At 49.3% G+C, this 133826-nt stretch overlaps 18 protein-coding genes, 2 long non-coding RNA genes and 1 other non-coding gene across 31 annotated transcripts in view; 11 read left to right on the forward strand and 10 right to left on the reverse strand.

Moving 5' to 3' along the window:
* Positions 1–3607, reverse strand: part of msl1b (MSL complex subunit 1b) — a 3642-nt gene extending 35 nt beyond the window's left edge. The window contains exons 1-9 of the mRNA XM_028988771.1: positions 3532–3607; positions 2585–3245; positions 2309–2505; positions 1938–2230; positions 1778–1836; positions 1400–1467; positions 980–1110; positions 816–888; positions 1–710 (exon numbers count right to left, since the gene is read on the reverse strand). The exon at positions 1–710 is cut by the window's left edge and continues 35 nt beyond it. Coding sequence (XP_028844604.1) covers positions 620–710; positions 816–888; positions 980–1110; positions 1400–1467; positions 1778–1836; positions 1938–2230; positions 2309–2505; positions 2585–3175 — 1503 coding nt within the window. The 5' untranslated portion in view covers positions 3176–3245; positions 3532–3607 and the 3' untranslated portion in view covers positions 1–619. The remainder of the gene's footprint in view (positions 711–815; positions 889–979; positions 1111–1399; positions 1468–1777; positions 1837–1937; positions 2231–2308; positions 2506–2584; positions 3246–3531) is intronic.
* Positions 3608–7639: 4032 nt separating this feature from the next.
* On the forward strand, positions 7640–9877 carry snf8 (SNF8 subunit of ESCRT-II). The gene is made up of 8 exons (XM_028990120.1): positions 7640–7780; positions 7856–7906; positions 8001–8139; positions 8219–8323; positions 8407–8479; positions 8973–9114; positions 9185–9259; positions 9348–9877. The coding sequence occupies exons 1-8, from the start codon at positions 7727–7729 to the stop codon at positions 9483–9485; spliced, it is 777 nt and encodes a 258-aa protein (XP_028845953.1). The 5' UTR covers positions 7640–7726; the 3' UTR covers positions 9486–9877.
* calcoco2 (calcium binding and coiled-coil domain 2) lies at positions 9860–17670 on the reverse strand. Of its 3 annotated transcripts, none has more exons than XM_028990119.1 (14): positions 17598–17670; positions 17188–17356; positions 15652–15754; positions 15419–15579; positions 15177–15302; positions 14836–14973; positions 14638–14753; positions 14428–14497; positions 11973–12113; positions 11712–11900; positions 11460–11549; positions 11265–11376; positions 11160–11185; positions 9860–11088 (listed from the first exon to the last, which is right to left on the reverse strand). In XM_028990119.1, exons 2-14 carry the CDS (start codon positions 17347–17349, stop codon positions 10927–10929), a joined length of 1596 nt encoding a protein of 531 aa, XP_028845952.1. In that variant the 5' UTR covers positions 17350–17356; positions 17598–17670; the 3' UTR covers positions 9860–10926. The 3 variants fall into 3 exon arrangements, with proteins under 3 accessions (XP_028845952.1, XP_028845951.1, XP_028845950.1); XM_028990118.1 differs by lacking the exon at positions 17598–17670 and adding an exon at positions 17561–17592; XM_028990117.1 differs by lacking the exon at positions 17598–17670 and having other exon boundaries at positions 17188–17552.
* Positions 17671–18104: 434 nt separating this feature from the next.
* On the reverse strand, positions 18105–22750 carry stx4 (syntaxin 4). Its single transcript, XM_028989219.1, has 10 exons — positions 22190–22750; positions 21789–21890; positions 20731–20830; positions 20565–20639; positions 20343–20413; positions 20150–20258; positions 19477–19550; positions 19262–19399; positions 19016–19126; positions 18105–18941 (listed from the first exon to the last, which is right to left on the reverse strand). Exons 1-10 carry the CDS (start codon positions 22217–22219, stop codon positions 18861–18863), a joined length of 891 nt encoding a protein of 296 aa, XP_028845052.1. The 5' UTR covers positions 22220–22750; the 3' UTR covers positions 18105–18860.
* Positions 22751–28700: 5950 nt separating this feature from the next.
* Positions 28701–31844, reverse strand: LOC114796026 (tubby protein homolog). Of its 2 annotated transcripts, XM_028989853.1 has the most exons (12): positions 31655–31843; positions 31316–31472; positions 31008–31223; positions 30777–30926; positions 30452–30580; positions 30234–30367; positions 29915–30073; positions 29731–29843; positions 29546–29660; positions 29378–29476; positions 29097–29268; positions 28701–29021 (listed from the first exon to the last, which is right to left on the reverse strand). In XM_028989853.1, exons 1-12 carry the CDS (start codon positions 31694–31696, stop codon positions 28888–28890), a joined length of 1620 nt encoding a protein of 539 aa, XP_028845686.1. In that variant the 5' UTR covers positions 31697–31843; the 3' UTR covers positions 28701–28887. The 2 variants fall into 2 exon arrangements, with proteins under 2 accessions (XP_028845686.1, XP_028845685.1); XM_028989852.1 differs by having other exon boundaries at positions 29378–29660; positions 31655–31844.
* Positions 31845–32759: 915 nt separating this feature from the next.
* Positions 32760–38853, reverse strand: ccz1 (CCZ1 homolog, vacuolar protein trafficking and biogenesis associated). The gene is made up of 16 exons (XM_028989854.1): positions 38755–38853; positions 38218–38416; positions 38052–38149; positions 37857–37950; positions 37700–37780; positions 37583–37630; positions 37415–37498; positions 35562–35737; positions 35200–35281; positions 34731–34792; positions 34104–34215; positions 33979–34012; positions 33767–33884; positions 33527–33685; positions 33330–33457; positions 32760–33087 (listed from the first exon to the last, which is right to left on the reverse strand). The coding sequence occupies exons 2-16, from the start codon at positions 38305–38307 to the stop codon at positions 33032–33034; spliced, it is 1422 nt and encodes a 473-aa protein (XP_028845687.1). The 5' UTR covers positions 38308–38416; positions 38755–38853; the 3' UTR covers positions 32760–33031.
* Positions 38854–41511: 2658 nt separating this feature from the next.
* LOC114795466 (parvalbumin, thymic CPV3-like) lies at positions 41512–44199 on the reverse strand. The gene is made up of 5 exons (XM_028988792.1): positions 44028–44199; positions 43857–43924; positions 43149–43281; positions 42158–42267; positions 41512–41724 (listed from the first exon to the last, which is right to left on the reverse strand). The coding sequence occupies exons 2-5, from the start codon at positions 43915–43917 to the stop codon at positions 41699–41701; spliced, it is 330 nt and encodes a 109-aa protein (XP_028844625.1). The 5' UTR covers positions 43918–43924; positions 44028–44199; the 3' UTR covers positions 41512–41698.
* Positions 44200–46227: 2028 nt separating this feature from the next.
* On the reverse strand, positions 46228–47373 carry LOC114795296 (parvalbumin alpha-like). The gene is made up of 5 exons (XM_028988387.1): positions 47188–47373; positions 46931–46997; positions 46697–46829; positions 46520–46629; positions 46228–46437 (listed from the first exon to the last, which is right to left on the reverse strand). Exons 1-5 carry the CDS (start codon positions 47368–47370, stop codon positions 46412–46414), a joined length of 519 nt encoding a protein of 172 aa, XP_028844220.1. The 5' UTR covers positions 47371–47373; the 3' UTR covers positions 46228–46411.
* A 2210-nt stretch (positions 47374–49583) lies between these two features.
* LOC114795611 (parvalbumin-2) lies at positions 49584–51198 on the reverse strand. Its single transcript, XM_028989116.1, has 5 exons — positions 51111–51198; positions 50738–50809; positions 50466–50598; positions 50279–50388; positions 49584–49827 (listed from the first exon to the last, which is right to left on the reverse strand). Exons 2-5 carry the CDS (start codon positions 50796–50798, stop codon positions 49802–49804), a joined length of 330 nt encoding a protein of 109 aa, XP_028844949.1. The 5' UTR covers positions 50799–50809; positions 51111–51198; the 3' UTR covers positions 49584–49801.
* A 422-nt stretch (positions 51199–51620) lies between these two features.
* On the forward strand, positions 51621–53110 carry LOC114795612 (uncharacterized). The gene is made up of 3 exons (XR_003750534.1): positions 51621–52119; positions 52242–52311; positions 52398–53110. It is a non-coding gene; the product is annotated as an uncharacterized LOC114795612 (long non-coding RNA).
* Positions 53111–60449: 7339 nt separating this feature from the next.
* On the forward strand, positions 60450–64271 carry LOC114795463 (class A basic helix-loop-helix protein 15-like). Its single transcript, XM_028988777.1, has 2 exons — positions 60450–62309; positions 63121–64271. The coding sequence occupies exon 2, from the start codon at positions 63143–63145 to the stop codon at positions 63656–63658; it is 516 nt and encodes a 171-aa protein (XP_028844610.1). The 5' UTR covers positions 60450–62309; positions 63121–63142; the 3' UTR covers positions 63659–64271.
* On the reverse strand, positions 63752–76263 carry LOC114795462 (tectonin beta-propeller repeat-containing protein 1-like). 3 transcript variants are annotated; one of them, XM_028988773.1, is made up of 25 exons: positions 76140–76263; positions 74633–74868; positions 74377–74559; positions 73448–73570; positions 73244–73366; positions 72300–72474; positions 72128–72228; positions 71954–72055; positions 71597–71745; positions 70271–70824; positions 70051–70196; positions 67971–68126; positions 67635–67784; positions 67395–67552; positions 67195–67322; positions 66919–67021; positions 66734–66830; positions 66569–66648; positions 66381–66437; positions 66120–66294; positions 65902–66037; positions 65724–65816; positions 65546–65652; positions 64777–64896; positions 63752–64699 (listed from the first exon to the last, which is right to left on the reverse strand). In XM_028988773.1, exons 2-25 carry the CDS (start codon positions 74855–74857, stop codon positions 64556–64558), a joined length of 3585 nt encoding a protein of 1194 aa, XP_028844606.1. In that variant the 5' UTR covers positions 74858–74868; positions 76140–76263; the 3' UTR covers positions 63752–64555. The 3 variants fall into 3 exon arrangements, with proteins under 3 accessions (XP_028844606.1, XP_028844609.1, XP_028844607.1); XM_028988776.1 differs by having other exon boundaries at positions 76189–76248; XM_028988774.1 differs by having other exon boundaries at positions 74633–74920; positions 76140–76228.
* Positions 65478–68688, forward strand: LOC114795464 (uncharacterized). 3 transcript variants are annotated; one of them, XR_003750510.1, is made up of 3 exons: positions 65478–66527; positions 67473–67626; positions 67990–68688. It is a non-coding gene; the product is annotated as an uncharacterized LOC114795464 (long non-coding RNA). The 3 variants fall into 3 exon arrangements; XR_003750511.1 differs by having other exon boundaries at positions 68030–68688; XR_003750512.1 differs by having other exon boundaries at positions 65478–66060.
* Positions 76264–78349: 2086 nt separating the features above from the next.
* LOC114795416 (brain-specific angiogenesis inhibitor 1-associated protein 2-like protein 1) lies at positions 78350–92435 on the reverse strand. 2 transcript variants are annotated; one of them, XM_028988652.1, is made up of 14 exons: positions 92009–92431; positions 91392–91467; positions 90549–90635; positions 86685–86746; positions 86349–86420; positions 86007–86141; positions 84353–84505; positions 84033–84197; positions 83692–83812; positions 82334–82559; positions 81492–81551; positions 81257–81401; positions 79190–79227; positions 78355–78827 (listed from the first exon to the last, which is right to left on the reverse strand). In XM_028988652.1, exons 1-14 carry the CDS (start codon positions 92057–92059, stop codon positions 78755–78757), a joined length of 1464 nt encoding a protein of 487 aa, XP_028844485.1. In that variant the 5' UTR covers positions 92060–92431; the 3' UTR covers positions 78355–78754. The 2 variants fall into 2 exon arrangements, with proteins under 2 accessions (XP_028844486.1, XP_028844485.1); XM_028988653.1 differs by lacking the exon at positions 81257–81401 and having other exon boundaries at positions 78350–78827; positions 92009–92435.
* A 1681-nt stretch (positions 92436–94116) lies between these two features.
* gspt1 (G1 to S phase transition 1) lies at positions 94117–100016 on the forward strand. Of its 2 annotated transcripts, none has more exons than XM_028988650.1 (14): positions 94117–94707; positions 96678–96719; positions 97234–97467; positions 97574–97607; positions 97690–97767; positions 97848–98028; positions 98105–98259; positions 98328–98468; positions 98533–98626; positions 98712–98792; positions 98878–99051; positions 99124–99213; positions 99292–99460; positions 99894–100016. In XM_028988650.1, exons 1-14 carry the CDS (start codon positions 94569–94571, stop codon positions 99944–99946), a joined length of 1665 nt encoding a protein of 554 aa, XP_028844483.1. In that variant the 5' UTR covers positions 94117–94568; the 3' UTR covers positions 99947–100016. The 2 variants fall into 2 exon arrangements, with proteins under 2 accessions (XP_028844483.1, XP_028844484.1); XM_028988651.1 differs by having other exon boundaries at positions 94125–94707; positions 97237–97467.
* A 689-nt stretch (positions 100017–100705) lies between these two features.
* Positions 100706–104464, forward strand: rsl1d1 (ribosomal L1 domain containing 1). 2 transcript variants are annotated; one of them, XM_028988423.1, is made up of 9 exons: positions 100706–100839; positions 100954–101093; positions 101569–101707; positions 101928–102076; positions 102448–102549; positions 102809–102902; positions 102977–103108; positions 103187–103300; positions 104123–104464. In XM_028988423.1, exons 1-9 carry the CDS (start codon positions 100768–100770, stop codon positions 104276–104278), a joined length of 1098 nt encoding a protein of 365 aa, XP_028844256.1. In that variant the 5' UTR covers positions 100706–100767; the 3' UTR covers positions 104279–104464. The 2 variants fall into 2 exon arrangements, with proteins under 2 accessions (XP_028844256.1, XP_028844257.1); XM_028988424.1 differs by having other exon boundaries at positions 104126–104464.
* LOC114796271 (small nucleolar RNA SNORA55) lies at positions 101738–101863 on the forward strand. The gene has a single exon (XR_003750662.1). It is a non-coding gene; the product is annotated as a small nucleolar RNA SNORA55 (small nucleolar RNA).
* A 134-nt stretch (positions 104465–104598) lies between the features above and the next one.
* LOC114795318 (phosphoinositide-interacting protein-like) lies at positions 104599–105356 on the forward strand. Its single transcript, XM_028988426.1, has 2 exons — positions 104599–104823; positions 104916–105356. Exons 1-2 carry the CDS (start codon positions 104705–104707, stop codon positions 105205–105207), a joined length of 411 nt encoding a protein of 136 aa, XP_028844259.1. The 5' UTR covers positions 104599–104704; the 3' UTR covers positions 105208–105356.
* Positions 105357–105478: 122 nt separating this feature from the next.
* On the forward strand, positions 105479–106726 carry LOC114795317 (transmembrane protein 238-like). The gene is made up of 2 exons (XM_028988425.1): positions 105479–106224; positions 106643–106726. The coding sequence occupies exon 1, from the start codon at positions 105678–105680 to the stop codon at positions 106215–106217; it is 540 nt and encodes a 179-aa protein (XP_028844258.1). The 5' UTR covers positions 105479–105677; the 3' UTR covers positions 106218–106224; positions 106643–106726.
* A 1856-nt stretch (positions 106727–108582) lies between these two features.
* Positions 108583–110638, forward strand: tnfrsf17 (TNF receptor superfamily member 17). Its single transcript, XM_028989315.1, has 3 exons — positions 108583–108745; positions 109901–110035; positions 110112–110638. Exons 1-3 carry the CDS (start codon positions 108583–108585, stop codon positions 110636–110638), a joined length of 825 nt encoding a protein of 274 aa, XP_028845148.1.
* Positions 110639–110659: 21 nt separating this feature from the next.
* snx29 (sorting nexin 29) overlaps positions 110660–133826 on the forward strand; it is a 37003-nt gene continuing 13836 nt past the window's right edge. Inside the window, exons 1-15 of the mRNA XM_028988422.1 lie at positions 110660–110818; positions 110993–111057; positions 111135–111187; positions 111913–112037; positions 116835–117015; positions 117097–117167; positions 117241–117447; positions 118045–118351; positions 118455–118573; positions 118651–118735; positions 118818–118900; positions 119677–119740; positions 119820–119948; positions 123171–123256; positions 130785–130891. Coding sequence (XP_028844255.1) covers positions 110812–110818; positions 110993–111057; positions 111135–111187; positions 111913–112037; positions 116835–117015; positions 117097–117167; positions 117241–117447; positions 118045–118351; positions 118455–118573; positions 118651–118735; positions 118818–118900; positions 119677–119740; positions 119820–119948; positions 123171–123256; positions 130785–130891 — 1689 coding nt within the window. The 5' untranslated portion in view covers positions 110660–110811. The remainder of the gene's footprint in view (positions 110819–110992; positions 111058–111134; positions 111188–111912; positions 112038–116834; positions 117016–117096; positions 117168–117240; positions 117448–118044; positions 118352–118454; positions 118574–118650; positions 118736–118817; positions 118901–119676; positions 119741–119819; positions 119949–123170; positions 123257–130784; positions 130892–133826) is intronic.

Consider the following 133826-nt stretch of genomic DNA (forward strand, 5'->3'; position numbering starts at 1 on the left):
CAAAACAGACACTTTTTTTCTGTTAATTTGTCATCATACTATTATAGAATGGCAATAATGGATATACATCAACTAGAACATTAAATAATAGAAAAATAACAGCCATGTGTTATGTACAGAAGAGCTGTTTTACATTTAAAACTTAAACATGGAGGCGAACAAAAAAATCAAAAGAGCACAAGATGGAACCAAGGAACCCCAACCATGGAAAACTTCTCCCGTTACAACCTGACTGGGCAACACCCGCCGTCCCTAGCGGGGTTTACATCTCGAAACGAACTTCTAATGGCGGCTCGTGGGGCGTGTTGAAATGTAGAACGGAGAAGCAACGGCCGCTCGTCCAGAACACAATGCAAACTCCAGATGCAGGTTAAAACACATGCACGCACACTCACATTATAAAACAATGTATGCCGGGAATAGAACTTGAAACCGGTGCTGCGCTGCTGCTATTATTCTTCTTCTTCTTCTTAAACCGCGTCTGCATTCACCACCTTTCCAGTGAAAATACTCGAGATCTTCCGTCCCGTCTCCCGCTGCTGAACCATGGGCGGGAGAGCGGGCTCTCTAAGACAGGGAGGTCACACGGCGCTGTTTGGGCTGGGCGTGGTCAGCCGCCTCATTTCCGACACGTCCGGTGCGGGGTCTGCTTTTTCTGGTTTTCAATGCGGCAGCGGCTTCTTTCGTCCAACCAGGGAAGCTCAAAGCTCCTGTAGGGAGAAAAATCCGGTGAGGGACGCCCAGAGACAGAAATCCCGGGAAATAGACCTATTTCCAGTTAATTATAATAAAGACTAAAAGGAACGGTTACTTACTGAGGAGTCAGATTTGGTAAAGGGCAACCAAATGCCACAACTGGAAGGAACGGGGTGACTGCGATGGACTCCACTGTGGGAGGAGAGAGAGAGAGAGAGAGAGAGAGATCTCAGTCTGGGTCACACAACTCAACACACACAGCTGAGAACATGTCGTCTCGCACCGTCCTCAGCCTCTGGGTAGAAGGAGCAGAGTTCTGGCTCGCTCTCCTGGACGCTGCTGCTGCTCTTCTTCTCCATTCGCTGCTGGAGCCGCTGGAGCATGCGCTGCTCACGGATTCTCTGGATGTCCCACCTGGTTTTAGGTAAGATCACACCCCACAGAAACATCTTAAATTCAACCTTCGTATATGGTTTGGCCCGACAATCTATGGAGATGTCTCCAAAAAAAAAAAACTAAAAATTGACAGAATGGCTGCTGGTTAACTGGAGTGTGGCCCTACTGAACGTCTCCTTTTCACAAATATTAAACTTTCCACAGTTTTCATCATGGCCACAGGCTGGCTATCAGGATCCTGTCTTCAGCCACATCCATCAAAAAGCCCTGAATGTGAAAGGTCAAAAAGAAGGAATATTTATCCCACCTCTTCCGCCTCTTCTCATCCAGCTCCAGTTTTGCATGTCGTTTGAGAAACACACCATCCTCCAGGTTCTTTGTGGGGAAAAAAAAAAAAATAATAAATAAAAAAAATATCATATGCAAGAGAGAATTTGAAAGTGACGTGATGGTCATTGTGAGACACTGCAGCACAGCACACTGTGACACGTGTCCTCTGTATTTAAACATCACCCTTGGTGACAGTGGGAACCATGACGGGGAGCAGCGTGTGGGGACGGGACCTTCATCAAGGGGACCTCGGTGGCACCTTGACTGTTTTTGATCCCACAACCTCGCGGTTACGGGTCTGCTTCCTTAGCCATTGGCCACCATTGCCCCTTGGTAGAGAAGCAGTGAAACTCACCTCTAACAGACCAGATTTGTCACTCAGTGGCTCAACAATTCTCTCCCTCCAGGATGGTACTGAAACACAGTTAAGTAACAATCATCATCATCCTCCTCGTCCTCAGACCTCCGTTAAAAACGAACAGCCTATTAAGACAAACTTTAACGGCAGCACTCACTGGCTACATCCTCTTCCTTCTTGGGTGACGTCTGGTTCAAGGGGGACAGTGGAGGCTGGTGCCAGCAGCACAGGTACATCTCTGTGGTGCTCAGGTAGGGCAGGTCCTCCATACGTGTGGAGTCTAAGGAGTCTTCCCTGTCGGAGCTAAACAGGTGTCCACTTCCTGAGGGGTCCGTGGTCTCCTTACCACACTGACTTGGTGAGGGCTCCCCACTCTCGGCCTTCTGACTGGGAGACTTTGGGGCCTTCCCTCTGAACTTCTGAATTTTGGAGTCCAAAGCGCTGAACTTCCTGCAACAGGGAAGACATACAGACAGTTGCTGACCCACCACAACAGAAATGGGTCCAGACGAGATGCGCCATCATTACCTCTTCTGGACTTTCCCCCCTCTACTGAACGGAAGGCTTTTAGGGGTGGAGGACGAAGAAACGTCATTTAAATCAACATCCCAGAAATCATCAGTGTCCGGTCTCCACCGCTCCAGAGGCTGGAACAGACGCTTGTCCCGGGGCTCCTTACTGGTCAGCTGCAATCGCCGCTCCATCCGCTCGATACGCGCCAGCAGCTGGGGAGAAAACATCGAGTTAAAAAAACCTTCCATAAACTGCTGAAAGAAGCGGCCGCCGGAGGGAGGCGTGGCGTACCGTGTCCCGGTCCGCCTTCAGCTCCTCGATCTCCTTGTCTTTGGCCTGCAGCTGCTGCTGCTGCTGCTCGATCAGGTCCAGCTGCAGCAGCAGCAGCTGCCGGAGGCAGGTGGTCTGCGAGTGCGGGTGCCCGGGGCTCTTCTTCACGTTCTTCCGCTTGCCCTCGGAGCTGATCTCCAGTGGCGCCGCCCGGGACGAGCCGGTCCCCTCGCCCACGGCGTTCCGAGAGTTGCCATGCACGTTCACAGCTACGAACTCCGTCTTCACGTCCATGACGTTGGACTGTCCCAGAGTACTTTTACTTTTCACCGGGGTTCCCTCCGCCCCCATTTGCCTGGCCTCCGCTCGCTCGGACTGCTCGCTGCCCAGTGCTGTCGCCAGTGGATGCCGGGCCACCCTGGAGTGGTGGTTCTCGTCCAGCTTTTTGGATTTGCTGAAGAGCTGCCCGCCGCTCTTGATGATGTCTCCCAGGACGTCGTGCACGTCCGAGACGAACTTGCACGAATGGCCGGCGCCTGCTGGAGATTTATCCGGCCCGTCCGTGTCCAGCTTCAGGCCGACGTTGGAGAAGAACGCGGGGCGCAGGGTCATGGCGGCGTGTGCGTTATAAAGCCGACTGCTGGCGGCCGTGATGGTGCTGCGCCGGCGGCTGCTCCCCTCCCTGAAACACAGCAGAACACACACCGTCACACACGGCCCGAAATAAACACGGAAGCGAGCGAACACGGAGCCGCCGGTGACGCTTTCAGCCGCCGCGCCTCCATTTTGGCTGCTGCGGCGCAGGTTAGCGGCTAATGCTAACAGAGCAAAACAACAACAATAAGCGCCGCGGCTGGGAACATTGTTCACGGGAGCAGGAGGAGGCCGTTTCACCCGCAAGGTCCCGCCACGGTGCGTGGAACGGGCCTGGACGCGGCGGCCCTGCGTGCTGGCGAGAGGGAACGTACTTTAAATCGCCCGAAATCCCCCATTTTCTGCTCCGCAGCCTCGCTGGTTCCTACTCGCGCCCGTTTAAAACGCCGCGCATGCGCGGCTCGGCGCCGCGGTGACGTCACCGGCCAAGTGGCTGCTGCCCGCCGCGGTGACGTCACCGGCCAAGTCGTTTAAAGCATCTGATCCAGAGCGACTTACGACGTCACCATCAGTGAAGTTCTGCTTCAGCAGGACTCAAACCAGCAATACAGTCATTTTATTCACTCTGTCGAGTTCTTCTTACATGATTCAGACTATAAGAAAGTTACAAGTTAGTCCAAGTTTTCTCTAAAGAGGAAGGTCGAAAATACTCAGCGACTGTGCTGTTCTGATCACGATTCCACCACCAAGACAGAGAAGCATCTAGACGAGGTTCTTCCTCGTACCTTCAGCAGTGGAGGGACCAGGCGAGCAGTAGGAGAAAAGAGAAACACAGCACACGGTGATATGGTGAAATGTGTCCACTTCCTTAACCTTCCACGCTTCCTTAACCACTAGGCCACCACTGCCCAGGTCTACTGGAGGCTCGGAGAGTGTGAGGTGCAGCGTGAGGTATAATAAGGGCTCTGAGGTCCGATGGTGAAACCCAGTGTTTGGATCTGACGCGAGGTGGGGGGGGGCAGCTACTGGGATCCAGTGGAAGTAACGTAGCAGTGTGGTGGTGTGGAGAAGTTGGGAAGGTGCTGCTGCGTCCTGTATTAGTTGTAGAGGTCAGATGGAGCATATTCTGGGATTTTGGGATCCAGTGCAGGTAACGTAGCAGTGTGGAGGTGTGGAGAAGTTGGGAAGGTGCTGCTGTGTCCTGTATTAGTTGTAGAGGCTGGATGGAGCAGATTCTGGGATCCAGTGGAGGGAACGTAGCAGTGTGGAGGTGTGGAGAAGTTGGGAAGGTGCTACTGGGTTCTGTATTAGTTTTAGATGACAGATGGAGCAGATTCTGGGATTTTGGGATCCAGTGGAAGTAACGTAGCAGTGTGGAGAAGTTGGGAAGGTCCTGCTGTGTTCTGTATTAGTTGCAGAGGCCTGATGGAGCAGATTTTGGGATCCAGTGGAGGTAACGTAGCAGTGTGGTGGTGTGGAGAAGTTGGGAAGGTGCTGCTGTGTCCTGTACTAGTTGTAGAGGTCAGATGGAGCAGATTCTGGGATTTTGGGATCCAGTGCAGGTAACGTAGCAGTGTGGTGGTGTGGAGAAGTTGGGAAGGTGCTGCTGTGTCCTGTATTAGTTGCAGAGGCCTGATGGAGCAGATTTTGGGATCCAGTGGAAGTAACGTAGCAGTGTGGTGGTGTGGAGAAGTTGGGAAGGTGCTGCTGTGTCCTGTATTAGTTGCAGTGGCCGGATGGAGCAGATTCTGGGATCCAGTGGAGGTAACGTAGCAGTGTGGAGGTGTGGAGAAGTGGAGAAGTTGGGAAGGTGCTGCTGGTTTCTGTATTAGTTGTAGAGGTCGAATGGAGCAGATTTTGGGATCCAGTGGAGGGAACGTAGCAGTGTGGAGGTGTGGAGAAGTTGGGAAGGTCCTGCTGTGTTCTGTATTAGTTGTAGAGGCCTGATGGAGCAGATTCTGGGATCCAGTGGAGGGAACGTAGCAGTGTGGTGGTGTGGAGAAGTTGGGAAGGTGCTACTGGGTTCTGTATTAGTTGTAGAGGCCTGATGGAGCAGATTTTGGGATCCAGTGGAGGGAACGTAGCAGTGTGGTGGTGTGGAGAAGTTGGGAAGGTGCTGCTGTGTCCTGTATTAGTTGTAGAGGCCGGATGGCAGTCAGAGGTAGACCTGCTAGATGGTCCAGTCGTGAGATTACCCGGGACTGATTGAGTATCTGGTGGCGTGTGTTGGTAGATCAGGGCGGATCCGTCTGATCTCTCATGCCGGATCCTCCTGCTGCAACCTCCCACACACACACAGCCACCCACCCACATGTTCTAAAAGGAAATGTGATTCATCAGGCTTGCATATGCAGTAATATATAATCTAAAACAACATTTCAGTAATAATCAATCTGTTTTAAACATTACGTGAACGGTGTTACTTCAGAGAACTCTTCATCAAGCCTTCTGGTGGTATAATTATCATGCAGTCAACACATTTGGCCTCCTGATTAGACAAATTACCCTGAAAAGTACATTTTCCATCAGCCAAAGGACGTTTCAACCAACCAAACAAATCTGACTTTCCATAATTGTGCACAGCAGTGTGAATAAAAGCCTGCCGTGCAAGTTCCGGTTTTATGACCCAAAGCTGCTTATCAGTATTTACACCTTCACATTAGTCATGAAATTAATGGCCATTATGCTACAGAACGTAAGTGCTCCCCACCAGGATTTTACCCTCTTTTTACCGCATAAAAAGGGGTGTTTCACCCTGGTGAACCAACACTCCTTCTCAGACATCGGACAAGGTAAGACCAAGGATAGCATGTGGTACGTTACCAGAATGATGTTCAACCTTCGTCCATAGGCACCGGTGAAGGATGAGGACGTCTCTGTTTGTGCTGGTTGTCCTGTGCTTGATGGGCTCTCTGCAGACGACTGCTGAAGGCCAGCCTGAGGAGAGCAGGTGATGCCATATTCACCTTTTAAAACGTTCTAAAATCAAATTAAAACCTGTTTAGTCGTAGCGTAACGTCTTCAAAATATCTGTCGTAAATTCTGAGTTAGCAGCACAGCAGTGGACGGGCCGCCTTTGGCGCGACGCTATGCTGAATCGACAATCGCAAGTGACATCAGTAAAATCATGGACTCCATGGTGCAGAAGAATTTTGTCAACTTTCTACTGAACCAACGTGAGAAAAAGAGCGAGTGAGTGGAAAATAATCCTATTTGCCAGCGCAGGACCACACCAGCTCGCTGACTGCGGGTTTCTCCACGTTTTGCAGGCCTCTCGGTCAACCAGAGGACGCAGAGACTCGCGTCTTCAATAATTTGCTGAAAAATGAGATCAGTTCATGGCTTCACAGCAAAGGACAGGTCGGTGCGCTTTACATTTTCCCCTGCAAAACTGGCGTGGATTACTGTGATAATGAAATCATTGTTGTATTTGCCTTTTTTTAAATGAAATGTCGGTTTATGTTTGTGTTCCCACAGCTGAGAAGAAAATGATGAAAAAGAGGTGACTGAACCCTGGAGAAACCACCGTATAATTATATGTCATTTTATTGGATGCAGTCTTACTATAAATACTTATAAATGCATTAAATCACCCTTTATGCATGGAAGGTGTGTATTGTGAGTTAATTACAAGCTCATCATGTTACTAATGGATTCAGGATTTAGCAAATGTTATAAGGGCTTCCAGATAATTCCAGGTAATTTAACACGCTATATGAACTTTAAAAAGTAGACGTGACAGCCTCGTTTCAACACATTACATGAAGACGATCATTTGCACTAATAAGGCTTTGAAAATAATAGGCCTGGGCCAGTGGTGGCCTAAAGGTTAAGGAAGCGGCCCCGTAATCAAGGTTGTGGGTTCGAATCCCGACCTGCCAAGGTGCCACAAGGTCCCCTTGATGAAGGTCCCGTCCCCACACACTGCTCGCCTGTCATGGTCCCCACTGCCCGCCAAGGGTCACGGTCAAATACAGAAAACACGTGTCACCGTGTGCTGTGCTGCAGTGTTTCACAGTTACAGTCACGTCATTCTACTCGGGACATGAATTAAAGTCAGCAGGACCTGTCATGGTGCCCACTGTCACCAAGGGTGATGATAAAATACAGAGGACACGTTTCACCGTGTGCTGTAGTGTCTCACAGTGACAGTCACGTCACTCTACTCGGGACCTGTCATGGTGCCCACTGTCACCCAGGATGATGATAAAATACAGAGGACACGTTTCACCGTGTCACCGTGTGCTGCAGTGTTTCACCGTGACAGTCACGTCACTCTACTCGGGACATGAATTAAAGTCAGCAGGACCTGTCATGGTGCCCACTGTCACCAAGGGTGATGATAAAATACAGAGGACACGTTTCACCGTGTCACCTTGTGCTGTGCTGCAGTGTTTCACCGTGACAGTCACGTCACTCTACTCGGGACATGAATTAGAGCAGCAGGACTCCAGGCCGACAGGGCGGCGCTGTCGAGGCTGGCCAGGTCTCCTGCGGCACGTTGTAAACGGGAAGGTCTGTGGACGTCGCGTCTCCTGCTGCTGCTGCTGAGTCGCTGTCCCCTCCAGGATGCACCGGAGAGGAGTCGGGGCGGGGGCCATCGCCAAAAAGAAGTTCGCCGAGGTACGTCGCCATTAGCGCCGCGCCGTGCAGTCGCTCGTAAACTCGGTGCTTCATGTGTCGTGTGTTTGGCGACAGGCGAAGTACAAGGAGCGGGGGACAGTCCTGGCCGAGGACCAGATCGCGCAGGTGAGTCGCCGGTACCGACCTGGTACCGAGCAGCGTGCTCGGCTCTCGCCTGTTCGGATTGTGAGCCGGTGGCGCTCGTTGTCGCTTTTTGCAGATGTCCAAGCAGCTGGAGACGTTCAGAAGTCACCTCGAGGAGTTTGCCAGTAAACACAAGCAGGAGATCAGGAAGAGCTCCCAGTTCCGGGTCCAGTTTCAGGAGATGTGTGCCACCATAGGAGTCGATCCGCTGGCCTGTGAGTTGTCTAGTCCTCCGCTTTCTAATTAAGACGAGGACAGTGCAATGACCCGGGTGTCCCTGTGTCCCCTACGCAGCCGGAAAAGGCTTCTGGTCTGAGATGCTCGGTGTCGGGGACTTTTACTATGAACTTGGTGTTCAGATCATCGAAGTCTGTCTGGCCCTGAAACACAGAAACGGAGGTCAGTGGTTGACTCGTGGTTAAATACGGTGGAATACTGTGAAATACCGTTTTATATACTGCACATGAATTGCTGTTTGTCAGGACTCATTACTCTGGATGAGCTTCACCAGCGCGTCTTGAAGGGCAGAGGCAAGTTCGCCCAGGACGTCAGCCAGTAAGTGCAGGTCGCCAATTCACATTTTACTTGTCACATACACAGTCGTACACGGTATGATATGCAGTGAAATGCTTTAGCGACTGTACAGACCACAGTGTTGCAAATATTGCAAGTATACAATGAACCAATATGCAAATATTGCAAACATAACCAGATATTACACTTATGTCTTTAACATAAAATATGTGTAACAGGTAGTGTGAAAGTGAGTGAAGTCAAAGTGAAAAGTAAAAGTTTGTGCAAAAGTTCTGGGGGGATTGAGTCCAGAGTGATTGAAAGTGAGGAGCGGGAGCCATTATTAACAAGCTCGTCTATCAGCCAGAAGACCACAAAATCACAGCTTTAAGCTCCACTTACTACCATCGTGCCCCTGAGACAAGACACTGCACCCTGAGTGTCTCCAGGGGGACCGTCCCCGTCACTACTGACTATATGGGCATCTGGTAAATGTACCTGTAACTCCCAAGCTGCCTCTCTCTCCTGTTTATAGGGACGACCTGGTCCGGGCCATTAAGAAGTTAAAAGCCATGGGGAATGGCTTCGGGATGATTCCAGTCGGAGGATCCTATCTGGTCCAGTCGGTCCCTGCTGAGCTCAACATGGACCACACGGTAGTGCTGCAGCTTGCGGAGGTTCGTGTGGCCCTGGACACCGTCCTGTCTTCACCGTGATGTGTTAATGACCCTTTGTCGTGTCCTACAGAGAAAAGGCTATGTGACCGTCAGCGAGGTGAAGGAAGGCCTGAAGTGGGAGAGGGAGCGAGCCGGTCACGTGTTGGTGGGTGCATTACGGAAGCCGAGAGAAATCACAGGTGTGATCTGCACAGGTGTATTTCAGGTTAAAAAAGGTCTCTTATTCCTTGTAGGACCACCTGCTGAAGGAAGGTCTGGCCTGGTTGGATATGCAGGCTGATGGGGAGCCGCAGTATTGGCTGCCAGCTCTCTTCTCTGATCTGACCTCCCAGGATGTCTCCCCGGAGGAGGCCAATCAGATGTCTCCATAAGACACGTCCATATGGACAGAGGCAGTCATTTCCTTCAGGGTGTTTCTCTGCAAGCCATGTTCTAGCCCACTTGCATTTTTAAACCATGTTTCATAGGCAGTTGACCATCTTTACCGTCAAACATGGACACCATGTTGGACCATTTAATACCAGTCTGACGGTCTTCTCAAACGTACCAAACCTGCTCTGACACTTCTTGCACACTTATGCTACCCTGGAAGGGACTTTGGTTTTTTGCTTTTATTTGGTCTTCGTGGTCCCTGCTTGTGATGTGTAACGTTCTGATCATCTCTCTGGACACTGAAACTTGTAATATATCTTTTGTAAAATACATTGTTAATAAGAAACTACTTGATGTTTTTACTTCAAATGAATAAAAACACACAAAAGATTTTATTTATTTTGCTTCAATTTAATAACAATGAACATCATCACACCATTCCAGCATACAGTGGACAGAAGAACGCATCCAAACTACATGAATCTTCTGGATCTACAGACTGGGACAACCTGCTTTCATCATCATCCCATCCAAAACAGTCACTTTCTTACCTAACGATAAACCTTGGATCCCCATAGAACTTAAGAGTACCCCAAAAGAAAAGGATCAAAACTACGCAAAACTACAAAAACTAAAGAAAATTCTCAGAGGGAACCTCCGCCCTGCTGCCTCCAGCCCCAGAATCATCCATGTGGAGGCCAGCAGCACCATCACCACATCCCTGCCTGATGACCTCAAGTCCTTTTACAAAATCCCCCATTATAGACACCATGCACAAGCTCTGGAGCAGCTTAACTCTTCAGTAAGACTCTTTATTTGCGGACGTCTCCTCCGCCTTCAGCACTCTGCAACCACACGTCCTGGCTAATAAACGTTCCTCCAACCTTCACCTGGACAACCAGACAGTCCTGTGGATTTTGGACTTTCTGCTGAACCTCCGTTATACCTCCATGGGGTCCACAAGGCTGCGTGCTCTGCTCTTCATGTTATACACACGACTGTGACCTGGTGACGACACGGTCCTCCTGTCCCTGCTGTCCCGGCCCGTCACACTGTCAGCGTGTGCTCTAACGTCCTTGGATCACACATCTGTTATATTTAATATTTAGTCTATATTATTGTTCATAGTGAAATATACAGAAAATCCCTGTGTCTAATTTTTCAACTGTTATACGTGTGCACTGCGCCTTTTAAATTACCCCTCGGGGACAAATGAAATATTTTTTAATTGAATAGAAAGAATCTAAATAGATAAGAATATGTAAAATGTCCCACTAATTAAATTCCCAGAAGCTTTGATAGTACAATTTCAGGTATAAAATGACTAAAGGGAATGAAAGCATATTAAATATGTAAATGAGGAGCATAGAGGAGGGTAGACAGGGCCGTTATTATACTGGTAGCTTCAGGGAGAACGTGATCTGAACAGTTGTCTGGTGTCTACATCTCATGACTGTAGACATGATCCTCGAACTCAGCCTGGGCCATCTGGTCACAGATGAGGGTACACATGGGACACACCTTGTGACACTCTTCATGCTGCGTCAGCTCTGTCTCGCTGATGCCTGGGAAGAGCTCCCTGCAGTGTTTGCACTGCAGGACCTGGATTGGGGAAAAGGGACAGTTGAAGACCGAGCAGTGATTGTAAAATGCCGTTGGTGTTCCCAGCGTACCTCGTCCTCTGGCTCGTGTGCAGCTCCTGGTAATAAAAGGAGGGGAAGTTAACCGGTTAGTGGGAGTTAACCATCTGTAAAACAGCGGGGCATGACATGGATTACCAAAGACGAGCTGGTGGTCCAGCGAACCCGCGTGGCCGAGGACCGGACCGTAGGGGTCGGGCTGCCCTGTGCCCAGTTCCCTCTGCAGTCTCTCGATTTCAGCCTTCAGCTCCTGGTGGAGGTTAAACAGGACAACGTTCCGGCCACGTTCACCTGAAGGTGTTCACCCCTGTGGTGCAGATAAACGTTTGTCACCTGATTGTCCCTGCTTAGCTCCACATTTGCAGCTGCAGCCACTCGTGCGATGGCCAGTTGATCTTCAACGCGCTGATGAAGTTTCTGGATCTGTGGGAAGAAACATTTACATTTACATTTACTGCATTTACCAGACGCCCTTCTCCAGAGCGACTTACAATCAGTAGTGACAGGGACAGTCCCCCCCTGGAGACACTCAGGGTTAAGTGTCCTACTCAGGGACACTTATTTGGTCCAATAAGACCATGTCACCTCTGCGTCGGGGTCCTCGTGCTTCACTTGGCCGCCATGATCTCCACTCTCACGCAGCTGTGCCTGGAGCTCCTTCAGCTGCTTCTCAGCCTGCTCCGCCCGCTGCCGCACCACCTTCCCATTCTGGAGCTCCGTCCGAAGCAGAGTCCGCGCTTCCTGCAGCTGCCCGCGCAGAGTCTCACTCTGCATCTAAAGAACGGGAGGACGTCACTGTACACTGCACATCCGACACTTGAAAATGTGACAAAGTGTGTGACGTACCGCAGTGGAACTTGCTGCCAGAGAGGCGCGCAAATCCTCGTTCTCCTCCTGCAACGTCTGCAGCGCCTCCTGCAGGTCATGCTGGTTCTGCAGCTCAGCGCGCAGCTTCTCCTGCTGTTTCTGACTGCTCTGAAGGTCCACCTGGGGTTCAACAGTTCCAGCTTTCAAATCATGTGCAAAAAAAAGGAACGTGATGTTCCGGCCTGAAACTGGACAAGCAGACGTCCGGACAATGCAGGACGGGCGAGCCCTACAGAGGCTGAACGCATCATCCGTACCAAGCTACCTGACCTTCAATCAATCTACAGCAAACGGTGCTGGACCAGGGCCAGGAAGATCGTGAAGGACCTCACTCACCCCAACAACGGGCTGTTCTCTCTGCTGCGAAGTCCAACACAGAGAGCATGAGGAGGAGCTTCTTCCCGCAGGTCATACGAACTTCTCAACCACATCACTACATAGAACTCCAATACACTCCAGCATTCTCTCTTTCACTTCCACTTTCAATCACTCTGGACTCAACCCCCCCCCCCCCAGAATTTTTGCACAAACGTTTTAAAACTTTTTTACTCTTGCACAGTTTTTTTCACTTTTTCACTTTATACCTTGCTATTACACATATTTTATTTTAAAGACATAATAGTGTAATATTTGGTAATATTTGTATGCTTGTAATATTTAGGTACACACAGGGAGTGCAGAATTATTAGGCAAGTTGTATTTTTGAGGAATAATTTTATTATTGAACAACAACCATGTTCTCAATGAACCCAAAAAAACTCATTAATATCAAATCTGAATGTTTTTGGAAGTAGTTTTTAGTTTGTTTTTATTTTTAGCTATTTTAGGGGGATGTCTGTGTGTGCAGGTGACTATTACTGTGCATAATTATTAGGCAACTTAACAAAAAAATAATATATACCCATTTCAATTATTTATTTTTACCAGTGAAACCAATAACATCTCCACATTCACAAATATACATTTCTGACATTCAAAAACAAAACAAAACAAATCAGCGACCAATATAGCCATCTTTCTTTGCAAGGACACTCAAAAGCCTGCCATCCATGGATTCTGTCAGTGTTTTGATCTGTTCACCATCAACATTGCGTGCAGCAGCAACCACAGCCTCCCAGACACTGTTCAGAGAGGTGTACTGTTTCCCCTCCTTGTAAATCTCACATTTGATGATGGACCACAGGTTCTCAATGGGGTTCAGATCCGGTGAACAAGTAGGCCATGTCATTAGTTTTTCTTCTTTTATACCCTTTCTTGCCAGCCACGCTGTGGAGTACTTGGACGCGTGTGATGGAGCATTGTCCTGCATGAAATCATGTTTTTCTTGAAGGATGCAGACTTCTTCCTGTACCACTGCTTGAAGAAGGTGTCTTCCAGAAACTGGCAGTAGGACTGAGAGTTGAGCTTGACTCCATCCTCAACCCGAAAAGGCCCCACAAGCTCATCTTTGATGATACCAGCCCAAACCAGTACTCCACCTCCACCTTGCTGGCGTCTGAGTCGGACTGGAGCTCTCTGCCCTTGATGGGCCCATCCATCTGGCCCATCAAGACTCACTCTCATTTCATCAGTCCATGAAACCTTAGAAAAATCAGTCCTGAGATATTTCTTGGCCCAGTCTTGACGTTTCAGCTTGTTCAGTGGTGGTCGTCTTTCAGCCTTTCTTACCTTGGCCATGTCTCTGAGTATTGCACACCTTGTGCTTTTGGGCACTCCAGTGATGTTGCAGCTCTGAAATATGGCCAAACTGGTGGCAAGTGGCATCTTGGCAGCTGCATGTTTGACTTTTCTCAGTTCATGGGCAGTTATTTTGCGCCTTGGTGTTTCCACACGCTTCTTGCGACCCTGTTGACTATTTTGAATGAAACGCTTGATTGTTCGATGATCACGCTTCAGAAGCTTTGCAATTTTAAGAGTGCTGCATCCCTCTGCAAGATATCTCACTATTTCTGACTTTTCTGAGCCTGTCAAGTCCTTCTTTTGACCCATTTTGCCAAAGGAAAGGAAGTTGCCTAATAATTATGCACACCTGATATAGGGTGTTGATGTCATTAGACCACACCCCTTCTCATTACAGAGATGCACATCACCTAATATGCTTAATTGGTAGTAGGCTTTCGAGCCTATACAGCTTGGACTAAGACAACATGCATGAAGAGGATGATGTGGACAAAATACTCATTTGCCTAATAATTCTGCACTCCCTATATCAGTTGCCAAAGCATTTCACTGCATATCATACCGTGTACAACTATGTATATGAAAAATAACATTTGAATTTAATGAAACAGTGTGCATCTATAAAAGTTTTAAATTCACTACATTCAGCAAATAAACGCTGTATAATATCGTTCCAGGCTAAAACTGGCACAGTGCAGCGGTTGACATGACTGAAACCGTCCCATGCGCAGCGTAAACAGGGGCATGAACAGACCTGCAGAAGTTGGACATCGTCCTGCAGCTGATGCGCCTCCTGCTTTGCTTCCAGTAACTTGGCGTTCAGCCTGCGGGATATAAACAGACAGCGTGATCCCGTCCCCACGCCAACAACACGCGGGAGGTGTCACCCGAGCCGTCTGAGGACGTTTCAGGGGGTCTGCTCAACCAGAACCCTGCAGATTACTCTGGAATGGTGAGGTCTTACTGTGAAATATCTGCCTGCTGATGCTCGGCCTCCTCCCTCAGCACGGAACGCTGCTTTTTCAGCTGCTGGATCTTCTGCATGGCTTGGCCGTACTTCTCCTGAACTGATGTCAGTTCCTTGCCGCAGGGCAAAACCACAGTGATAAACTACACGATCAAGAGTGAAATGCTTAGAACATGCATGAGAAAATGTCCATACATCTTGTCCTGGTCTGAAGTTGGACATCAGGTCAGATTGATGCCCCACTGGACTCAGAATGGGACTTTCTGTAGAGTCAGTCCTCTGAATTGGGATTGGATGCTCATCTACTGACTTGGACATCTGGTCAATGCGGATCTGTAGATAATCAACAGTTCAGCACGTTAAATACCAACAATAACTCCACTTCATGAACAAAGATCTAAGGCAGCGGAGGTCTAGCAGGTAGGAAATTGGACAGTGGGTTCGAATCCCGACCCCCCCGAGCGCCTGGTTAAATACGGAGGACACGTTTCACCGTGTCACCGTGTGCTGTGCTGCAGTGCCTCACGATGACAGACCCTGAGACTGTGGATCTCTTTCAGTCGTCCGTTCAGCTCCTGTCTGAGAACTTCATTTCCTTCTTCCAGCTCGGCCACCTTCTTGCTCAGGTTCTCCTTCTCCTTCTGCATCTGTTCCGTCTGCACCTGTAACCACACAACCGAACACGGTCAGCAACACCGCCACAAACACAACGACATTTTCAGCCTCCATACGTGGAATATGGAATATGACAGGCCATTTAAACCATGTGCACATGTACCTGTGTGGTGACAATTAACATGTCACCCTCCAGGCTATTGTCCGAGCTCTGCTCTGTTGGACTCTGGAAACAGAAGGGGGTGCTGGCTCCCCGAACCTGGCCCTTGCTGTCCACATAGCAAAACTGGTAAAACTCCCCATCGTCTCTGGGCAGATGACGCTCTAGGTGACATGAAGATCGCGCTGAAGTGGGGAAGTATGTAAGTAACAAATTCAAACAGACAAAACATGTACCTTGGAACACTACAGTCTGTCCCACTGGCTGTGGTCCTATCCGGTCCAGGCAGGGCTCCACCCAAGCAAAGGTGTGGTAATGTTGTGTTGAGTTCCACCCGACCTGGACCAAACACACAGCGAGACCTCAAATCATCACAATTAATCAACGGATTAAATGTAATGAGAAGAAATGGAATGAAGTGTTGAATCAGCCCTACCAGCAGCCTAGACTAGCAATACATGTCAAAATAAATCAATATAAATATATGCATAATGCATATTTATGCTACATGAATATTTACAGTGGGGCAAAAAAATATTTAGTCAGCAACCAATTGTGCAAGTTCTCCCACTTAAAAAGATGCGAGAGGCCTGTAATTTCCATCATAGGTTTACACATCCTCTGATTTTTTAAAGAATTTATTTGCAAATTATGGTGGAAAATTAGTATTTGGTCACTAACAAACAAGCAAGATTTCTGACTACCATCAGTAACACACTACGCCGCCAGGGACTCAAATCCTGCAGTGCCAGACGTGTCCCCTGCTTAAGCCAGTACATGTCCGGGCCTGTCTGAAGTTTGCTAGAGAGCATCTGGATGATCCAGAAGAGGATTGGGAGAATGTTATATGGTCCGATGAAACCAAATTTTTTGGTAAAAACTCTACTTGTCGTGTTTGGAGGAGAAAGAATGCTGAGTTGCATCCAAAGAACACCATTCCTACTGTGAAGTATGGGGGAGGAAACATCATGCTTTGGGGGTGTTTTTCTGCAAAGGGACCTGGACGACTGATCCGTGTAAAGGCAAGAATGAATGGGGCCATGTATAGTGACATTTTGAGTGAAAACCTCCTTCCATCAGCAAGGGCATTGAAGATGAAACATGGCTTGGTCTTTCAGCATGACTATGATCCCATACACACTGCCCGGGTGGCTTCGTAAGAAGCATTTCAAGCTTCTGGAGTGGCCTAGCCAGTCTCCAGATCTGAACCCCATACAAAATCTTTGGAGGGAGTTGAAAGCCCGTGTTACCCAGCGATAGCCCCAAAACATCACTGCTCTAGAGGAGATCTGCATGGAAGAATGAGCCAAAATACCAGCAACAGTGTGTGAAAACCTTGTGAAGACTTACAGAAAACGTTTGACATCCATCATTGCCAACAAAGGGTATATAACAAAGTATTGAGATGAACTTTTGTTAGTGACCAAATACTAATTTTCCACCATGATTTGCGAATAAATTCTTTTAAAACCAGATGATGTGATTTTCTGGATTTTTTTCTCATTTTGTCTCTCATAGTTGAGGTAAACCTATGATGAAAATACAGGCCTCTCTCATCTTTTTAAGAGGGAGAACTTGCACAATTGTTGGCTGACTAAATACTTTTTGACCCACTTTATGCATATTTATGAGGCTGCTATTACCTCTGTTTCTATCCACTTCCTGCCTTGACAAATGCAATTTCCCACTTGTGGGACTAATAAAGGTTGATCTGATCTTATCTAGACTGAGGATGGGCCTGTGCGGTGTGAAGAGAGCAGAACTCGGGTCACCCTGAACACGCCGACCCAGTCCCGCGGGTGTGGCTGCAGCGCCGCCGTCAGGGTGTAGCGGCACGTCACCCCGCTGTTGGGGGGGTACGCCGGCGGCACGTCGGTGAAGAGCACCTGGGAGAAGGTGGAGCCGTCCAGCGCCCCGCCGGTCACCTCCTCCATCGCCACGCTGGTCAGGAGAAAATTATTATTCATTTACAATTTTACTTTCACTTTCTGTTCTTTCCCAGACGTGCGCTGTTCGTATCTAATTTACAAGTCTTGATGCGAATTTCTCTAGATAAACTTTAACACCAAGTAAACAGAACATCTTTCGATCTCGAAAACCAAACTTCTCCGAACAGTATCATCATATCGAGGTCAAGAAGCCAACCTGCCGTCCGAGTCCCCCTGCGAAGCGACAAACTTACCTGAAGAGAAAGTGCGCAGACAGCCGCTGTCAGTCAAGCTGCTCCCAGAGCATTGTGGGAAATGCAGTCCTGCACGACACAGGCCGACTACATTTCCCACAGACCACTCACAACGTTTTCCTTTACAGCGTTTACCCTTCTCAATGGGGACGGGGACAGTCCCCCCTGGAGACAGTCGGGATCAGTGTCCTGCTCAGGGACACGATAGTGAGGTTTGAACCTGGGACTGCTGGTCCATTTACAGTATTTATCAGACGCCCTTATCCAGAGCGACTTACAATCAGTAGTGACCGGAACAGCCCCCCCCCCCTGGAGACACTTGGGATCAGTGTCCTGCTCAGGGACCTGATAGTGAGGTTTGAACCTGGGACTGCTGGTCCATATGCGAGCGTGTTCCTACCACCCACAACAAATAGGTACTGGATTAGATTTTGTTGTTTAACATTAACGTAATAATTTGTATGATCATGCGTAATATGTAATGAATGAAATAAAATAAAAAAAAGATTAGTGCAATAAAATCTTTATTTAAAATGACAATTCTACATTAAAATAAATGAATCCGAGGCTGACCAATTTGGTATAAAATAAAACCAAAACCATACAGTTATACAGCAAAGTTGTCCCCGACCCTAAGCAGACACCTCCTGTTCATCTTCTTTAGAACATTGTCCAGGTTTTACACCAACCTCTGGAGTTTCTGTTGTCCAGCCTCCAATAGTGACAACTGTGCATTTACAGACAGACTGAAACAGGGCACCCAGGCAGAGGAGAGACGAGACATGTGATGTCTGAGCACCATCCGTCCCCCCTGCAACGTCAACAGCATATCCAACATAATACTAATACTACCGTGTATCATCATCATCATCATCATCTCCGCTGAAGTGGGAAGAAGAATGCACATCTGGTGCATGATGCTTCGGCAACATCTACAGTTTAATACTATTCTACACTTAAAACAGCACTTATGTACACTCAGCCTGGTAAAATATATTAACAATTTCCTTCTCGCAGGTTTCCTGAGTTTAGTAGAAGCTGCTTTTAGTAAATCCTGTTCCCAGGCGTCCTCTTCCCTTTGCAGCGGGGGGACAGTAGAAGGCCATGCTGATGTTAGTAAAACAGGTCCAAGGTCTCAGTAAGGCACTGTCCCCGTCTTCAACATGGGGTTTACACACCATATACAAAAAAAAAAGGATTAAAAGTATATATTGGGACGCCAGAGCAGCACGGGGCTCCATTTCTGTGGTCTGGACTCTTCTCTCACGAAGCGAAACTGGCAGCCACAGCAATGATGACGATGAGTAGAAATATGGAGCAGATCAGCGCGATCCACATCTTCTTCTGAAAAACGAAGACAAACAAGCCCTGTTCAGGTCTTCTGCCCGGTTACAGGTCCGCTGATCACGACACCTCACCTTACGGGCTTTCTGCTGCGAGGACACTGCGGCCTCCGTGTTCGTCACCGCCTTCTCCACGTAATTGTTGGCTGTGAGAATGTTATGCTCGATACGATCGACCATCTCACCCTGTTGGTAAAGAAGCTTATTTAAAGGCCTTCGCTACACAACCAGTCAGAAATGCTCTTCAGTTTGTTCCGTAAAATTGTCATATTTCGAGACACTTATTCGTTTGAAGACGGTGTCAGCTCCTGCGCCCTTTACCTGAGCCTCCACCTCCATGGCTAAATACTGGAACATCTCATGAAGGTCCCTGATGCTGCGCTCCAGTTTCAGGATCTCATCGCGCCGAGACTCGATCTCATTCAGGGCCTGTTTGGTCGCTTTCGCATCGTTCAAGATCTACGCACAGGATCGATGAAGGAATGTCATCACTGTGTCATTTACAAGGATATGAAGAGAATTAAGAGGAAACCCACGTTCTGGGTGAAGACGTCAGTCTCTCCCGTCTCGATCATGGTCTCCAGCTGCTCTTCGCTCACCTCGGTACCAGCTACAGACAGATACAGTCAGTTTCAAATTCACCTTCTAATACAGTACAGGCCTGGACACCTTCCCATTCGACGTGTCTTCCTTTATCTTCATGACCATTTACGTTGGTAGATTCTCACTGAAGGCATCAAAACTATGAATGAACACATGTGGAGTTCTGGACTTAACAAAAAGTGGAGACCTGGCCTCCACAGTCACCGGACCTGAACCCAGTCCAGATGGTTTGGGGTGAGCTGGACCAACAAGTGCTAAACACCTCTGGGAACTCCTTCAAGACTGTTGGAGAAGCATTTCAGGTGATGACCTCTTGAAGCTCATCGAGAGAATGCCAAGAGTGTGTAAAGCAGTAACCAGAGCAAAGAAACTAGAATATAAAACATGTTTTCACTTATTTCACCTTTTTTTGTTAAGTACAGAACTCCACATGTGTTCATTCATAGTTTTGATGCCTTCAGTGAGGATCTACCAACGCAAATGGCCATGAAGAAAACACGTTGAATGAGAAGGTGTCCAGACTGTTGTCCTGTACTGTAGAGTAGTCAGAGAAATGAGTATTCAGGAGAGCGTTGTGGATCGTGCACGGGGAGGACGGGTGCTGACTGATTTTCAGCTGTCTCTTTATCCGCTCCACGTTCCGGTCCCTGTATTGTGCCTGCAGGCTGTTGCAGTGTCCCATCAGCTCCACAAAGTCCCGGGACAAGACCGCATGCTCCAGGGACAGAAACAGAGGGAAAAAAACTGCAGATACTTTCAAAATCTCTGGCCTCAAAGTAAAACACGCAGGAAAACTTACTTGCGCCCGCTGCATGCGGGTGTGGACGGGAACATACCCGCCATCTTCTTCCCCTTTCTTGGGCTCGATATCTAAAAGTGGGCGAATGGCTGTCATTTAACGGGTCGCCTGCATGTCCCGCTGTTAAAAACTACAGCAAGTTACCCGGCATCTCAGAAAGCCCTGGTCTGAGACGCCAGGTGAAGACCCGCTGGGACGGTTCACGCAGGACATCATACTCACTCTTCAGTTTCTTGTGGACACCACTGGCCATGGTTTTGATCTCTTCCCTAAGAGTCTGCAGTTCTTTCTTCATACCTAAGAAGGTCAGGGGTTAAAAACCGCTTCAGATCAAACCCAAGACGGGTGTTTATTACAAATGTGAATTCCAGATTTAGAAAATACTGACTGTCTTCTGGTAGCGCCACTCCCAGAACGGTTTTCTGTTTGTTCTCCAGGTCCGAGACCTTCGTTTTCAACGTCTGCAGTCCCTCACGAATCTCGTGCACCTGGGGTAACAGTCGAGGGTTGAAAAGTGGGAATAGACGAAGAAATCTAAAGCGGGCACCTGAAAGACCTGGATGTGATGTGTTGCGGCCCCGTAATCAGAAGGTTGCCGGTTCGAATCCCGACCCGCCAAGGTGCCACTGAGGTCCCGTCCCCACACGCTGCTCCCCGGGCGCCTGTCATGGTGCCCACTGCTCACCAAGGGTGATGGTTAAATACAGAGGACACGTTTCACCGTGTGCTGTGCTGCAGTGTCTCACAATGACGATCACTTCACTTCGTATTAGGGTTGTTGCCATTGAGTAGGTATAGAATGCAAATGTCTAGAGACCCCGACACCAGCCCTCCAGGCCCCTGTAACATGACATCAACCAGCTATGGTTCCATGTTGCAGCAGTAAAAGTGAAAGTGACGTGATTGTCATTGTGAGACACTGCAGCACAGCACACGGTGACACGATGAAACGTGTTCTCTGTATTTAACCATCACCCTTGGTGACAGTGGGCAGTGTGTGGGGACGGGACCTTCATCATGGGGTCCTCAGTGGCACCTTGGCGGCTCGGGATTCGAACCTGCAACTGTTATGATTACAGGGCCACTTCCTTAACCGCTACGCCACCGCTCCCCAAAAATCACTCCTTTCAAACTCACTGCCAAATATCACACCCTGTTGGCCTGTCCTCATGCAGGAAGGGTGTGTCCCCCACTCACAGGTGGTGACATTTTCATACACGATGAGGCAACGGTCTTATCACCCCGATCAGGTGACACTGCACAAAACACAACGTCTCTCTCAAAAGTAAGAGAACTGAAACGAGCAGAGACTGGTGGAGCTCTACAAGATCACGGTGGCAGAAGAACCTGGGGGTGACGTGTAATGACACCCGGGTCCCCCCCCTTACACCAGCACATATTCGCATCCAGTTTGAAGTAATAATAATAAAAACGATCATAAATTACCTGCTTAAAGAAAGCCTCTTCGTCCTTGGACTCCTTGACCGCGGACTCCCGCTTCATCAGCGCCTTGCCCTCCTCATCCTCGTCGGAGGACTCCGCCGCTTGCTGGATGCACCACAGCACGTTTTAATCTGCGTTCTAGATCACCTGCGTTTTTTATTAATGCTGATATTCCTGCACGTAATAAAACGAAAGGGCCGCAGCCTCGCTGAAGGACGCGCAATGATGCATTTAGGAAAAAGAACTGGACTGGTCGCACCAGCAAATGGCCAGAATATCAGCGGGACTGCATGCCCGACAACGACCTTTCGCTCCGGTATCGGTGTTTTACCGCGCAGCCCGTTAGCCTGCAGCTGCATTAGCCTGCTACCTCATCGCAACTTTTCTGCCCTCAGCCAACTCACGTTTCCCAGCTCTTTGGTCCGGTCCCGCATCCTGGCTCCGGATCGACTCCAAAATGGACCAAAAACCCCGATAAGTCGTTCAGAGAACGCGCTGGCGCTCCAGGACGAACATGCAACTTAGCTGACAGGAAAAGAAAGTTACGGCGGAGCTTCGCTACCACGAACGGGCGACACTCCCGCGGAACTCCGCTGATCTCCAGACGCTCCGGATAAACTCGCTTTCCCACAATTCCGCGCCGCAGACCGGAAACGGCGCACATAACCGGCGATGTAGTAGACGTCGCGTTACATAGGGCCGCCCGTACATCTACAGAGTAGACGTCGCGTTACATAGGGCCGCACGTACATCTATACAGTAGACATCGTGTTACATAGGGCCGCCCGTACATCTACAGAGTAGACGTCGCGTTACATAGGGCCGCACGTACATCTATACAGTAGACATCGTGTTACATAGGGCCGCCCGTACATCTATAGAGTAGACGTCGCGTTACATAGGGCCGCCCGTACATCTACAGAGTAGACGTCGCATTACATAGGGCCGCCCGTACATCTATAGAGTAGACGTCGCATTACATAGGGCCGCCCGTACATCTATAGAGTCAATATCGCGTTACATAGGGCCGCCCGTACATCTATACAGTAGACATCGTGTTACATAGGGCCGCCCGTACATCTATACAGTAGACATCGTGTTACATAGGGCCGCCCGTACATCTATAGAGTCAATGTCGCGTTACATAGGGCCGCCCGTACATCTATAGAGTAGACGTCGCGTTACATAGGGCCGCCCGTACATCTATAGAGTAGACGTCGCATTACATAGGGCCACCCGTACATCTACAGAGTAGACGTCGCGTAACATAGGGCCACCCGTACATCTATAGAGTCAATGTCGCGTAACATAGGGCCGCCCGTACATCTACAGAGTAGACGTTGCGTTACATAGGGCCGCCCGTACATCTATAGAGTCAATGTTGTGTTACATAGGGCCGCCCGTACATCTACAGAGTAGACGTCACGTAACATAGGGCCGCCCGTACATCTATAGAGTAGACGTCGCGTAACATAGGGCCGCCCGTACATCTACAGAGTAGACGTCGCGTTACATAGGGCCGCACGTACATCTATACAGTAGACATCGTGTTACATAGGGCCGCCCGTACATCTATAGAGTAGACGTCGCGTTACATAGGGCCGCCCGTACATCTACAGAGTAGACGTCGCATTACATAGGGCCGCCCGTACATCTATAGAGTCAATATCGCGTTACATAGGGCCGCCCGTACATCTATACAGTAGACATCGTGTTACATAGGGCCGCCCGTACATCTATACAGTAGACATCGTGTTACATAGGGCCGCCCGTACATCTATAGAGTCAATGTCGCGTTACATAGGGCCGCCCGTACATCTATAGAGTAGACGTCGCGTTACATAGGGCCGCCCGTACATCTATAGAGTAGACGTCGCATTACATAGGGCCACCCGTACATCTACAGAGTAGACGTCGCGTAACATAGGGCCACCCATACATCTATAGAGTCAATGTCGCGTAACATAGGGCCGCCCGTACATCTACAGAGTAGACGTTGCGTTACATAGGGCCGCCCGTACATCTATAGAGTCAATGTTGTGTTACATAGGGCCGCCCGTACATCTACAGAGTAGACGTCACGTAACATAGGGCCGCCCGTACATCTATAGAGTAGACGTCGCGTAACATAGGGCCGCCCGTACATCTACAGAGTAGACGTCGCGTTACATAGGGCCGCACGTACATCTATACAGTAGACATCGTGTTACATAGGGCCGCCCGTACATCTATAGAGTAGACGTCGCGTTACATAGGGCCGCCCGTACATCTACAGAGTAGACGTCGCATTACATAGGGCCGCCCGTACATCTATAGAGTCAATATCGCGTTACATAGGGCCGCCCGTACATCTATACAGTAGACATCGTGTTACATAGGGCCGCCCGTACATCTATACAGTAGACATCGTGTTACATAGGGCCGCCCGTACATCTATAGAGTCAATGTCGCGTTACATAGGGCCGCCCGTACATCTATAGAGTAGACGTCGCGTTACATAGGGCCGCCCGTACATCTATAGAGTAGACGTCGCATTACATAGGGCCACCCGTACATCTACAGAGTAGACGTCGCGTAACATAGGGCCACCCGTACATCTATAGAGTCAATGTCGCGTAACATAGGGCCGCCCGTACATCTATAGAGTCAATGTTGTGTTACATAGGGCCGCCCGTACATCTACAGAGTAGACGTTGCGTTACATAGGGCCGCCCGTACATCTATAGAGTCAATGTTGTGTTACATAGGGCCGCCCGTACATCTACAGAGTAGACGTCACGTAACATAGGGCCGCCCGTACATCTATAGAGTAGACGTCGCATAACATAGGGCCGCCCGTACATCTATAGAGTCAATGTCGCGTAACATAGGGCCGCCTGTACATCTATAGAGTCAATGTTGTGTTACATAGGGCCGCCCGTACATCTACAGAGTAGACGTCGCGTAACATAGGGCCGCCCGTACATTTACAGAGTAAACGTCGCGTTACATAGGGCCGCCCGTACATCTACAGAGTAGACGTCACGTAACATAGGGCCGCCCGTACATCTATAGAGTCAATGTTGCGTAACATAGGGCCGCCCGTACATCTATAGAGTCAATGTTGTGTTACATAGGGCTGCCCGTACATCTACAGAGTAAACGTCGCGTTACATAGGGCCGCCCGTACATCTAAAGAGTCAATGTCGCGTTACATAGGGCCGCCCGTACATCTATAGAGTAGACGTCGCGTTACATAGGGCCGCCCGTACATCTATAGAGTCAATGTTGCGTAACATAGGGCCGCCCGTACATCTATAGAGTCAATGTTGTGTTACATAGGGCTGCCCGTACATCTACAGAGTAAACGTCGCGTTACATAGGGCCGCCCGTACATCTAAAGAGTCAATGTCGCGTTACATAGGGCCGCCCGTACATCTATAGAGTAGACGTCGCGTTACATAGGGCCGCCCGTACATCTATAGAGTCAATGTTGTGTTACATAGGGCTGCCCGTACATCTACAGAGTAAACGTCGCGTTACATAGGGCCGCCCGTACATCTAAAGAGTCAATGTCGCGTTACATAGGGCCGCCCGTACATCTACAGAGTAGACGTCGCGTAACATAGGGCCGCCCGTACATCTATAGAGTCAATGTCGTGTTACATAGGGCCGCCCGTACATCTATAGAGTCAATGTTGTGTTACATAGGGCCGCCCGTACATCTACAGAGTAGACGTTGCGTTACATAGGGCCGCCCGTACATCTATAGAGTCAATGTCGGGTTACATAGGGCCGCCCGTACATCTATAGAGTCAATGTCGGGTTACATAGGACCGCCCGTACATATATAGAGTAGACGTCGCGTTACATAGGGCCACCCGTACATCTACAGAGTAGACGTCGCGTAACATAGGGCCGCCCGTACATCTATAGAGTCAATGTCGCGTAACATAGGGCCGCCCGTACATCTATAGAGTCAACGTTGTGTTACATAAGACCGCCCGTACGTCTATAGAGTCAATGTCGCGTAACATAGGGCCGCCCGTACATCTATAGAGTCAACGTCGCGTTACATAGGGCCGCCCGTACATCTATAGAGTAGACGTCGCGTTACATAGGGCTGTCCGTACATCTATAGAGTAGACGTCGCGTAACATAGGGCTACCCGTACATCTATAGAGTCAATGTCGTGTTACATAGGGCCGCCCGTACATCTATACAGTCAATGTTGTGTTACATAGGGCCGCCCGTTCATCTACAGAGTAGACGTCGCGTTACATAGGGCCGCCCGTACATCTAAAGAGTCAATGTCGCGTTACATAGGGCCGCCCGTACATCTATAGAGTAGACGTCGCGTTACATAGGGCTGCCCATACATCTACAGAGTAGACGTCGCGTTACATAGGGCTGCGCGTTCATCTACAGAGTAGATGTTGCGTTACATAGGGCCGCCCGTACATCTATACAGTAGACGTCGCGTTACATAGGGCCGCCCGTACATCTATAGAGTAGACGTCGCGTTACATAGGGCCACCCGTTCATCTACAGAGTAGACGTCGCGTTACATAGGGCCGCCCGTACATCTATAGAGTCAATGTCGCGTAACATAGGGCCGCCCGTACATCTACAGAGTAGACGTCGCGTTACATAGGGCCGCCCGTACGTCTACAGAGTAAACGTCGCGTTACATAGGGCCGCCCGTACATCTATAGAGTAGACGTCGCGTTACATAGGGCTGTCCGTACATCTATAGAGTAGACGTTGCGTAACATAGGGCTACCCGTACATCTATAGAGTCAATGTCGTGTTACATAGGGCCGCCCGTACATCTATACAGTCAATGTTGTGTTACATAGGGCCGCCCGTTCATCTACAGAGTAGACGTCGCGTTACATAGGGCCGCCCGTACATCTAAAGAGTCAATGTCGCGTTACATAGGGCCGCCCGTACATCTATAGAGTAGACGTCGCGTTACATAGGGCTGCCCGTACATCTACAGAGTAGACGTCGCGTTACATAGGGCCGCCCGTTCATCTACAGAGTAGACGTCGCGTTACATAGGGCCGCCGGTACATCTATACAGTAGACGTCGCGTTACATAGGGCCGCCCGTACATCTATACAGTAGACGTCGCGTTACATAGGGCCGCCCGTACATCTATAGAGTAGACGTCGCGTTACATAGGGCCACCCGTTCATCTACAGAGTAGACGTCGCGTTACATAGGGCCGCCCGTACATCTATAGAGTCAATGTCGCGTAACATAGGGCCGCCCGTACATCTACAGAGTAGACGTCGCGTTACATAGGGCCGCCCGTACATCTACAGAGTAGACGTCGCGTAACATAGGGCCGTCCGTACATCTATAGAGTAGACGTACATCTATAGAGTCAATGTCGTGTTACATAGGGCCGTCCATACATCTACAGAGTAGACTTCGCGTTACATAGGGCCGCCCGTACATCTACAGAGTAGACGTCGTGTTTCATAGGGCCGCCCGTACATCTATAGAGTCAATGTCGCGTTACATAGGGCTGCCCTTACATCTATAGAGTCAATGTTGTGTTACATAAGGCCGCCCGTACATCTATAGAGTAGACGTCGCGTTACATAGGGCCGCCCACACATCTATAGAGTAGACGTAACGTTATTTAGGGCCGCCCCTACATCTATAGAGTAGACGTAACGTTATATAGGGCCGTCCGTACATCTATAGAGTAGACATTGCGTTACATAGGGCCGGCCGTCCATCTATAGAGTAGACGTAACGTTATATAGGGACACCCGTACATCTATAGAGTAGATGTTGCGTTACATTTACATTTACATTTACATTTACAGCATTTATCAGACGCCCTTATCCAGAGCGACTTACAATCAGTAGTTACAGGGACAGTCTCCCTGGAGCAACTTAAGGTTAAGTGTCTTGCTCAGGGACACAATGGTAGTAAGTGGGATTTGAACCCGGGTCTTCTGGTTCACAGGCGAGTGTCTTACCCACTAAGCTACTACCACCGCGTTACATAGGGCCTCCCGTACATGTATATAGTAGACGTAACGTTACATAGGGCCGCTCGTACATCCATAGAGTAGACGGAATGTTATTTAGGGCCGTCCGTACATCTATAGAGTAGATGTTGCGTTACATAGGGCCGTCCGTACATCTATAGAGTAGATGCAACGTTATATATAGGGCCACACGTAAATCTTTAGAGTAGATGTCGCGTTACGTAGGGCCGCCGGTACGTCTATAGAGTAGACGTCACGTTTTATAGGGCCGCCCGTACATAGTGCCGCCCGTACATCTATAGAGTAGACGTAACGTTATATAGGGCCACCCGTACATCTATAGAGTAGATGTAACATTACATAGGGCCGCCCGTACATCTATAGAGTAGATGCAACGTTATATATAGGGCCACACGTAAATCTTTAGAGTAGATGTCGCGTTACGTAGGGCCGGCGGTACGTCTATAGAGTAGACGTCACATTTTATAGGGCCGCCTGTACATCTATAGAGTAGACGTAACGTTATATAGGGCCACCTGTACATCTATAGAGTAGATGTAACATTACACAGGGCCGCCCGTACATCTATAGAGTAGGCTTAATGTTACATAGGGCCGCCCGTACATCTATAGAGTAGATGTCGCGTTACATAGGGCCGCCCGTACATCTATAGAGTAGGCTTAATGTTACATAGGGCCGCCCGTACATCTATAGAGTAGATGTCGCGTTACATAGGGCCGCCCGTACATCTATAGAGTATATTGACCAAATACTTATTTTCTGCACCATTATACAAGAAAATGATTTAAAAATGTGATTTCTTGTATCATGTTTTACATTCTGACTCTCACAGTTGAAGTTGACTCTCTCATCTTTTTAACTTGCACAATCGGTGAATAAAAAATGGAAGTGAATGCCCAGTGGGTCAGTTTGGCTATTTTATTTGTTTGTACCATGAACACAGTGACCAAGACAGTTAAATATCATATCAAATAAAACATCAGTTATTTAAAAAAAAAACATCAAAACAGAACATAGCAAGAAAAACTGCTCACATACAGACAACATCAGGAATTCTCTGTTAAATTAGTGCAGATGTCCAGCTGTCACAGTTACTCACAAGCCAGTTTCCCATCAAACGATGACAAGGTGATGGCAAAAGCTTGGAGTGCACACAGCGGGAAGCTGTAGTCCATGGAAAAGACGTCCTCCGAGACGCGGCCGAACTGCATCACGATGTAGTCCACTGTGGAGGGAAGACCAGCGGTTAAGGCCCCGTTTCGGTGCCCCAGAGTGGGCGCTTTAACACCTCACCGCTCACCATTGTCGGGGTGGACGATCTGAAAGTTCTTCACCGATGCCTGAGTGACCCTGCCGTGAAAGTTGAGCACGTAGGACTTGGTCTGCTCGTTCCAGCTGGGTGACTTGTTGATGAGCATCACCAGGTTCTCCAGGTTGCTGTTCTCATATCGTGCCAGCAGGGTCTCTAGCTCCTGGAAGAACAACAATTACAGTGCAAATCCTGACGGGACGGCATGAGAAGCCAGCTGTGGAACTCATATTTCATGGACAGTCTAACAGCGAAGACACAGTCAAACTCACATTTTGGGGTCGAATGCTGACTCTCTCATCATTTTCTCTCATTCCTGGAATTATTACAGTCATTTTTCTGGGACCTTTAAACCCAAGAACATTCTTCTCCTGTGGAACAAAAACAGAATCACACAAACTTGCAAATTTCATTACTACCAAAGGCAAACTAAAACTGACATAGCAAATTGCTGCCAGCTCCTGGCGAAGCGACTCGGTCTCCTTGATGAAGGGCTTCTTCTCCGGATTCACGCCACCATCGTACACCGTGAATCTGGTCCCCAACACGTTGGACCTGATGAAGAACGGACACGCTGGTAATCCTTCAGAAGCTCTGCTCTGTCTGCTCTGTGGAGGACACTGACCTCAGTTTGCCAATGTAACTCTCGTTGTCCCTGGAGAGGTCAGTGGGGTCGATGGAGATGAGGTAGTTGGACGTTTTGCATTTTTTCCTCTTCCTGCCAGCCATCAGAAAGACCTTTCATAAAGCAGAAAGGCCCATTTTAAAACCTCCCCTCTGAGCCCAGCGCTGCCTGGACTGGGACCCACCCTTTTGCCGTCCTCCTTCTCCAGGTGGAGGTAGTAGGTGGGGTAGATGCCCCTCTCCACGCCTCTTCGGTCCCTGGTGATTCGGCACTGAATAGTCATGTCCCGTGGTGCCGGACGTACCGCGAACTGCTCCAAGTCTTCTAAACAGAGGGGGGACGCCTGGTACACAAACATCCCAGAAATATTTATTCCAGTGTCTGGATATATTTATATTTTATTATTTACATTCATATTCCTGGGCTGACAATCAACTTCCTTAAATCTTGGAAAATGTCTTTAAAAGGTGTTCCGTTTGGTGGATGTTCCTGGTATTTCTTACTCTGTCGCTGGACTCGCTGTCTGAAGACGAGTGTCTGTAGTTGGAGTTCAGTGCAGCAAGGTTCTTGTTTATCTTCGTCTCCTGCTTGGAGCGTTTGGGAGACTCCTCATCCTCGCTGTCACTCAGTTGGCAGGCTAGAAAGGGAACTACTGTCAGAAAACGCTGTCGTTCCATTTAGATGAATTGAAATGCATCTAAACGGAAGCGCCTCGACTCACTCCGCCTGGTTTTCCTTGGTGTGGGCGGGGCTGGATGTTTCAGCCACTCATCCTTCTCGTCCTCTGACTCAGAGGGGGACGCAGTCACCCCAGAAATCCAGAGCTCTGTCACTGAATCAATGTGAGCGGCTACGGGAGGAGAATTCCATAAAAAGACCAGGTATAGGTACAGGTACAGGTACAAGTTCAGGTTCAGGTACAAGTATAGGTTTGGGTACGGGTTCAGGAACAGGTTGAGCCATTAAGATTATAATGATGTGGACATCTCAGTTCCAAGGTCCGAACTGGTTCGAACTGGTTCAAATGTCGACGGAGAAACACTCACCAACTGCTGCACCTCCTTCCTGATTCGTCTTTGCTTTTTCTTTATGATGGGATCTTTTTTCATTTTTTTTCACCGGTTTCTTCTCTTTCTTTTGCTTTTCTTTCTCCTTCCCCTGGTCTTCGTCCTCGTCTGCATTGCCCTGCTCCAGTGCTGTTGAAGGGGAAAAAACGGAAAACTGTGTTCAGTTGTCTGCTATCATTCTCAGACCCAGAAGGTGTGAAGGTCCCTCACATTTTCCTTGCCCTTTCTTTCCTCCCTTCTTCCTGGGTTTGTGTCCATCAGCAAGCTGTGGGGTTTCTGGGGTGGGCTCCGGCTCTGGACAGTCATCGGTGTCCAGGCCCAGGGCTTTGGGGACATCAGCGATGTCCTGCTGCTCGGACAGGCTGAGTTCCCCCAGACTGATCTCCTCCAGCATGCCGTCATTGGACAGATCAGCTGGACAGTCTACTAGCAGGGTCAACAGAGAGCCAGGAGACGTCAGAGAAAGATCTCACTCCATCACACCAGGACAGCGTCCAGCCGCGCTCCTGCTGACTTACTGCAGAGTGCAACGCTGCTCTGGGATTGGCTGAGCAGCAGGGCTGTGTCGTCGCTCCTGGCTTTAGGCCGCCGGCCCCTGGGACGGGGATCATGACTGGCCAGGACCATCTGGTTGTCTGCCCTCTTCCTCTGCTGTTTCTTCATCAGGATTGTCCTCTGAATTCACACACACACACACACAGAGATGCCATCTGGGAACACTGAGCATTTCATCTCCAAAATCACCCCAAAATCAACAGCAATGCGGTCATTAAAAAGAAAAAACGAGAAGAAATGTCCCCCGTTGTGTGGGTTTTACACTAAACGAAGTAACAGTGACATTGTCTTCATTTTCTCACCTGATGGTCCAGTTTTTGTTGTCTCATTTCTAGGTCCTCCATGTCCAGAACTGAATGAAGGGAGAACGAACGAAGTGAGGAAAACAAGAGAAGTGAATGAAATGAAGCGGCAGACGATGCACGGCGGACACAGACTGTCCATACAGAGTGGGACGCACCTAGAAGCGCTGAGCCGCAGATAAAGAAGATTAGAGGAGATCAGGTTCTTACCGCAGCTGCCCAGGAACCACGGGGACAACTTCAGACACGTGTTACTCTGCACATCTTTAGATAGATTACATGATTTACATTTACATTCTTTACCAGATGCCCTTTTCCAGGGGACAGGGACAGTCCCCCCCTGGAGACACACAGGGTTCAGTGTCTTGCTCAGGGACACGATGGCAGTAAAGGGGTTGGAACCTGGGTCTACCACGCTACTACCAGCCTTACCACGTCATGATTTCCAGTCTTGTTATTGTGGTTTTGTGTGGGCAGCTGAGCCCAGTGGGGTGAAGATACGATGGAGGTTCCTGATTTGCAGTTTTCTGTTCCACCACAACTGCGGCTCAGACTTCAGGGGCAGGGCAGTGGTGGCCTACAGCTTAAGGAAGGTTGTGGGTCCGAATCCCAGACTGCCGAGGTGCCACTGAGGTCCCCTTGATGAAGGTACCGTACCCACACACTGCTCCCCGGCCGCCTGTCATGGCCGCCCACTGTGTCATCATGTGCTGTGCTGCAGTGTTTCATAATCACTTCACTTTCACTACTGAAATTCACAATATTAAAGAAAAAAAAAAACATATCTTTGTATATATTGAGTTACTTTTACTTCTACATTAAATCCACCACGACCTGGTTTTCTGATGTTGGTAGAAGAATAAACAAATGAACAAATTAAAGACAATTTAACAACAGAAACATCTTCATTTGTTTCTATATTGCATGTATTATTTCTAGATTGTGTGCTGATCATCATCTGGTCACGTCCCTCTGAACTGGTCGGAGCCGGTTTCCACTTAAATAATGGGACGTAGCGTCGTTAGAAGCATTTATAATATGATTTATAATTAATGACACATGGCCGCCTGAGACGGCGCAAGAAACCATGCAGCCGCACATTAACCGCATTCTGGCAAACGGTACTTTATTTTCAATGACACAGATTTCCAGAACATGCGTTCTGATACTTCCTAGTAGTCTGAGAGAAACGTGTGTGACAGAAGACAAGGCTGAAACATGACAGTTTATATACAAATAAAGCTGACAATTTGACTAAAATTAGAGTCTAATGCATAATTACACTGACAAGAAAAAAAGGTATTTTTTCAGTGCGATTGTCGCATTACACCGATGCTGCAGTCGCAGTTGCGTTGTGATCTCCGAAGCCTTCAATCTTCAGTCCAGGAAGAAGATGTTGTTGAACTGAGTTGCGCACAACCTCTTCACTTCCTCTGTCGGGCGGAGAGGAGAGATCGATGAGGAGTTAGAGACTAGGCACATATCAGAGCTAAAATGGGCGCGTTCATCTGCTACCAAAAGGGGGGGGTATAACACCAGAAAGAAAACTCCGACTACAAGCACTCTAGCAAGATCTCGGTGCTGAAGTGGCGCGGGTCCTTTTAATTAAAAGGATATTAAAAGAATTTCTCATAGATGCGTCATCATTATGAATATAGAAACGCTGAAAACGTACCATTGACTTCAATTAAGTTGGCATTCTTCTGGTTCAGGATGACGTACAGTTGTCTCTGGTCGGACTTTTTGCCGACAACCCAGTAGTCGGTCATGGCCTTTACGATGATCTCCTCATCCTCATCGACCCTGAAAGGAAACGCCGCTTTCGTTTATGGGGCCGGGCTTTAAGCTGCGGGTCTGGGTCCGGCGTCTTACCGGGCAAAGTCGCAGTTGATGTCCCCCAGGATCTTCATGAGGTCGGGGTGGACAGAGGTCAGAGAGATGCTCACGGTTTTGCGCATGTGGATGGTGCTCTTCTCTGCCAGGTTCATGTGGTTGAAGTAGATGAACTTGAACTGCGGCTCCTTCTCCGGCCTGAAAGCAGTTTTGTGGAAATATGAATGTTTTTTTTTTTTGTGGACAATAATGACTTCACGATGCCGGTGCAGCGCTCACCCCGAGATCCGGCGGTTCAGGTTGTGCTGTTCGCAGATATCAGAGGCCAGCAGGGTGAGCTGTGGTCCCACCAGAGCATCCAGCTGCTCGCACACCTCACGGCCCAGCTCCTCCGCCACTGCCCAGACCACACCTTTATTAGCCTGCAGCTTAACCACTTCACATTTTACCCCCCCTGGACGGGCAGATCTGTAGAACCACACCCATCTTACCGTCAATCATGAAACACACGGCGGCGCTCATGGCCTACAGCACCAGACAGAAAACGAGAAGAATCTTCAGCCACCACAGCTCACTTCACACTGAGGCCATTTATCTCCAGACATGCCGCTCTCACCTTGTACACAATGAGATGAAGCTCTTCATATCTGCCTCCTGTATTCACAAATATTCTGGGGAACCTGAACTTTGACTCAGGGTCTTTCAGGTTTGTGGGTCCAGTCAGGAATCTGCAGATACAGTAAAACAATTTTAATTCGCAAGATCAGCAATGTCTCCACTGTGATAATGTGCACAGCTCTCAAATGACACCCCCGTCAGTGATTTAAACTGCACCACAAGCAGCTGATTGTGTGTGGTAGTGACCTAGCGGGTAACACACTCGCCTGTGGACCAGAAGAGCCAGGTTCAAACCCCACTTACTACCATCGTGTCCCTGAGCAAGACACTTAACCCTGAGTGTCTCCAGGGGGGGACTGTCCCTGTAACTACTGACTGTAAGTCGCTCTGGATAAGGGCGCCTGGTAAATGCTGTAAATGTAATTGGCTTAAATCTGGCAAACGTCGGGTTTTATTCAGAACTCTGCATCAGTTCGAGTTAATGGCGGTTATCTGACGTGCTGTGTTCGTCCCCGAGTCCTTCCAAGAACCGGTCTTGCATGTCTGTGCTAGCCCGTCACCTAATGCTGCATCAGCCCAGCAGCGTCAGGGGACGTGCAGAGGGACGCTTTACTGCACGACGTACCTCCCATAATGCAGAAGGTTCCCTGCTACCTCTGGTCTGAGGGGAGAATCCCTGCCTGCAAGCTAGCACACACACACACACACACACACACACACACAAGATAAATACATGCTTAACAGCAGGGAATACAGCTAGATCGATGTTGGTGCCGTCAGCGCCACCGACCAGGTCACCCTGTCAAAGGGACAGTGTTGTACACAAACACAGGACTATACCATTACACACGGTGACCTTCGGTGACCTCAGTGACACTGTATATTGAGGTAGTCATGCAGACAGATTTGAGCCGCCAGACACAGACATTCTGCTTGAGAAGTTTGACTGTATATAACCTAGATCACCAGAGTCGCAATATCATGGGAAAATAAGACAAGTATTCACTGTACATTCCAGTATTTTCTTCACATTTCACTTTACTTGTTCTGAATACAGATCAGTACATTGTTGAAATGACTAGTAAATGTGAAACCTCCGGCTCCGTGTGGCGGGGGAACAGCGAGGTGGTCAGATACTTGTACAGGATCCTCATGTCGTCCTGTTCCAGTCCACTCCTAAATCAGAATGCAGAATATTTTATGACAAAACAGCCCAACAAAATACAGAGAAAAGGACGATGAGCACGATGAGTACATCTGTTTCTGGCAACAGGCACCATCTTGCTCTTATCTTGTACTATGACCTGCTCATTTTAACACATTTTTCTCACATTTTTCTACTGAAAATACATTTGAAAGCACATCACCTAAATAAAATGTGTTTTGTTCTGAATCCCTGAGCTGCCGTATTTACACCGCGGTCTGCGTTTACAGGTGGTGTCAGTGTGAGCTGTACCAGATCAGCTGGTCGTTGTACAGGAACGCCGTGTATTTGATGATGCGCAGACTCTGTTCTACGCGGTTGACAAATGACTGGATCTTCAGGTAGGTCATCTTGTCCAGGGGAAAGAAGCTGATGCCCCCAAACACGTCCAGCAGGTCACATGACTGGAGGTGCAGCGTCTGTAGATACTGGAATCATGAAGACGTAAGAACCAGGCCTCATCATCAGTGATGCTCAAACTGCTGCGTCGCCATTTTCTGGCAGAAGCTGATACGGGAGTGCTGCAGGTGACCTCTGACCCCAGGGGAGCTCTCATGTTCTTCTACGCTCTCCAGGGAGAAGCTCTCAATTAGAGCTACGCTTGATGAGGCTGGAATAATCAGCAGTGGAATAAGCGCTGCTGAGAGGGTATGATGGCAAAATGCAAACCTGAGACTAATGAGGTGAAGAGCGACCATATGCAGCGTCCTCATATAATACTGCTATAATGGTGGCACAAACAATGAACAAGCCCAGAGGGGAATAAAGAGTACATTTACTTGGTTTTATCATTTTGGTACTGTGCTATGATGTTCCCCCATTTCAAGGAATAGACACCGAGGAACTTTTCACAAAGTCACAAAGTTCCTTGGTGTTCATTTAGAGAAGCACCTCTCCTGGAATCTCAACACCAGCTCAACAGCATCTCTACTTCCTGCAGAGTCTGAGGAAAGCCTGTCTCCCACCACCCATCCTCTCCACCTTCTATAGAGGGACCACTGGGAGCATTCTGACCAGCTGCATCACTGTCTGGTTTGGGAACTGAAAGCAGATAGTGAGGACAGCTGAGAAGATCAGAGTCTCTCTTTCCTCCATAACAGACATTTACCACATGCTGCACCGGGGAAGCCACTAGCATAGTGAAGGACTCTACACACCCCTCACATGCACTCCTCCAACCATTCATTCAGGCCCTCACTGCCAGCCTCTGCCACACTCAGGGTCTTTCCCCTCTGGTCTGACACACATACACACTCACACAATCTACCTCCATGTTCAGAACATTTCTATTACAGCGGTATTCACACATTGTATTTCTGCACCTCCATGATGTCATGGTTTTTTGTTCTGTCTGTATTCTGTTATTCTTGCACTGTCCATGTCCCCTGTTTGTACTTTATGTAGCTGGTTTGTCTCTGTCACATGGTCACATTATGTCAGTGCGTAACGTTGTTTAAACGTTACATGTAGCACCGGGTTCCGGAGTAACGTTGTTCAAATGTTACATGTAGCACCGGGTTCTGGAGTAACGTTGTTCAAACGTTACATGTAGCACCGGGTTACGGAGTAACGTTGTTCAAACGTTACATGTAGCACCGGGTTACGGAGTAACGTTGTTCAAACGTTACATGTAGCACCGGGTTCTGGAGTAACTTTGTTCAAACGTTACATGTAGCACCGGGTTCTGGAGTAACTTTGTTCAAACGTTACATGTAGCACCGGGTTCAGGAGTAACGTTGTTCAAACGTTACATGTAGCACCGGGTTCTGGAGTAACGTTGTTCAAACGTTACATGTAGCACCGGGTTCTGGAGTAACGTTGTTCAAACGTTACATGTAGCACCGGGTTCAGGAGTAACGTTGTTCAAACGTTACATGTAGCACCGGGTTCAGGAGTAACGTTGTTCAAACGTTACATGTAGCACCGGGTTCTGGAGTAACGTTGTTCAAACGTTACATGTAGCACCGGGTTCTGGAGTAACGTTGTTCAAACGTTACATGTAGCACCGGGTTCCGTTTCACTATATTTTGTCTAACACGTATGTAGCTGAAATGACAATAAAGCTCAACTTGAAGTAAAATTCCCTGAAGTTCTTGGTGTTTTACCCTGTAGAAGAATTTCTCCAGTTTCTGAGTCAGCAGCTCCACCCCGCCAGCCTCCATCGCCCGACTGAAGGGTCCGTTGAAGAGCTGGAGGACAGACAGAGACCCGTCGGCTTCAACAGGTGAAACGGAGCGATAAAACACCAGGGAAGACACCGGAGACACGGTTACCTTGTACATGCTGTAACACTGCTGCAGCACGGCGCCGTACACAGAGTCCTGTTACAAACCAAAACCATCAGCAGGCAGGCACACTGGCTACAGTTTAACAAGAGCAGGACTACGCACAAGCACTTCTTCTTCTTGGTACTCCACCGTGGGAGGTCTGCCTTCCTTCCCCGGCCTCTCTACCATGGGGTTCCTGACCACCTACACGACAAACACCGACAGCTGAGAGCAGTTCACATCAAAACAAGCCCTTCCATCCAAAACAGGATCACCATACCATGACCATCCAGAAACTTTCTTCTGGTTCATAGAAGAACTGCCTGTTCTTCTGGGTGTGAAGAGATTTTGCTGGCTTGGTCGGACAAAATGTCCTGATGAAGAATAACATCGAAGAGGAAGGCAGAAATTAGAGAATGAATTATGAACAGAAATCAGTATATTTAAAATATGATGCAAAAAGATCACAGAGCACCTTGTAAACTGAACGATGGCTTCACAGAGACCAACATTACGGATTTTCTCATTTTTCTCTACCTCACTTGGATGGTAAAAAAGGATTTTCTTTTCCTCCTGCAGAAACGAAAGTTTCACATAATGCAAAACCAGCAGGGTGCTACAGCAGCCACTGTGGACCGTACCTCTCCCTCGCGTGGCCCAAACTTGGGATTGTATATGAAGAAGTGCAGTAACGACGGCGTGTACTGTTTCTCCTGCGTCCCAGAAGCCATCCTGGGAGACGCCTCTGACACGCTGGAAAGCGTCTCACCTGAGCAGCGGCGTTAGTGTGGCGGGGTCTGGCCTGGTGCTCATGCCTCACATCGTGCCCGTATTTCCAGCCTGGAAGGAGAATATGCTACTGTACACATGAACTGTAAAACATCACTTGTTCTGATGCTCTCCTCATGTAGAGAGACAGTTATTAAATGTACAAACGTCTGCAGGAAGAAACTGTTTAACAAAATACATATAAACCAACAGAATGAAACCTATATTGTTGATGACAGAAAAATGTCAGTAAGGGAAATTACAGCAAAACGTCTTTTGCCTTCAACATATTTGACTACAAGACAATAATAAAATATATAATGTTTTATTTTGATGAGTTGTCTGTGTTTTTTTTATTGTTAAAAGAAGCGTAATAAGCAGCCGAGCAGCGCATATATTCAACATCTTACCCGATTAAAGCAGAAAAGCGGACACTCTTACTTCCGCCTTCAGGACGGGCGGCTGGGTGCCGCAGTCAGAACGGTCCGGTGGAAACGTGTTCCAGACGAAGGTTCCGCTCCGCCTGGCGCCCCGTTTACGTTAGATTACAGGGAGTGCAGAATTATTAGGCAAGTTGTATTTTTGAGGAATAATTTTATTTATTATTGAATCCAAAATACTCATTAATATCAAATCTGAATGTTTTTGGAAGTAGTTTTTAGTTTGTTTTTATCTTTAGCTATTTTAGGGGGATGTCTGTGTGTGCAGGTGACTATTACTGTGCATAATTATTAGGCAACTTAACAAAAAAATAATATATACCCATTTCAATTATTTATTTTTACCAGTGAAACCAATAACATCTCCACATTCACAAATATACATTTCTGACATTCAAAAACAAAACAAAACAAATCAGCGACCAATATAGCCACCTTTCTTTGCAAGGACACTCAAAAGCCTGCCATCCATGGATTCTGTCAGTGTTTTGATCTGTTCACATCAACATTGCGTGCAGCAGCAACCACAGCCTCCCAGACACTGTTCAGAGAGGTGTACCGTTTTCCCTCCTTGTAAATCTCACATTTGATGATGGACCACAGGTTCTCAATGGGGTTCAGATCAGGTGAACAAGGAGGCCATGTCATTAGTTTTTCTTCTTTTATACCCTTTCTTGCCAGCCACGCTGTGGAGTACTTGGACGCGTGTGATGGAGCATTGTCCTGCATGAAAATCATGTTTTTCTTGAAGGATACAGACTTCTTCCTGTACCACTGCTTGAAGAAGGTGTCTTCCAGAAATTGGCAGTAGGACTGGGAGTTGAGCTTAACTCATCCTCAACCCGAAAAGGCCCCACAAGCTCATCTTTGATGATACCAGCCCAAACCAGTACTCCACCTCCATCTCGCTGGCGTCTGAGTCGGACTGGAGCTCTCTGCCCTTTACCAATCCAGCCACGGGCCCATCCATCTGGCCCATCAACACTCACTCTCATTTCATCAGTCCATAAAACCTTAGAAAAATCAGTCTTGAGATATTTCTTGGCCCAGTCTTGACGTTTCAGCTTGTTCAGTGGTGGTCGTCTTTCAGCCTTTCTTACCTTGGCCATGTCTCTGAGTATTGCACACCTTGTGCTTTTGGGCACTCCAGTGATGTTGCAGCTCTGAAATATGGCCCAACTGGTGGCAAGTGGCATCTTGGCAGCTGCACGCTTGACTTTTCTCAGTTCATGGGCAGTTATTTTGCGCCTTGGTTTTTCCACACGCTTCTTGCGACCCTGTTGACAATTTTGAATGAAACGCTTGATTGTTCGATGATCACGCTTCAGAAGCTTTGCAATTTTAAGAGTGCTGCATCCCTCTGCAAGATATCTTGCTATTTTTGACTTTTCTGAGCCTGTCAAGTCCTTCTTTTGACCCATTTTGCCAAAGGAAAGGAAGTTGCCTAATAATTATGCACACCTGATATAGGGTGTTGATGTCATTAGACCACACCCCTTCTCATTACAGAGATGCACATCACCTAATATGCTTAATTGGTAGTAGGCTTTCGAGCCTATACAGCTTGGAGTAAGACAACATGCATGAAGAGGATGATGTGGACAAAATACTCATTTGCCTAATAATTCTGCACTCCCTGTAGATTGTCATTACATTGTCATTACACATGTACAAGTACAGGGCAACGAAATGCAGTTTAGGTCTAACCAGAAGTGCAATAAGCAGCAGGTGCCGGATAAAGGTAAAATAAGTTATGGGTATACATAAGGTGATATGTACAGGAAAAATATTTACAGATGAATGTACAGTAGAATGTAATAATAAACAGTTAGTATTAACTATGAATATGAACATATGTATATAAAAAAAGTGCATAATCAGTACATGGTCATCCACAGGCACGTCGTGGGGTTTAAATCTTATTTCTCACAAAGTTCACACAGGAACAGAGCGTTTAGTGTCTTTATCCATGTCTGCAAAACCCCCAGCAGATTTAACAGTACTACCATTATACAAACAGTAGTGTTATCAGTCACAATAAAGCACCAAATAGCCATTTAAACAAGTCTGCGGTTTGACGTTTAGAACCTTTTACAGCCTGAGCAAGGCTCAGTAATGTGGAATAAAGCGGAGACCCGAGTGCTCGGTGCCGCACTGATAGGCCGTCGGGGAGAATGTGGCCTCTGTGCCCCTTTGTGTCGCCCCAATTCATTTTTAAATTTTAATGCTTCTTGTGGTGAACAAAGTAAAGGACGTATAATGCCTGCCTTGGTAAAGCTGAATTATTCACCCAGTCATTGTTTTAAGTTATAAAAATTATATATCACCAAAATTATAGAGTACATGGCAGTTCTGCCATTTGAACTGCCATTACATAGGAAATGATATGGAAAGATATTTTGAATTTGTCTTTTGGGGCAGTAGACTCATAATCAGAAGGTTGACGGTTCGAATCCTGAACAGCCAAGGTGCCACTGAGGTCCCCTTGATGAAGGTCCCGTCCCCACACACTGCGCCTGTCATGGTGCCCACTGTCACCAAGGGTGAGGGCTAAATACAGAGGACACATTTCACCGTGACACCGTGTGCTGTGCTGCTACTTTTTTCACTTTCATGTGAATCGGTATCTCTACAATTATTACCACACCTGCTAATGATAAGATAATGATAAGTAATAAGAATCATCTCCCACTTTTTGTCCCGTTTGCTTGATCACAATGAGACACGTTTGCTGTTCATGCTGATCGGTTTATTCAGGCTTGTACACATCAGACTGAGAACATGTGACAACACAGCTACAAAAATGGTGGAAATCTAAAGAATCAATCAAGCCTTGTAAAAAATATTGGAGGCATCAGGACAGGTGGAGTCAGCTTCCAGCAAAGAGGGAAGGGCTTGCCTGCAGTCTGCTGTCTCAGGACAGGACCATTGCCTGGAATTCTGGGACAGAGAAGAGGAAATTCAATAGGATCACAGAAGACAATATAAGCTTGTCGTTCTCTCTCACTTTTTCTAGCAAGCTTCGGTTTATTAAAGCCGGGACACCAGGGTGTGATTCAGGACACCGCGTACGTACTGAACGGCGGATCTATTGTCAAGGAGAATAATACAATCTCCTCATGGCCCCTATTCAGTTTCACACATTTATTTGCATGCATGTGTGATTTGAGAGGTTTAGTAAAGCTCCGTCCTTACAAATGAATAAATGTGAAAGCTGAAGGTCACTCATGTAAATACGGCATTTATGAAAAGCGCTTTTGCCTCGGCTGCATTTTCCTTGCCAACTAGATCGTCTGGTAATGAAGTTCATTTAATATTGAAATAAAGTGAAAAGGCCAGTTAAACACAGGAGGAAAGACAGAGAGATTCGCACCATCTACTCCAATCCTGCCATCACTGTCATCGTCTGCAGCTGAGATGAAGGTCTTGGTCTCTTTCTCGGTAAGAACTCGAGCACCTGGAACAAAGCGCTGCAGGAAGAACCTGTGGAGGCAACGCACACACACACACACACACAATCTATATGAGACCGATCACTATCACAACAAAACACAGACACGCCCCCCCGGACCCCACCCTGCAGCCAGACTGACACCGCCCCGCCGGACGGATTTGCCCAGATCATGTTCAGATGGTGACGTGGTAAGATTGGGGGACCTGTATTATGTATGAAATCTCACCCCGTGGGATAAATCAGGGAGGGTAAAATGACAATGGCGGACACTCGATCTGTGGGCGTCCTTGTTAATTTATTCATTCTTGCTTTCACTGATTGGAACCCTGATAATTCCCCATGAAATAATCATCACTGGGGACGGAGATCTCACGTCTTGCACACACACAGATGAACAGAATCTGTGTGAGCCTGAGAACTACCACACGGGGACATGAATGGCGAAAGACGGAGACAGACACGCCCCTCCAGGGTTGTACCCCCAGCAGACCCCACCCCCCATCGCAGGAGCTCTGCCCCGCCCTTCCTGGCTTTAATGGCTTTAAGCCGGCCAGTTATATGCTCGGGTTCCGGTGAAATACGCTGCTTTTCTGGTTAATTGCCCAGATAACGTTTCTCATGACGGGCGGTATTATGTAAAAACTGTATGAAATTTCACCCCGTGGGATAAATCAGGGAAAGTAAAATGGGACAATGGCGGACACTCGATCTGTGGGCGTCTTTGTTAATTTATTCATTCTTGCTTTCACTGATTGCAGAAAGTCTAGCGAGACGCCACCAGGTCCAACGATCCCCGGAACCCTGATAATTCCCCATTAAATAATCATCACAGGGGACGGAGATCTCACGTCTTGCACACACACACACACACACACACGCGTGGATTTCCTCGCTAACGTAGAGTACGCACTTGAGCTCTGATTCCTCGATGAAGCCGCTGTTGTCGTCATCCAGGAGGCGGAATACATCCTTCACCTCCTGCGGGCTCTTCTGGCTCAGGCCACAGAGCTGGAAGAACTTCTTATAGCAGAAGGTGTCTGGATCTGCATGCAGGAGACACCGAGGCAGATATTACAGCCACTATTCTAACAACATACGATTAATAAGTCTAATGATCTGAATTGGATTCCTGAAATTGGATTTTCATGAGCTATATGCCATTCATATCTAAAACAGAATAATTTCATGTCTAATGAATATAGTATATACAAAAGGTTTGAACAAAAAAAAAATTCCTAATATGCAAGAATACTTATGAACACACAATAATGGTCAATTTATGTACATTTACAGGAAATGGTACAGCGTCCTGAAAATTCTGTCCATTTGAATAAAACACCACATAGAAGTGAAAACTGGGATGTAGATTGCATTGTGTTACACAAATCAGTGCAAAAAAAAGAAATTGCACAAATTTAGTCTTTAGTCTTTTTCTAATTTTAGTCTTTTTCTAATGTTTTAGATGCTACCAGAATATTCTTTTGATTTGTAGACTCCCAGAAACCTGCTGCTGAGGGTTTGTATGCGAATATATTCTGCTTCCGTTCATCCTGATGTTGAGGTGCGGGTGCCGTGAGGTGCACCTCACCTTCCCAGGTACAGGGGTGCAGGAACGTACCTTGGCAGTCCTTAATCGCATTATCAATGGCGTCGGCAGAAAGGATGGAGGTGAGAGACATGTTAATCCTGCAGGGGGAAGAAACACAGGAAGTTCAGTGCTGAGGCCTGACCTCACACGTAACTGTGCAAACGTCGTGATCGTGGAGGAACGAACGGCGCCGCGACTCACCGCTCTCCGCTGGACGTTCTGGGCTCCGCAGGAAGAAGAAAGGCTTCTGGTGTCAACTGTCCGTCCACAGAAACTTATATAGCGTCTGTGAAAGTGCGCGCTCAGGCTGCGGCGCTTGAGTTACCTGTACGCGGATCGGATTCTTTGTGTCAGGGCCTCTCCGGTTTCTTACCTAACTAATTAACCGGTACTATTTATATCCGCCGTGGCACACGGACACCCCCCTTATAGGCAAATTAACATACAGGTGATGCCCCATCTGCCCGTACTCTCCCTTTCCTGCTTCTCTCTCTCTCCCTCACACACACACACACACACACACACACGCAGCTGAAGTCCTGGGCTTTGCATTGAGCGCTGTGCATACCCCAATAAACACTAACGCAAGCGAACGAACTTGGGGTATTCAATAATGAATAAATGAACAGCGGCTTCCTTTAGTGTTCCGTTTCAGTACTCCGGTGCAGAATCATGGCTAATGTGACCTAATGATGAAGCGAAAGACATTAGTTTAATCAGAATGTTCCGGGCGTATTCATATGGCACTTGTCAGTAATGGAAATATGATTTTAACTAGTGAGTGATTAACCGCAGAGTGGACGACGGCGCCCAACTAAAGGATGTGTGGTGCATATCCCAAACTTTTCTCCCAGGCTTCTAAAACCTTTATATTCTTGTCCAAACGGACCATGTAATATTCATTAAGTGGACCTGGTTGTACTTTCCCGGCTGTCCTCTACCTTGCTGGTCCATCGAGGGAGCTGCTTATGATGCGTCTCCGAGGCGTCTGTCCCTGCAGCCTTACAACTTCAGAAGCGTTAAATCCCCTTCGCTTTATCACTATGTTGGGTTTTAATGCAGTTGATGTGAACCAGAAGCCCCAAACCCCACTTGCTACCATCGTGTCCCCAGGTGGACTGTCCCCGTCACTACTGTGAGGTGCTCTTGATAGGGGCGTCTGGTAAATGTCAATTTAAATAAAAACGATATTCTCGCTGCATGTGTACAAATTGGCGGCTCTACACTGTCCGTACAGTGAATGGCTGGCGCCCCGCCCCGCCCCGCCCCGCGCCCGGTGTCCCCAATGGCCGAACTAATGGATGACTTTCAGATCTCAGATCTGCAATGTGGAGCTCGTGGACGGGGTTTCCTGCGGCCGCTCACATGCAAGACCGAGAGTGAACATTGGGTTTCGGGGTCAAGCCACCTTCACTACGCCTTGGCGAAATCAGGTTTCTGGAGGCGTGGAAGGGGATACGGTGGGGAAGACACCTGGGCACTGAGATAACGGCCGGGCTTGAGGTTACACCGAGCCCGAGTATCAGGATCGGCCGACTCAGCATCGCTGATCACTTTAATGAGGTTGTTACGGGCTGCACCAGGACCGAGAGCTCGGCCCGTCCACCGCTGGTCAGGGCGCTCGATGTCTTCTGGCCGCGTCTCGGCTCGGCCCGACAACCGCTTGCCGGCAGATTGATCATTCGGCAGAAAAGGTGGCAGGTTTTTTCCGTGTCCTGGGAGAGAAAGAGGATCCAGCAGTGCAGTTTACAGTCTGAGCCTGACACCGACGAGCGAGTTGACCCATCTGTGCCTGGTAGGGTTACGCCGCGTGCTCTTTAAACAAGGTCAGCGTCCAGCCGTCCACGCACTCCCACAGTCTGACCGCAAACAGGAAGTACAGCGAGTGTGGCAGAGGTGGAACTTTCTGGAGAGCCTCCTTCTAGAATACGCTAGGCAGTCCCATGCAACAGTTCATGGCGCCATCTAGTGGTTCCCCTGCACTCATGAAAAAGGATCTTTTTAAAGTGAAGTGATTGTCACATGTGATACACAGCAGCACAGCACACGGTGCACACAGTGAAACGTGTCTTCTGCATTTAACCATCACCCTGAGTGAGCAGTGGGGACCATGACAGGCGCGCCGGTGTGTGGGGACGGTGCTCAGTGGCACCTTGGTGGATCGGGATTCTTTACTTTACTTTGCAGATTCGAACCGGCAGCCGTCTGATTACGGGGCCGCTTCCTTAACCGCTAGACCACCGCTGCCCCAGAGTTCCATTTAATAAAACCAGTTACACGACAGAACCAACAACAGAAACTGAATGTCAGTGTCTTTTATTTGCTGTGTTTGTTCAGATTTACTGGGAACAACGTGTAACAGACCAGGAGCCGTTTTAGCAAAAAGACTGAGACACAAAAGTGAAAAAAAAAGAACATTTTATTCTTTTGTCTTCGTCCGTTCACAAAAAGTGCGTCTGAGATTCTACAGGTACGAAAAGTCCGGGCATGAAAGCGGCCACGCCGAGTCCACGGCCCCCTGCCTGGAGGTGTCAGGTGGACACGAGCCGGCGGGGACCGAGGGAGACGTGTTGGTCAGTCAGGATTTAAGACTTGATCAGGGCAGCAAACTCTGAGAGCGGAAGCGGGAGATAGAAGCGGTTAAGAGGTCGGTCCTACAACGTCGTGGACCCTCCATACGGGGAACAACTCACCCTCTGCTCCGATTTTGCCGTCGCCGTCGGAGTCCCCGGCCTTGAGGAAGGCCTTGGTCTCGCTGTCAGTCAGCACTCTGGCGCTGGCGGAGAAGTTCTGCAGGAACAGCCTGGAACACAGAGGGACGGTGAAGACGACCGCACATACTGGGACATTCCGGTCAAGCTGCTCCGTACTTCAGCTCGTCCTCCTCAATGAAGCCGCTCTTGTCCTGATCGATGATGGCGAAGGCCTTCTTGACGTCATCGGCGGACTTCGAGCTGAGCCCAACCTTGGCGAAGAAGTTCTTGTAGTTGAAGGAGTCGGCAGCTGTAAGACAAGACGTGCGGACGTGAGGCTTCGCCCTTCAGTAACACAGTACGGGGCATTTCAGTCCCCTTTCGCCTCGTATCGGGGTTCTTAACCTTTACCTTGGCAGGCCTGCAGGGCTGCGGTGATGTCAGCAGCATTCAGAATTCCTGCCAGTGCCATCGTCAGCTGCAAGAAATGAAACCACAGTTACGCCAAACCAAACGGAATCACGACTACCGAGTCGCCCGGCGGCCTGGAGTCCCGTCAGCTTCAGTACGCCGGCGTCCAGCAACGAGTCCGCGCCATTCCCAGGCAAATCAAATCTCCAGCGGCTCCCGGTATTCCCACTCCTCCGCTCGGGGGGGTTGGCACTCACCTCGGTGGGTGGGGTGTCCTGGGCCGGAGTGGATTCACAATGATGAATGTGCCAACTGCAGTGGTCGCCAGCCCACCCTCCGACCTTATATACCTCCGGAGCCCCGGCACACGCGCCTTGATGTAACAGACACCGCGTGCGAGGCAATTGGCCGGGGGAAAAACGGAGCCAGTGGGCATGCATCTATTTTTATGGGCATAAACGAAGATGCATAAAAGGTGCGCGTGGACACAAGTTGTTAATATTCAACCGGGCTAATAATACACGCTGCTGATCCGGATGAAATGATGAGCGGCCGGTAAGGGGTCTGGATCCGGACCCGGTGGAACGTTGACTATTGGCCGTTCTGTTAAGCTGTCGTGCTCAGACGGAGCATCATGAACGTTTTATCCGGCCATTCGTTCTGTTTAATAGCACATTTACAGTCTGTCCCTGCTGAATTAGAGCTGATAACAGGAGGTGTTTGGCGTGTGGAGGTCACTTCTTATGGTGGGTTTTTCTAAGGGTCGTCATTTGTCATGTGGACTTTTCGCTGTTAAAAGGGCTTCGGTGGGACCAGCGGCCGGAGGGGCTGGACGTTTGTCCTCAGGTGTCGAGTGGGCTTCACCGGGATGTGTGCGGTTGACGTTTGGGTTCCTCGTCTCTCATCATCCCGGCCAACCGGTCACCTTTTTATGGCTGTGGGTCTATTTCTGAGAGCGACGAAAGGTGATCCCTTCATCGTCGTTAAAATGTTCGGACCCGTTGTGCTCCCGTTGTTTACGTGAGGTCTCCCCCACATCCCACATGAGACACGGATACATGGCAGATGACAACGTCTTTTCACTTCTAGCATCTACTAATGTGCTGTTTGCAGTCCGCTCTTTTTGCAGATGGGGGTGCTGTAATGAGTACTTGTGGCAGCAGGGGGCGATGTCGAGCTTCGACTGAGCTCCAGGCCATGCGGAGCATGTGCAGGACACCCCACCTGAAGGGACAGGTTGGTTTGACTGAGTTGGGCGCCTGATGTTGCGTAATCAGATGGCTGCCAGCTTGTGACTTTGTGGGTCAGTGGGTTGAGCTGGTTGACCTGCGGTTTCCAGGGTTGGGGTCAATTCAGGGGTCAACTCAACCAGTCCAATTCAAATAAGCAAAACATAGAATTGAACATTAACCACTGCTACATGTTGAGGACTCCAGTCACTAATAATCATTTTAATATGATTTCTGGTTTAATGACCATCCACAAAACAGTGAGTCATGTTTATTCACGTAATCTACGCACATCTCAAGCATCAAACATTCATCCTTGGCTTTCATTAATACTGTATTAAAATGTCCGACATTCGTTGTTAATTGGTTAATTAGACTTTATTAGACAATGAATAAAGTTGCAATAAACCTTCACTTTCCATGTATTTATGACAATCTAATTAAAAAAAAAAACATTAATTTGCAGACGGCCACATCCAATATTATATTTTATTTTTTATTTATTACACTGATTTGTGAAATTAGCAGGAATAATCTATAAATCATATGCTCATAATAATATGTATGCATTAACATGACTTATCAAAGAAAGAATGAATTTGATCTCAGTTCTGTTTTTTGACATTACAATTAAATTCCAATTCCATTTTCATGGAATTCGCAGGAAGCAAAATGCTGGTGAACTAGTAGGCACCACACCTGCCGATGAACCAGAAGAGCACAGAGGTTCAAACCCCACTTACTACCATCGTGTCCCTGAGCAGGACACTTAACACTGAGTGTCTCCGGGGGGGGACTGTCCTTGTAACTACTGACTGTAAGTCGCTCTGGGTACGGGCGTCTGGTAACTTCTGTAAATGTAAACTACGAATGTGTTGTCCCTGGGCACCAAGAACCACCCGGTTCTGAACCGGTCCGTTCACCCTTCTGGTCCAATCCCTCACCTACACGTTCGCCACTGCGTTCCCTCTGGACGTTCCCTCTGGACGTTCCAACTTCTGCTTAAGAACCACAACCCAGGGTTCTGTCTGAGAGCGTGATTGTGCTGAATTCCTAGTAGGAACAGGTTCTTGCAGCCAAGGAGCCTGGACCTCACACTTGCGCGTGGCAGTGGAAAAAAGTGTATTTTTATCCACGAATGTGCCATGTTCTGTAACATACATGCACAACATGACCTCAGTTCTATTTGCTTAGCCTATCAAGATTCCAGGCGCTGCTTGAGAAGTAATCCATCTTATTTAATTATAGCTCTGAAACCGGAGCCAGTGGGGTAACGATCCCCAAACCCGCCACCCCCATCTACAGGGGTCCGAGCCAAGGTCTCAGTTCCCATCATGTCACACATGGTCACAGGTGCCTATCTACCCCAATGTTGAATGCAGCCACGAAGGAAGTGGAACCAGCGTTAAAAGGAGCCAGACAAGTTTACTCCAAATGTGAATTTATTCCTCGTTCAAAAGTGCAAGAGAGATTGTACATTTGCACAAATGTGCTGGTAAACATACAGCATCACCGATCAACATGAACAATCATTTCCACGGTGTTGAACATGCGCTGTTGCCGGGGGAAGGTTTGCGGGTGTTGAATAAGTATAAAAAAATACTGTTAAACCTACAGCTGGAGAGAAGTGGGTCCATGAAATTTAAGCCTTCACAAGGGCGGCAAACTCTGCAGAGACAAAAGGAGAAAGCAGGTCAGTCTGAGACTTGCGCACCATGGGGCGTCCGGGGCAGAATGGTTTTGCTCTAACAAGGCCCCGGGGACGGTGATTGTCTGGTAATGATCGGGGCAGGTTGAAAGCTGCCTGGCTTTCATGAGAAAGAAGAGCTGTCTGTGGTGCTGACTCCTGTAAAAAGGGCATCTTTCATGTATTCAGAGTCTAGAAGAAGTCGTAAATGATCTTTTTTACAAGGTAAAGGGCCCCGTCCTAGCAGTGTCTGTATGAATGAAGATATTTCTGCATGATGTGTCCTTTTAAAATTCCATGTTGACAGCATAATAAGTAGAAGCAGCAGCTTCACGAGCCACAATCATAAAATAGCTCAATCTGCATGTAATGAATATCGGTGGAGCAGAATTGTGCTAATTCTGCCGAAACATCATGTTTGCGGGAACCCACCATCAACTCCGATCTTGCCATCTCCATCACTGTCTCCAGCTGACAGGAAGGCCTTGGTCTCAGCGTCGGTAAGTGCTCTGGCCCCGGCGGAGAAGTTCTGCAGGAACAGTCTGCAGACAGGAGCACTGGTCAGAGCCGGCGGCGCGCGAGCACCTGAGGAATGTGTGCAGCTGCCATGTTCTCTTACTTCAGCTCGTCCTCCTCAATGAAGCCGCTCTTGTCCTGGTCGATGACGAAGAAAGCCTTCTTGACCTCATCGGAGGACTTCGCGCTCAGGCCGACTGCCTTGAAGAAGCTCTTGTAGTTGAAGGACTCGGCAGCTGCGGAGCGGAACAGTATTAATAGTATTAATAATAAGGATAAGAAATCGTTTCGGGTGATTGTTAGAATGCCGATGGACTTTTCTGTCGCCAGGCAACGGTACTTTATCCATCCACTGATCCAAAACGATTCATTTACCTTCACAAGCCTTGATGGCTGCAGCTACATCAGCATCGTTCAGAATTCCAGCAAATGCCATCTTTGACTGACCTGAAAAGAGAGCGAGATGCATTTGAGAAACCCCACGACCCCGCGGTCCTGTGAGACCTCCGATAACCGAGCGCTACTGAAGGTCCGAAGGTTTCGGCCTGTCCTGCGTTCTGAGCTATTCTTTAAGAGAAAAAAGCTCCTATCCTGCCACGATTCTACCACCAATTAATATCATCCACCGCGGTCAGAAGGGAAAAAAGCGCATTGTGAGCCTGTAGGTCCAGACGTCCAAGCCGCAGGCCCGGCTCCTTCCCAGACGTTTATTCCATGCGGGAGGAATCCCGGCAGAAGCAGCACTCACCTTGAGCTCTGCCTGCGACTGACTGGCTAAGATGCGCAAACCCTGCGGACCCCCGCAGCCCCGCTGCTTATATAGGCAGCACCCGGGACTGTAACTTATACCATATGCTTAGGTTGGGTTTAGTTTCGAAAAAATGTGTCTACTAGTCATATTGTGCTATTTTTATCCTTTCGGACGGGAAAGTGAAATTGTAGAGGGCCGCGGCCCGTACAGCGGGGTCTGTGGGCAGGCGGCGGGACGCGGCGCGGTGAGGCGCGGTGAGGCGCGGGAACTGGGTGCTTTTAGCGGGAATCGGTGAGCAGGCTTTCCACCTGTGATTGTGGGTTATAATAACGAATTATGGACTGTCATCATTTATAATATGCAGTTCAATATTCAATAATATGGATGTGAATACAAGTTATGAAGTATAAATGCAATATAACGCGATATGCATGTGAAAAGTGACATGCATTTAACAGTATCTGGTTATGGAACTAACCCTGTTTTACATTCTGCCGGATCAGCAGGCCGGATCCTGCGGGGCTTGTTGGGGGGTCGGGGGTCAACCGTACGAATAAACCAGAGCAGGCTGAAGAAGCCAGGATGTCGGTGACGAGCATCCGGCCTCAGTCCCCGCGGAGCACAGGTGCGAGGCCACATTGTCCAGAAGCTCCGGTGTCTGTCCTCACTGTGCCGGCTGGCTCCTCGGCGGACAGACGTCCATTCGTGAGTGTCCAGTGAGGACGTTCGTGTCCTTTACTGATGACCTGGCACCGGGTTCTTGCTGACCTGGCGGTGAGGGGATTACTACCAGTCTGCAGCGTAACCAGCGGCCACAGAACTCGGATGCCAAACAGGCCAGATACGCTCGTTTTTTCCCCCACAGTGCTGTGCAAAGGTTGGATTTGTGTAGGACAGGGGACAAAGTGGCCAACCTGGGTGTCCAGGGGTCACCATGTCCAGACATGACTGGAACAAACTCTAGTTTTTACATTCTTTACAGTTCAGGCTAAAAAGAACAACTCAGGTGAGCCTTGCATCATATCAACACCGCACACACACACACACACACACACTGGCACACACACTTGTTTCCTGGGCAGGACGGCCTCCTGCGTGCATCCTGTCCACCTCCTGTCCTGTTTGCAGGAAGGCCAGACTTCCTGTGTTCTCTCGCCTGCAGGAGAAGAAGTGAGGGATCCCGGCCCTGCTCGTCACGGTAATCTTTTTCATTCGTTTACGGTGACTTTATTACGAGTATCGGGTGTCACAAGGTGCCATATAAGACTGATTACCTTGTTACAGTGACACCTGTTGTGACAGGACAACTGGCAAACCCGGACACAAGGTCACGGGCACCCAAGGCTGGCAGACCTGGAGCGTGAAGACCGCCACTGTTCACGTGAGCGACAGAACTGGTCCCTGGAGGTCTGGTCTGATCATGTGGACCTCATTAGGGGACGATCCTGCATTCGTGTGACACGTACAAGCCCTACAGGAATCTGGCTTCCCTGATGCCAGATAGCGTCTGAGGAACATGACGAAGAATCCCAAGTATGGCATTCGACAAAACACAGGCCTGCACAATGTCGGGCAGATGGTTTTAATGTTGTGGACGAGTGAAGCCACAGTTTCTGCAGTGACGGTGGTTCTCCAGCTGGTGGGTGGGTGATAATTGTCCCGCTCATGCACGCACCTTGCTCCGTGACAGAGGAAGTGCTCGCTTGTTTATGCCGGGGTCTGCAGGGGGGACACCTGCTCGGATTTATTACATCATTTGAAGAGATAACTGTCCGCCCGCACGCCCCTCCGGAGGATCGAGCCGCAGTTGCTGAAGCTGATAAATCAGTTTCATTGCAGCTGTCGCAGCGTTTGATTGGCAGCTCGCTCATATGTAGACTGTAGAGGTTCTCCAGACTGGGGCTGGGACCAGAAGGACCATGTAGGAATGTTGGATGTTTGATCACCTGGAATATCTGCACAATGCTGTCACCGAGCTATTAGTGAAATGTAATACATTTACACTTAAGGGCATGTAAAATGAGTGTGTGTGTGTGTGTGTGTGTGTGTGTCTGGCAGCGACAAGCCCTCCTGGCTTCAGTTACACCTCTGGCTATTTGCAGTGGGACAGCTGTGCTGGTGACACAACTCCGCCCGCATGCAGGTCAGCCAGTCGGAGGGAGAGGTGCACGTATGTGTAGGTGTGCATCCACAGGATGGCGCTCTACCAGGTGTGTGAAGTGTGCACCCGGCGCCACGGTTGCGTGCTTATTTCTGACCGTGTGTGTGTGTGTGTGTGCACTTCACAGCACAACGCTGAGAGATAGCCGCGGTGGGAAAGCCCTCAGAGCAGCAGGACGATGGTTTGGGAGGTGGGCGGGGTTTCTGGCGGAGATGAGCTCATGTCATTCCCAGCTACTGCTCCAGAACTCCGCCCACCGCGCCCGGCAGCAGCTGTCTTCACACTTTCAAGATCTCCCCGTCTCTCCCCGTCTCCCCTCCCATAACAGGGTCTTTCCTTTTGGCTGCGTGACCATGTGGACGTTCAAATGATGATTTCATGTTAACAACAAGAATGACAACAACTTTATTGCTATAATAATAACAGCATTAATGAGTTCATAGCTTTTGAATATTACCGTTCACTTCCATGAATAGAGCAGAGGTCTATATTTACCTCCACAATAGGGAAAGGATGAACTAAGTGGACCAGATTAAATCCACTTACACCACATTATCACATCATGGTTGAAAGTATTATTGTTAAAAATACTTTCACTAGTGCTGCATGAGCGAGAAATCCAGAGTGAATACTTTTAAGATGAACTTGTCCTACATACAGCTTCAACTGATTCAATTGGTCCAACCATTTAATCAAAAGTTGACCCATCCAGGAGGAAAATACTGATACTAAATTCAAACCTGGGCCACCTGAGCCAAGGACGAGTGACATGACCACCAGGAAATGGGGTATTTAAAATAAAACGAGTTGATAGGAATGATTTAACCAGAAAATAAGTTTTCAGACAGAAGTAATGGTAGATGGTCTTCGTTTCAGTAGCAATCTTCAAAAACAACGGTGCTACATCTACATGGCATCATACAAATCTTATCCCTTCTTTGCTGTTCCCATTTTTTGGGGTCTAGCGGTTAAGGAAGCGGCCCCGTAATTAGAAGGTGCCACCGAGGTCCCCTTGATGAAGGTCCCGTCCCCACACGCTACTCCCCGGGCGCCTGTCATGGTGCCGACTGCTCACCTAGGGTGATGGTTAAATACAGAGGACACGTTTCACCGTGTCACCGTGTGCTGTGCTGCAGTGAACGCTGTCTTTGCACTAACACAGAATCACCAGAGAAAATGCTTCTGTCAGCGAAGTGAGAGTTCAGAGGTCGCGGGTCAAAGTCCTGCCTATCAACACGTTGAGGGAACTCGTGCTTTACATGATCTTGGGGTCCAGTGTCCAGTCCTTAATGACGAGACCATTGTGCAGATTTTACCAGATGCACCGTGCTGATTAAATCTCTGGACGCCTCACTCTTGTGCAGGAGGACATTTTTGGGGACGGCTGTGTTCGGTATGTTTGTGGAGCGTTGAGTTTGGGCTTCAGCGTCCCACAGCAACCTGAGCTGCGGCACGGCGTTCGCCGGCAGCCCTACTGACAGGGCGCGTTTATTTCTGGACGCTGTGACACAGCGCGGCGCGGCGCGGGTATAAACATGCCTGCCCATGTAAGGCTCCTGCTGGCGGACGTGGCCTGCTGCCCCGCCCTGCCTCGGGGTGGCGCTGTTTCATTCCTTTCATTCTAATCAGGGCTGGTTTTATAACAGATATTCTGCAGTAAATATATAGAAAATATCCAGTAAGGTGCAGCACAGCACACGGTGTCACAGTGAAACCTGTCCTCCGTATTTAACCCCATGACAGGGGCCCGGGTAGCAGTGTGTGGGGACGGTACCTTCATCAAGGGGACCTCGGGGGCACCTTCGGGATTCGAACCGGCAACCTTCCGATTACGGGTCTGCTTCCTTAACCATTGGTCAGTCTCAAGGGACCAGTTCTGTCCCTTTCATCCATGGCACTTTCAGGGGCAACACTCCATGATGTCTGAAATAGAAAACAATCCCAACATATAAATCTGACAATCAGATTAAAAATGAGATTACGGTAATTACATCACACAGTAAATAATATGTTTGAACGGCCTCAGGCATCAGGAAAGTATGTGCGCTCTCAAACAGCATTAAAAGGTTTTGGTGATCGGCCCTAAACAGACATAAACGCTTCTCGAAAAGGTCCAAAAAGAAGCGAAACGTCCACACAGCGATCACCTCCAGAAAGCAGGCACCAGTAGGAGCACTTTTTTCACCCCAACTGGCATGTTATATTATAATTATCACTATAATCTAACATGCAAATATAAGGAAAACTAGAAATGCTGCATAAAATGTGAATAAGAGGAGGCATATAAGTACAATATGCAGAGAACATGTACCACAGTGCAGGATCGCAGAGGCCCAGTACACCGAACCGGGTCGGGTTTCGAAATGTTTATTTTTCTGTTTTTGCTGCTCTGGAATCCGATTTATGAGTTTAATGTCCCCAGCGAGGTCACCAGCAAGGACGGAAACATAATGTACCTCCTGTTTCAGCACCTTGGTGACTTTTACAAGCCGAGGGTTTCACTTTTCCTTTAGCTCTGATCTACTGTACTCTAATATAAGTGCTGTCCAGACGTGTCCAAAAAAGGCTGCGGCGGCTGCTACCCTCTTCACCCCTTTTCCCAGAGTGCCTTGGGTGTGTGGGGCAAGGATAGCATGTGCAACACCGGCCCTGTGACTCAGAATAAGTCCCGAGGCTTCCAATTACACAGCTCCCACAGATTGCTGGGTGTCACTTGTCGTCTCACCCAGGAAAGTGAGGATTCGGCATGTCTTCTGTAAAACGATCGCTTTTGCATTCAGCTTTTTTTTTTTTTTTACAACTCAATTGGTGGCCACGGCCGTGGCAACACTAACCAAACACCCCTTTTTTGGCAGCCAACTGATTGGTTGTGTGGCCATTGGTTCGGGAGTGCTGCAGCTCAAGAAGCCCCTCCCCTTTCGATGTATGGCAGGGCAGGAGGCGGGGCCAAGAGGACCAAAATAGCGCGCAGCCTCCAGGGTTTATGGGCCGATAAATGTTTCAGGATCAATTCACTGGTAGTCAAGCGTTGAGATCTGGATCCAGGCTTTAGTCTGCAGTGTTGGACATGAATGACTTGTTACCTGTTTAATTTGCACCAGTTTAAAAGTACACGTCTCCCAAAAATATTGAGTATTAATATGTGACGGAACGTCCACTTAAAGGGACAGCGTGGTAAAAATGCACGCGTAGTTCCACACTTCACCCTCCATCTCGTATTCTACACGTTAACGACTCTCCCAACCACGTTCCTCCCAGCCATGTTCCTCCCAGCCATGTTCCTCCCAGCCATCTTCCTCCCAGCCATGTTCCCCCAGCCATGTTCCTCTCAGCCATGTTCCCCCAGCCATCTTCCTCTCAGCCATCTTCCTCCCAGCCATGTTCCCCCAGCCATGTTCCTCTCAGCCATCTTCCTCCCACATTTACATTTACATTTACGGCATTTGGCAGACGCCCTTATCCAGAGCGACTTACAACGTGCTTTCAAGTTACCATCGATGAAGAGATCAATTCCGGTTCACTAGGACCCCAACTATGAATACATCTATTTAATTCACTCTGTTGTAGATTCTGTACACAAAGTTTGACAAGAAAATTACAATTTAATCTAAATATTCTTTAAAGAGGAAGGTCTTGAGCTGTCGTTTGAAGGTGCTCAGTGACTGAGCTGTTCTGACCTCGAGGGGAAGTTCATTCCACCACCGAGGGGCCAAGACGGAGAAGAGTCTAGATGAATGTTTTCCTTTTACCTTCAGAGATGGAGGGACCAGGCGAGCAGTACTGGAGGCTCGGAGTATACCAGGTGCAGTGTGAGGTGTAATAAGGGTTGTGAGGTAGGATGGTGCTGCTCCATGTTTGGCTTTGTAGGCCAGCATCAGTATTTTGAACCTGATGCGTGCAGCTACTGGGAGCCAGTGAAGGGAACGTAGCAGAGGGGTGGTATGGGAGAATTTGGGAAGGTTGAAGATCAGTCGTGCTGCTGCATTTTGTATGAGTTGTAGAGGTCGGATGGTATATAGAGGTAGACCAGCTAGAAGGGAGTTGCAGTAGTCCAGTCGTGAGATTACTAAGGACTGAACCAGTAGTTGGGTGGCCTGGGTTGACAGGTAAGGGCGGATTCGTCTGATATTGTAGAGAAGGAATCTACATGAGCGGGAAAGATTGCTGATGTGAGTTGAGAAGGAGAGTTGGTTGTCTATTGTTACGCCAAGGTTGCGGGCTGTTGCAGAAGGAGAGAGCTGTGAGTTGTCCAGGTAAATAGCAAGATCCTGATGTGGTGAAGAATCTGCTGGAATGAATATTAGTTCAGTTTTGGTGGGATTGAGTTGGAGGTGATGGGCTGCCATCCAAGACGAGATGTCTGTTAGACATGCAGAGATTTTGGAAGCAGCATGTAGATCAGAGGGAGGAAAGGAGAAGAGGAGTTGTGTGTCGTCAGCATAGCAGTGGTAGGATAATCCATGTGAGGAAATGACCTCACCAAGTGATCTCGTGTAGAGGGAGAAAGGAGAGGACCTAGCACCGAGCCTTGAGGGACACCAGTGGAGAGTCTACGTGAGGTAGAGGTGGATCCTTTCCAAGTCACTTGGTAAGATCGCTCATCAAGGTAGGAAGCAAACCACTGCCATGCTGAGCCCCGAATTCCAAGCCTCTTCAGGATTGCCAAGAGAGTCTTGTGGTTAACGGTGTCAAATGCAGCAGATAGGTCAAGGAGAATAAGAACTGATGACAGTTTTGCCAATCTGGCTGCATGTAGCTGCTCGGTAACCGCCAAAAGGGCAGTCTCGGTGGAATGAGCTGTTCTGAAGCCAGACTGGTTAGGATCCAGGAGGTTGTTCTGTGATAAATGGAGTGATAGCTGGTTGTAGACACAGCGCTCAAGGATTTTGGATAGAAACGAGAGGAGGGAAACTGGTCTGTAATTGTTAATGTCTGTAGGACATTAACAGCCAGCCATGCCATGTTCCCAGCCATGTTCCCCCAGCCATGTTCCTCTCAGCCATCTTCCTCCCAGCCATGTTCCCCCAGCCATGTTCCCCCAGCCATGTTCCCCAGCCATCTTCCTCTCAGCCATCTTCCTCCCAGCCATGTTCCCCCAGCCATGTTCCTCCCAGCGACGTTCCTCCCAGCCATGTTCCTCTCAGCCATCTTCCTCCCAGCCATGTTCCCCCAGCCATGTTCCTCTCAGCCATGTTCCTCCCAGCCACGTTCCTCTCAGCCATCTTCCTCCCAGCCATCTTCCTCCCAGCCATGTTCCCCCAGCCATGTTCCCCCAGCCATGTTCCCCCCAGCCATGTTCCTCTCAGCCATGTTCCTCTCAGCCATCTTCCTCCCAGCCATGTTCCCCCAGCCATGTTCCCCCAGCCATGTTCCTCTCAGCCATCTTCCTCCCAGCCATGTTCCCCCAGCCATGTTCCTCCCAGCCATGTTCCTCTCAGCCATCTTCCTCCCAGCCATGTTCCCCCAGCCATGTTCCTCCCAGCCATGTTCCTCTCAGCCATCTTCCTCCCAGCCATGTTCCCCCAGCCATGTTCCCCCAGCCATGTTCCCCCAGCCATGTTCCCCCAGCCATGTTCCCCTCAGCCATGTTCCTCTCAGCCATCTTCCTCCCAGCCATGTTCCCCCAGCCATGTTCCCCCAGCCATGTTCCTCTCAGCCATCTTCCTCCCAGCCATGTTCCCCCAGCCATGTTCCTCCCAGCCATGTTCCTCTCAGCCATCTTCCTCCCAGCCATGTTCCCCCAGCCATGTTCCTCCCAGCCATGTTCCTCTCAGCCATCTTCCTCCCAGCCATGTTCCCCCAGCCATGTTCCCCCAGCCATGTTCCTCTCAGCCATCTTCCTCCCAGCCAGGTTCCTCCCAGCCACGTTCCTCCCAGGAGCAAAATCCCGGTGTTGAATGTGTGAGCTCAGGCCAACTCCAGCATCTGTGATTTTGTTGCTGGTGGAGAACAAGCCTCGGCTCCATCTGCCAGGGAGACCTGGAGGCCGTAACTCTTCTCTTCAGACGGATTGGCAGGCCGTGAAGTGGCCCTCAGGATTCCCGAGCATTCCCGGGCCGCCAGCGGAGGGCGCCGCTGCTCTTCACCGGAGGACTCCGACTGAAACCGTATCCGTGTGTATTTATTTAGTTCTTTCAACCGTTTTAGCTTAAACCGCCGCTGTAAAAACTTCACTCGAACCGCCAAACTGACCAATCAGCAGCAGAGACAATAAATAAACAACCCCGCCCGGTGTTGAATAAAGAGTTTAACGGGGCGGGGACGGTACGCGCAGCAAACATCATTTACAGGAAGTTCTGAGGAGACAATACGGATTATTCATACGACGCACAGATCAGGTTATCAGCAGACGCTGCTCCTGAACACAACTTCTCGGGGGTTTTACATGACAGTTGTCTCTGTGTGTGTGTTTGTGTGTGTGTGTACACAGAGGGTGTGTGTGTTTGTGCCCACAGGACGCCTGACAGTCCACAGAAGGGTGTCTCCTGCTCTACAAGCACCTGTCCCACACACACACCACACACACACACACCATACACACACTCACCAATCACACTACACACATTCACACACTCACCATACACATACTACACACATACCACACACACCATACACACACTCACCAATCACACTACACACATTCACACACTCACCATACACATACTACACACATACCACACACACCATACACACACTCACCACACACAATACAGACATACACACACTCACCACACACACACTACACACATACACACTCATACACACACTACACACATACCACACACACACCATACACACACCACACACACACACACACACCATACACACACTCACCAATCACACTACACACATACCACACACACCATACACACACTACACACATTCACACACTCACCATACACATACTACACACATACCACACACACCATACACACACTCACCACACACAATACAGACATACACACACTCACCACACACACTACACACATACACACTCATACACACACTCACCATACACACACTACACACATACACACACTCACCACACACAATACAGACATACACACACCACACACACTACACACATACACACATACCACACACACACCATACACACACTACACACATACACACACAGACACCACACACACTACACACATACACACACTCACCATACACACTACACACATACTACACACTACAACCTCCCACACACCATATACACACACACACTACACACATACACACACTCACCACAAACACTTACATTACGCATACACATTTTAAAAATATGCAACATCATTTTTAACGTCCTTCCCTTCCCAGCGGAGATGTTCTCACACCATTTTATATTAAAGTGTGTTTAATAAAGTCTCATTTCCACCATGATGATCACAAATGATGCTGTAAATGACTTAATATGTAGAAACGTTACAAAAGATAGAATACCATCTCATATGCGTTTACTACGTATCATGACAGTGCACATGGACATGTGTGTGTGTGTGTGTGCGTGTGTGTGCTCTGATTGCAGCGCTGTTGTCATGACAACTCACATGATGCTTGTTTTCCTGTTATTCTCACTAATGGAAAGTTCTACTCTGGACCCACGTCCCACTTATTTTATGACTCATAAGGATCTGGTGGCGCTGGTGACATCACATATGACATCAGCAGTGGTGGAGCAGGTGCATTGTGGGTACTGAACGGTGAAAACGGTCCGGCATGCCAGTGTGTTTGTGTGCACGGAGTTGAAATTAAAGCCCCTGCTTGACCTGCTTGCTCAGTGATGCAAACACACACACACACACACACACAGTAACACATCAGTAGAGCAACAAGCCCCCAGATCTTGTATCTGGAATCCGGGTATTCATGGTTTAAGGTGTAAATACCCGTGACAGCGTGAGGTGGCTTCGGGGTCTCCATAGAGACCTCAGGTCTCCGTGATGTCAGAGAAACAGCAGGCGTAACGGGCCAAGTGTCTGCTGTGTGTGTGTGTGTGTGTGTGCACCGTGTCTCTGGCTGTGTCCTTGGGTCCAGCTGCATTGGTCACCGGGGCCAGACTGGGCAAATATTTGTGCGTCCATTTCCGCGCGTCTGGCCAGTAAGTAGCAGAATGCAGCATGGAAGTGGACTCGTGCTGTAACGCGGTAACGTGGGGACAGGAGGGTCCAGGACGGCTGCGGCAGTAGCCGCTGGCTTCCTGCGCCTCGTGCGGGGATATAATGCGCCGTTTAACGTGTCGACTGGCACGGGGCAACAAGCACACTTATCACGACCTGTCCAAACAGTCAGCCGCGGAGACAGGCTGCAGGCCCGGCCGGACTCCGCAAGGTCATCAGCTGCGAGCGGGCCGATACGCTCCTGAGAGCCGTACAGGTGCTGCACACCAACACACATCCACGCAGAAAAACTGGCCTTCACCAGACGTCCTTGTCCAGAGCGACTTACAGTCAGTAGTTACAGGGACAGTCCCCCCCTGGACACACTCAGGGTTCAGTGTCCTGCTCAGGGACACCATGGTAGTAAGTGGGACTTCTAGGTACTACCACCCTGTTGGAAGTTGGTAATCAGTATTTAATATGCAGAGGCGAGAAGAAACCGAACGTCATGTTGTGGGATCTCCTGTTATTAATTATTATTATCTTACACGAAATCCAAATGAGGACGAAGGTTAAACAAGTTGGAATGGACGTAGGACCACGGAGACCTCGCCTGATCTGGGGTCCCAGCTCAGGACAAGACTGAACAGGACAGTGATGATTAATAAACCACGCGTGAAATATTGCAGTATTACTGTTAGACATTTTGATTTGTGGAAGAGTCGTGTGTAAAATACATAAAGTGTAGATAAGAAATAAAACATGCAGGGTGTCCCCTTCCACGTGTCACCACCGCTCCGCGCTGCGATTGGCTGAGAGCCGCGCCACGTCACCAGCCTGCGGGAACAGGTAGACGCGCGTCCCGCTGTCCTCCTGTCCGGCAGGAACTCACTCGGGGACTCCGCGTCACCTTCCTCCCTCGTTGTCAAGGTAAGCGGCGTTAAAAAGCGCCAGGCGTTTTACTCATTTTACTTTATTTTACATTCTGTTTAATGTGATGCTGGATCTAATTAAACAGCCATCATTACATTTACAGTATATATCAGACGCCCTTATCCAGTCAGTAGTTACAGGGACAGTCCCCCCCCTGGAGACACTCAGGGTTAAGTGTCCTGCTCAGGGACACGATGGTAGTAAGTGGGGTTTGAACCTGGGTCCTGGGTCGAGTGTGTTGTACTAGTATACTGACACCTCCATGATGGCCTGATGGTCCTACTGCTGAACAGAGGACTTGTTCTACTCTGTAGAATCTGTAAAGTAGCATGTCAGGTTCTGCAGGAAACAGGAGAAGAAGCTCATCTGGCTGCTTATAACGATGGTCCTGAAGGTCTCTGTCTCGCAGGTGGTGATGGTCCTACTGCTGATCAGGGGACTTGTTTCTTCTTTGAAGTGATTTGTCACATGTGATACACAGCAGCACAGCACACGGTGCACACAGTGAAATTTGTCCTCTGCATTTAACCCATCACCCTGAGTGAGCAGTGGGCGGCCATGACCAGCGCCCGGGGAGCAGTGTGTGGGGACGGTGCTTTACTCAGTGGCACCTCAGTGGATTCGAACCGGCAACCTTCTGATTACGGGGCCGCTTCCTTAACCGCTAGGCCACCGCTGCCCCTTGTTCTCTCGTAGACGGTCTTCAGCACCCGTGTCTCTGTCTCGCAGGTGGTGATGGTCCCTACTGCTGATCAGGGGACTTGTTCTCTCGTAGACGGTCTTCAGCACCCGTGTCTCTGTCTCGCAGGTGGTGAGGAGGCTGCAGGGGGATGAAGCCGAAGCCCAGGGGGGTGAAGCGGACACCGGGCTGGGACGAGCGGGACCATGATGACCGCCTGGAGGTGGAGGCGGCGTCCAGCGAGCAGGACGGCTCGGAGGCGTCCACCGGCGGGACCTGGAGACCGCGAGGCGGCCGGAGACGCCAGCACAGCAGCGCCAAGGAGCGCAACGTACGGCGGCTGGAGAGCAACGAGCGGGAACGCCAGCGGATGCACAAGCTGAACAACGCCTTCCAGGCGCTGCGAGAGGCCGTCCCCCACATCCGCGCAGACAAGAAGCTGTCCAAGATCGAGACGCTCACGCTCGCCAAGAACTACATCAAGGCGCTCACCACCATCATTCTGGGCATGACCTCCGACCCCCAGCGGGGCTCTCACGCCCCTCGCCTGCTGAGCCGCTACCAGCTGCACCTGGAGGACGGGAGCGAGGAGGACCTGTCCAAATACCTGAGCCAGATCCACAGCCTGAGCCAGGGACCGCAAGCACACACACACAAGGACAAATGAACACACACACACACACACACACATCCTGGGTCAACATTCCGACACAGAAACTGGAGACAAGCTCAATGTTAGAGGAATAAACACGGGAGAGCGTGCAGTTTCACAACGGTCACATTTATTAAGAGGATAGAGAGCACACACACACACACACACACATATACACCTACACACACACACTCACACACACCCACGTATACCTGCAGTAAGTCTAAAACACGTCTATTGCACTCTTCCGGCTCTTCGTTCATTTTCAGGGAACAAAAGGACACGTGGAACACACATGATGACGGAGTGATGCTGGACACGTCCAGCTGGGACAGCAGAGCTTTTCACGGGACGCTCAAACGTGGCCGTGCGAAGCACAGAACCCCATATTTACAGCAGCGAGGTCCCCGAGACTCATTCGATATTCAGCCCGCGCCCGGAGGACCCGGCAGGACATCCCGTGGCAGCAGGACACAACGGACACGAGGAGACATGGGTTCAGGACGGAATCCTACATCAGAATACAGTGTTTTCTCTCGTCTTAATTCTGTAAAGCGTTTTTCTGCATGTTATTTTGCTCACTTTACTGGCCGTGGGGCTGCTGGGTAATAAACGGGGAGTTCACCTACGAAATGGTGCCGTTACACACACGCGCGGCACCTTTAACCCGTATTCGTCCTAGTTTAACATGCTAGACGGTGCGTTGTCCATGTGTCCATATTAGATAAATGCTATATAAAATATTCCTCCATACCTGACAGCCAATGGCCATTCAACCCACATAAAACCACACCCACAAACCAATTTTACTGGTAAAAAATAAAGGCGGCTCTGCTACGTCCGTACGGGAGCAGCGAGGGAGGAGGACTAGACGCCGGAGGACTAGACGCCGGAGGACTAGACGCCAGAGGACTACTGCCGCTCCCCGGCGCTCAGGCTGCCGCCGTTCATCTGCGCCGCCGGGTGACTGCCGGGCCTGGTGGAGCTCAGGGTGGGTATGCCGGTCCGTGGCGCCTCCGTGGCGTTGGCCCTCACTGTGACGTGGTCCCAACCCCCCTGAGAAGCACACACACGACAGAATAAAAGCAGCCCGCGCGTGTGCGGTACGTACGGAAAGGTGGCGGTCGCCTCACCCCGATACCGTAGTCCCACGACTGGCCTCTGGGCTCCGTGGGCAGCAGCCCCAGTCGGCGGCAGACGGTCCCACAGCTCAGACTGCGGCTGCCCTGCACCTTATCGGCGATGATCCAGACCTGGGAACTCAAACAGGAAGCAAGTCTGTACATGAAGGTACAAAAGCTGAAAATCCCAGCTGGATCCGGGTCCGGGGAACCGGCGGAACCGGCACGCTCCAGCCACATGGGGTCTAATACTGTCTTTCATGAGGAGGAACCAGCATATGGTCCCTCAGGTTTTTCGATTTTTGAGCAGTTTATATATTTTTCATGAAATGAGTGAAAATGCTCAATAGGGGGCGAACTTTACTAGATTTTTCTAACATATTTTTGTAAGTCACTTCATAGACACTAGATGGCGACACACAACCTTACAATTATTAACCCTTCAAGGCAGAAAAGTAAACGATGGTCAATGCTCACAACGCATTTTATCACACACACATCAATGGCGGTTAAAAATGTGCTCCGCAAGGTCAGAGCAACCAGAAAAGGACCTTCTTCTAGCCATCAGAAGGGCCACACAATTGCATCAGCAGCGGACAAACGTGTCCAAAGTGCTGAGTCTGCTGGCGGGGCTGAATCAGGGCTCCGCCGAGGGACGGATTTAGCAGTAGAGTCAGAGCCCATTCAGAGGGCAGAGCAACCCGACACGGGCAGCTGTTTGCCGGGATCAGCCTGGCCTTTCCCTTCTCTGCTCTAACGTGTTTCTGTGCGAAGATCAGACCTGGTCGAGTGGCCCAACAGACACTTTGCGCACGTTGTTGGAGACGTGCTCCCACGTTGAACCCTGCGGGTAGCTCGGGGTCACGCCCTGCCGATACCACAGGTTACCTGCGGAAGGAACAGACAGATTTGGTGAGGTGGAGGAGCCACGGTTAGGGCCAGAATGGCGCGTGTCGTACCGTTTTCATCCACCGTGTACACCGACGCCCTGCCAACACACACCTGCCTGAGCTTCTGTCTGCAGGGCGAGGGGATGTGGTACCAGCAGTCGCCTGCGGAGCGAGAGCAGCAGCACCACAGTCTCACCACAGCGTCACCAAGCAGGAAGTGTCACCAGCGGCATGGCAGCCGTCTAACCTGCCGGGTTCTGCGGGGACACGGATCCTCGGTAGAAGGCTGAGCCGTCACGGGCGATGGCCCACACCTGGTACGCGGCACCGATGGAGATGGACTTGAAGGGCTGGTCTGCACCTATATGCAGCCAGGAGGTTCCCTGCAGGAAGAAGCTGCTGTCCGGTACGGGTTCTTATTCAAATACGGCGCGCGGCGTACCGTTTACGTGCATTGTGACTCACGGCAGGCGTGTGGCGGCTGACCCCGAGTCGGCACAGCACGTCCCCCTTGCTGCTGATGGCCCAGAGGTGCACCTGGTCCAGCGGGCACTGGGCCCTGCATGGCAGAATGGTGACGTCCGTCAGGGAGATGGGCGGGACTTCCTGCCACGGCCCGGTAGTGATGAGCTTGCACTTCCTTCAGGGGAGGATCCACCATGTCACACACGGGTGGAGATCGGCACAGTTTTCCGTGTGGGAGTGTGTTAGTGTTCGTGCCCGTACCTGGCCCAGCGTCGCCGCCGCACAAAGTCCTTCAGAGTTTTGTGGCCGTGATAAGACCTGGACAAACAGCAAGTGGAATGGACACTCGGGACGCATTATCAACATACAGAATGCTTGACTGGACCGGACCGGACCGGACTGGGACCAGTGAGTGTAAATAATAGGAACATTTAAACCGGTTTACATACGCTGGAAAATCCGCTGCGAACTGCCAGCCCTCTCTGTCTGTCCCTCCGGAGACACCGTAATCGACGCTCCAGTCACTCACCTACACACACAGAGTTGGAACCCACAGTTCATTCAGCTTTCTGGACAGTAATGACAGAAGTCATGACGAGAAGTGGGGGACACACCCAGGTCCAGTGGGGGGAAGGGGGCTTGGTGTTGGTCTTGGTGCACTCCTGCAGGCCAGTGGCGTCGCTCCACATATAACGGTCAGTAGGGAGCCCCCTGTTGGTCACAATTTGAAGCAACGTCTTCTTCTCAGCTTCAGTTAAGCTGAAAACGGTGTTGCGTTTTCAGGCACGTCACGCTGTACCTGTTGGTGTACCCTGTAACCGGGTTCCAGCGTTGGTTCTCGTAGATGTGGACACTTTTCACATCGGTCTGCGTGAAGATGTTGTCTGTGCTGCTTGCCAGGCCTGATAATGAGCCATGTGATGATAAATGACGTAATAAAGGCCACAAGTGACTAATACAGCCATAGAAGTGACATTAAATGTGACGCCATAGAAGTGACATTAAATGTGACGCGAGAGGCTGGCAGTGCAGTGAGAGAAGGGAAAGGGGAAGGAGGGCGTGAGAGGGAAAGTACCCTGGAAGAACCCTCCTCCGTATCCTCCAGTGAAGACCCAGGCAGTGTGGTCGTAACCGATGCCCCACACCACACCCAGACTGTTACACTCAATCAAACGCAGGTGTCCCCCCACCTGACGCCAGAACCTGCAGAGGACACAACCGTCAACCTCTCACACAAACCCAAGAAGAACACACACACCCCACCACTCCACTCACATCTGGTCGCAGGGCGTGGGGTAAGGTGACACCTCCAGGCTCAGGGTTGGCTCGCTGACGAAAATGTCCCCCTTACAGGTGACTGACCAGATGGCCTGGTGGGACGGTGGACCGTGAAGGCCACGGGCATCACAGCAGGAGACACTGAGAAGAGCAAGCTAGACACACAGAGCGAGAGGGCATTACACGCCGGCAGAATCCTGCTCCGTGGTGGTTCTAAAGCGGGGATCACGTGGGTACCCAGTCGTGCATCTCCTGCTCCGTAGCAGCAGCCAGGCGAATGGGCCAGCGCTGCTTGGTCCTCTCAGCTGTGTAGATGGCGAACGTGTGTTTGGACTCGTTCAGGACTGGTACCAGGATTGTTATCTCGTTAATGAATGCGTGGAGGTACTGAGCAGAGGAAAAAGGGCGAGAGACAGACAGGCCTGAATGAGAAGAACCAGGTGTAGTGGTCACCATGCTGGTCACCATATGGTTTTAAGCTCTCTGCATTACAAAAGTAAAACTGTGTGCATGTGTCGGTCATATTACGTTTGAACTAAGACAACCCTATTTCCATTCTGACCGGCCGCTTACTTTCTTTTCATCGTTAAAGGTGTAGTAAATGAACAGGATGCCGTCCTTGTTGCCCTCAGCGCCACAGAACTGCTCCAGAGCGAAGCGAACATCCACCCATTTATGAGGCTTCCAGTCCCGCCACCACTGCATAGAACCTTTCTTCACCCACACCGACTACGGGGAGAGGAACAGTGAGAGGGGGACAGAGAACGTAAGTATGACATGAAAACAGAATTATTCTCCAGAGAGAGAACTACGTCAAACTACATCAGGATCCTGACGCCTTTCACTTGGACCTTCTCATCACACACGTCTCCAGAGGAAACAAGCTATCAGACCAGAGGATGTGAGGTTCGGAGGTGAGGTAATGAAATGAGGATGTGTCGTTAGGAGGTGAGGTAACGAGGACAGTATGTGAGGTTAGGAGCTGAGGATGTGTGGTTAGGAGGTGAGCTAATGAAATGAGGATGTAAGGGGGTAAGGTACTGAGGGTAGGATGTGAGGTTGGGAGGTGAGGTAGTGAAATGAGGATGTAAGGGGGTAAGGTACTGAGGGTAGGATGTGAGGTTGGGAGGTGAGGTACTGAGGGTAGGATGTGTGGTTAGGAGGTGAGGTAATGAGTGGAGGATGTAAAGGGGTAAGGTACTGAGGGTAGGATGTGAGGTTAGGAGGTGAGGTAATGAGGGGAGGATGTGAGGTTAGGAGGTGAGGTAATGAGGGTAGGATGTGTGGTTAGGAGGTGAGCTAATGAAATGAGGATGTAAGGGGGTAAGGTACTGAGGGTAGGATGTGAGGTTAGGAGGTGAGGTAATGAGGGTAGGATGTGAGGTTAGGAGGTAAGGTAATGAGGGGAGGATGTGTGGTTAGGAGGTGAACTAATGAAATGAGGATGTAAGGGGGTAAGGTACTGAGGGTAGGAGGTGAGGTTAGGAGGTGAGGTAATGAGGGTAGGATGTGTGGTTAGGAGGTGAGCTAATGAAATGAGGATGTAAGGGGGGTAAGGTACTGAGGGTAGGATGTGAGGTTAGGAGGTGAGGTAATGAGGGGAGGATGTAAAGGGGTAAGGTACTGAGGGTAGGATGTGAGGTTAGGAGTTGAGGTAATGAGTGGAGGATGTAAGGGGGTAAGGTAATGAGGGTAGGATGTGAGGTTAGGAGGTGAGGTAGTGAAATGAGGATGTAAGGGGGTAAGGTACTGAGGGTAGGATGTGAGGTTAGGAGGTGAGGTACTGAGGGTAGGATGTGAGGTTAGGAGGTAAGGTAATGAGGGTAGGATGTGAGGTTAGGAGGTGAGGTAGTGAAATGAGGATGTAAGGGGGTAAGGTACTGAGGGTAGGATGTGAGGTTAGGAGGTGAGGTACTGAGGGTAGGATGTGAGGTTAGGAGGTGAGGTAATGAGGGTAGGATGTGAGGTTAGGAGGTAAGGTAATGAGGGGGGGATGTGTGGTTAGGAGGTAAGGTAATGAGGGTAGGATGTGAGGTTAGGAGGTAAGGTAATGAGGGTAGGATGTGTGGTTAGGAGGTGAGCTAATGAAATGAGGATGTAAGGGGGTAAGGTACTGAGGGTAGGATGTGAGGTTAGGAGGTGAGGTAATGAGTGGAGGATGTAAAGGGGTAAGGTACTGAGGGTAGGATGTGAGGTTAGGAGGTGAGGTAATGAGGGTAGGATGTGAGGTTAGGAGGTAAGGTAATGAGGGTAGGATGTGTGGTTAGGAGGTGAGCTAATGAAATGAGGATGTAAGGGGGTAAGGTACTGAGGGTAGGATGTGAGGTTAGGAGGTGAGGTAATGAGGGGAGGATGTGAGGTTCGGAGGTGAGGTAATGAGGGGAGGATGTGTGGTTAGGAGGTGAGCTAATGAAATGAGGATGTAAGGGGGTAAGGTACTGAGGGTAGGATGTGAGGTTAGGAGGTGAGGTAATGAGGGGAGGATGTGAGGTTCGGAGGTGAGGTAATGAGGGGAGGATGTGAGGTTAGGAGGTGAGCTAATGAAATGAGGATGTAAGGGGGTAAGGTACTGAGGGTAGGATGTGAGGTTAGGAGGTGAGGTAATCAGATGAGGATGTGATGAGGCTAGATAATGAGGTGAGGTACTCCGCACCTGCTCAATGGCCTGCTCGTAGTGTCGGAAATTGTCCACCTCTCTCTTCGAGCGCTGCGTCAGCTGCTCCAGGATCTGTTTGCGCCACACTGCGGTCTGTGCAGGTGTGATGGACAGGGACATGGACTGAGCAGACGAGTTTGCACCTGCAGAACCGATCAGAAGTTCTTATTAAAAAAGCCCTTTTCCTTGAGGACGTGAAGGAGCACGACGTTCTCACCAGCGGAAGAGCCGAACCAGTTGAGCTGAGAGTGGGCATCAACTGAGCAGGACCCACCAGCAACCCAGGCCCACAGCGCTGGCTCCTCCCCTCCATACGCCTCCTCCAAGCCCAGGTTATAGGTCGCGACGGACGACAGGCTGCACGTGTCTGAGGACTCAGCCACAGCACCAGCGGTCAGGAGCGTCTGCGCCTCCTCCAGGTCCACGTTGCTCCACTGAGGGTCCTGCAGGCCGCCCGACTGGCTGGGGGAGAGCACCAGTGTTGGGGGCTTGATCTGTCCCGTCCCCTCCACGGGCTCCTCCTCCGGGATGGAGGGGGCAGTGGTCAGTGTGTCTCGCCTGCCCACCTGGCCATCGCGGTCTGACACCAGCTCCGAGATGAAGCTGTCACTGGTGACTTTGGGGATCCGCGCTTTGGGGACATCAGAGGCCACAGGCTCCGAATCAGAAGGTGCCACAGCAACAGGGACACGTTCGGTCTCCGAGTCGGCGTCACTTAGAACGGAACCCTGAGACTGGACACGCACCTCTCCACCGAAAAAACACCCGGCGCTGCAGGACAGACAGAGAACCCTGAGTAACGTGGACGGGAGGAGGGACACGGGCTCGGTGAAGGGAGACGTGAGGTGAGACCGTGGTGAGATAATGAGATAAGAAGATCACACATAGAGACGTGGGAGCAGCAGGGCGGCTCTGAGCAGTCATGTGAAACATCTGCTCAAAGTCTAATAACACAGTGAGGTCCTGAAGAGGTCAAGAGGTTGACATTTGTGGCCTGAGGCACAGAGGTCATGACCTTTCAAATAAAGCTAAAAACGTTCCTTTTTAGCAAATGCTTAAAGATTAAATACATATTTCAAATTAAGAACGAAAGTGATTTATTTACAGATCAGGTCCCAGTGAACCAAATAATTACAATGATTTGCATCTTGAAGCACTTCTGATCTGGCAAATGCTGGCAATGTTAATGTAATGACTGAGTTTAATTTACATTTACAGCATTTACCAGACGCCCTTATACAATCAGTAGTGACAGGGACAGTCCCGTCCCCCCCCTGGAGACACTCAGGGTTAAGTGTCCTGCTCAGGGACACGATGGTAGTAAGTGGGGTTTGAACCTGGGTCTTCTGGTTCATAGGCGAGTGTGTTACCCACTAGACACTCGTCTATTCTTCACTCGTTACCTGTTTGAACTGGTTATCTGTACCTTCAAACAGTCAGACTAGAACCTCCACCATGGACAAGACCAGAGAGATGTCTACGGACCGCAGGGACAGGATGGGACACCTGCACCAGGCGGGCGGGGGCGAATCGGCCTCCTCACCTCTGCAGGCTGCTGGTACTGGCGCTGGAGTGGGAGCGGTCGCTGTCTCTCGTCACAGATACCACCTTCCAGGCTTTTCCACTCAGCTCACTGCCCGTCACGCCCTGGCGAAAACACACCGCCCTGTCCTCGCAGCTGATGGCCCACACCTAACACACACACACACACACACACACACACACACACTCGAGTCCAACGTACACTGTTGTGTTCATATTGTGATTCGCAGTGGTACATTACACTGTCCTACTTTCCATCTTGTGTGCATGTCTGGGCATGCCCATGCAGGAGTGGAAGAACAGGTTCATGTCTTCATATCCTCCTTACGCAGATGGGGGGGTCAGGCCTTATTCTCACCTGGTCGTTGAGACCGACGTTGATCATAACCATCTCTCCAACCATCCCGATCCAGCCCGATCCGCAGGGATTATGGGAATTCACTCCTCGCCTGAACCACACCTGCAGCAACGAAAGGCAAGTGAGTCCAGCAGATCCCCCAACACAGGACCGCCACCGCATGGTGCTTCTTACTCTGTGGTCTTTGGTGATGGCCCAAACCACGTTGACGCCCACAGCTACATGCACCGCACCCACCTCAGGGCTGGGAGACTCCACCACTACCCACGAAGACCCTGGAGACAGAAAGGACATGTGCGTTGATGACTTTAAACATGATCTACTGGTGCGTTGGGGAGCAGCTGACCTCTCGGGCAGTCTCTTCCAACGCCCTCCCGGACCAGAAGCTGCCCCTCCCACAGCACCGCCCACACCAGGTCTGCTGGTCCACAGCTGATCTGCACCACCTCCCCTGGCACGTCCACCTCCTCCCATATGGACCCTTCTGGGTTGTGGTGGCAGATGCCATCTCGGAACCACACCTGAGGTCACAGAAAGCGGAGTATTTCAGGAACGCTGGAATATTTCAGATTTTACTTCATGTAGATCATCTCATGCCTGGAGTGTTAAATGCCATTGGAACGGGATAATCAGTGTTATTCCCTTCATCTATAATAGTGATACAGATGATAGTAACCCCATTATTGACTGTGCTGCTGCACCGTTACCCCAATGCGTCTTCGCATAAATACATAAAAAGGGCTGGTGGTGGCCTAGCGTTTAAGGAAGCGGCCCCGTAATCAGAAGGTTGCCGGTTCGAATCCCGATCCGAGGAGGGGCCACTGAGGCGCCGTCCCCACACACTGCTCCCCGGGCGCCTGTCATGGTGCCCACTGCTCACCAAGGACGACGGTTAAATGCAGAGGACACATTTCACTGTGTGCACCGTGTGCTGTGCTGTGTTTTTAGCCTTCAAACTTTCGAACGGAGACAAACAAGTGACAAATGCAGTTTAAGACACCCAGGCATGTCTTTAAAGAAACTATTTATTTTATAACCCCGCCACTGGGGATCCATGTGGCCGCTGCGGCGACCCCTGACCCCTGACTGAAGGGGGCCGATGACTGTTTATTTTTTATATCGCTCTACTGGTACCATGTAATTAACATAGCACTTATTAACATTGTGCATATGATAAGATCATTTGAAATTAGGGCACATTTACATGCACAAGTATTGGAGTTTAGGTCCATTTCAAATTAAAATGAAAAATGTGGATCTAACAATTTTGAAAATATGAAGCATGCAGACCTTTCCCTGTAGCGAGACAGCCCAGAGTGACAGACGCCCGGCTGGCTCGTCACTAATGTCCCAACTGCCACAGCTCAGGTCATTAAAAGGGTCAGGCAGCGATGGAGTCTCTCCCGACGGAACCTGGCAACGAGGGAACCAACCACACACACAATCATGTTCCGCGAGCAGCAGTGCAGACTTACACAAGACACGTTTACACACCTTGGCCCAGACGTCCCGTGCCGTGTATCTCCGGTAGCGAATCCATCGCCTGCGACGCACGCAGGAGTTCCACTTTTTATCTTTGGTGTAGGTGGCGGGGAAGTCCATGGCGTAGGTCCATCCCTGAGAAGAAACACACATTTTACAGCATTTTGGGATCAGGTTGCTGTTCTTGGTTTAGATTTGGGGAGTAGCCTAGTAGCCTAACTCGCCTGTGAACCAGAAGACCCGGGTTCAAATCCCACTTACTACCATCGTGTGCCTGAGCAAGACACTTAACCCCGAGTTGCTCCAGGGGTGATAAAGTGATAAAGTGAAGTGATTGTCACATGTGATACACAGCAGCACAGCACACGGTGCACACAGTGAAATTTACATTTACATTTACAGCATTTATCAGGCGCCCTTATCCAGAGAGACTTACAATCAGTAGTTACAGGGACAGTCCCCCCCTGGAGCAACTTAGGGTTAAGTGTCTTGCTCAGGGACACAATGGTAGTAAGTGGGATTTGAACCCGGGTCTTCTGGTTCATAGGCGAGTGTGTTACCCACTAGGCTACTACCACCCTTAAGTGGCTCTGGATAAGAGCGTCTGATAAATGATAAATGCTGTAAATGTAAAATTTATCCCATCACCCTGAGTGAGCAGTGGGCGGCCATGACAGGCGCCCGGGGAGCAGTGTGTGGGGACGGTGCTTTGCTCAGTGGCACCTTGGAAGATCGGGATTCGAACCGGCAACCTTCTGATTACGGGGCCACTTCCTTAACCGCTAGGCCACCACTGCCACTAGGGACTGTCCCTGTAACTACCTATTTGTAAGGCGCTCTGGATAAGGGCGTCTGGTAAATGCCGTAAATGTGAATGTAACGTAAATGAACGGGAAACCAGGCGAACGTACAACAACACACGCGCAGGTACGTGAACTCACCCCTTTGTCGGTTGGGTCGCCCCCAAAGTTCTCATCCACGTACCAGTCCCCTTCCCACTCCCAGTTGTCTGACAGCAGCTGGAAGCTGTCCAGCGGCTGGTGCTGCAGTCCGGTGACGTCGCTCCACTGCCATCGGTCACTGGGCAGCAAGCGGTCCGAAAATCCGTCCACGGGGTTCCAGCGCTGCGGGCCAGGAGGGAGCGGTCAGGCCGTACACCACCGCCACACCACCACCGCGCCGAGTCTCGGTGCGTACCTGGTTCTCGTACGTCTCCTCCTGGTACCGGATGGGCAGGTCGCTGGCGTGAACGTTCAGGTAGATCTGGTTGTCGCCGGCGATGCCCCAGCAGCACTGCGCCGTGGCAGAGACTCGTTTGAAGTCCAGATGGGCGTCGCGGCATCGCTCCCACTGCTGGCCGGCGGTGGACAGGCTGTAGACCCTCCCGTAGACGTCCACCGCCCACAGCAAGGAGCTCGGCATGACCAGCGGTGCTGCGGTGACGGATCGCAACCATGAACATTTACAGCTCCAGCTCCGAATTTTCTGATTCATATGGAATATAGATGCTATTTAGTGTTTATGGACTAACGTACTTTATTTTGATCTATTTTATTACATAATATTGTCCCATAGAGTGAATGTTTTAGTGAAACACTGCAGCACAGCACATGGTGACACGGTGAAACGTGTCCTCTGTATTTAACCATCACCCTTGGTGACAGTGGGCACCATGACAGGCACCCGGGGAGAAGCGTGTGGGGACGGGACCTTCATCAAGGGGACCTCAGTGGCACCTTGGCAGTTTGGGATTCGAACCCACAACCTTCTGATTATGGGTCTGCTTCCTTAACTGCTAGGCCACCACTGCGTCTACCACGGTGTAGCTCCGCCCTCATGAACACGTACATTTTCTTTCCTTCCTCTACAATTCCGCTACTTAATTTTATATACAAAGTTGTCATGAGTTAGAATAATGAATGAAAGGCAAGATATTGTCTTTTAATCGAACAGATTCCAGTCTGAGCGGCATCTCCCCGTCTTGATTTAGCTGCTGAGCTCATTAGGAAGTTGGAGTGATGCAGCGTGAGGTTTCTGGATGAAGTAATGCTTTTCAGGACTCTTCTGCATCAGTGCAGCTGAAGATGGACTCACACATGAAGCACATGAAGTTCATGGAAAGTCACGGTGACGCCTGCATGCTGGCCAACACGTTCCTCCTTGATGGCAAGCAGGTCAATATGGACCAAAATATGGACCAAAATATGGACCGAAATATGGACCAAATTATGGACCAATACGGTGACCGTGTTTGCCTTCATTAGGTGGCTTTTAAGTTGCGTTAAATGGTTTGTGGATCGAATGCGTAAAGAAAACAATTTCATCAGGAAGAAACTGTGATGAATTTGTCTGGAAAGTCCTGCTGGTGTCATGTCCCCGCCCGACTAAAGCTGCCTAATCTGATATTAAAGTCGTCATATTAAGCGCGGTGTTTTATTCATAAAGGGATCAAGCTTCACCGACACGCCTGCAGCTGCTGCTCGCCTTACAGGCTCGTCGTCTCGACAGACGACTCGTGATATTCTACCCACGCAGAAAAAGCGCAGAAAAGTAGAAACGCGGGAGCAGCAGAGCAGATTCTGGACCTTTTATTCAATCAATGAGCCGGCAGGTCAGAAATGGCGCACATTAAGCCGCTCATTCGCGAATCCACCCAAGACCCCGTCACGCCACAACGACGCACATATACATTTAAAAAGCGTACCTTGCGCGGCTTTCTATCATATGGCGCGGCGACGCTCGGTTTATTTTACCGGGGATTCATCTGGAGTCCCACTGTTTACTTCCTAATCCCGGCCGGAAGCCACGCCCACTCCGGCCCGTTGTCATGGCGGCCAGGGGGCGCTCGCGAGATTTCAGAGTCTCCGAGACTTCGTGCCCGGCGCGGCCCACCGTGTCTACAACAAAACGTAGATATTGTCTGATGACTATATTTATTCAGGACAATTTACATGCAGATAATACGTAATTACAAAAAGCGTGTTATATATCTACCATCTGGTTTACCGTGAACGTAGATGTTGGAGAACATGAGCCAGCAAACGATGCTACTCTCACCAAACTCCTGTTACTCTGGGTGGGGTGGCCGGAGTCCATCTCAGGACAATGGGCGCAGGGTGGGGACAATTCAGAGTTGCAGGTCCCCCTACTGTGCATGCCTTTGGATGGCAGGAAACCGGAGAACCCAGAGGAAACCCACACAGACACGGGGAGAACATGCACACACAAGGTCCGAGCCATGGTTCGAACTCACAACCTAGGAGGTGTGGGGTCACGTCAGGCAACACAGCCTTCTGAGATATATTTTCTTCTATGAATTACACTACTCACAGTAAGTTAGGGATATTGTTATTTACATGAGTGATTTTCCTCTTTTAATTTTAATGAAACAAGTATAAGTTCCATTTAATATTACTGATAATGTATGAGAAGAAACACCATTTTCATTAATTTAACATTTATTACCCCAAAAATTGAGACAATAACAGGGATAGCCATGCAGTCTCTGCTTTAACTGGTCCCAGACACGCTCTATGGGGTTCAGATCAGGGGACATTGAAGACCAGACCATATGAGGCACCTCAACATCCTGAAGTCGAGCTGTGACAATTCTGCCACGATTTGGTGGAGCATTACCATCCATGAGCAGATGGGTTCTATGACGTCTCTGAGGTAAGAACGTGCAGTGACTGAGCCATGTAGGAGTCGGTTGCGAATGGTTTGTCTGGAAACCCTCGTACCCTTGCGTCTCGTAACCGGGCCTGCAGCTGTGTTACAGTTGCGTAACGAGTACATAGGTCCTGAGGTCCTGGTCATCATTGTGTTCTGTCACTCGTGGAGCTCCACTCCTGGTCTGTCATGAACTCTGCCAGTTGTTCTGTGTCTTGATGCAAGTCTGCTGATGACCCTTTGCGATGCACCAAGTTCACGAGCAACATCTGACTGGCTGCCACCGACCCCAAGGTGCCATGATACCAGCTTTTTATACCCACAGAATGTTGAAATTGATTGCCACATTGAGAAAGGTTGTCTTGGTATTGGCCCCAATATAAGACACACCTGTACACAAGGAGACCATTACATAGAGAAACCACAAAATGAGGGTTCTGTCACCCCCAATACAACTATCTCCCCTTCACAAAAATGTCTTGAAGTGAAACAAACACCGCATGCATGACGTCCAGTAAATCTCTCGCAATATCTTTAACATATTGTGAGTAATGTATATGAGATATGTAAACAGCATGAACTGGTGGAACTGGACGTTGCGCTGGGTCTCCTTGCAGCCGATCAGCCAGCATGGTTCCGCAGCAGCAACACGCATCATGGAAATACAGCAGCGTGCATTATGTTGCCATGGAGGTCTGTGCTGTTTACATCCGCTCAGGTTCATTCCAACTCTTTCATGTAAGCAACAGATTGGGTGTACATGCAACATAGTGAATTACTGTAATCTTTATTAAGGACTTCAGTAGTTGTTACAAATACATGTTTATTTCATGGAAAGCATGAGCTGAAATGAACACAGTTGATAAAGAGCAATAACTTTATTAACAAAAAATAAAAAAAATAAAAAGTCACCGTAGATTCACTGCAGGCTACAAGCTTGTTTATACTGGAAAAGTTTTTTTTTGCAGTAATTTCTGGGAGTCTGTATATCTGAAAACAGCATTATTGCACTAAAAACGAAGTCCACTATTCAACAGTAAAAATACCAATACCCTGCTTTCTATTAACTTTGATACCAAGCATTAAAAAAAGCACAGGATAAAGGAGAAAGTGCACGGGCACTTTCACACTCTTCCGCCCTTTAAAAACAAGCACAGCGGTGTTAGTAGGTGCATCACATGTACAAACCCATACATATTTTATTGCTTTTGCCTATAGATAGACTAAGAATAAGAAGTATTTAAAAAAGAAAAAAAATCACTCCGAACAAGAGATCCAACATCTAGAGCTTCCGCAGGAAAATCTAAATACATTCAAATACTCAAAAAAATCAGTTTCCTCGGGGAAGCAGCCATTTGAAACATAAAAACATAGCAACGTCAGATTCTGATTTAAAAAAAATAAATAATGAACCTCACTTAAAGGTAAACTGCCAAGACAACTGTGGTGCTCATACTAAATCTTTCCAAAAATAGACATCTGTAGATATTTAAATTAGTTATATATATACGCCCCATGTCCATGGCTGAAACGGACTTGAGAGGGGAATTCCGTCTGACTTCTAATGGCATTTGGCGGCGAAGCGGACCGACGGAATTCCAGCCCTCCAGGAGCTGTGGAAGGACTCGACGGAGGACAGCAGCTCCCGGGTCAGATGGCCGGCGCTGATCTGTCATTAGTGACTGTGGGCCGCAGCTTGACGGTGGCAAAGGGATTCCCTCCACTACAAAGGAACAGGGACAACGTATTACCACCGGAAAAAAGGAAAAATCACGTAAAAAAAACACTGTGAAGCTGAAATAATATTGTTTTTTATTCTTTATTTACAGCTGTGGGAAAGATGAAGATGAATCTTATAAACTTAGTTTGAAATTTGCAGGTTTGTATCTGTGTGAAATATAGCATGTTCTTTACATTCATCCATATCAGTTTACACTCAATTTACACTATTAAATAACATGAATATAATATTTACATTTATAAAGGATGAGACAGGCAAGTTAAAACCTCTCCCTCAAGCTGCATAATTACTTTATTATTATTATGCATAGATACTTTATTTCTAAAACATGACTAGCATCTCACCTTAGAAATGGAGGTTTGGAAATTCCATTTGCTAAAGCCTGTGAAACACACACACACACATACACACACACACACAACACCACCAACACACACACACACCGCAAAAATTAATTTTCCTGTTATTCTGCCAGATGACAAAATGTTAAAGTGAGGTCTGAAATTTCAGATGCTCGTCCCATGATCTAAACATCTGGAATCTCAACCATCCGGAAAAGCAGGCGCATCTCTACTGACAACTACTCACCACGTAAATAGTTCTGCAGACGGAGATTAAACAAACCACGAAAATAATTACTCACCGTGTTCATCAACGATAACAGAATCACGATATGTTCACCTCTTCCTGCCTTTATTTTTTTTAAACTTCTAACCTACAACCAACTAGGGGTGAAGTCAGGGTGCATCTGCTAATGTTCTCCCGCGGGTACGTCTTCGTCTCCGTAAACCACCGTTACGCCGTTCTCCTTCGCGTCAGTAAACCACCGTTACGCCGTCTCCTTCGTCACAGTAAGCCACCGTTACGCCGTCCTCCTTCGTCACAGTAACCACCGTTACGCCGTCCTCCTTCGTCTCCGTAAACCACCGTTACGCCGTTCTCCTTCGTCACAGTAAACCACCGTTACGCCGTCTCCTTCGTCACAGTAAACCACCGTTACGCCGTCCTCCTTCGTCACAGTAACCACCGTTACGCCGTCCTCTTCGTCCGTAAACCACCGTTACGCCGTTCACCTTCGTCACAGTAAACCAAAACCACCGTTACGCCGTTCACCTTCGTCCAGTAAACCACCGTTACGCCGTCCTCCTTCGTCACAGTAAACCACCGTTACGCGTTCACCTTCGTCACAGTAAACCACCGTTACGCCGTTCACCTTCGTCACAGTAAACCACCGTTACGGCGTTCACCTTCGTCACAGTAAACCACCGTTACGGCGTTCACCTTCGTCACAGTAAACCACCGTTACGCCGTTCACCTTCGCGTCAGTAAACCACCGTTACGCGTCCTCCTTCGTGACAGTAAACCACCGTTACGGCGTTCACCTTCGTCACAGTAAACCACCGTTACGGCGTTCACCTTCGTCACAGTAAACCACCGTTACGCCGTTCACCTTCGTCACAGTAAACCACCGTTACGGCGTCACCTTCGTCACAGTAAACCACCGTTACGCGTTCACCTTCGTCACAGTAAACCACCGTTACGCCGTTCTCCTTCGCGTCAGTAAACCACCGTTACGCCGTCCTCCTTCGTCACAGTAAACCACCGTTACGCCGTTCACCTTCGTCACAGTAAACCAGCGTTACGCCGTCCTCTCCTTCGTCACAGTAAACCACGTTACGGCGTTCACCTTCGTCACAGTAAACCACGTTACGCCGTCCTCCTTCGTCACAGTAAACCACCGTTACGCCGTTCTCCTTCGTGTCAGTAAACCACCGTTACGCCGTTCTCCTTCGCGTCAGTAAACCACCGTTACGCCGTTCTCCTTCGTGACAGTAAACCACCGTTACGGCGTCCTCCTTCGTCAGTAAACCACCGTTACGCCGTTCTCCTTCGTCACAGTAAACCACCGTTACGCCGTTCTCCTTCGTCACAGTAACCCGTTACGCGTCCTCCTTCGCGTAAAACCACCGTTACGCCGTTCTCCTTCGTCACAGTAAACCACCGTTACGGCGTCCTCCTTCGTGTCAGTAAACCACCGTTACGCCGTTCTCCTTCGTCACAGTAAACCACCGTTACGCCGTCCTCCTTCGTGTCAGTAAACCACCGTTACGCCGTTCTCCTTCGTCACAGTAAACCAGCGTTACGGCGTCCTCCTTCGTGCCAGTAAACCACCGTTACGGCGTCCTCCTTCGTGTCAGTAAACCACCGTTACGCCCATCAGGGCTCCAGACAGAGCTGCCCTCCCACTGACAGTCAAGTGAGACGTGAATTATTTCTTCTTTAAAAATGTAATTTTATCCAAATTTTCTTAAAATAGTTGTATTTGTCCTGGTTTGCGTGGTGCTTTAAGTAAACGTGGAGGTCTGTAGAGTGGACCGTTCTGGACAGGAAGTTGTAAACTCCACACTGACCGTGTTGTCAGGTGACAGGGAGGACAGCTCTGGCTCCTCTCGGTGGGAGTCGCTGTAGTCGGGCGGGGGCAGGAGGACGGGCTCATCGTCCAGCAGCGGCTCTTGGACGTCTGTCACTCTGCGGCTTTGCACCGGCGTTCCCACCCTGAGCACCAAACAGCAGCCTTACACTCTCTCTCACTCTCTCTCTCTACCACATCATTCCCATCTCCGCAGGCCTGCGGGCGGGGCTTACCGGTTCACCGCTGCCGGATCGCTGCACGGCCTGCAGTACGATGACGGGAACCAGCCTCGCCTGCAACGACAGCAAATAAAACCAAATCAGCAGCCGCATTTACACATTCTGACCGAATTTAATCACTGGCGAGGAAAAGAGAGGAATTCCACGGCGCATTCGCCGTCAGACCGCAGCCCAACACACGACTCCAGACAGGATCTGGTTGCTAAGAAACTGCCATTCCCTCAAACAGAATAAGCCTGGACTCGGCAGTAATTGCCAGGCATCAAAGTGAGCGGAAGTCATTTCTGCAGAAAAAAAGTTCTTCCACCACAAAAAAAACCCAAAAAAACATTTTATGGATTTCTGGAATATTAAAATGGGATAAAATAATACTGAATAAAAAACACAGCATTTAAAAGGACATAAATGTACTAAAAGATCAGACTACAACAATAATAGACATGCAAAAAGTACAAATAAAACAGAAAACAAGAATCATACGGCACTATTTCTTTAACAATGTATGTGGCGATTTAGAGCACCAGTGCAGAACTCTGGAGATCCCGAGGGTCTGAGGGCGTGGCCATAGCTCATGCATGCAGTCAGCCCGGCATGTGAAATATGTCCGTGGAACGAACAGCAGGCAGGGACTCGGTGACAGTCAGAGTGACACGAATGAAATGCGTTTCAGCCTCCGGGTCGCGGTTACCACGGCACAGGAAATTCTTCTGGCTGAACACCGGCTCATTGTTCAGGTGTCGCAACATAAATTCTGAACGGGCCGGATTAAACATGCTACTCAATCAAAGGGAGAACACACGAGTTTTCCGGGATTGTGCCCTCCTAACCACACTCACCGTCCCGTCTTGTCCATCTCCCCGTACAGCCAGCCGTCCTTCTCCTCGTGGACCAGCAGGGTGATGAGCTCCCCGTCGTCGAAGCTCAGCAGCGTGTCGTTATTCCCGGCCGTGTGTGGAAAGATGGTGACCACCCGCAGCTTCCTGATCATGGCGACACCACCGCTGGACACGGAGGCCGAGCCGGACAGGCTGCTGCTTCCCAAACTGTCCTGATCAGCCGACTCTGTAACAGACGAGCGTAGCCATGACTGCGGTCCTACAGGGGGGGACTGTCCCTGTAACTACTGACTAAGTCGCTCTGGATAAGGACGTCTGGTAAACGCTGAAAATGTAAATAAAGTCTAGACAGCTGGGTCCTTTCTCAACTTCTTCTGGGATGTCCCTGTCTGTAGTGACCCAAGGGAGGAAAACCAGCCATGAAGATGACAGATGGCCAAGGTAGACAATGGGCACGTGAGAATCACTCAGCAGTAATGCAGTCTAGTGGAAAACTGCCTAAAGATCCACCAACCCAGTGGGTTTAAATAGAGCCTCACATCCAGAACCACTGGGCCTACTGACTGACCTCAGTCTCGCACGCCCTTCAGATAACATATGACAAGGGGGAGCCTGGCGACACCCCATCAACACAAACATGAAATAGCTTCCAAATAAAGCGTTCTAGTTGAAAATGAGCAACCCTGTTCCAGCAGGTCCAGCAGAAATGCTAGAATACGCTCAGTGGAACAGAGAAATGGATCCAGACCCTCCCCTGACACCAGAGTTCGAAAAATCTGCATTTATCGGCCCCTGGGTGAGGAGGACCTGGAGCTCTGAATGGTGGCAATAGCATTAGCAGGCAGGCCTTCTGCTACAGGCTTTGACCTCTCAGCAGACATGCCTGAAGGCACCACGGCTGTGGACGAGGGTGGATCACCTGCACCCCTGCCTGAGAGACAAGGTCCCTGTGAAGAGGGAGACACCCTGTGTCCACGGGTACCATTTCTTCGAGGCACACCCTGCCTGACCCTCTCCAGTGTCGGTGAGATCAACTGCATAAAGGAGAATAAATTCCCTCACACAAGGTCCTCCTTCACATGAAGAAGGATGGGTGGCTCTCAGAGTCAAGACCTGACACACTCTCCAGTACAGATGGACAAGTCGCTGAATTGGAAAGGTGAAGAGCGTGAGAACTGAGGGGAGATGTTGTTGCCCCATCTCCTGGAGGAGAGGTTATCCCACACTTCCTGTGTTCTACCGAGTGAAGCGACTGAAAGGGAACCATGGGACAGTCTTGGTGGGTGGGTGGCATTAACGTTCCTCCACAAGGAACTGATGCCCTTGTGCGAACACAGACAGAATCGACATGGACGTGCCTGAGTTGTGGTCCACCGACAGCGGACTTCTGGGAGCGTCCTGCGTGAACATGCTGGCCAGTGGACTGGTCTGGGCCTTCAGCGCAGGAGCAGGCGGAGGAATCACCAGCTCCAGGTTGCTCTAGAATGGGAATAGAACCGTGGAACCATGATCCAGAGTGAATAGAGAGACAGTTTTTTATACGATATGCTAAATTGATGCAATCACACTTCTTCCGGAACAACCGCCTGCTTTGTTCTGAGTTTTATCGGCGGTTTGATGCTCTTATCTCAGAGTTTTAATCATTGCTTAGATAAGATAAACATGGTGAAGTCCTAAAACGCCTCCACGCTGTCTTCACCTGGCTCCGTATCTCTGGATTCCTCACGCCGTGGCGCTCCATCTGCGGCGAGGTCTCCGGGGTGTGCAGACCCTCGATCATGTTCATGACCGAGTCGGGCACCTGGGTGCCATCGCTGCACTTGTCGTGCCAGTTGGGGAGCTTCTCCGCCAGCATCTCCCTGGCCTGCTCCGAACCACAGAGAAAAGGCGGTGGAGAAACAGAAAGACTCCGAGGGTTTCAGTTTTCACCAGCGCTGAACTATGTGACTCTTCCAGCCGAGCCAGTTGTTAATAAAGAGACGTCCTGGGATACTGGTTCTAGAACGTCGTTCTGCTTACCTTCTCATGAAAGTCTGATATCTGGGAGGTGAAAGCCCAGTGCTTGTCCACCAGGAAGCAGAATCGCCTCTTCTCCTCCATCAGCGCCTCCCGGCAGCCATCGGCGATGAATCTGTGCATCTCCGTTTGCCGTGACGAGATCGCCTCCAAACACTGCAGAGAGCAAAAACCCGTCAGGTCTGGACGGGCCGGGACCGTGCGGCGGAGGGGACCGGTGGAGATGCAGAGCGTGAAGAGAATGGAAGCTGCCAGGAGGGCACTGTTTCTGACCAGTAGGGCGTGTCCCCGGAGCTGGAGGAGGGGCTTCTTGTTCCTGACAGTCGTCATAGCGACGGTGAAAACGGACCGCCTCCCCAGTGTCCGTTTCTATCGGTCATCAGCAGTACCTTGCTGGTGTCACCTGCTGCACCACAACACCAGAGACTGGACACATCTCCTCAACACCAACTTTCACTGGTTGTAGAAATGTATAGGGCCCTTACGCGGGTCCTTGAGGACGCCGGGGATTTTCCTTTTGAGGACGACAAATTTAATGTGCCTCAATTCTGCAAATAACTGCTGAAGTGTAATAAACACACGCATACAATTAAAAATGCATATTACAAATACTGCAAATATCCAAACCTTTCCTAGCATCACTTTAGTATGAAAACCATGTACTGATTTGAGACTTCGATTCCACTTCACGCTCCGCTTCGCCATTTACAAAAAGTCGTAGGTGGCAAATTATATGCTAATTAAATTAGAAACAGAGAAACCACAGAGTGGAGAGAACACACTTGGACGTGGAGTCAGCAGTCGGTCTGGAGCTCTGCTAATCCTGAAGCCACGAGGAACCATGAGGCTCGCCCTCCCCACCCGCCGCGGAGAAAAGGAATTTCAACACCAGCACACCAGCTCAAGAGATAAACACAGAGCCCGAAACGGCGAGCCTGGTGGAAACCGCGTAGACGGACATGTTCCTGCTGCTGCACCCTTCAGAATCCTTTATTAAAGGCATCTGCATGCCGGGCATGGTAGCGCTGGGGTGCCCGCAGCAACGTGGGGTGCCGGGGGGATGAGAAAGCAGCCACCCTGCCCTCATACATTAGAAATAATTACACAACAACAAGGGCTGGGTGAGAATTAACTAGCAGGAGGTCCTTTCATGTCGCTCTCTGCTTATTTTATAAATCCAGAAGTCATACTTGATGTTGCATGTGGGGAGGCTGTAGGCCTATTTACTGTAAATGTCTTTTCAAGGCACAAAAGCACAGCTCCTGACCCTGAATACGGGCTATATATACGTTCTCTCCACCAGGAGACGGGAGAAAAACACACACACGCCTCCGCTTGTCAAGCCGTGCATGAAGTGACCAGCAGAGTAAACCACCAGCCATCAGCAGCTCCAGGCTTCAATCAACTAGCAATCCAAACAGCACGGACCAAACAAGCTCCATCGGTGGTAGTTGCGAGGACGTGGAGCCTCTGCGGAATGGACTTGTTGTAACAGCACATCCAACAGAAGCTTGTCGGATGGAGATCTGGGGAATCTGGAGGCAGTTTGTAGCTCCTCTGCAGGACTGGACTCGCTTCGGGCATCAATAAGCCTTGGGGAACCGTGTCCTGCTCACTTCTCCTTCACGCCAGGATCATATACCGTGAACACACTCACCTCGTTCTCTTTGATCTCATATTTGGTGGAATGTTTCCCTTGACTCTTCCTCTTGAGCTTCTTCAGGTCAGAGTGTGAGCGCTCCAGGGAGTCCTGCTTCAGCTTGTGCTCGGACTGGTAGCGTTTGAAGGTGGCCTGAGGAGCACAGAGATTCACCGAGTCAATCGGCGCCATTCGGGTGGATGAACCGATTCGTTTCTAATGGAGTCGGGCAGCAGCCTTGGCAGGAGCCAATCGGGATACTCCCTACACTGAAGAGCTGCTGAAGGCCTCTGCTCCATCAGAAATGATCCCACTGCTGCATCAGACTAGAAGGAATCCTCAACACTCGAGAACACTGACCGTCATGTACTTCACATCCAGCTCCGTCTTCTTTTCCAGCTCGGTGATGATCTCTCTGTGAAACTTCTTAAACTGCGAGCAGAACGGCAAAAAGGAGACCCTATAACAGCGCGAGCTGACCAGCATTTCTGTTCTTCACGTAAACGCTGTGATGCGGACTCTAAAGCTCATTTATATTTTATATAAAGTCTTCGTTCAATGGCGAACTACAGGGAGGAAGTGAAAATAGCAACATGGTAAATGCGTCCAGGGAGTAAATTAAAAATAAAGAGCTATTCTTCTCTACCTTGATTAGACGACTTCTCTTTTATTTTTTGAATATGTGCATGTACTTACAATTTCATCCAGCTCGGTGTGGATCCTCCTCTGAGTTTCTGAGATCTCCATCAGGACCACTCCTGAAGGAAGAAGAAACGATAGACAGAAAATAAAATAATAAAAAGTCTGACCGATCCCCACCAGCCATAATGTTTCTCATTTTTAATTCACGTGTAATTATTCGATATTTTAATGTGATATGAGCTGCACACTCACTCATTCTGCTCAGGATGAGTTTAAAAACACCCACATGATGTCGCCAGTACATAACGAATTTACGGATTCATCGAATTTGTCCGTATATCATCAGTAGCGACGAATGGCTTCTCTCCAGCGGTGCGTCTGCATCAATAGATCAATATAATTCCATGCATCTAGAACGGTCATCTGTCCACGCCCAGACTAAAGTAAACACCACTGAAAGGGCATCAGAGGGCACCGGGCGCCACAAACGACTATATTTAGATTTGGCTGAATATTAACCAGGAACTGTAAGGGCAGAAGTGGGTAGTTTTACTGGAAATTGATTTAGATCATCCAGAGAACTGGTAAAGTGGGGGAAAAAGATGACGTTTATGCTCTCTTGCCTTTATTGGAATGAATCCCTTGTATCCTGAATGAGTTTCTTTTAACTAAGACTTCAAATGCAGGGTGACGTGAGAATGAATGAACACTCACATGATGCTCCAGCTGAATATTTTCCACTTTCATGCCACCCGTTCTTCTTTAATAATATATATGCATATACACAGAGAGAGGCGGATTACAGGAACAGGTTGTGAGGGCCAAACATCTTTAGAAAAGACACCAGAGTTCAACACAGAGCGAACAAACAGAGGAACAAAAAGGCCTGAACATGACAATGAACCCGAGCCCCGGGAGAGGAATCCAGAGCGCAGGAAACAACACCCACGTCAGGTCAGAATATTCCAGTGGTGGAACAGAGGTGCTGCCCTGATATCCCACTTGCCATTTAAAGGTCATCGGGAGCCGCCTGGACAAGCAGCCTTTGTGCTGCGTGTTATCGCGGTGAAAAAGGTCCAGCCAGTCACTTCAAGATTTAAAGTCACAGAGCACGAGAGTCAGGACCTGCACTGGGGGCTTAACTGCTGGCATGATATACAGTGGCAGTCGATATGGCACACACACACACACACACACACACACACACACACACACACACAGCTGTACGCAGTCTGATAAGGACCTAGTGGGGTTTACACTCCCGTCATTATCCGGCATGGAAAACGCACACGGTTACGCAAAATTGTGATTATTTTACCACCAGGTCCCCCTGAGAGGCTACTAAATTACAACAAAATACGAAATTATTTCCTCGTCTGGAAAACTGCCTACTGCCTCTCATGGCCACTTCTAATAGATTTTTTTAAATCAATATTTATTGATCATCCTGTGTTTGCATCACATATGTCACGTCTTATATTGCTCTACCAATCTTGAACAATAATCACCTTTTGCAGTGATGGACCTTTTTCATGGTGTCACACAGGTGAATTTGTCTGAAAGTTGAGTCGTGGCGACTGGACTTTCTGTCTTTAATGTAGAGACGTTTCATGCTGCGTTCAACCTGAAGGAAGTTGAAGTTCTGCTGTGGACGCAGAATGAAACGTCTCTACATTAAAAAGACAGAAAGTCCAGTCGCCACGACTCAACTTTCAGACTTTCTCATGGTTCTATATGATCTACTGATAACGTGAGGAGTTAACTCCTCCTCCTCCAGGCCACACTGCTGCGGATCTCATGAAGACCTGAGTCTGGGACACACACACGCGCACACCACACCACACACACACACGCACACGCACACAACAATCTGCTGCACAGCGATTACTTGGTGAACAGGAACAAGTCTGAACAAACTTTCTCCAAAAACACAGTGCGTAGATCTTCCAGGAAGCAGGGTGGGGCAGAGGGGTCAGAGTTCACGGCAGCAGATTGATCATCATTTGCGATGAAACAGACGAAAGTCTGACGAAATGACAAAAGAATTTCCGAAACGTTCTAATGTTTGAGTCCTTTGTTCTCTTCCATTCGTGCTACTGGAGATGTTGATGACCCGGGTTCTACACGCCAGAACCGGGACAGGCGTGTATTCCGCCTCGGAAATCTGACCAGCAGAACGCCGGGACTCTGTCTCAACTTGCCACGGAAGGTGGAAGTAACACACAGCCCAGCCAGAAGACGGGCGCGGACCCGAGCCCCGCCCGTGTCTGCTCTGGCGGGACACGCGTTTGTCCACTGCTATCATTAATGAGTGGAATCGTTCATTACAGATCACATGACTGGACAGGTTTTTAATCCTTACAGCGGCCACGCCCTCCACTTCCTCGTCCCGGACCACATCCCACTTCTCACGTCATTTGTCTCAAGACATTTGCACCGCTAGCGAGTCTGTGGGGAGCCATGTTTCGGTGTGGGCACGCTAGTGATGGTCCCAGCCCACACGAAGGAGAGGACACCCCAAACTCCAGCCTCTTCGTCTCTGGACGCTCTGCGTGTCTCTGGTCCCGCCGTCTGGACCGAGACGCTTGCCAGCAGGCAGCAGGACGCGCATCACAGGAAGCTGCAGAGATGCATCGAGACGGCCGCTGCCAACGCCAGGCCTGCGGCGCCCCGAACCGCAGGAGAGAACGTTCCAGACCTCCATCCACCGCGTCTGGAACCGCCGAGAGATGAAGCAGCATCGCCACTGATTTATACACACGCACACGCACACACACAGCGACACACACCTCTACATACACACACACACACACCTCAACACAGCGACACACACACACACACACACCTCTACAGACATACACACGCACACACACAGCTCAACACAGCGACACACACACACACATCTACAGAGACACACACACACACCTCTACAGACATACACACGCACACACACAGCGACACACACACATACACACACACAGCTCAACACAGAGACACACACACACACGCACACACACACACCCACACACAATACACACGCACACACACAGCGACACACACACATACACACACACAGCTCAACACAGAGACACACACACACACCTCTACAGACATACACACGCACACACACAGCTCAACACAGCGACACACACACACACACACATCTACAGAGACACACACACACACCTCGACCGACACACACACACACACACACACACGCACACACACACACAGCTCAACACAGCGACACACACACACACACACATCTACAGAGACACACACACACACCTCTACAGACATACACACGCACACACACAGCGACACACACACATACACACACACAGCTCAACACAGAGACACACACACACACGCACACACACACACCTCTACAGACATACACACGCACACACACAGCGACACACACACATACACACACACAGCTCAACACAGAGACACACACACACACCTCTACAGACATACACACGCACACACACAGCTCAACACAGCGACACACACACACACACATCTACAGAGACACACACACACACCTCGACCGACACACACACACACACACACGCACACACACAGCTCAACACAGCGACACACACACACATCTACAGAGACACACACACACCTCGACCGACACACACACCTCAACACAGCGACACACACAACTCGACATACACACACACACATACTCAGGACACTGCCATTTTCTTTGACAGCGTATCAGTAGGAATACGCAGCAGCAGAACCGATATAAAAACCTGACAACCACAAACAGGACGAGTCGCGCGTAATTACATTTCATGCTGCAATAATCAATAATTAAAAATCTATTACATGCAGCCTCTCAGACCCGCGCTGGCGGAGCGATTGCTCTTGCGAGGAGGTGAAGGCCGACGCCCAGAAACTCACCCAACTCTCTGGAGACGGGCGAGACGGCCGCGTTCTCCCCAATCCTACAGATGCCGTCGAAATAGGCCTTACCAGCCAGCGTCATCGCTGTAACACACACAGCACACGGGTCTGGAGGGGAAAACACACACACACACACACACCTCCCTACCTACCTATACACACAGCTACCTGAACATCTACACACCTATACACACACACCTCCCTACCTACCTATACACACACAGCTACCTGAACATCTACACACCTATACACACACACACCTCCCTACCTACCTATACACACACACACACACACACACACCCCCTCCCCCCCTACCTACCTATACACACAGCTACCTGAACATCTACACACCTATACACACACACCTCCCTACCTACCTATACACACACACACACACACCTCCCTACCTACCTATACACACACAGCTACCTGAACATCTACACACCTATACAGACATACACACACACACACACACACACACACCTCCCTACCTACCTACACACACACCTACCTGAACATCTAAACACCTATACACACACCTCCCTACCTACCTATACACCTACCTACCTGAACATCTACACACCTATACACACACCTCCCTACCTACCTATACACACACAGCTACCTGAACATCTACACACCTATACACACACACACACACACACACACACACCTCCCTACCTACCTACACACACAGCTACCTGAACATCTAAACACCTATACACACACACCTCCCTACCTACCTACACACACACACCTACCTGAACATCTACACACCTATACACACACCTCCCTACCTACCTATACACACACATCTACATACCCCATATATATACTTACCGGCCACAGACTTCTCATAACTCTTGCCCAAGTTGACCAGGTTGCGCAGCGCCGGGTTAAACTGTTCCACCACATTCTGAAGGGGAGAAAAAAGCTGAGATCATCTCCAACTTCTACTTTTACAACAAGCGCCACAGTCAGTGCCGAATAAAGATGTTTCTTCAACTGCTCGTCTGGCAGAGTTAGTGTTGCGGTCCCCAGTTGTACCGTCCCGTTCCTTATCAGAGAACCTGGCTGGAGAACCTCCACACAGGTAGGAACCTCCAGGACGAGGAACATTTCAATCATTTACTCCCTTCAGCAGGATCCTGGAGAGCAAAGTCCGGGCGAGAGGACCGGCAGGCCGACAGGAATGCAGGTGTTGAGCAAAGATGGAGAAATGGTTCCTCTTTCACCTCCCCAGACACACCCTCGCACAACAATACAGGGCCAGGTATGCACCCCCAAAACAGGTTCCTGTCTCTCCCTGTCCCGAGCCGAGCCGAGCCGCACACTCACACTCACACGTGTAATTTACACTATTAGAATAAAAGGCCGAACACGCACCGAACACGCTGGACTCATTACGCAGCGTCCTGAGACGTTATAACGCGACATAACGCAGCGCTTTCCTTTACCTTGTAGGTACTTTCCGTCAGCTTGTTCACGTCGTCCGGGTCTCTGGACATCTCGGCGGGCGTCCAGCGGCGGAAAATCCCCCCTGTGTTTCAAAACGCTCGGATAAAATTTAAAAGAGACATGAGCCGCGTCCGCCGCGCACACCAAGCGAATATGAGTCAGCGGCGGCGCGCAGCGCGCACACAACTTCCCCGGGCGCGTCCGCGGGAGCGCGGAAAGGTGGGACGCGTGACGTCACGGCCGCCGGCGCGCAAGGTGCGCCCATTCATACCAACTCGTAACGAATCACAGATCCTTATAACAACGTCGACAATCCACAATCAACTTTACTCTCTACACGCGTTCCTGCTGACGTCATGTGTCGTCGTGACGTCACGGCCGCTGGCGCGCAAGGTGCGCCCATTCATACCAACTCGTAACGAATCACAGATCCTTATAACAACGTCGACAATCCACAATCAACTTTACTCTCTACACTTGTTCCTGCTGACGTCATGTGTCGTCGTGACGTCACGGCCGCTGGCGCGCAAGGTGCGCCCATTCATACCAACTCGTAACGAATCACAGATCCTTATAACAACGTCGACAATCCACAATCAACTTTACTCTCTACACTTGTTCCTGCTGACGTCATGTGTCGTCGTGACGTCACGGCCGCTGGCGCGCAAGGTGCGCCCATTCATACCAACTCGTAACGAATCACAGATCCTTATAGCAACGTCGACAATCCACAATCAACTTTACTCTCTACACTTGTTCCTGCTGACGTCATGTGTCGTCGTGACGTCACGGCGCGCAAGGTGCACCCATTCATTCCAATTCATAGCGAAATACAGATCTCTCGCGGTCGTCTTTATAACAACGTCGACACTCCATAATGGGAAAAACGAAGCCCCTCCCATGAACTTTACTCTCTACACGCGTTCCTGCTGACGTCATGTGTCGTCGTGACGTCACGGCCGCTGGCGCGCAAGGTGCGCCCATTCATACCAACTCGTAACGAATCACAGATCCTTATAACAACGTCGACAATCCACAATCAACTTTACTCTCTACACTTGTTCCTGCTGACGTCATGTGTCGTCGTGACGTCACGGCCGCCGGCGCGCAAGGTGCGCCCATTCATACCAACTCGTAACGAATCACAGATCCTTATAGCAACGTCGACAATCCACAATCAACTTTACTCTCTACACTTGTTCCTGCTGACGTCATGTGTCGCGTGACGTCACGGCGCGCAAGGTGCACCCATTCATTCCAATTCATAGCGAAATACAGATCTCTCGCGGTCGTCTTTATAACAACGTCGACACTCCATAATGGGAAAAACGAAGCCCCTCCCATGAACTTTACTCTCTACACGTGTTCCTGCTGACGTCATGTGTCGCCGTGACGTCACGGCCGCTGGCCACCAATGTGGACCCATTCAGCGAGTGAGGAAGCGGCCCCGTAATCAGAAGGTTGCCGGTTCGAGTCCTGAACCACCAAGGTTCCACTGAGGTCCCCTTGATGAAGGTCCTGTCCCCACACCTGTCATGGTGCCCACTGTCACCAAGGGTGATGGTTTTTGTTTTCTACCAAGATGAAGTAGCCACTTTCAATATATGTACAGAATGCTAAAAAAATTACTGGTAGAATTCGTAACAGCTATAGTGGTGAAGTTCCCAGCGCAGTAAATTTGATGTCCTCCCTTGCACCGTTTGCAGTATTTTAATGCCGCGCACGATTGTTACTCGATTGCTGTAAGTCAAGTAGACTGAGGATTGCAATCAATAATTAACAATATTTAAATTGCAAATACAATTCCCTTCGTGTCAGCTAGTCTGTAGCCTCACGTATTTAAATATTTGTGATGTGGTACGACCACCGCACTATATTCGTGACTGATTTCTATTATATGATTACAACACCACTGTAACTGCTCCTCTGGCTGCTTTCTTTTTAAATTCTTTGTGCTATTTAAGCCTGTCAGGGTCAGTGTCGCCCTGCTTCAGGACACTGTCAACGAGGGACCTCAGCTGGAGGTTCGGGGTACTGCAATTACTCCATTATTAATTAATCCGTTATGTAAATTGACATCCGGTCTTATGATATAATTTCCTCCTAGATGCTCGCATCGTTTAGCATCAGACAGATCGACTGCTGAAAAACAGGCTTCAGTGGTGAAGCTCAGCACTTCACGGCAACACAAAGCAGAATCGGTGTGTGTGGTTTAACAGGCAAGTAAAAGACACTCCAGCTTTCGCCTAGATCTTAGCAATGTTGACGTAAAAATAAATACATTAAAATGTAATATGCCTTTCATAAACTAATTTTGGCCAAATTTGAGTCCGTGTGGAGGAACTACAAGTCCCAGAATGCACCACGGCGGGCTGTCGGCTGCGCCCATGAGTTCCTGCACAGCGCCGAGCTCCACGTCTGCCGGCGGCTCGTAGCTCAGAAGCGGATCTTCCCCGCGTCGGGCGCTCGGTGGGGAGAAAAGCCGCCGCGGAGGTGGCAGCTGGGGACGCGCGTTGAATTGTGTCGCCGGTTCGGCAGCTGTCAAGCCTCCGCCCAGCCATGGAGCCCGGAGACTCGGCCCCGGATTCCTGGGAACAGGAGGCCGAAGGCGCGTCCCCCGCCGGGCTGAACGTCAACGCCCCCGAGTTCGTGCCGACCTTCCTCCTGAGGGGAGCTCCGGAGAACCCCGAATCCGACGGTACTCCGATACTCACAGTGTTCCGGGCCCTAAAGACAGGTGCCTGGGTTCATGTGACCGCAGGTCTAGGCTCTAGTTAACCAGTTAGCTGGTCAGGGGGACGCTTTGGATCCTACAACCCTGCGTAAAAAGTTCTTCTGGGGTGTTTCTACATGGTGACAGCGTGAAATATGTACTGGCAGACCTATACATTATGAAGAATCCATAATTAGCTTCCGCAGTGAACGTGTGACTCTTGCGACACATCAGTGGTCTCAATTTTTTACATTTGCACCTGTCTTTCCCAGTCAGATATTATCTAAATTTTTTACATTTGCACCTGTATTTCCTGGTCAAACATTATCTCAATTTATTATAAATTTATTTATTTGCACCCGTCTTTCACCATTTTTTTAAATATGCCCCTGTTTTTCCAGTCAGATATTATCTAAATTTTTTACATTTGCACCTGTCTTTCCCAGTCAGTTTATTATCTAAATTTTTTACATTTGCATCTGTCTTTCCCAGTAAGATGTTATCTAATTTTTTTTTTTATGCCCCTGTTTTTCCCGGTCAGATATGATCTAAATTTTTTACATTTGCACCTGTATTTCCCGGTCAAATGTTATTTCATTTTCTACATTTGAACCTGTCTTTCCTGGTCAGATATTATCTAATTTTTTTACATTTGCACCTGTCTTTCCTGGTCAAACTTGATCTAAATTTTTTACATTTGAAACTGTCTTTCCCGGTCAAATATTACAAAATTTTCTACATTTACACCTATCTTTCCCGGTCAAATATTATCTCAATTTTTTTTACATTTACACCTATCTTTCCCGGTCAAATATTATCTCAATTTTTTTTACATTTACACCTATCTTTCCCGGTCAAATATTATCTCAATTTTTTTTACATTTACACCTATCTTACCCGGTCAGTTTATTATCTTAAATTTTTTACATTTACACCTATCTTACCCGGTCAGTTTATTATCTTAAATTTTTTACATTTGCACCCATCTTTCCCGGTCAAATTTTACTACATTTTCTACATTTGCACCTGTCTTTCCCAGTCAGTTTATTATCTAAATTTTTTACATTTACACCCATCTTTCCCGGTCAAATATTATCTCAATTTTTTTTACATTTACACCTATCTTTCCCGGTCAAATATTATCTCAATTTTTTTTACATTTGCACCTGTCTTTCCCGGTCAAGTATTACCTCAATGTTTTCAATTTGCACCTGTCTTTCCCAGTCAGATATTATCTAAATTTTTTACATTTGCACCTGTATTTCCTGGTCAAACATTATCTCATTTTTTTACATTTGCACCTGTATTTCCTGGTCAGATATTATCTCAATTTTTTTATTTGCACCCATCTTTCACCATTTTTTAAAATATGCCCCTGTTTTTCCAGTCAGATATTATCTAAATTTTTTACATTTACACCTATCTTTCCTGGTCAGTTTATTATCTTAATTTTTTTACATTTGCACCTGTCTTTCCCAGTCAGTTTATTATCTTAATTTTTTTACATTTGCATTTGTCTTTCCCAGTAAGATGTTATCTAATTTTTTTTTTTTATGTCCCTGTTTTTCCCAGTCAGATATGATCTAAATTTTTTACATTTGCACCTGTCTTTCCTGGTCAAACATGATCTAAATTTTTTACATTTGAAACTGTCTTTCCCGGTCAAATATTTCAAAATTTTCTACATTTACACCTATCTTTCCCGGTCAAATATTATCTCAATTTTTTTTACATTTACACCTATCTTTCCCGGTCAAATATTATCTAAATTTTTTTTTACATTTACACCTATCTTTCCCGGTCAAATATTATCTCAATTTTTTTTACATTTTCACCTGTCTTTCCCAGTCAAATATTATAAAAATGTTCTACATTTGTACCTGTCTTTCCCGGTCTCCCTAACAGATGATATAAGAAAAACCCCAGTTTTTGACACATGTGCTCCTTTTTTGCAGGTACAGACCAGGCTGTCAGTACAGATGTTTCAGAAGCACGTGGTAGGTTGTGCATCCCGTTTTCACGCCGTATTTTGCGCGCCGGACGCGTAGAGTAGGGGTGTCTGCTTCCGAGCTGCATGTACAGCCCATCCACTCATGTTACGTGCCTTATTTAACTCACAAGGCCCTAAATGACCATTACTGTTGGATTGGGAGTGTTAACTCGTGAACATGGTAAAGTGGGATCTATTCCTGATAAATTTTTTGCAATCCTGCCGTTTACTCCATGTTGTTCTGTCTAACCAACATGTGCTGATTTATGTGCCGTTCTCACCAACCAATCATCTCATATTATCCTCCTGCACATACACAGCATAGACAGAAAAGCCAGTCTTTCCAGATTTACCAAATGAATAGAAAGTCAGCAGACAGAACAGAGATTGTTCTGAATGTCGTAAAGAACATTGATTATGTAATAATCAGCTCAGGCGACATTAGTAATATGATGAGGAATATGGCAGGTTGAAAGCCTCTTTGCTTGGGTGGTGTAAAGTTGCCTTTATTATCTTGACAGCAGCAGTGGAGAATGGAGAGGCGGAGCTAACAACAGAAGAGACGTGGGAGGAGAAAGAGGAGGAGCACTCCAGGGAGGTGGAGCCCGGAGGCGGGGCCCTGAAGGAGACCGGCAGCCCAGACCTGGAGGAAGACGAAGATGAAGAGGAGGAGCTTCCCATCCCAAAATTACCCCCTGCCCAACCAGACGCCCCGAAGAAAGAGCATGTGAACGTGGTGTTCATTGGCCATGTGGGTACGTCCTTGAGCTTCTCTCCACTGCTGGGGTGTTTATTTGGACTGATGCTAGAACTTCCTCGTTGTAATTTGGTGTAATACTGGCTGTTTCTTTCCAACAATAGATGCTGGCAAATCAACAATTGGCGGACAGATCATGTGAGTAGTGAAAGTGAAGAGTAATTCGCTCATTTTGGATGAATTGAATCCAGCTTGTGACGGCTCTGCTGACCTTCTTCAGGTATTTGACTGGCATGGTGGATAAGAGAACTCTAGAGAAATATGAGAGAGAGGCTAAAGAAAAGAACAGAGAAACCTGGTGAGTGTGTTTGCCACGCTGCTTCTCCTGGTACCAGAGTTATTTGAGCGAAATTATGAGAATTTGATGGTTTTATACAGGTACCTGTCCTGGGCATTGGACACCAACCAGGAGGAGAGGGACAAGGGCAAAACCGTGGAGGTGGGACGGGCCTACTTCGAGACTGAAAAGAAGCACTTTACTATCCTGGACGCCCCTGGCCATAAAAGCTTTGTGCCCAACATGATTGGCGGAGCATCACAGGCTGACCTGGCTGTGCTGGTGAGGAATCATCTGAGAGCAGAGTTGCTGGCATCGTGTGGCCAGTGAAGGTTGTTTTATTAACATGTTGTTTCAGGTGATCTCGGCAAGAAAGGGGGAGTTTGAGACGGGATTCGAGAAAGGAGGCCAGACTCGGGAACACGCCATGCTGGCCAAGACGGCCGGCGTCAAACACCTCATCGTCCTGATCAACAAAATGGACGACCCCACAGTCAACTGGAGTTTGGACAGGTGTGGACACATCAGCAGGTTCATGAAGTTCCCACGACTGCACTGATCGACCTGTGCCCCGCCCTCAGGTATGAAGAGTGTAAAGAAAAGCTGGTGCCATTTCTGAAGAAGGTTGGCTTTAACCCCAAAAAAGACATCTACTTCATGCCCTGCTCTGGCCTCACCGGCGCCAACTTGAAGGAGCCCTCTGACTTATGCCCATGGTACACGTAAGTGGCTCAACCCTCGTGTGAATGTGTGTATGTGTGTGTATTCAGATCTCCTTGTTTTCAGAGGGTTACCATTCATTCCTCATCTGGAGAGCCTGCCAAACTATAACAGACCCAGCGATGGTCCCGTCAGACTGCCCATAGTGGACAAATACAAGGTCAGCGCACTGGACGCTACGCATGCCATGTAACCCTGCAGAATTAGATGAAGACTGTGTGTTGAGCTGTGACGTGATTCTCCAGGACATGGGGACGGTGGTTCTGGGCAAACTGGAGTCTGGAAGCATCAGCAAGGCTCAGCAGCTCATGATGATGCCAAATAGGGTGAGCCTGCATGCACCGGTCGTGCTTCTGCCTGTCTGTTGTCATTTATTCTCAAATGAACTTGGTGGCTATGGTCTGCGTGCAGCATACAGTTGAGGTCCTGAGCCTGCTGTCCGATGACATCGAGACAGACGATGCTGCACCGGGCGAAAACCTGAAGTTGCGTCTGAAAGGCATCGAGGAGGAGGAGATTCTGCCTGGCTTCATCCTCTGCAACGCGGAGAACCTCTGCCACACTGGCCGCACGTTTGATGCCCAGGTACATTTCCACTTGGTCCCATGTGCATGTGAAGATCAGCCTCAGTTATTTAGCTGTTGGTTCCACTTCCAGATCGTCATCATTGAGCACAAATCCATCATCTGTCCTGGGTACAATGCGGTCTTGCACATACACACCTGTATTGAGGAGGTGCAGATCTCAGTAAGTCCCAATCAGCCCCACAGCCTCTCCAGCTCACACAGGACATTAAAACTCGTGCTTCTGTCCCTCCACCTTCAGGCCCTAATCTGCCTTGTTGACAAGAAAACGGGTGAGAAGAGCAAGACGCGTCCTCGCTTCGTCAAGCAGGACCAGGTCTGCATTGCACGTCTGAGAGCTGCAGGCACCATCTGCCTGGAGACGTTTAAAGACTTCCCCCAGATGGGCAGATTCACACTGAGGGACGAAGGTAAGAGCAGCTACAACAACCCTGACTGGCCTGCGCATTAGAAACGGTATCAGCCCCACTTTCCTCCCCTGGAAGTTTGCTGTCTCCGTTTTTATTATTGTAATTTTCATAAACTCAAGATGATCAGATGCATTGCAAAGTCCCTCTTTACCATGAAAATGAACTTATCCACTGCATTACAGCCCAGCCACAAAAGGAACTAAGAGAACTAAGTGTCTCGGGGAACAAAACGTTGAAATTTTGGGTCCACGTTCAGGAAACTCCCCGAAATTTAAGAGAACTTTGGTCAATCCTGAGAACTTGTGGTCAGCATGTCAGCATGTCTGTAGTCTGTTCTGAATGAAATATTACTAGAAATTCACTATAAAGTCAACAAATGCTGCATACTTGAATCTTTAATCGATCCACCTCTGCTTTTAATATTCTTTTACAGGAAAAACTATTGCAATTGGCAAAGTGCTGAAGCTTGTGCCTGAGAAGGACTAATTGTGAACCTCCAAAAGCAGCCAGGTGACAGGAGGATGGCACATGAGTTCCACCAGGAGCAGCTTAACGGAAAAAAGGAGATGGACCCAGGAAGTAATTGTTTTAAGGAAATCTGCTTTCTCATATTGAGAGCATCTCTCTTCACCCCTTCTCTGCTGGTCTGTGGTATTTAAACGGGCGCGGCTCTCTCTGAACCTGTGTCTCAATGACTAGTCTACAAGCTGCATGTCCCCTGACCAGGGATGCACGGATCCAGCTTTCTCGCTTATTGTCCACTGTCCTCCTGGCTTGATTTAGACAATCCGGATCCATAGTAATGAAACATAGACATTTAAATCTGTGTATAGATTTTTTTTGCCTGGTATGTGGGATTTGTATGGAAGTGGAATAATCTGCAGGCCGGCCGAGCTGTTGAGACACAGGTCCGTAGTGGGTCAGTAGATTCAGAGATTATTCATGCTTTTTAATTTCCTTTACATTCTTCTGGATACAGTGATGAGTGTAACCAGTTCAGAAGGACCGGTGTCCTGCAGTTCTGCAGACGAATGTGGAACCTAGGACATGTTTGGGGGAAAATGCTCTGCAGGCTTCCAGGAGTTTGAGACCCCTGCTCTAAAACTATGAAATATCTGAACAGAGAACCCGAATGACCTAAACCCGAATTGGAAATAATTAATAAAATTCTAAACGTCACCTTGTGTGTGTGGTTGTATGTTTGTTATCCGAGCTTCCATTACACTAAGCTGTTGGAAGGTTTAAATAAAGTTGCAGCCTTTCAAAAAAAAACAGGTGGGCGATGACGTAGCCCGCTGCTTGTGCGCATGCGTGTCGGGTTAACACGTGAAGCGAGCATGGCGGCCACCGAGGGAAGGCTGGAGTTGGACCGCGCTCAGGTACTGTCGCTAACTTCTCCAAATGACAGTGTTTAAGGATAATATAGTTTATTTATTTATTTATTTATTTTTACGCGCCTCGGGTTATTACGCGGGGCTTTTCTTTCTGCTCAGGTGAAGAAGGCCGTCCTGGCTCTGCAGGCCTACCTGAAACGCGCCTCGTCGTCAGGGGACGTTCTCCTGAACGAGAACCAGCACATCTTCCTGCAGCTGACCCTGTGGAAGATCCCCGGGCAGCAGCAGACCATCCGCATGTCGGTTTTAACGTTAAACACGTTTCATGTATATTCAGCAGTTTCTTGTATTGATGTAAGAATACAGCAAAGTGTAGATTTGGATGTAGAAGAATAAGTGAACATTGTAAATACGAATATGAGTCACATTATACATTATAAGGCGGTGGGCATGTACAGAAATATCTCGTTGATCTATTATTATTATTGTCCGGCGGTATGAAAACCAACTACATTTCCCACAATGCCGCTCTTCGGTTGCCAGCTGAGTGTGTACAGGAGCAGTTTCCACGTTGTCGTCAAATGGGTTTTAATTCTTTTTTTCTTTTTTTTCTGCTTCAAAATCAAAGTCGCTGTGTGAACTCAGTTTGTCAGCCAAGTGTGCACTGAATTGTGGGATTTGTAGTTTGTGTCATTGCCAGGCCATAATAAAAAATCCTCACTACGGGGTTTTAGTTGCTGTAACGCTGCTGAACGCGTTTTTGATCTCCCGCAGCCCATTACCGCATTGCATCCGCAAAGAAACGGGCGAGGTGTGCCTGTTCACACGGGACGAGCCCAGCTTGACCAGCGAGCAGACGGAGCGCTTTTACAAGAAGCTGCTCAGCGAACGAGGAGTGCAGAAGGTCACAGAGGTACAGCCGGCGCATCAGACGTTCTGTGTCGCACCTCAGCAAACCTTCCTGTCCTGCCGGTGACTCTGAGGGTTAATATGGTGCCAGACGGACTCAGAGTAAATCCAGAGGAGCTGCTCATCTGTTTCTGCTCGTCTCTACATCTCTGATACAAAAACCGGCGCTTTGTGTTTCAGGTTGTGTAATCAGGTTGTAATGCCTGTCATGTCCTCTGTTCCAGGTTATTCCTTTTAAGGTACTGAAGACCGAGTACAAGCCGTATGAAGCCAAACTGAGGTTGTTGGGAAACTTTGACATTTTTTTGGCAGACAGTCGGATTCGACGCCTGCTGCCCTCGCAAATCGGAAAGCATTTCTATGAGCGGAAGAAGTAAGAAGTTTGTGAGATTTCAGATGATTTTTTTTGTGTTCTTGAGTGCTTTGCATTAATTACGTTTACCAGATGGCCTTATCCAGAGTGCCGTACAATCAGTAGCTGCAGGGACTGTCCCCCCCCCCCCCCTGGAGACACTCAGGGTTACGTGTAGTAGTAAGTGGGGTTTGAACCTGGGACTTTGTGCTACGATACCACCACCCTGTATTATGTCATGTCCTAAGTGGGCGTGTAATTGCACAGTATTCATCTGCAGTGGTGACCTGTCATGGTGCCCACTGCTCACCAAGGCTGATGGTTTAAATGCAGAGGACACGTTTCACCGTCTCACCGTATGCTGCGCTGCACTTTACTGCTCTTTCCTGCAGGGCTCCCCTTTCTGTGGACCTGCAAAACAAACACCTGGGTCCGGTCCTGGAGCGTCTCATCCAGGGCACCACGCTGACTCTGGGCAAGAAGGGCTCCTGCTGGTGAGATCTTCTCTCATGTTGCTCGTGCTGTTACGCGTGATCTAAAGACCGGGCGAGAAGATGACTTGGTGAAATAATTCCAGATGGTGCCCCACCGATTTCGGGGTGAATCCAGGCGAGCTGCATGTGTGTTTCTGCTCGTCTCTACATCTCTGGCACAAAAACTCTAATAACCGATCAGCCCCGGGTCTCTGTTGGGTGCAGTTTTTTTTTTTTTTTTGTAGTTTTTTAACTTTCTTTTATTTTTTACTTTGCACAGCATGACTCAAGTTGCTCACTCAGGGATGACTACTGATGAGATCTTGGAAAACATCATTGCTGCTTCCGAGACCATTTCGTCCAAGTTGAAGACGGTGAGAGCTGAGTTGTGGGGGTTTTGTTCGAGGGGTCAGTACTGTGTGACCTGAAAGGTACGTGTGTGTTTCAGAAAGCGAAGGGTAAATTAATAAAAATCATCCATCTGAAGAGCCAGTCCTCCGTTGCCCTGCCCATCTACAACTCCACCCTCAGTCACCTGGCCATGGTGGAGGACCTGCAGTCAACGCAGAAGAAGGGGAAGGTAAGCTGTGAGCACGAAGCCACCGTATTTTACCCGGATGAGCTGGAGATCACCGTTATTTCTAACTGGTATTTTCAGAAGAGGAGGAAGGTGGACGAGACTCAGGAGAAGAGTGGAGCTGCATCTGAGGATGAAGAACCGATCCCACAGCTGCTGCCCATCCAGACCCCCAGTAAAAAGGCCAAGCTGGAGGTACGGGTACCTGATTACCTCATTACTTATTCGTAGTAGAGCTATAATGAATTATCTGTAGTGTACCCCACATTTCTTTATTTCATTCATCTGTGAAACCACTTAATATGTATTTTTATTCATGTTTTAAAGTCTTCTTGTCTTGATGCCTACATGTTTGGGATTATTGGTGTCTTTAGAACTCTGAATTCATGCTTGTCTGCGCGGTATAAAAAGTCCCAAATCCTTAAATCTTGTGAAATACTACAGAGCCAATAAATAAAATGGAACAATCCTTCAATCTGCCAGTTACTGCGCACTTCCGGGTTTTACTAAGCGCAGCACGGGTGTCAGTGTCCGATCTAGACCACGCCCTGATCGGTTGTGCGCCTGCCATTGGCTGCTGACAGCTCACATGGAAATGAGCAGGGGCGGTCTTAGACTGTTTGGTGCCCTGGGAAAAAAAAAAAAAAAAAAGTCATTATTATTTAAAAATCCTGGAGACACTGCATGATAAAATATGAACAAGCATGGTGGTGTTTTTAATGTAAACTCTACAGCTGAATACTGAAAATCCTAAAATGTTATAATCGCTCGCATCATACAAATACCTGGCTTTTCACAGGCCTTATGGGATAGAAACGGTCCACGTTCAGTAGAATTGGCCAGTTATTGTTTTATCAGGTATACGGTTCCTGCTGCAGTGGCCCCCCCCTGTTCCCCTTTTTACATTTTAAATGTGCTAATTATCGAGATATACAGTTTAATGTCTATGTTTTATATTTTTTTATTGCGATATGAATTTTATGCCATATCACACAGCCCTTCTGTCTCTCTCGTCAGCAGGTGTCTCCCAAGATAAAAACGGAGAAGAAAGCAGCCAAACCAGTCAGCCTGCAAAAAGGAAAGAGGCGCAAACCCAGACCGGGCAAGGTGGTTCATAAAGCCGCGAAACCTCGCAAAGCTCCGGCCCACAAGCTCAAACCCAAATCGTCTTAACGCTCCGGCGGCAGCGAAGTGCAGGACGTTCCGCGTTTCTGTCTGTCGGTCCTGTTTAAATCTCTCTCTTCCTTCTTTTGTAAGACATGTTTGCCATGTAGATTAACACCATAATGTTCCGTAATGGCCCATGATGCATCAACCCTTTTATCTGCTCTCCTCTTTGTGAATAAACGTTTGAAAGCTCGCTGTCTCTGCTTGTGTCCCGTATGACGGGTCTGTTGCGTGGGACGCCGGTGGAAAAGGCGGATCAGGTTACGGGATTATGTGATCAGCTGCCATTGGGACGATATTTCAGCAGTAAAACCGCGAATTGGTGTGTTTTATGGGTAACGGTTTCCACACGTTCTTCGTGAGCTGAAGGCGGACTGTGTAGAACCCTGGACTGGAGAGCGAGCTGAGCCTACGTCGGTCTAGAGAGTGAATATGAGGAGATATACGGAGGTGATGGGCGGCCCTTTTGTCTTTTGTTCATCGCTCCGCTGTGCTGGATGTGCTGATGCAGCTGGTCGTACTTCCACAGCAGGCAGGACCGGAGGTGCCAGGTGAGATGTTTCTCCGCTGCTTCCTGCAGGGTTCAGGTCTATAATCAGGGTCTCAGTATGTCATGATCTGAGGAGGTGTCGTCTCTGTTCAGGATGCCTTCTTCAGAGGATGAGGAGAGAGTCCAACAGGGGTTATGTCCAGATGGTGACACCAGACGCACGGAGTCCTCTGTCTGGGCCTACTACCACAAACCCATCATCGTCATGGTGATCGGGGTCCTGGTGGTGGGTGCGGGCGGGGTGGTGTCTCTTGTCCAGCGGTCCGTGGAGGGGGACCTGTCTCCTGCGATAGTCCCTGTGTGTCTGACCATTGGGATGATGTTCATCGTGGTCGGACTCGTCTGGCTGCCGATCCTCAGGGACAAGCAGAAGCGCCTGGGCTGAAAAAGCCACATCAGACATGTTTCAAGGTTTTTTGGCTAAATGTTGTGATGAAAGCAGCTACCAGTTGATCTTGTGATACTAGCTTTCCCTTTAAAGTTCATGGAGTGATAATACTTGTGTATTTGGTGAAATAAAAGCAGCTTTGCCGCTCCTGTGGTCCCTGTTTTATTCCTCCCCGTTAAACCTCCGCTCCAGGTGCGTAACGGGGATGGAGAGGCCCCACGGAGGCGTGGGTCGCTGTTTTATTCCTCTCCCTGTTTTATTCCTCCCCGTTAAATCTCCGCTCTGCACTTTTTTCCGCGCTGCGCTGCGCGGCGCTCCAGGTGCGTAACGGGGATGGAGAGGGCCCACGGAGGCGTGGGTCGCTGTTTTATTCCTCTTTTATTCCTCTCCCTGTTTTATTCCTCCCCGTTAAATCTCCGCTCTGCACTTTTTTCCGCGCGGCGCGGCGCTCCAGGTGCGTAACGGGGATGGAGAGGCCCCACGGAGGCGTGGGTCGCTGTTTTATTCCTCTTTTATTCCTCTCCCTGTTTTATTCCTCCCCGTTAAATCTCCGCTCTGCACTTTGCCCCCTGCGCTGCGCTGCGCGGCGCTCCAGGTGCGTAACGGGGATGGAGAGGGCCCACGGAGGCGTGGGTCGCTGCAAATGCGCCTTCTGGTTCGCGGTGGCCCACGACGTTTTAGGCTTCATCATACTGCTGAGCGGCGTGTTCGCCAACGTGTTCTTCCACGACTTCCTGATGTACGTGGGCGCCGTGGTGATCTTCCTCAGCCTGATCTGGTGGATCTTCTGGTACACCGGCAACATCGAGGCGGCCCCGCAGGAGCTGGACGACGACGTCGGCTTCTACCGGAGGAACAAGGGCCTGTCGGGGGTCGTCAGGAAAGTCACCAACGGCATCAGAAGCTCGCTCCGGAGGGGCGGCGGGAGCGCGCAGGGCCCGGGGGTCCTGGCGATGGGAGCGCGCAGCGCGCAGCCCACCTTCAGCAGGGAGACCCTGGCGGTGTGATCAGCAGGTAAATCATCAACCCGAGTTCAAATCCCGCAGCAGTAACTCCGTTTATCTTGTAGATAATAAACTGGAATTTGTCCTGGTCCGCGGTCAAGGTCAGTCACGTGCCAACCTTATTATTATAGAGGACCGTGTATGAATAATTAAGAATTAAATATGATTACGTCTTAAATGAAATGTTGCTCTTTGAATATATATTTTTCTATCGTGTGTTGATCTAAAACTGATCTATTTGTACGTTCCACATGCTAAAGAAGGATCGACTAGATCAGATCAAGTGACCTGATCATTTTTCTCTGCAGTTTTGGTAAATTAAGTGTGAATGTCGTTGTGTATTTATATTAGTTGGTTATTGGGTAACTTATTGATGATATTGTTTTGGTAGTTTTGGTGAAATAAGGGCTGAATTTGCCTTTTTTTAGGTGCATGTTGAAAATATTGTTGTTTTGGCCCCTGACTTGGATCCTGCTGCACCATAAAAGAGGAAAGTAGAAGACAGAAAGGACAATATTCCTGCAGTGTAAATAATTGATCTTTTATGTGTTTTTGCATTATTCTGTTGATTCTGTGTATTTTTTTTGTTCGAGAATGTAATTTGAATATTACAAGCTAAAGAAAATATGTTGTCAAATAAATAATTTCTCAAACACGTTTTGTCATATTCTAGTGGTGTTTCATATTGCCGTGCTCTTGCCTTTTCTTCCTGCTCGTCCCTTCGTCTTGTCTACTGTCTCCTGCCTCGAGAGACTCTCCTGGCCCTGCTCTCATCGATTTGATCAACTAGTATCTCAATGCGACTGACACCGTCTTTTTTGAAGAGAAATCCAGGTGCCCTGGCTGCTGCTGATCCAAAACACCCAGGAGGGCGGGGCCAACGAGACTCTCTCTCCCCCATCCCAAGGACATCCCACCCCCCGTCAGCTTCATATCCCCAGCGTGGATATGCGGGCCTGCTGACCAGCGCCCCCAGTGGCCACAGGACCAGATGACTCTGGACTAGCCCCACCCCCCCTACACCCCTCCCCTGCTGCGAGGGACTATTTATGTTGTGTCGTGATCATGTGCTTATGTTGCTGAGGTGTTCCTACAATGGACTCCCTATTGGAGTACGGTCGAGGGGCTTTTACTCTCCTCCTCTCTCCCCATGTGATTATGTTTCCTCTGTTTTTCCATATCCCCTGACTTTCTGACCCGTCTACCCCCATATGTCATGTTTGTGTATATGTACGGTTGCGTTGATGGCCTGTTTTTTGCTGGTAATTGTGATTAGTGACGTGGTGTATTGCAGTTCTCATCGTCATTTTGCACTCTGAGGCCTTAAAAGCTCCTGTGGAGCCACCGAAGCCCGAAGGCTTTTACATTTACATTTACAGCATTTACCCGATACCCTTATCCAGAGTGACTTACAGTCAGTAGTTACAGGGACAGTCCCCCCCTGGAGACACTCAGGGTTAAGTGTCTTGCTCAGGGACACGATGGTAGTAAGTGGGGTTTGAACCCGGGTCTTCTGGTTCATAGGCGAGTGTGTTACCCACTAGGCTACTACCACCCTTTGCTTTTATTCTGAAGCCCCGAGGGCTTTTATTCTGAAGCTCACGCGGAACATGTGACACGTTATGGACCGAACTTCAGCAATAAATCAGCACAATTCATGTAAAAGTCACATGTTGGACTGAAATGTTGGTGGTAGTTGGTGGTGGTGGCCTAGCCGGTGACATGCTCATCTATAAACCGTCACAGCTTTAAACCCCACTTACTACCATCGTGTCCCTGAGCAGGACACTGAACCCTGAGTGTGTCCAGGGGGGACTGTCCCTGTAACTACTGACTGTAAGTCGCTCTGGATAAGGGAACAATTGTCATCTTCCACCAGCTGCTCTCGTTATGAGTCGCCACAGGGGTCAAACCGGTCTGGTTGTCACATGACAACGTGAAAGTGAAGTGATTGTGATACACAGCATAGCACACGGTGAAACGTGTGCTCTGTATTTAACAGTCACCCTTGCTGAGCTGTGGGCACCATGACAAGGGAGCAGTGTGTGGGGACGGGACCTTCATCAAGGGGACCTTGGCGGCTCAGGACTCGAAACCGCAAACTTCTGATTACGGGGCCTCTTCCCTAACCAGCTGGATGCTGTTCCTCATGCAACCGTCCCCGCTTCTTTGAGCTTGAGACAGTCACCAAGAAAGACACGGTCACGTGTGTCCCCAGGGGAAGGGTTCTAGTAGTTTTAGTTTTTCCCCTTCTGGCCAGCTGCTGCACTTTTTCACTACTGGAAGGTAACTTCCCGTTGCGAATTTACATATTTTAACGTTTATAAGTGGCCATGCGCGCCGCCGCGGCCATCAAGCTCCGCTGAAGATGGTGGCGTTCCTCTGGCTGCTGCCGCACCTCCTGCACGCGTGTGCGTCCCAGCAGCCGTGCGGCCCCGGCCGCTACTTCGACGGGCTGAGCGAGGAGTGCGAGCCGTGCGCCCCGCGCTGCCACTCGCCCCCGAGGGCCTGCGCCGCCGCCTGCACCAAGCGTGAGTACCGCAGCCGGCGGCCATCTTCCGGTGGCCATCTTCCAGCCAGCGTTCCGGGTCCGACCGCGTTTCTACTGTAGCCGACGTCATCTCACACAAGGTCTTTATATTCAGTACAGGCCTGGACACCTTCTCATTCGACGTGTCTTCTTTATCTTCATGACCATTTACGTTGGTAGATTCTCACTGAAGGCGTCAAAACTATGAATGAACACATGTGGAGTTCTGTACTTAACAAAAAGTGGAGACCTGACCTCCACAGTCACCGGACCTGAACCCAGTCCAGATGGTTTGGGGTGAGCTGGACCAACAAGTGCTAAACACCTCTGGTGTTGAACTCCTTCAAGACTGTTGGAGAAGCATTTCAGGTGACGACCTCTTGAAGCTCATCGAGAGAATGCCAAGAGTGTGCAAAGCAGTAATCAGAGCAAAGAAACTAGAATATAAAACATGTTTTCACTTATTTCACCTTTTTTTGTTAAGTACAGAACTCCACATGGCTCAGTGGTGGCCTAGCGGTTAAGGAAGCGGCCCCATAATCAGAAGGTTGCTGGTTCTAATCCCGATCTGCCAAGGTACCACTGAGGTGCCACTGAGTAAAGCACCGTCCCCACACACTGCTCCCCGGGCGCCTGTCATGGCCGCCCACTGCTCACTCAGGGTGATGGTTAAATGCAGAGGACAAATTTCACTGTGTGCACTGTGTGCTGTGCTGCTGTGTATCACATGTGACAATCACTTCACTTTCACATATCACATGTGTTCATTCATAGTTCTGATGCCTTCAGTGAGAATCTACCAACGTAAATGGTCATGAAGATAAAGAAGACACGTTGAACTAGAAGGTGTCCAGACTTTTGGCCTGTACTGTAGTTAATAGCAGTTTGTTGTTTAAAAAATATATGTTCTGATTTCACGTCCCATCTAGAATTCTCATCATATTTCATTTGACTTTTTGAGTTTCCAGAACTGGTGTTACTTTAGTATTTTTCCCTCTGTGAACTAGTATATAAAGTATGATATGAAGCTGCAGTGTTGTGGTGAATGTGGGGATGTAAAATGCTTGTTGTACGGGACGTATATAACAGGAAGTTGGGTGTGAAGTGCGACTCGCTTTATTTGAATGCTGCTCGTGTTCTGTGATGTGAAACTCAGCAGCTGACGTTCCCGCGCCGGAACCCGCGGCCGCCGGTTCCCCCCGACTGCTGCTGATCCTGCTGGTCTTCCTGGCGGGCGGGTCCCTCATCACGCTGCTGCTGGCTCTGCGCCGACACGCACGCCGACACACAGGTACACGCGTCACCGCGCTTTCTGTCATTACTGGACGCTGGGGACAGCGGTGTGACGGTCACGTATCTTCATCCAGTGCCCTGTCAGGAGCAGGCAGGCCCATCACTACCAGAGGAAGGGTCAGAGGTCACGGACCTGACGGACGTAGCAGAAGAACGGACCCACGGTCGTGGACCCACTCTCTACTCGCCCTCCACAGAGGAGGGGTCGGAGGTCACGGCACGGACCCACGCCCACGGACCCACTCTCTACTCGCCCTCCACAGAGGAAGGGTCGGAGGTCACGGCACGGACCCGCGCCCACGGACCCACTCTCTACTCGCCCTCCACAGAGGAAGGGTCGGAGGTCACGGCACGGACCCACGCCCACGGACCCACTCTCTACTCGCCCTCCACAGAGGAGGGGTCGGAGGTCACGGCACGGACCCACGCCCACGGACCCACTCTCTACTCGCCCTCCACAGAGGAGGGGTCGGAGGTCACGGCACGGACCCGCGCCCACGGACCCGCCCTGCCCCTGCCCTCCACAGAGGAAGGCCTGACTGTCCTGGTCACCACAAAAACCCGCCAGCAGGGGGCGACAGGCAGCGACGTAACAGCGTGACGCGGCGGGCCACGTGACAGCGACGCCGCGTCATGTGACCCTCGGGCTCCGGACGCCGCGTCGACGGAGGAGCCGGAGCGGGAGGCCGGGGTACCGGGGTACCGGGGTGCCGGGGTGCCGGGATGGTTTTAGTAAAGTGTTGAGGTTGTGAAGGAGGCGGACTGGCCGGCAGGATGAACGGTGAGGGGTTGATGGCGGATTAAATCGCCGGAAATGTATGTCTGTATGTTGGAAAGATTAAATGCAGAAGCATGTTGAACCCCCGCGTCTTTCTGGAATTATTCCGGTTTAATGTAAAGTAAGTTTAGCGTGAAGGACATGCAGGACTGCTGGCTGATCTGCTGTCCTCGCCAGGCGTCCATCCCACCGAGGAGAAGAGGCAGCATCTGCTGGAGAGACTTCTGGACGCGGTGAAGCAGGTGATGCCACCTCCTGCCCGCCTGAAGGTCTGAGCTGGGCCACCATCTCCTCTCACTCCGTCTTCCTCCTCTTTCAGTGCCAGATCCGCTTCGGGGGCAGGAAGGAGATCGCGTCCGATTCAGACAGCAGGTCAGGACACCGGGATCAATTTATTCTTTTTAATCATCCCAAACTAAACATTAATATGGCTGCCACTGATTCTGGCCTAGTAGCCTAGAACATAACACACTCGCCTACGAACCAGAAGACCCAGGTTCAGACCCCACTTACTACCATCGTGTCCCTGAGCAGGACACTTAACCCTGAGTGTCTCCAGGGGGGGACTGTCCCTGTAACTACTGGCTGTAAGGCGCTCTGGATAAGGACGTCTGGTAAATGTGGTAAATGTAAATGTTATCAGCCTGACAGGAATGGAAATGTTTTAATGCTAAAGTGTGGAATGGTGAATCATTGTGTTGATCATTGTGTGTGTGTGTATTTAATGGGTTCTGTTGTGTGTGTGTGTATTTATTGGTTTCTGTTCTGTTGTGTTGTGTGTGTGTGTGTTTTTAATGGGTTCTGTTCTGTTGTGTGTGTGTGTGTGTGTGTATTTAATGGGTTCTGTTCTGTTCTGTTGTGTGTGTGTGTGTGTGTGTTTATTGGGTTCTGTTCTGTTCTGTTGTGTGTGTGTGTGTGTGTGTGTATTTAATGGGTTCTGTTCTGTTCTGTTGTGTGTGTGTGTTTATTGGTTTCTGTTCTGTTCTGTTGTGTGTGTGTGTATTTAATGGGTTCTGTTCTGTTCTGTTGTGTGTGTGTGTGTGTGTGTGTGTATTTAATGGGTTCTGTTCTGTTCTGTTGTGTGTGTGTGTGTGTAGGGTGATTTGTCTCTGTGCCCAGTTTGAGGTTGTGCTGCAGCATGGTTTGAGGAAGACTCGGGGTTTGGCCCTCACTGCCGCCGCACTCAAACATGCTGCTGGCCTTAGTAGCAAAGCTGAAGCAGGTACTGTGTGTATATATATGTGTGTGTGTGTGTGTGTGTGTGTGTGTCTGCATGTGTGTTGGAGTTTACAAAATCTGTTTTTATATCATAGTGCATGTGAGATACAGGAGCCTGAAAATAGTCATTAAAATAAAATTAACAGAAAATAGCCAGTTGTTGTATAGTACCATGTCGCATGTGCTGCAGTTGTTTGGTGGTTTAAGTGAATTTGTTTGCCTGTAGAAAGAAAGTCAAGTGATTGTGAGATACAGCAGCACAGCACATGGTGACACGGTGAAACGTGTCCTCTGTATTTAACCCATCACCCCTGGTGAGCAGTGGGCACCATGACAGGTGCCCGGGGAGCAGTGTGTGGGGACGGGACCTTCAAACTGTGACGGTCCTGTACGTGCCCCACCAGACACACTCCTAAATAAGCAGGGGATGCCACTGAGCACCCCACTAGTGTTCAAACATACAGAGTGACTTTAGAAATGTGGGGCTTTTGGTGCATTAGAAGACTTCAGATGGTCAACTCAGGTCCAGGAGATATGTGGAAATGTCTGTTCTTGGTGGATAATAATGATCTGAACTTTATCAGCTGCAGTCCAGTGGAATCCAGTCTGTCCCTTTTACAAGCTGGTTTATACGAAGCCCCTTTCCAGTTATTTTAGTAGAGCTGAAATAGTTAATCTGGCCCAATTCAGCATATGTGGGTCCAGATTCATCATTTCAGACGTGGTCAACGAATATTTACTGTTCTTTTTGGATATTTGTTTCATTGAAAATCTAGGACATTTCTACCCTAACCCAGAACCTGTGTACAGTCGCATACAGTCACATACAGTCACGTACAGTAGTCTACAGTCGCGTACAGTAGTCTTCAGTCGCGAACAGTCGCCTTCAGTCACGTACAGTAGTCTACAGTCGCGTACAGTAGTCTTCAGTCGCGAACAGTCACGAACAGTCGCCTTCAGTCGCGTACAGTAGTCTTCAGTCGCGTACAGTCGCGTAGTCGCGTTCAGTCGCGAACAGTCGCGTACAGTAGTCTTCAGTCGCGTACAGTCGCGTTCAGTCGCGAACAGTCGCGTACAGTAGTCTTCAGTCGCGTACAGTAGTCTTCAGTCGCGTACAGTCGCGTACAGTCGTGTACAGTAGTCTTCAGTCATGTACAGTCGTCTTCAGTCGTGTTCAGTAGTCTTCAGTCGCGTACAGTCGCGTTCAGTCGCGAACAGTCGCGAACAGTCGCGTACAGTCGCGAACAGTCGCGTACAGTAGTCTTCAGTCGCGTACAGTAGTCTTCAGTCGCGTACAGTCGCGTACAGTAGTCTTCAGTCGCGTACAGTAGTCTTCAGTCGCGTACAGTCGCGTACAGTAGTCTTCAGTCATGTACAGTCGTCTTCAGTCGTGTTCAGTAGTCTTCAGTTGCGCACAGTTGCGTACAGTAGTCTACAGTAGTCTACAGTCGCGTACAGTAGTCTACAGTTGCGTACAGTAGTCTACAGTTGCGTACAGTCGCGTACAGTCGTATACAGTAGTCTTCAGTCGTGTACCATCGTGTTCAGTAGTCTTCAGTCGCGTTCAGTCGCGTACAGTAGTCTTTAGTCGTGTACAGTCGTCTTCAGTCGCCTACAGTCGTCTTCAGTCGCATACAGTAGCGTACAGTAGCGTACAGTCGTGTACAGTCGTGTACAGTAGTCTTCAGTCATGTACAGTCGTGCACAGTCGTGTTCAGTTGTCTTCAGTCGTGCACAGTCGCGTACAGTAGTCTTTAGTCGCGTACAGTCGCGTACAGTAGTCTTCAGTCGCGTACAGTCGCGTACAGTAGTCTTTAGTCGCGTACAGTAGTCTTTAGTCGCGTACAGTCGCGTACAGTAGTCTTCAGTCGCGTACAGTAGTCTTTAGTCGCGTACAGTCGCGTACAGTAGTCTTCAGTCACGTACAGTAGTCTACAGTCGCGTACAGTAGTCTTCAGTCGCGAACAGTCGCGAACAGTCGCCTTCAGTCGCGAACAGTCGCCTTCAGTCACGTACAGTAGTCTACAGTCGCGTACAGTAGTCTTCAGTCGCGAACAGTCGCGAACAGTCGCCTTCAGTCGCGTACAGTAGTCTTCAGTCGCGTACAGTCGCGTAGTCGCGTTCAGTCGCGAACAGTCGCGTACAGTAGTCTTCAGTCGCGTACAGTCGCGTTCAGTCGCGAACAGTCGCGTACAGTAGTCTTCAGTCGCGTACAGTAGTCTTCAGTCGCGTACAGTCGCGTACAGTCGTGTACAGTAGTCTTCAGTCATGTACAGTCGTCTTCAGTCGTGTTCAGTAGTCTTCAGTCGCGTACAGTCGCGTTCAGTCGCGAACAGTCGCGAACAGTCGCGTACAGTCGCGAACAGTCGCGTACAGTAGTCTTCAGTCGCGTACAGTAGTCTTCAGTCGCGTACAGTCGCGTACAGTAGTCTTCAGTCGCGTACAGTAGTCTTCAGTCGCGTACAGTCGCGTACAGTAGTCTTCAGTCATGTACAGTCGTCTTCAGTCGTGTTCAGTAGTCTTCAGTTGCGCACAGTTGCGTACAGTAGTCTACAGTAGTCTACAGTCGCGTACAGTAGTCTACAGTTGCGTACAGTAGTCTACAGTTGCGTACAGTCGCGTACAGTCGTATACAGTAGTCTTCAGTCGTGTACCATCGTGTTCAGTAGTCTTCAGTCGCGTTCAGTCGCGTACAGTAGTCTTTAGTCGTGTACAGTCGTCTTCAGTCGCATACAGTAGCGTACAGTAGCGTACAGTCGTGTACAGTCGTGTACAGTAGTCTTCAGTCATGTACAGTCGTGCACAGTCGTGTTCAGTTGTCTTCAGTCGTGCACAGTCGCGTACAGTAGTCTTTAGTCGCGTACAGTCGCGTACAGTAGTCTTCAGTCGCGTACAGTCGCGTACAGTAGTCTTTAGTCGCGTACAGTAGTCTTTAGTCGCGTACAGTCGCGTACAGTAGTCTTCAGTCGCGTACAGTAGTCTTTAGTCGCGTACAGTCGCGTACAGTAGTCTTCAGTCGCGTATAGTAGTCTTCAGTCGCGTACAGTAGTCTTCAGTCGCGTACAGTCATATACAGTAGTCTTCAGTCGCGTACAGTAGTCTTTAGTCGCGTACAGTCGCGTACAGTAGTCTTCAGTCGCGTACAGTAGTCTTTAGTCGCGTACAGTCGCGTACAGTAGTCTTCAGTCGCGTACAGTAGTCTTCAGTCGCGTACAGTAGTCTTCAGTCGCGTACAGTCATATACAGTAGTCTTCAGTCGCGTACAGTAGTCTTTAGTCGCGTACAGTCGCGTACAGTAGTCTTCAGTCGCGTACAGTAGTCTTTAGTCGCGTACAGTCATATACAGTAGTCTTCAGTCGCGTACAGTAGTCTTCAGTCGCGTACAGTAGTCTTTAGTCGCGTACAGTAGTCTTTAGTCGCGTACAGTCGCGTACAGTAGTCTTCAGTCGCGTACAGTAGTCTTTAGTCGCGTACAGTCATATACAGTAGTCTTCAGTCGCGTACAGTAGTCTTCAGTCGCGTACAGTAGTCTTTAGTCGCGTACAGTCGCGTACAGTAGTCTTCAGTCGCGTACAGTAGTCTTTAGTCGCGTACAGTCGCGTACAGTAGTCTTCAGTCGCGTACAGTAGTCTTCAGTCGCGTACAGTCATATACAGTAGTCTTCAGTCGCGTACAGTAGTCTTTAGTCGCGTACAGTCGCGTACAGTAGTCTTCAGTCGCGTACAGTAGTCTTCAGTCGCGTACAGTAGTCTTTAGTCGCGTACAGTCGCGTACAGTAGTCTTCAGTCGCGTACAGTAGTCTTCAGTCGCGTACAGTAGTCTTCAGTCGCGTACAGTCGCGTACAGTAGTCTTCAGTCGCGTACAGTAGTCTTCAGTCGCGTACAGTAGTCTTTAGTCGCGTACAGTCGCGTACAGTAGTCTTCAGTCGCGTACAGTAGTCTTTAGTCGCGTACAGTCGCGTACAGTAGTCTTCAGTCGCGTACAGTAGTCTTTAGTCGCGTACAGTCGCGTACAGTAGTCTTCAGTCGCGTACAGTAGTCTTCAGTTGCGTACAGTCATATACAGTAGTCTTCAGTCGCGTACAGTAGTCTTTAGTCGCGTACAGTCGCGTACAGTAGTCTTCAGTCGCGTACAGTAGTCTTCAGTCGCGTACAGTAGTCTTTAGTCGCGTACAGTCGCGTACAGTAGTCTTCAGTCGCGTACAGTCATATACAGTAGTCTTTAGTCGCGTACAGTCGCGTACAGTAGTCTTCAGTCGCGTACAGTAGTCTTCAGTCGCGTACAGTAGTCTTCAGTCGCGTACAGTCATATACAGTAGTCTACAGTCGTGTTCGGTCGCGTACAGTCGCGTACAGTAGTGTACAGTTGTGTACAGTAGTGACGCTCCCTTTGCTGATAAATTGTCTCAGGACAGCCAGCTGCTGTGTGACACTGAGCTGTTGTGCAAGAAACTGTGTCTGAAGAGACCAAATGGAGAAGCGGCTTTTTCGGGGGTTCGAGGCTGCGGTTTTCGTGCTTTTCTGAGCTGCAGCAGCAGCAGCTGCGGGCGCGGCGCTCGTCCTCGTTCCTCCTGAGCAGGTGTTTCACCACATCTGGCTTCAGAATTACCATAATTATCTAGAAACTGAGACTGGTCCTCTCAGTCAGCACCAACCCCAGAGGATTCACTTCATCAGTTATTTATTTTCGTTTCATTAATATTCATTAAATAGATCGATTCAAAAACCTGATCATACGTTGACATGACTTCTTCTCGGCCATTAAACGGCGCTGTGACGTTGTCCGTGTTACGCTGTGCAGACGCCACCTTCTGGGCGCACGTGAAGGAGCACCTGAGCCGCCACGAGCTGCAGCGCTTCTACGGGCTACGCAACGTCTGGTCCGAGCCGGGCCGAGGCCGGGCGTGGCTCCGCTGCGCCCTGAACGAGCACTCGCTGGAGCGCTACCTGCACGCGCTGCTGGCCGACCGCGCCCGACTCAGGTACCGCCCGCCGCCCCGCCCGCCACGCGCCCGCACGCGCCCAACTCTCCCAACTCTCCCTCCCTTCCTGTCTGTGTGCAGCGCGTCCTACGAAGACTGGGCCTTCGTCCTGGACCAAGAGAGGGCCAGCATGCTGCCCACCATGGCCGCAGGTGAGCACGTCCACAACGCACCACCAACCGTCAGGGGTGTGGAGAACAACGCTGCTGACTCCTCCCACTGCAGGCCTGAACTCCATCCTGTTCTCCATCACCATCGACAAGGAGGAGCTGAACGGCCAGAGCCGCGCCGTCTCCGGCGTCTCCGGCGTCTCCGTCCTCCTGAAGGAGTCGGCGCAGGGCGTCAGCACGCTGCTGCGCGAGATCGGCACGGCGACGCGCCCCGACTCCGCCTCCGACCCGCTGCCGGTGATGCCGCGAAGCAGCTCTGCAGGTGTCCGCGCCACCGCCACACGCTTTCCCCGCACACGTAGATTTAATCAGAATTCGGGGTCCTGACGCTGCGGTACGCGACGCTACGCTTCACGCCGGTACTCTACCGCGCTCTTTACACAACAACAAGATTTATTTATTACAATTATAGCATTATAAGCCCATAATCACACACAGTACGTCTCAATGGCCTGACAGGCCCTACAGGTGACGCCCCAACACACCTGACACACAAGGAAAAGCTCCACAGAAAAGAACTCTAGAAGAGAGAAAAAAGAAAGGAAGGAACGTTGGGAAGGAGTGATAGAGAGAGGGAGCCCCTTCCAGGGTCGAGTGAGTCGGGCTGGTGGTGATTTGTACAATATAATAATAAAGTCCTACAGTTGTAGGGTTGGAGAAGTCCAGGATGTAGTCCAGTGTCATGGTCTACATTACGTGTCCATCATGACGTTACACTTGTTTTACGCTCTTCTACAGATTCGGGTTTATAGATTTTTTTGGTTTGTGGGCAGGACCTCAATTTCGGTGAATTGTTGTACGATTGTGTTGTGACAAAATCTTTCAAGTGAAATGTCACCACTGTGCATCTGTCCTCCAGACTCAGGCCTGAGGAAGGAGCGGAGACGGAAGAAAATAATCACCAACATCATCTCCTTTGATGACGACCTGGACGGTGGGGCTGCCGAGGATGAGGAGGAGCCATTTGAGGACCTGAGGAAGAGCATCACAACCGAGCAGTCAGGTTCCCCGGCGCTGATGCCCAGTCAGAATGGACCATTTGAACATGGCACGCCTTCCCAGAACGGGGACAGCCTGGAAAATGAAGAGGACGAGGACGAAGAGGACCGGGATGTCTATTCCAGGAACCGAGCAGAGTCCCGGGCCGAGCCCGGCAGTTCTGAGACGTGAGTATCTCCACTCACTGTCCAGGACAGGACCAAGGCCTTCTTACCCGCATGTTGAGTGTGTGTGTGTGTGTGTGTGTGTGTGTGTGTGTGTGTCGTGCAGCATGGCAGCTGGAAGTCTACCCAGCGTTTCTACGTGGAGCCCCAGGCAGGTCATCATGCAGGACGATGGACCGGACCTCCTGGTTCCTGTGGGTCCTGCTGATGCCGACTCTCCCACAGGTCAGAGGCGCCATGACTTAAACAACCGTACAGAACACGCCAAGTGAAGTTTGAGCCTTCATCCGTCTCGTTCCCAGGCAGCTCGGAGGACACCGGGACAGGAGCCGGCCACGCCCGGGCGCCGGGTGAGTCTGGGAAGACCACCAGCCCACCGCCGGTCAGGTGAGGGTGACCCCGCCGGTGACGTGTCCCGATAATAACGCAGAACTCATGCACACACGTCATCTCCATGCGTCCCCTCCAGCTTCTGCTCCAGCCCTCCTGTGCAGCCGGGAGCCGCCAGCAGCGCGCTGCCCCCTACTGGACACCCCGACGCCATGACCGTCGGTGAGCGCTGAAATACTGCATGCGAGCAGCTGTACAGACCAGTTCACACATTTACAGCATTTACCAGACGGCCTTATCCAGTCAGTAGTTACAGGGACAGTCCCCCCCTGGAGACACTCAGGGTTAAGTGTCCTGCTCAGGGACACCATGGTAGTAAGTGGGGTTTGAACCTGGGTCTTCTGGTTCACAGTCACAGTGTGTTACCATCCTTCACAAGTGAATATAGAGTAAATATACACGATTATTGTATTGGCAACATCGCAAAGCGCAGTACCCGGGTCCCTGTCCCTGTCCTCGGCAGTCCTGTCTCTCTCTGACACTCCGCGGCCTCGTTTTTAATTTTGAAGGCCGGAGTTCCGTCTTTATCCTGCAGATGGCGCCGTTGGCCTGATGTTGGTAGTACATGAGACGTTACGCATTCATCAAATGTAGTTTTATCCCAGTGGGTGAAAGAAAAGTAAAGTGACAGTGACGTGATTGTCATTGTGAGACACTGCAGCACAGCACACGGTGACACGGTGAAACTAGTCCTCTGCATTTAACCATCACCCTTGGTGAGCAGTGGGGACCATGACAGGCACCCGGGGAGCAGTGTGTGGGGACGGGACCTCAGTGGCACCTTGGCGGGTCGGGACTCGAACCCACAACCTTCTGATTACGGGGCTGCTTCTTTAATGACTTGAGAAGATAATGAGCAGGCGTTTTGCTTTATTATTAGTAATTAAGTTGACTTTATACGGGAAAGAACTAAAACGTTGTCTGTGTCGTCCCTGCAGCTGAGCTACGGCAAGCCATAGTAGCCATGATGAACCGGAAAGATGAGCTGAGCGAGCAGAACACGTGAGCGCCGCTGACGTAGTAATTCAGTGTAATTAATCGAGTAAATAAAGGAGTCTGAGCGCCTGTCTTTGCTCTGCAGGTCGTTGCGGAGTCTCCTCGATGGAGAGATGCAGCACTCAGCGCTGCTCAGGCAGGAGCTGGACTGTGTGAAGACACGACTATCCGAGCTGGAGGAGAGACACACAGCTAAAGTACAGGCTCTGGGCAGGTATACACACACTACACACACACTATACACACACACTACACACACAGCTAAAGTACAGGCTCTGGGCAGGTATACACACACTACACACACACTATACACACACACTACACACACAGCTAAAGTACAGGCTCTGGGCAGGTATACACACACTATACACACACACACTACACACACAGCTAAAGTACAGGCTCTGGGCAGGTATACACACACTACACACACACTATACACACACACTACACACACAGCTAAAGTACAGGCTCTGGGCAGGTATACACACACTACACACACACACACTACACACACAGCTAAAGTACAGGCTCTGGGCAGGTATACACACACAATACACACACACTACACACACACCACACACTACACACACCACACACACTACACACACCACACACAGCCAAAGTACAGGCTCTGGGCAGGTATACACACACTACACACACACACTACACACACAGCCAAAGTACAGGCTCTGGGCAGGTATACACACACTACACACACACTACACACACAGCCAAAGTACAGGCTCTGGGCAGGTATACACACACTACACACTACACACACCACACACTACACACACAGCCAAAGTACAGGCTCTGGGCAGGTATACACACACTACACACTACACACACTACACACACAGCCAAAGTACAGGCTCTGGGCAGGTATACACACACTACATACACTACACACACACTACACACACAGCCAAAGTACAGGCTCTGGGCAGGTATACACACACTACACACTACACACACCACACACTACACACAGAGCCAAAGTACAGGCTCTGGGCAGGTATACACACACTACACACTACACACACCACACACTACACAAACAGCCAAAGTACAGGCTCTGGGCAGGTATGCACACACTACATACACACTACACACACCACACACTACACACACAGCCAAAGTACAGGCTCTGGGCAGGTATACACACACTACACACTACACACACCACACACTACACACACAGCCAAAGTACAGGCTCTGGGCAGGTATACACACACTACACACACACTACACACACAGCTAAAGTACAGGCTCTGGGCAGGTATACACACACTACACACACACTACACACACCACACACTACACACACAGCTAAAGTACAGGCTCTGGGCAGGTATACACACACTACACACACACTACACACACAGCCAAAGTACAGGCTCTGGGCAGGTATACACACACTACACACACACACTACACACACATCCAAAGTACAGGCTCTGGGCAGGTATACACACACTACACACACACACTACACACACATCCAAAGTACAGGCTCTGGGCAGGTATACACTACACACACACTACACACACTACACACACAGCCAAAGTACAGGCTCTGGGCAGGTATACACACACTACACACACACACTACACACACAGCCAAAGTACAGGCTCTGGGCAGGTATACACACACCACACACTACACACACAGCCAAAGTACAGGTCTGGGCAGGTATACACACACTACACACTACACACCACACTACACACACTATACACACTACACACACTACACACACCACACTACACACACACTACACACACAGCCAAAGTACAGGCCCTGGGCAGCTATACACACACTACACAAACACTACATACACACTACACACACCACACAAACCACACTACACACACTACACACACAGCCAAAGTACAGGCCCTGGGCAGCTACATACACACTACACAAACACTACATACACCCTACACACGCACTACACACACAGCCAAAGTACAGGCCCTGGGCAGCTATACACACACTACATACACACTACACACACCACACTACACACACGACACAAACCACACTACACACACTACACACACAGCCAAAGTACAGGCCCTGGGCAGCTATACACACACTACACAAACACTACATACACACTACACACGCACTACACACACAGTCAAAGTACAGGCTCTGGGCAGGTATATACACACACACACACACACACACACACACACACTACACACACAGTCAAAGTACAGGCTCTGGGCAGGTATATACACACACACACGCCTGCCTCCCAGTGAAGAGAGTGTCTGTGTGTGCCTGATTGGTTTGGCTCCTTCGCGGTGTCTGGTGGTCTGCAGCAGATGGTGAGGTGGAGGGTCGGCCAGGATGGACACACTGACCGACAGCTGGTCCAGCCTGTTGCTCACCAGGTCTCCCCCCCCACACACATATACATATATACACACACACACACACACACACACACACACACACACACACACAGAGATTCGTCACGCCTGGTCTGAGCTCATGTTACTGTGTTAGTGGGCTCCGTTTTCAGGATTTGTGGCCTTTTAGTCACAAAATGACCACTGAGATCAGTCAGCAGGTTACAGCTGCAACTTCATCCGTTCCGCTTTAATGACGGGGAACTGAAATCAGCCCCACATTTACATTTCTGATAATGAGTCAAGCCGGAATGTTTGCTTCTGTCGGGAAGTTTGAGTTGTCACGGAATGCTGCAGTTGCGGGTGCTTGACATTTTAACCGGCTGCTGTACCCCGAGGCCAGCTGGGGGGCGTCCTGCTGTCTCTCACTGCACATTAACATGCGCCGCGCACACTCATCTCTCACAAACACACATCACAAGTGGATCATTTCAGTTACGGCGAACCACGTGGACTTTACCCTTCACACACACATCGTACACATTTACATTTACTGCATTTATCCAGAGCGACTTACAGTCAGTAGTGACAGGGACAGTCCCCCCCTGGAGACACTCAGGGTTAAGTGTCCTGCTCAGGGACACAATGGTAGTAAGTGGGATTTGAACCTGGGTCTTCTGGTTCATAATCGAGTGTGTTACCCGCTAGGCTACTTCTACCCTGTTTACCATCTAGTTTATGGGGCAGTGGTGGCCTAGCGGTTAAGGAAGCGGCCCCGTAATCAGAAGGTTGCCGGTTTGAATCCTGATCTGCCAAGGTACCACTAAGGTACCACTGAGGAAAGCACCGTCCCCACACACTGCTCCCCGGGCGCCTGTCATGGTGCCCACTGCTCACTCAGGGTGATGGTTAAATGCAGAGGACAAATTTCACTGTGTGCACCGTGTGCTGTGCTGCTGTGTATCACATGTGACAATCACTTCACTTTCACTTTTCATAGATCCACATGGATGGGACGTTCTTACTTTTTTATTTTAATTGTGTACTTTATTGCATTTTGTGTCCTTTACAGGGAAAATGAAGTCCTGAAAGTCCAGCTGAAAAAGTATGTTGGAGCGGTGCAGATGCTGAAGAGGGAGGGTAACCAAGGCAACGATGGTAAGACCAGTGGCAGCTTCACGCTGACGTTTGCGCATCATGTTTCTTTTTTCCTTCCGAATTCTTTGGACAGGGGACAGGGGACCGGCACGGTGTCACCGCCCGCCGGCCACTGCTGCTCTCCGACCGATCAGCACGTTTCTCCCGCTGGGGCTGGTGGGGGCGGGCATGTTTGTTAGCTGCTGGTTGGAGGGCACGCGGCTACGTCTGGCCCATCAAAGGTGACCAGAGAGGGAGAGAGAGAGAGAGAGATTTTCCAGAACGTTCCCTCCGGCTCCACGTGACCAGCGACAGACCAGACGAAACGGCTGATTTTAACCCGCGATCATGGATTTCACTTTAAACCGTCTCAGTCGGTCCGATTTCACTCCATTCATGCAAGAAGAAAGGGTGCAAACACACACACACACACACGTACACACACACGTACACACACACAAACACACACACAAACACACACACAACATGCCATATCAAGGCGGCACAGAATTCAGCATGCGCTAACTCTGCATATATTATGCACGGAGGATAAATGGGGTTTTTTTTGCTGACTTTTATTTATTTTATAAATGACGGTTCGGTTTGGAGAGACACGTTTAAAGATCGCTTCTTCCTTTTGAAATTCACTTATGCTCGATGCTCGTATGAAGATGCAGGGATGTTGGCACAAGGACGTGCAGCAGCCGGAGATCGAGAGGACTGCGGGGGACAGTTTGCAGTGTGAGGTCTCCGTCCCAGAGGACGCCTCAGCTGATTAAGTCCTTTGGGAATCAGAGGAGAGTTCAGAAGCCTCCCAAGCGACCCCACTGCTAATCGGTTATGATTGAGTGTAATGTAGTAGTTTAATTTTCATGGTTTAGTCCATATTCACAGAGAACGACTGAAGCGAGAGAATTAAGATGAAATCGTGAATCCCAAAGAAGTCGTCTCACGGCCTTTAGGACAAACTCCAGCCGTCTCATCTCCTGGAAGCCGGTCACATGTCCTCCTGTAAGCGGGTCAGAACGCCGGGCCTGTTGTCCCCTGTCTGGCCTGTGCTGAGGATCCTGTGCATGGTTGACGTGCACCGTCTTGTTTTTGCCAGATTTACACCGTGTGTGTGTGTGTGTGCGGTGGCGTGTGTCTAATTTGCTTTTATTGTGTTTACTTGACGTAAAAAGCCTCCTCTGGTCAGTGTGAGTGCGGCCGTCCTCGTCCCGGCGGGGCCAGACGGAAACTGGCCCCTGTGGGCGCGGTGTTAATGAACATTTTAATCTACCTCCGCAGGGCGACGCAGGAGGCTGCTGGGATGATGGGAGGAGGCGGGTCTCAGCAGATCCCGTTCGTGACCTGGCCATACCGTAGTCAAAGTCAAGTGATTGTGTGTGTGTGTGTGTGTGTGTGTGTGTGTGTGTGGGGAGACGGGACCTTCATTAAGGGGACCTCAGTGGCACCTTGGTGGGTTGGGATTCGAACCCACAACCTTCTGATTACGGGTCCACCGCTGCCCCAAGCGCCACCATTTGTCCCGCCCACAAAAGCTTTTGCTCTTTAATGTCTTTCTCATGAAGACCTGAGCAAATGCTGAGAATAAGTTCTCCTTGAAGATCTTCCATTTTCAGTACAGCGCAGTTACAGATAAAATGACAATTTTCGATCAAGTACGTTCCCCACGAGAGACCCCTGTCCCTCTCCAGCTTTTCACTCCTTCTTTTTCACCGTATTGCTGCGTTCATGTTCATTAGAACCTTGGCGGTTTAGAGCGATGAGCTCCACCGGCACCAGTTCTCAGATCAGCTTCCTCAGACAGACGGGAATGTTTGAACTCCTTCGCTCCGCTGTAGATTAAAGAAATAAAGAAGTGCGTTACGTTTTATTTCGAGGTTTGTTCTGGCAGGCTTGGAAATTTAAACATGCTCTTTCATACGAAACGAAAGAGTTGTGCTGCACGTCGAGTTAAACGACTTTAATTAATGAAGGAACGGTAAGGACGATTAGATTTGTCTTTGCCTAGTTTGTGGTGTCCACGCTGCCCAGGACAGATGGCGGTGTTGCCGAGACGGCGGTCCCATCTTCTGTCCTTTATTCTGGGGCTCAGTGGATGAGTGGATGTGGGCCTGACCTAGAATATAGGAACAGGAAGCTCCATATGGCCGAGCCGTCCCTTTATCATCCTGTGGCTTTTATTAATTAATCTGCTCATCCTGTTCCATACATATTTTATTGAGACTTGCTCGACCTTCTGACCCTTTCTGCTGGTGGCCCGGAGTTCCGTCTTTTGGGAAAGTTAAGTCCGAGAGAAAAGTCATTTTGTCTCGGGGAGCAAGTTTTATTTTTCTGCCATTTTCTCGCGTTTCTCCGCAGCAGAATGTGGAGACAGTGGGAACGTCTCTTTAATCTGTTTAATCGGCCGCCGGTTCTGCGTCTCCCTGCGCCGTGTGCTGAATCGCTCGCTTCTTAATGAGCCGCGGCGCCCTTTGCCGGCTGGATTATGCTAATGGGGCCCGAGCCGGAGCTCCTGAGAGGCTGATGTGGAGATGAGCATTAATTGAAGTCCTCGTCACAATGGGTAATTATGGTAAAGTTTTTGTGAATGCTTCCTTCATCCCCGATGGCGCTTTAATGGGAATCCTGATGAAGGGCCTACCTGATTAAATCAGATATGCAGCTTTAAGTGTGTTGGGGTGTTTGGAGATGCAACGTTTGAATCAGTCGAATAGATTCCACGTCTGTAAACTGGTGTACAAATATTTTATTTATATATATATATATATATATATATATATATTAGTGTTTTCTAATGATGAGCATGATTATTTAGCTGTCATTATGTATAATAATTAAAATAATTATACTAACAGCATTCGTTTTTGTGTTTAAACAGTATAATTGTTTAATTAATTGATTCATATCATAATACGGTATTTTTGACCGTATGTGGTCCGCGCTTGCAGACCTCTCCACGGCCCGGCGTGGGGAGGCGGTGGCCCACGTCCTCTCGGGGAGGCTGGTTAAGTGGAGAAATGAAGCATTAATTACCCCCAACCTTTAATGAAGTTCCCCCGACCCGCGGTGGCCGCCGTGGGACGGTGGCCGGAGGGCGTTCCTGCAGGTCGGGTGGCAGCTCTGGGGAAATTGAGATCTTGGGTGACGGATGGTTTGGCTGGAAAGCTTGAGGTGGTGATGCTTCATCATATTTCAGAAGTGAGATGCTGTGTAGGTCCTGGCCGTTGATGCTGGTGGAACCCAGGACATTTGACCAAATCCACACCCAGCACATGGACTTTTTTTTTTTTCTGTGTATTCTGTGTTCAGTGTTTTTTAATTTAATTAGAGAATTCTATTTTCTTCTATTATGAGGATCTTGATATAGAATAAATACGTGTAATTTCATGAGAGTCTGGGCCAATCCAATTATACAATCCTGGCAATGTAAAAAGGACATTCTTACAAAGGAACGTGATAAAATGGCTGAAATTGCCTCCCTGTCCGTCTCCTTCTCGGAGTGTCTTGTTCGAGCTCATTCTCTCATCCGCTCCTCCACGCTGGGAAATGTCGGAATTACCTTGCAGATGGAATGTTCTGTTGGCCCCGTCCCTCTTATGTCTCAGTTTCATGTCGCTCATCAAGCTCTTATCTTCTGAAAGCCCGTTCTAATCAGATGACAGGCTGGTGGGGCCATGTCTTCTTCAGCAGATGGAAGCATGAATTCTTAATGTCCGTGTAGACCCTTCATGAGCCTGGAGATGAGATGGAGCTCCAGAAAATGAAGGAAGCCCTACATTCTTGTGGTTTGCTGGTAACGGTTGCGTGTTGATGGTAGATTTGAATGGAGGCGGGTTTGAGATGGTCCACAGGACGTGGTGATGTGAGGTGGAGAAAGGCCTCATGTGAAGGTCAGCGGCGAACTGGGATTTACTGAAGCTTGTTTGTGTTTTCATGATCTGAAATCCATATTAATGGGCGCCTGTGTTCTGAGACGTTTTTAGGTCAGAGCTTCTGCTTTGATCATAACACAAAAAAAAACGAGTTTTTCTGACCCACACACACACACACACACACACACACACACACACACTCCACCAAAAGACACTCATCTCTCTGGAGACCAAGGAGGTCGCAGACATGAACAGACGTCCATCAGCCACGGAGTCCCCCGGTCAGCAGCTGCAGGACCAGTGGGCAAATCTGCATTTACAAACAGGCAGGAAATGGGCCACCCTCGCCTGATTATACGTGCACCCGGCCAAGATATTAATTATGTCCCTCCCTCCCTCCCTCTCTTCTTCCCGCTGGCCTTTTCCACTTCCTCCTCTTTTTCTTCTCTCCTCTCGCGCCGTGAAACTAATCTGGTTTTTCCCGCGCAGGCGGCGTGGAGCGGAGCGGTCTGATGTCTTTATGTCGGGAATATTTGACTTCTTCCGCGGAAAAGCCGCGTGCTGTTTGAGTGGGACGGGCCGAGTGAATATGAGCTGTTTACGGATGGATTTGCTCTTTTCTTTGAAAGCGGGAATGAAAAGTGATGCTCTGCTGTAATATAGTGAGATGTTTCCATGCTGCTTCCCAGCAGACGTCAGTCCTGCCATCATCACACAAGTTAGCAATGCGGTTATTGATCAGGAATGCCGAGGCTTGGAGATTCCGGGTGCTTCCTGATGTTGAAGGAACATTCTGAAGATTTTGGAGATCTCCGTTTCTCTAGCAGCGAATCGCTGAGTCCAGGGCTTTTCACTTGTGTAAGGTCAAAGAAGATCTCCATAAATAGATAAAGAGCGGAATATGACCTTTAATGGTGTTCGTGCATGTGACTTATTGATTGGCGGCGATCATTGAGGTCTTCGCATGATTAAAAAAAATCATTAAAGGTCATGTTCGCGGAATAAAAGGTGTACGGTTAACCCGTAGTGGTGGATTTAGCACCGGTTTGGATGGGATCTGGGATTGGCCTGCTCCATTCCAGATGTCCATCAAAGCAAACGTTCCAAAAAGGAGCCTGTGTTCCATCCTCTAGTCCAGGTTACGTTCTTCGTTCTGATTCGTTGCTCCGTCACCGTGCGGTTTACTCTGGTGCTGATCCTCCTCCTCCGGTCGGAAGAGGGGACCACCGGGGCTTGATGGGTCTGTTGTCCACTTTAATGTTGTGGCTGATCTGCGGGGTCAAGGTTCACGGAAAGGGACTTTGTCCTTCAGACGCTCCGCTTCTGTCTGATTTCTCTGTAATGATGTGGGATCCTCAGGATGATGATGATGATGATGATGATTTATTTAGACATCGCTGTGCTTTTCCGTTTCTCCCTCGAGTTACATGTTGGTGTGGTTTTAAAAATGGACGTTGGAGACCAGGCGGACTTTTGAATGAATAGTGAAGACAGCGAGGAGAATGTAGAGACTCTTCAGGAATACGCTGACTGGTGATTTGAAGAAAAGACCAAGTTCAGCTCCAGCAGCTTAAAAACGAGCCACTTTCCTCCAAAAGAAGCCGACTGGTGAAGACCCGGCCGACGTCCTGGACTCTGAGATGGTAACACGATCTCCAGGCCGGCAGCGTGACACAGAACTTTTAAACGAGCGTCTTTTCACCGTTCTTCCTGCACGTCCGTCTGGATTATGTCCTTGTCCGCAGCTCACTGATGAGTGACGCCGAGATCCACCCCGGAGCTGCCAGCGGTCGTGCGTCCTTCCACGTAAAGTCGAGGAAAAACTGGAGATTCAACACGTCGTTCCTTAAAGACGAAGATATTCCGAGCGAAATTCCAGCGTCTGTTCTCTGGGAAGCCGGGATGAATTAGAAGAAAATGACTGAATGTCCCAGGAACAGGAAATGTTGAATAAACTAGATCCAAATGAAACGATCAATAGAAAAAGTCCATGTTTAGCATGAAGACTTTGAACAAGGTAACAACCTGGGTCCATTTCTAGCCAAGCAGTGAAAAATGAATAAAAAAAGATTTAAACGGGCGCGCAGTATAGAAATTAAAGACTCTTTATACTCCCCACAGATAAAGACCAAACCGATAACCCCCTGAAATGATGAGAAGATCTCTCCACCAACACCTCCAGGTGACCTCCAGGAAGAAATAAACGTTGGTGTGTCTCTGTGGTGTCCCCGCATATCAGTAGACGGAGGACACGTCAATCTACCAATAAAACTGTTCCTATTGGCCGAACTCTGTGGCTGCATGATCTCGTGTGATTTATGATTCATACCTGGACAAGTTCAGTGTCCACCAGCACGACTCGTCTTTTAAGTGTCGTGTCCTTTATGATCCGCGGTGAGGCGGGGTTTAGTGCGCTGCGTGCTGTCATTTGAGGGGACGGCACAGCTGTCTTTTTCTTTTGCGCTCATCCCTGCCTGTCACCTCATTTTAACGTTTTAGTGTGTTTTATTCTTATTATCGTCCTGTGTGGAGTATTTATGATGCGCGTGATGCTGACTGACGTCTCAGGCGCCGTGGAAATGAATTTCCTCCCTGTGACCGAAGTGGAAATATTTCCATCGTAGAAAATGATCAGTCCCCCCAACTCTGGGTCTAAAGGGGTGTGTGCGTGTGTGAGTGTGTGTGTGTGTGTGAGTGTATGCGTGTGTGTATGTGAGTGTGTGTATGTGTGTGAGTGTATGCGTGTATGTATGTATGTGAGTGTGCGTGCGTGTGTGTGTGTGTGTGAGTGTATGCCTGTGTGTATGTGAGTGTGTGTGTGTGTGAGTGTATGCATGTATGTATGTGAGTGTGTGTGTGTGTGTGTGTGAGTGTATGCGTGTATGTATGTGAGTTTGCGTGAGTGTGTGTGTGTGAGTGTATGCATGTATGTATGTGTGTGTGAGTGTATGCATGTATGTATGTGTGTGTGTGCGTGCGTGAGTGTGTGTGTGTGTGTGTGAGTGTGTGTGTGTGTGAGTGTATGCGTGTGTGTGTGTGCGTGTGTGTGCGTGCGTGAGTGTGTGTGTGTGAGTGTATGCGTGTGTGTGTGTGCGTGTGTGTGCGTGCGTGAGTGTGTGTGTGTGTGTGTGAGTGTATGCGTGTGTGTGCGTGAGTGTGTGTGTGTATGCGTGTATGTATGCGTGTGTACGTGAGTGTGTGTGTGTGTGTGTGTGTACGTGCGTGCGTGAGTGTGTATGTGTGTGTGTGAGTGTATGCGTGTATGTACGTGAGTGTGTGTGTGTACGTGCGTGCGTGCGTGAGTGTGCGTGTGTGTGTGTGAGTGTATGCGTGTATGTATGTATGTGTGTGTGTGTGCGTGCGTGTGTGTGTGTGAGTGTGTGCGTGTATGTATGTGAGTTTGCGTGAGTGTGTGTGTAGAGTCTGGTTGTATAGAGTCTGGTTGTGTGCAGGTTTGATGGTAACGCTGCTGCTCTGTGCTGCTCTTCGCTGGGCGTCCAGTGTAATATTTAGAAGATAAAGGACTTCAGGTTCTGGATTGGTACTAAAAGGGTCCTGGTGCGCCGGCTCGCCTGGTTCACTGTGAGCGGATGATCTGGGGTCGGACCTGGTGGTTTTCAGAGTTGGGTGGATCTCGCGGGGTTCAGATGCTCTCCTTTCTCTCGCCGCAGCTCTTCCCCTGACGCAGGACTGCGACGCCGCCGCCGCCGGGCCGCAGCACAAGGCCGCGGAGGACGTGGAGGAGCTGGCCGCCAGCTACGAGCGCAAGCTGATCGAGGTGGGTGTCCCCTGGTCTCCCCGTACCTTCAGCTTTGTGTGTGGGAGGTGACCCCGTGTCAATAATTCATGATTGTGTTGATATTTCTTTAATGAGTCGTAATTCTGCTTATGTTGGTGAGAAGGATCTCGTAACTTATTCATGTATTGATGTTTTATGTATTTTCCAGCGCGTTTTATTTATTCATGCGTTCATTTGCTCAGCTGTCGCTCACCGTTGGTCTGTTGGTGCAAATTCCTCCGCTGATGTGTAACCGGATTTATCAAATCCATATCACACAACATTTACAGCATTTATCAGACGCCCTTATCCAGAGCGACTTACAACTCAGTAGTTACAGGGACAGTCCCCCCCTGGAGCAACTTAAGGTTAAGTGTCTTGCTCAGGGACACAATGGTAGTAAGTGGGATTTGAACCCGGGTCTTCTGGTTCATAGGCGAGTGTGTTACCCACTAGGCTACTACCACCACACAAGTCCGGGGTACGTGGTGAACTGCCACTGGATCAGATGGTGGGGCGTGGTCCCCCGCTCATCCACAGATGCATGAGGGTCTCTGCAGGATCGGCCCTATTTCCGGGTAGCTGGCCTACATGGGAAAGTGGGTTGTAACGTGTTGTATGAATCTGTGTGCGTTCTGAACTTCTTTATTTTCCCCCGAACATTCTGCTTTTCTACTTGAGCCCCTCTTCCCCCTCTCCCTCCCTCCATCATGGCCCATTAACCTCCATTGCTTTACTCCTCATTGGCCCGCTGGCGCTGGCTTCTGAGAGGCACGCAGCCTTCAGCAGCTCCGCTGAGAACCAGGACAGGAACAAGGCTGATAATGGGGTCTGGTAATGTCCACCGCCGGGGACAGCCCACGTGAAAAGCCTTCTCGGACTGAATAGGGCAGGTGCTACTTTCAGAAGGTTTTTACTGGGTTTCTGCTCAGGGTCTGCATGGCTCTATATGGATCCGGGACTGGGGACTGGGGGACTGCTGTCCACGTGTCCAGTGTGGTGCTGATAAGGTGTCAAGGTGTCAAGATGGTCTCATTCAAGTTCAAATGTTATTTGTCACATACACAGTCGTACACGGTATGATATGCAGTGAAATGCTTTTAGCGACTGAACAGAACCAAAAATGAGACTTTTACGTCTTTAACGTAAAACATAGAATATGTGTAACAGGCAGGGTGAAGGTGTGCAAATGTGTCAAGTGAAAGTAAAGTAAAAATCTGTGCGGATTGAGTCCAGAAGTTGTTTGAAAGTGCAGGATTGTATCAGTATTAGTGTTCTGTCCTATGTAGTGATGTGGTTGAGAAGTTCGTATGACCTGCGGGAAGAAGCTCCTCCTCATGCTCTCTGTGTTGGACTTCGCAGCAGAGAGAACAGCCCGTTGTTGGGGTGGGTGAGGTCCTTCACGATCTTCCTGGTCCTGGTCCAGCACCGCTTGCTGTAGGTTGATTGAAGGTCAGGGAGCTTGGTACCGATGATGCGTTCAGCTGATGGAACCATCCTCTGTAGGCCTCGCCCGTCCTGCATGGTGCTGTTCCCGAACCAGGCTGAGATGTTTCCCGTCAGGATGCTCTCTATGGGGCAGGAGTAGAAGTTCCTGGTCTTTTAGTGAATTGTGGGATTGGGGTGCAGGACGAGGATGATGATGTCACTGATTTCAGATCAGCTTAGAGTGACTCTAGTCCAGAGTACAGAAGTGTAATAAATGCTATTTTTAATAATTAATAAATACATTTCTCTTCAGTCAGAGATTACAAAATGATGTGGCGAGAGAGGGAGAGTGTGGGTGTGTGTGGGTGTGTGTGGGAGTGTGTGTGTGTGTGTGTGTGCGCATCTTAAGCTCGTTCCACAGCAGGATAGCTGCATCTTTAGCCCACCCTGCATCTCAAGGCTTCATTTGTCAGATTCCCTGAGGGTCTTACACAAGGTCACCATCTAAACTCCCTCACAATGAGCACCACTGCAGAAATAGATCCAAGTGTAATGGTCTGATCAGAGCAGATAGACGTCCACCTTCTCCAGACCCATTCAGGTATGCCGTGATGATGTGAATTATGAAATTAACGCTCTCCCTACCGTTAGTCGGTCAGCTACGATTCTTCTTCAGAACAGGAATCCCACAGTAGCATGTCATCGATTTTCTCATTTCAGCACATCCACATTCCCCCGTTACCCCGAAGCGGCCTGGGACGTGGAGGTCTCGGCTCGAATTAAACAGATTTGCACGTGGTGTCCAGCATGGCATTACATTTACATTTACAGCATTTATCAGACGCCCTTATCCAGAGCGACTTACAATCAGTAGTTACAGGGACAGTCCCCCCCTGGAGCAATTTAGGGTTAAGTGTCTTGCTCAGGGACACAATGGTAGTAAGTGGGATTCGAACCCGGGTCTTCTGGTTCATAGACGAGTGTGTTACCCACTAGGCTACTACCACCCACATTAGAACTTTGCTCCTATGACGATGAAGTTCTCGCGTCGAGGTTGCACGTGGACAGTGGGCGTGGGGCAGAACAACTATTACTGCCCCCGTCTTCCCAAAAGTCCCTTCTGGACGAGCGGAGCCGCGGCGTAATTCTCCTGTCAGGCTGAGCGCTCGCTCCCAAACCCAGACTGACACTTTATCTCCATACGCAGATGAAGCGCGCTCGGTGCTGACGGCGGCCCGTCGCCGCGTCTCCGCCGTTTAGCTTCATCGCGGCTGATGCCAGTCTGGCAGCAGTCCCCCCCCCCCCCCTCAAAATGTCAAACGCGCCGCAGCGGCGAGGACCTGCTGGATGGGGCTTCAAACACGGCCTCTCCTCAGCCGGGTTCCAAATGCGGACCTCGCAGGTTGGTTGGCGGGAGGGAGCTGGCCTGTCCGCCCTGGCTCTCCTGGAGAACCACCGGCTTCCTAAAGATGGAAGCATCTGTGCAGAACTCTGCTGGAAATGAACA

This window comes from Denticeps clupeoides, chromosome 8, assembly GCF_900700375.1.
Source record: "Denticeps clupeoides chromosome 8, fDenClu1.1, whole genome shotgun sequence".
In the NCBI taxonomy this organism is placed as follows: Eukaryota; Metazoa; Chordata; class Actinopteri; order Clupeiformes; family Denticipitidae; genus Denticeps; species Denticeps clupeoides.

Bases quoted from the DNA above. Each gene is read 5' to 3' on its own strand.
- snf8 (XM_028990120.1), top strand. From the start codon at position 7,727: ATGCACCGGAGAGGAGTCGGGGCGGGGGCCATCGCCAAAAAGAAGTTC. The intron at 7,781-7,855 runs GTACGTCGCCAT...GTTTGGCGACAG, and splicing joins CCAAAAAGAAGTTCGCCGAG to GCGAAGTACAAGGAGCGGGG. The intron at 7,907-8,000 runs GTGAGTCGCCGG...CGCTTTTTGCAG, and splicing joins CCGAGGACCAGATCGCGCAG to ATGTCCAAGCAGCTGGAGAC.
- calcoco2 (XM_028990117.1), bottom strand. From the start codon at position 17,382: ATGAATAATAATTTTCTCCTGACCAGCGTGGCGATGGAGGAGGTGACC. The intron at 15,580-15,651 runs GTACATGTTTTG...CATGTCACCTAG, and splicing joins ACAGACTGTAGTGTTCCAAG to AGCGTCATCTGCCCAGAGAC. The intron at 11,186-11,264 runs GTAATCCATGTC...TTTTATTACCAG, and splicing joins GGACCACCAGCTCGTCTTTG to GAGCTGCACACGAGCCAGAG.
- stx4 (XM_028989219.1), bottom strand. From the start codon at position 22,219: ATGCGGGACCGGACCAAAGAGCTGGGAAAC. The intron at 20,259-20,342 runs GTAAGTTTTCCT...CTGTCCCTGGAG, and splicing joins CCCGCATGCAGCGGGCGCAA to CATGCGGTCTTGTCCCGGGA. The intron at 18,942-19,015 runs GTGAGGTGTCGT...TTCGTTTTTCAG, and splicing joins CGCAGCAGAAAGCCCGTAAG to AAGAAGATGTGGATCGCGCT.
- LOC114796026 (XM_028989852.1), bottom strand. From the start codon at position 31,696: ATGGAGGACCTAGAAATGAGACAACAAAAACTGGACCATCAG. The intron at 30,927-31,007 runs GTGAGGGACCTT...CCCCTTCAACAG, and splicing joins AAAGAAAGGGCAAGGAAAAT to CACTGGAGCAGGGCAATGCA. The intron at 30,368-30,451 runs GTGAGTCGAGGC...TTCCCTTTCTAG, and splicing joins ACCAAGGAAAACCAGGCGGA to CCTGCCAACTGAGTGACAGC.
- ccz1 (XM_028989854.1), bottom strand. From the start codon at position 38,307: ATGGCTTCTGGGACGCAGGAGAAACAGTACACGCCGTCGTTACTGCAC. The intron at 37,951-38,051 runs GTGCTCTGTGAT...ATTCTTCATCAG, and splicing joins GCCATCGTTCAGTTTACAAG to GACATTTTGTCCGACCAAGC. The intron at 33,458-33,526 runs GTAAGACGCCGG...GTTTCCTTTCAG, and splicing joins ATCAACTGCGACTTTGCCCG to GGTCGATGAGGATGAGGAGA.
- LOC114795466 (XM_028988792.1), bottom strand. From the start codon at position 43,917: ATGTCTCTCACCTCCATCCTTTCTGCCGACGCCATTGATAATGCGATT. The intron at 43,282-43,856 runs GTACGTTCCTGC...TCCTGCATGCAG, and splicing joins TGCGATTAAGGACTGCCAAG to ATCCAGACACCTTCTGCTAT. The intron at 41,725-42,157 runs GTGCGAATCTCT...TCTCTGTCCCAG, and splicing joins TGGCAGGATTGGAGTAGATG to AATTCCAGGCAATGGTCCTG.
- LOC114795296 (XM_028988387.1), bottom strand. From the start codon at position 47,370: ATGCATGCCCACTGGCTCCGTTTTTCCCCCGGCCAATTGCCTCGCACG. The intron at 46,998-47,187 runs GTGAGTGCCAAC...CATTTCTTGCAG, and splicing joins AGGACACCCCACCCACCGAG to CTGACGATGGCACTGGCAGG. The intron at 46,830-46,930 runs GTAAAGGTTAAG...CTTGTCTTACAG, and splicing joins AGCCCTGCAGGCCTGCCAAG to CTGCCGACTCCTTCAACTAC.
- LOC114795611 (XM_028989116.1), bottom strand. From the start codon at position 50,798: ATGGCATTTGCTGGAATTCTGAACGATGCTGATGTAGCTGCAGCCATC. The intron at 50,389-50,465 runs GTAAGAGAACAT...TCCTGTCTGCAG, and splicing joins ATTGAGGAGGACGAGCTGAA to ACTGTTCCTGCAGAACTTCT. The intron at 49,828-50,278 runs GTGGGTTCCCGC...TTGTCTCTGCAG, and splicing joins TGGCAAGATCGGAGTTGATG to AGTTTGCCGCCCTTGTGAAG.
- LOC114795463 (XM_028988777.1), top strand. From the start codon at position 63,143: ATGAAGCCGAAGCCCAGGGGGGTGAAGCGGACACCGGGCTGGGACGAG.
- LOC114795462 (XM_028988773.1), bottom strand. From the start codon at position 74,857: ATGCCGAGCTCCTTGCTGTGGGCGGTGGACGTCTACGGGAGGGTCTAC. The intron at 66,831-66,918 runs GTACAGCGTGAC...TGTGACCAACAG, and splicing joins GTTACAGGGTACACCAACAG to GGGGCTCCCTACTGACCGTT. The intron at 65,653-65,723 runs GTACGACACGCG...TTCCTTCCGCAG, and splicing joins GTACACGGTGGATGAAAACG to GTAACCTGTGGTATCGGCAG.
- LOC114795416 (XM_028988652.1), bottom strand. From the start codon at position 92,059: ATGTCCAGAGACCCGGACGACGTGAACAAGCTGACGGAAAGTACCTAC. The intron at 90,636-91,391 runs GTAAGTATATAT...TGTGTGTTACAG, and splicing joins TTATGAGAAGTCTGTGGCCG to CGATGACGCTGGCTGGTAAG. The intron at 79,228-81,256 runs GTCAGTGTGGAG...TGTGTTTCACAG, and splicing joins CCCTGTCACCTGACAACACG to GCTTTAGCAAATGGAATTTC.
- gspt1 (XM_028988650.1), top strand. From the start codon at position 94,569: ATGGAGCCCGGAGACTCGGCCCCGGATTCCTGGGAACAGGAGGCCGAA. The intron at 97,608-97,689 runs GTGAGTAGTGAA...GACCTTCTTCAG, and splicing joins ACAATTGGCGGACAGATCAT to GTATTTGACTGGCATGGTGG. The intron at 99,052-99,123 runs GTACATTTCCAC...TTCCACTTCCAG, and splicing joins GCCGCACGTTTGATGCCCAG to ATCGTCATCATTGAGCACAA.
- rsl1d1 (XM_028988423.1), top strand. From the start codon at position 100,768: ATGCGTGTCGGGTTAACACGTGAAGCGAGCATGGCGGCCACCGAGGGA. The intron at 101,094-101,568 runs GTCGGTTTTAAC...GATCTCCCGCAG, and splicing joins CAGCAGCAGACCATCCGCAT to CCCATTACCGCATTGCATCC. The intron at 102,550-102,808 runs GTGAGATCTTCT...TACTTTGCACAG, and splicing joins GGCAAGAAGGGCTCCTGCTG to CATGACTCAAGTTGCTCACT.
- LOC114795318 (XM_028988426.1), top strand. From the start codon at position 104,705: ATGAGGAGATATACGGAGGTGATGGGCGGCCCTTTTGTCTTTTGTTCA. The intron at 104,824-104,915 runs GTGAGATGTTTC...GTCTCTGTTCAG, and splicing joins GGCAGGACCGGAGGTGCCAG to GATGCCTTCTTCAGAGGATG.
- LOC114795317 (XM_028988425.1), top strand. From the start codon at position 105,678: ATGGAGAGGCCCCACGGAGGCGTGGGTCGCTGTTTTATTCCTCTTTTA.
- tnfrsf17 (XM_028989315.1), top strand. From the start codon at position 108,583: ATGGTGGCGTTCCTCTGGCTGCTGCCGCACCTCCTGCACGCGTGTGCG. The intron at 108,746-109,900 runs GTGAGTACCGCA...TGTGAAACTCAG, and splicing joins CGCCGCCGCCTGCACCAAGC to CAGCTGACGTTCCCGCGCCG. The intron at 110,036-110,111 runs GTACACGCGTCA...ATCTTCATCCAG, and splicing joins ACACGCACGCCGACACACAG to TGCCCTGTCAGGAGCAGGCA.